At 33.2% G+C, this 139,972-nt stretch overlaps 17 protein-coding genes across 24 annotated transcripts in view; 4 read left to right on the plus strand and 13 right to left on the minus strand.

Moving 5' to 3' along the window:
* Positions 1–2,301: 2,301 nt before the first annotated feature.
* Positions 2,302–4,520, plus strand: LOC130645571 (uncharacterized). Its single transcript, XM_057451602.1, has 3 exons — positions 2,302–2,867; positions 3,173–3,487; positions 4,065–4,520. Exons 1-3 carry the CDS (start codon positions 2,538–2,540, stop codon positions 4,251–4,253), a joined length of 834 nt encoding a protein of 277 aa, XP_057307585.1. The 5' UTR covers positions 2,302–2,537; the 3' UTR covers positions 4,254–4,520.
* A 4,328-nt stretch (positions 4,521–8,848) lies between these two features.
* LOC130645572 (homeobox protein Hmx-like) lies at positions 8,849–10,152 on the minus strand. The gene is made up of 2 exons (XM_057451603.1): positions 9,606–10,152; positions 8,849–9,515 (listed from the first exon to the last, which is right to left on the minus strand). The coding sequence occupies exons 1-2, from the start codon at positions 9,681–9,683 to the stop codon at positions 9,237–9,239; spliced, it is 357 nt and encodes a 118-aa protein (XP_057307586.1). The 5' UTR covers positions 9,684–10,152; the 3' UTR covers positions 8,849–9,236.
* Positions 10,153–14,390: 4,238 nt separating this feature from the next.
* LOC130645575 (myotubularin-related protein 3-like) lies at positions 14,391–25,243 on the minus strand. Of its 4 annotated transcripts, none has more exons than XM_057451606.1 (23): positions 25,083–25,243; positions 23,903–23,961; positions 23,707–23,768; positions 23,536–23,605; positions 23,366–23,453; positions 23,031–23,111; positions 22,888–22,944; positions 22,742–22,812; positions 22,083–22,133; positions 21,948–21,979; positions 21,820–21,868; positions 21,444–21,552; positions 21,313–21,360; positions 21,132–21,236; positions 20,871–20,926; positions 20,540–20,576; positions 20,333–20,457; positions 19,178–19,285; positions 18,267–18,344; positions 16,595–16,660; positions 15,866–16,003; positions 15,542–15,612; positions 14,391–15,236 (listed from the first exon to the last, which is right to left on the minus strand). In XM_057451606.1, the coding sequence occupies exons 1-23, from the start codon at positions 25,174–25,176 to the stop codon at positions 15,149–15,151; spliced, it is 1,743 nt and encodes a 580-aa protein (XP_057307589.1). In that variant the 5' UTR covers positions 25,177–25,243; the 3' UTR covers positions 14,391–15,148. The 4 variants fall into 4 exon arrangements, with proteins under 4 accessions (XP_057307589.1, XP_057307590.1, XP_057307592.1 ...); XM_057451607.1 differs by having other exon boundaries at positions 22,101–22,133; positions 25,083–25,242; XM_057451609.1 differs by lacking the exon at positions 16,595–16,660.
* Positions 25,244–27,399: 2,156 nt separating this feature from the next.
* On the plus strand, positions 27,400–38,558 carry LOC130645574 (zinc finger CCCH domain-containing protein 11A-like). 2 transcript variants are annotated; one of them, XM_057451605.1, is made up of 12 exons: positions 27,400–27,514; positions 30,149–30,362; positions 30,521–30,964; positions 31,454–31,577; positions 31,702–31,728; positions 31,822–31,878; positions 32,183–32,215; positions 32,378–32,503; positions 35,650–36,855; positions 36,950–37,032; positions 37,142–37,839; positions 38,110–38,558. In XM_057451605.1, exons 2-12 carry the CDS (start codon positions 30,309–30,311, stop codon positions 38,261–38,263), a joined length of 3,006 nt encoding a protein of 1,001 aa, XP_057307588.1. In that variant the 5' UTR covers positions 27,400–27,514; positions 30,149–30,308; the 3' UTR covers positions 38,264–38,558. The 2 variants fall into 2 exon arrangements, with proteins under 2 accessions (XP_057307588.1, XP_057307587.1); XM_057451604.1 differs by lacking the exon at positions 27,400–27,514 and having other exon boundaries at positions 28,105–30,362.
* Positions 38,559–39,718: 1,160 nt separating this feature from the next.
* LOC130645576 (pre-mRNA-splicing regulator WTAP-like) lies at positions 39,719–44,772 on the plus strand. Its single transcript, XM_057451611.1, has 6 exons — positions 39,719–39,864; positions 39,940–39,983; positions 40,120–40,235; positions 40,310–40,488; positions 43,244–43,398; positions 43,740–44,772. The coding sequence occupies exons 1-6, from the start codon at positions 39,761–39,763 to the stop codon at positions 44,390–44,392; spliced, it is 1,251 nt and encodes a 416-aa protein (XP_057307594.1). The 5' UTR covers positions 39,719–39,760; the 3' UTR covers positions 44,393–44,772.
* Positions 44,773–46,409: 1,637 nt separating this feature from the next.
* On the plus strand, positions 46,410–48,487 carry LOC130645582 (FERM domain-containing protein 3-like). The gene is made up of 3 exons (XM_057451617.1): positions 46,410–47,057; positions 47,272–47,363; positions 47,636–48,487. Exons 1-3 carry the CDS (start codon positions 46,646–46,648, stop codon positions 48,374–48,376), a joined length of 1,245 nt encoding a protein of 414 aa, XP_057307600.1. The 5' UTR covers positions 46,410–46,645; the 3' UTR covers positions 48,377–48,487.
* Positions 48,488–48,722: 235 nt separating this feature from the next.
* Positions 48,723–53,433, minus strand: LOC130645578 (GATOR complex protein NPRL3-like). Its single transcript, XM_057451613.1, has 2 exons — positions 52,404–53,433; positions 48,723–51,968 (listed from the first exon to the last, which is right to left on the minus strand). Exons 1-2 carry the CDS (start codon positions 52,946–52,948, stop codon positions 50,870–50,872), a joined length of 1,644 nt encoding a protein of 547 aa, XP_057307596.1. The 5' UTR covers positions 52,949–53,433; the 3' UTR covers positions 48,723–50,869.
* Positions 53,434–53,470: 37 nt separating this feature from the next.
* LOC130645583 (V-type proton ATPase subunit G-like) lies at positions 53,471–54,126 on the minus strand. The gene has a single exon (XM_057451618.1). It carries the CDS (start codon positions 54,076–54,078, stop codon positions 53,731–53,733), a length of 348 nt encoding a protein of 115 aa, XP_057307601.1. The 5' UTR covers positions 54,079–54,126; the 3' UTR covers positions 53,471–53,730.
* A 290-nt stretch (positions 54,127–54,416) lies between these two features.
* Positions 54,417–62,536, minus strand: LOC130645579 (transmembrane protein 181-like). 2 transcript variants are annotated; one of them, XM_057451614.1, is made up of 16 exons: positions 62,081–62,533; positions 61,832–62,003; positions 61,197–61,296; positions 60,432–60,556; positions 59,992–60,114; positions 59,802–59,882; positions 59,533–59,632; positions 58,818–58,945; positions 58,363–58,454; positions 58,032–58,089; positions 57,123–57,225; positions 56,746–56,797; positions 56,542–56,624; positions 56,278–56,367; positions 55,508–55,580; positions 54,417–55,005 (listed from the first exon to the last, which is right to left on the minus strand). In XM_057451614.1, the coding sequence occupies exons 1-16, from the start codon at positions 62,104–62,106 to the stop codon at positions 54,936–54,938; spliced, it is 1,476 nt and encodes a 491-aa protein (XP_057307597.1). In that variant the 5' UTR covers positions 62,107–62,533; the 3' UTR covers positions 54,417–54,935. The 2 variants fall into 2 exon arrangements, with proteins under 2 accessions (XP_057307597.1, XP_057307598.1); XM_057451615.1 differs by lacking the exons at positions 54,417–55,005; positions 56,278–56,367 and having other exon boundaries at positions 56,447–56,624; positions 62,081–62,536.
* A 2,021-nt stretch (positions 62,537–64,557) lies between these two features.
* Positions 64,558–66,504, minus strand: LOC130645580 (uncharacterized). Its single transcript, XM_057451616.1, has 3 exons — positions 65,976–66,504; positions 65,706–65,884; positions 64,558–65,621 (listed from the first exon to the last, which is right to left on the minus strand). Exons 1-3 carry the CDS (start codon positions 66,280–66,282, stop codon positions 64,656–64,658), a joined length of 1,452 nt encoding a protein of 483 aa, XP_057307599.1. The 5' UTR covers positions 66,283–66,504; the 3' UTR covers positions 64,558–64,655.
* A 9,012-nt stretch (positions 66,505–75,516) lies between these two features.
* Positions 75,517–83,078, minus strand: LOC130645577 (protein F37C4.5-like). Its single transcript, XM_057451612.1, has 9 exons — positions 82,724–83,078; positions 81,194–81,422; positions 79,799–80,010; positions 79,009–79,138; positions 78,448–78,620; positions 77,748–77,844; positions 76,851–77,090; positions 76,036–76,269; positions 75,517–75,788 (listed from the first exon to the last, which is right to left on the minus strand). The coding sequence occupies exons 1-9, from the start codon at positions 82,993–82,995 to the stop codon at positions 75,588–75,590; spliced, it is 1,788 nt and encodes a 595-aa protein (XP_057307595.1). The 5' UTR covers positions 82,996–83,078; the 3' UTR covers positions 75,517–75,587.
* A 632-nt stretch (positions 83,079–83,710) lies between these two features.
* Positions 83,711–99,832, minus strand: LOC130645584 (protein F37C4.5-like). Of its 2 annotated transcripts, XM_057451621.1 has the most exons (10): positions 99,585–99,832; positions 97,869–98,181; positions 95,693–95,921; positions 88,737–88,951; positions 88,419–88,548; positions 87,337–87,545; positions 85,990–86,083; positions 85,655–85,894; positions 84,328–84,561; positions 83,711–84,077 (listed from the first exon to the last, which is right to left on the minus strand). In XM_057451621.1, exons 2-10 carry the CDS (start codon positions 98,039–98,041, stop codon positions 83,880–83,882), a joined length of 1,722 nt encoding a protein of 573 aa, XP_057307604.1. In that variant the 5' UTR covers positions 98,042–98,181; positions 99,585–99,832; the 3' UTR covers positions 83,711–83,879. The 2 variants fall into 2 exon arrangements, with proteins under 2 accessions (XP_057307604.1, XP_057307602.1); XM_057451619.1 differs by lacking the exon at positions 99,585–99,832 and having other exon boundaries at positions 97,869–99,147.
* Positions 99,833–99,977: 145 nt separating this feature from the next.
* Positions 99,978–102,129, minus strand: LOC130645586 (protein F37C4.5-like). The gene is made up of 3 exons (XM_057451624.1): positions 101,993–102,129; positions 101,182–101,415; positions 99,978–100,404 (listed from the first exon to the last, which is right to left on the minus strand). The coding sequence occupies exons 1-3, from the start codon at positions 102,041–102,043 to the stop codon at positions 100,204–100,206; spliced, it is 486 nt and encodes a 161-aa protein (XP_057307607.1). The 5' UTR covers positions 102,044–102,129; the 3' UTR covers positions 99,978–100,203.
* On the minus strand, positions 102,093–106,957 carry LOC130646076 (protein F37C4.5-like). The gene is made up of 9 exons (XM_057452213.1): positions 106,948–106,957; positions 106,835–106,845; positions 106,733–106,764; positions 106,041–106,269; positions 105,113–105,324; positions 104,908–105,037; positions 103,655–103,830; positions 103,263–103,420; positions 102,093–102,232 (listed from the first exon to the last, which is right to left on the minus strand). The coding sequence occupies exons 1-9, from the start codon at positions 106,955–106,957 to the stop codon at positions 102,225–102,227; spliced, it is 966 nt and encodes a 321-aa protein (XP_057308196.1). The 3' UTR covers positions 102,093–102,224.
* Positions 106,040–117,801, minus strand: LOC130645585 (D(5)-like dopamine receptor). 2 transcript variants are annotated; one of them, XM_057451623.1, is made up of 4 exons: positions 116,855–117,801; positions 113,256–116,615; positions 107,955–108,153; positions 106,040–106,269 (listed from the first exon to the last, which is right to left on the minus strand). In XM_057451623.1, the coding sequence occupies exon 2, from the start codon at positions 116,557–116,559 to the stop codon at positions 115,594–115,596; it is 966 nt and encodes a 321-aa protein (XP_057307606.1). In that variant the 5' UTR covers positions 116,560–116,615; positions 116,855–117,801; the 3' UTR covers positions 106,040–106,269; positions 107,955–108,153; positions 113,256–115,593. The 2 variants fall into 2 exon arrangements, with proteins under 2 accessions (XP_057307606.1, XP_057307605.1); XM_057451622.1 differs by having other exon boundaries at positions 112,150–116,615.
* A 3,391-nt stretch (positions 117,802–121,192) lies between these two features.
* On the minus strand, positions 121,193–123,966 carry LOC130645587 (beta-2 adrenergic receptor-like). Its single transcript, XM_057451625.1, has one exon. It carries the CDS (start codon positions 122,296–122,298, stop codon positions 121,309–121,311), a length of 990 nt encoding a protein of 329 aa, XP_057307608.1. The 5' UTR covers positions 122,299–123,966; the 3' UTR covers positions 121,193–121,308.
* Positions 123,967–129,966: 6,000 nt separating this feature from the next.
* The window catches only part of LOC130645588 (zinc finger CCCH domain-containing protein 13-like), a 12,255-nt gene continuing 2,249 nt past the window's right edge, over positions 129,967–139,972 (minus strand). The window contains exons 2-11 of the mRNA XM_057451626.1: positions 136,940–137,029; positions 136,693–136,821; positions 136,025–136,195; positions 135,641–135,763; positions 133,913–134,982; positions 133,297–133,414; positions 131,801–133,164; positions 131,450–131,573; positions 131,062–131,181; positions 129,967–130,719 (exon numbers count right to left, since the gene is read on the minus strand). Of these exons, the coding sequence (XP_057307609.1) occupies positions 130,585–130,719; positions 131,062–131,181; positions 131,450–131,573; positions 131,801–133,164; positions 133,297–133,414; positions 133,913–134,982; positions 135,641–135,763; positions 136,025–136,195; positions 136,693–136,821; positions 136,940–137,029 (3,444 nt within the window). The 3' untranslated portion in view covers positions 129,967–130,584. The remainder of the gene's footprint in view (positions 130,720–131,061; positions 131,182–131,449; positions 131,574–131,800; positions 133,165–133,296; positions 133,415–133,912; positions 134,983–135,640; positions 135,764–136,024; positions 136,196–136,692; positions 136,822–136,939; positions 137,030–139,972) is intronic.

Below are 139,972 nucleotides of genomic sequence, written 5' to 3' on the forward strand. Positions count from 1 at the left end.
GTCATCATATAAAAGCAGTAATGCAGACACAGATATGAACTCGCGGTGAATGAGAATTCTAAAGTTCAGCCAGAATGAATAAAAAATGTAAATGTTAATATGAGGTTAAATTTCTGCCTAGCTACTTTCAGTCAGGCACCGAGAATGATACAAACATTTGAAAATTATGTAGCCATATTTGAACCTTAGAGAACCAACGAAGTGCTATGTTCAGCAGATGGGCAAATCATTTACTAATTTCCAAGTTTCCCCTAGCTACAAGTTTTGCAACCCAGTGCTTGCTAGTCAACCAATTCAGTGAAATACACATAACTAAATTGCTTGAATTTCTTCAAGTAAACAGCAACCTAAATAACATTATTGTATATTTATACATTTACACAAAACAATCAAGGGCAATATGCGAGAAGTTTGTGTGTTGCGATGAGAGGAATCAAAACAAACTCGCCGCACGTATCTGTGACGTAAAACGCCGATCTCGCTTAGCTCTGCAAGGTTATATATAAAACGTTGGTACATTGAGACAAATCTCATTAAATATTACACACAGAAATACTGTGTATTGGAGGGTCACGTGACGAGGCCTCCTCCAGGGCCATGTTCGTATCGCCGTCCCGGGGTCAGAAAAGATACAAGATGCCCTGGGGACGAGGTTGCAAAAAACCTTTATCCTGTCTTGCGTAATTCTTCCATGACTGAAAACTCAACTCCTGTTTTTATGGGAAAAAGGGGGTCTAAAAATAACTTCCAAATGACACTTTGTGGGACTACTTCTATCAGATAAAAAGGTGTATATATTCGCACAGGATTTTTTTAATATTTTTTGCAGAAAAGTTGTCAAAACGTGACAAAAGTTTATTGTTGCTTGCACTGAGCAGTCAGTGAAATGGTAATTAACCTGTAACAATATATAGTTAGCCGATGCAGGATAATTAGATGCTACGCCTAGTATAATTATCTGTTAAAAGATCTCTTTGTGTTCTTTACAGCTAACTGCGTCTTTTCCATGTTTTTTCTTAAATCAGAATAGTTTTGTTGTTTAATAATATAGACGACATATGTATGGTTTTAATGCAGTTTATGGTTAAATTGTATTCTTGTTTCTTATTTTTAAAACGTACTTTCTTTTTCAGATCAGTTGTTATCAAACCATGCACCATCACCATTTTCAAAAAATTTTCAGCAAGAGAGTAAATTTTTTATTTATTGAATTGTATTTTAACATTGCAGGTTAGTTACAAAAATAGTTAAGAATCGTGACTCGTGATTTTTTTTACCCCATAATTCTCCGTTTTCAAGGTCTACTTTAAATTTCAAAATCTTTCAGGCTAACGACGGAAATCTTAAAGCCGCAGGTCTTCTTGTTTCTCGTGTGATCCCAGTTATAATTCAACGCTTTTTCCCTCAATTTTTTTTCTCCCCCATGATATATAATTGACACCACTAGAGTTACTTCTTTTCTTAATTTTTAGTCCCAGGATATCGAATTTTCTAATTGTCTTTATAAAACATATACGAATGGGAAAAATAATACTATTTCTATACACTTTATGGGAAGAAAGAAGTGCGAAAAAATAGTGTGAAAATAGTGCGTGTTAAGAATTAAAATTTTAAATAGGAGGAAGATAATGCGTGCGAATCTTCAAAATCGCTAAAAAGTGCAGAATTTGTTGGTGCGATTTTCCTGAGTGGCCACACTTCCTTAAATAACCTTAAAAAATGGGGATCCTCTTAACTTCCTAAAATCGTTATGGTGATATCTTATTTTTTTCAAATAGTATCTTTCCGTTATTACGTTTTATACAACAAAATTGAGAATATGTTTATCTTGCAACAGGACTGGTGAATTATTTACTTCCTTTCCAAATGAGCAGGCTTCCTGACATTGAAAAAGAAAGGTTTAATAATCAGTAACTAAAAAGGAAGATTTTTTAAAAATGAGAAAAACAAGTTATCCGGTTGTTTGGGTATTCTACCGTACCCACACAATAGTAGACAAAAAATTCTTTTTTCCACAAGGTGCTACAAGTTCTATATTTATTTCTATCAAATATCACACATGCAGTTGGATGGCCGTTTTGTGTTAACTTTACTATCTATCCTCTTCTCGTTGAAAAGTTAAGAAACAGTTCGTGAAGTTTTAATGGTGGGAAAAAAATAATCTCTAGTTGTAATCATTAACAAAGAGTGTATCGGAAAAAAAGGTTACAGAAAATGTTGGTCGATTGGAAATACTTAAACCAAAATTTGCTTTGTGGTTTGTGGTTTTAATTGGATAATATTTAAAAATAATTATTCATGAAAGTTGTACATTTTTTTCTCTTTTCGAATTTTTTACTAATAGCGAATTTGAAACTAGGCGAGTGTATATTCTCTTTTAAAAGGCGCGAATTTCAGCGTGACAAGGTAATACATTGCAGTGTCGCTAGAGATAACACTACATTGGAACGTATTTCGAAGAACACATTGACGTGCTGTTTTCTGCAAAACCGTACCTATATATTCTGGTTTTGGGGAAGATAAAGTTGCACAGAAACATGGATATAAGGACTTTTTTATTACCTGATCTCATCTCAACACAAAGACAGTCCTCGCCACAAGCACAAGAAGTTCCACATTTTTTATCGTTTAACGTCGTTGGAATGCCTCCAGAACCGATATCCATGCCACCTTCGTATAATGAATCTCAACGGCAGTTTTCTACCTCCAAAGTGGTACAGTCACAACCCTTTCCATTTCCCATGCCCCCTGGTTTTCCCCTACCATTACCCTGTCATTATGCTGACTTGCAAAATAACATAGCTAATTTAAATGCTGAGCGACAGCGTTTGAAACAAAATTTAAACGATTTAACGCTCAGTTTGGATGTAAGTATAAATTTCATTTGTTAGCATCGTTCTTATATGGCTTTTTTTCAAATGACAGAGCAAAGATCTAAAGTTTCACTTTCCTCATCCAGATCTTGTTTACTTTGCTCCCTGATAACGGCTGACATCCAAAATAAAAATTTTTTCTACAAGATCCAAAAAATTAAGCAGTCGTAACAATGTTGTTAAAGCAAACTGCGAAACTCATTTCATGCTTAAGTAAGCATGAAATCAGTTGTTTACTTATTATATGACTACGCCTGGACAGAAGGGCTACATGACGGCATGTTTAATTTGTTTTCTAGCTCCACAAACAATTGTTAATCCAAAAAGAAGAACAAATTAATAATATGAAAGAAAAATTACGAAGCAAAAACAAAATTCTATCCTCAATCCTTTCCAACCAACACAAAAAGGATTTCGCTATTCAACGACAAAAAAATCAACTCTACACTCTCATGGATGAGTTATCAATGAAGGATCAAATTATTGCCGTGAAGAAAAACAACATTGATTACGTCATCGACAAAGAACCTTTCACACTTCACTCTGGTCTCGCCCACCCATCACATACAATGAAAGTATCTGTAGCTACAATGACAACGGGATTATCAAACGAGGTAAACAAAGCACGCATTCTTCTTTCATCAAGTTCTATGATTCTGCTTTTTCTCCAACAATTAGAAATTGTGACAGATATTTTTTCATAGCGTTGATTAACTAATAGTATGTGGAAAAGCGTTCACCTACTGTGCGGAAGGTCTTAGGGTTAACCCCGGCCGAGATATGCCAGATACTATAAAAGTGTGAATCGATCCTTTCTACTTAACGTTCAGCAAGAGAAGGATGAATATCTTAGGTCGTTTTCTAGTTGAGCGGCTGTTGTGCTTGCACGGCTTGTGTAGCTCAAATGGGAGCTTTAAATGCACTAGGACCCCCTTGACAGAACCTTCACTGGTAACAGTACATTAGGAATTGAAAATCCAGTAAATAATAGTAATAATAATAATCACCATATCTTTTGCAATTCATTCTCAGCTTTTTAAACTGATCACTAACGCGTTGTTAGGAGGATACACGACCTAGCTGTATATTTGTTGACGTGTTAAAGCACACAGAAATAAGGTTGAATTTTTTGTAGAGACCTCTGTGTCAGGAAAGGTAGTCTTTATTTGTGTTTATATTATTATTTTAAAGTTATTCGATGAAAAGAGAGACAAAAATATGCATGAAATTGTGGATGATCTGTTTAAAGAAGACAACAGTAATGCATCTGAAGGTGGAAGTATTGAAGATGAAAATGAACTAGCATCGCTTGAGGATTTTGAAGATGAATTTGAAGAATCAGACGACGATTTTGATGACACAACAATTTTACCCAAATAGAACCTTAAATATTCTCGAAATAGTGCAGCTATAATTTTGTAATTTTTACTTCTTTTTTAATGCTTATTTATTCTATTTTTATAATTTTAACGGTCAATGCACTTGTAGACTCAGTCTCTCTGGCGTGGACCATCGCGACCGTACCCCGCCAGACCCGCCCCAGGCTTGACTGCGAAACGACGGGCAGCTACATGGTGACAGGCGGCACCTGTTACTTTGGGTGACCTTGTTACAGCTTTCGACGCAAGACAGATGTAAGCGTCAGCTGTCAGTGAAGGTAAGCATGTCACTGATGCGACGTGACACCATACGGTATTGTGGCACGGCTGCTGACACACGTTGCGTGGGCTGTTACTGTCTGATACATTGTAACTGCAAAACGATGGGCAGCTACATGATGACAGGCGGCACCTGTTACTATGGGTGACCTTGTAACAGCTTTCGACGCTTGACAGATGTAAGCGTCAGCTGTTAGTGAAGGTAAGCATGTCACTGATGCGACGTGACACCATACGGTATTGTGGCACGGCTGCTGACACACGTTGCGTCGGCTGTTACTGTCTGATACATTGTAACTGTGTGTGAGCCACGGGAAACCCTACGGTTATGTGTGGCAACTGGTGACACACGGTGCGTCAGGTGTTACTGTAGGAAACCTTACAACTGCGATGGTGTGTGACTTCTTGTTTTTTGTCACAGCACGGTATTAGGAAACCTTACAACTGCGATGGTATGTAGCTTCATGGTTTTTGTATTGTGTGATCGGTGATGGGCGGTAGGTGGTCAGTAGCACTTCTGATAATCCTTGCACATAATTTGTAATGTGTAATATAACCTAAAAAATGCTCTAGCTTTTGTGCCTATAGAGAATTTAAGTTGCTGTAACTTTTTAAAAAAAGCTTACCAAGTATAAGTTTTTTAGTAAAAAATGTTTGGTAGCATATAAAGAATCTAAAAATATTAGTAAAGCAACCTGCCATTGCTAAAAAAAAAATGTTTTCTTCATATTTTTTATAAGGCTTCCTGCCAGGTGACGTGCTGTACTAAAATAACAACTTTCCCTATTAACACGAAAACGAGGCTAAATAAAGATGTACTTTCTTATATCAAATTTCCCAATTTTTTATATACTTCAAAATGGCATACTAAGTTTTTTAAATTTCGACAAAAAAAAAATATTCCTGCGTGGTGACGTAGCGTATTATATATAAAATTTCTGCTTTAACACGAAAACGAGGCCAAACTAAGGTGTGGTTTCTTATATAAAATTATTCTATTTTTCAAATTCTACAAAATGGCTTACTAATTTTTCGAAATTTCCAAAAAAAATTTTTTGTCATAAGGCAATAAACAATGTGGGCTAAATTTTGTACTCTATGAAGGTTTCACTGTGAGCTAAAACTTCAAAGTCAAATATCATGGGAACGAGGCCGACTCAATACCAACATTTTTACTAGAAAATGATCCGTATCAGACCATAAAGGTATCCCTACATGAGGTTTAAAGCAACGCGTCAAAAAAAAATTTCGGTGTGGGCGAAATTTTGTGCTCTATGAAGGTTTGACTGTGAGGTAAAACTTCAAAGTCAAATATCATGAGAACGAGGCTCACTCAATACCAACATTTTTATTAGCAAATGATCCATAGGCGACCATAAAGGTATCGCTATATCAGGTTTAAAGCAACGCGTCAAAAAATTTTTTTCGGTGTGAGCGAAATTTTGTGCTCTATGAAGGTTTGACTGTGAGGTAAAATTTCAAAGTCAAATATCATGGGAACGAGGCCGACTCAATACCAAAATTTTTACTAGAAAATGATCCGTATCAGACCATAAAGGTATCCCTACATGAGGTTTAAAGCAACGCGTCAAAAAAAAATTTCGGTGTGGGCGAAATTTTGTGCTCTATGAAGGTTTGACTGTGAGGTAAAACTTCAAAGTCAAATATCATGAGAACGAGGCTCACTCAATACCAACATTTTTATTAGCAAATGATCCATAGGCGACCATAAAGGTATCGCTATATCAGGTTTAAAGCAACGCGTCAAAAAATTTTTTTCGGTGTGAGCGAAATTTTGTGCTCTATGAAGGTTTGACTGTGAGGTAAATCTTCAAAGTCAAATATCATGAGAACGAGGCCGACTCAATACCAACATTTTTATTAGCAAATGATCCGTATGCAACCATAAAGGTTTCCTTATATCAGGTTTAAAGCAACGCGTCAAAAAATATTTTCGGTGTGGGCTGAATTTTGTACTCTATGAAGGTTTCACTGTGAGCTAAACTTCAAAGTCAAATATCATGGGAACGAGGCCGACTCAATACCAACATTTTTATTAGAAAATGATCCGTATGCAACCATAAAGGTATCCCTACATAAGGTTTAAAGCAACGCGTCAAAAAAGAATTTCGGTGTGGGCGAAATTTTGTGCTCTATGAAGGTTTGACTGTGAGGTAAAACTTCAAAGTCAAATATCATGAGAACGAGGCTGACTCAATATCAACATTTTTATTAGCAAATGATCCGTATGCGACCATAAAGGTATCGCTATATCAGGTTTAAAGCAACGCGTCAAAAAAATTTTTTCGGTGTGGGCAAAATTTTGTGCTCTATGAAGGTTTGACTGTGAGCTAAAACTTCAAAGTCAAATATCATGGCAACGAGGCCGACTCAATACCAACATTTTTATTAGCAAATGATCCGTATGCGACCATAAAGGTTTCCTTTTATCAGGTTTAAAGCAACGCGTCAAAAAAATTTTTTCAGTGTGGGCTGAATTTTGTACTCTATGAAGGTTTCACTGTGAGCTAAAACTTCAAAGTCAAATATCATGGGAACGAGGCCGACTTAATACCAACATTTTTATTAGCAAATGATCCGTATGCGACCATAAAGGTTTCCTTATATCAGGTTTAAAGCAACGCGTCAAAAAAATTTTTTCAGTGTGGGCTGAATTTTGTACTCTATGAAGGTTTCACTGTGAGCTAAAACTTCAAAGTCAAATATCATGAGAACGAGGCTGACTCAATACCAACATATTTATTAGCAAATGATCCATAGGCGACCATAAAGGTATCGCTATATCAGGTTTAAAGCAACGCGTCAAAAAAATTTTTGCGGTGTGGGCGAAATTTTGTGCTCTATGAAGGTTTGACTGTGAGGTAAATCTTCAAAGTCAAATATCATGAGAACGAGGCCGACTCAATACCAACATTTTTATTAGCAAATGATCCGTATGCGACCATAAAGGTTTCCCTGTATAAGGTTTAAAGCAACGCGTCAAAAAAAATTTTTCGGTGTGGGCGAAATTTTGTGCTCTATGAAGGTTTGACTGTGACGTAAAACTTCAAAGTCAAATATCATGAGAACGAGGCTGACTCAATACCAACATTTTTATTAGCAAATGATCCATAGGTGACCATAAAGGTATGGCTATATCAGCTTTAAAGCAACGCGTCAAAAAAATTTTTGCGGTGTGGGCGAAATTTTGTGCTCTATGAAGGTTTGACTGTGAGGTAAATCTTCAAAGTCAAATATCATGAGAACGAGGCCGACTCAATACCAACATTTTTATTAGCAAATGATCCGTATGCGACCATAAAGGTTTCCCTGTATAAGGTTTAAAGCAACGCGTCAAAAAATTTTTTTCGGTGTGGGCTAAATTTTGTACTCTATGAAGGGTTGACTGTGTGAGCTAAAACTTTAAAGTGAAATATCATGAGAACGAAGCCGACTCAGTACCAACATTTTTATTAAAAATTCATCCCTATAAAAGCATAAAAGCATCTCAGTAATTATTTGCATGAATAAGAATTTTTTTTTTTTTCACACAGTCAGGCGTTTGCAAAATATGAGAGTTTGACTGTAAATTTAAAAAGTCAATAAAACGGAAACGAGGCTAATCCAATACCAACTTTCTTATTATAAAAGGACGTAATCTATAAGACCAATACAACGCCGTACTTATTATGCAATATAAACTATAAAAAAAATTTACACTGTGGGTGCGGTAGAGTACGAAATACAATATTTTCGAATTTCCACGAAAGAGAGGCCAAACGAAGATGTGTTTTTTTATATAAAATAAATCCTTTTTTTATAGAAAACAACTTGGCATACAAATATTTCAAAATTTCGACAAAAAATATTTTGTCCTGCCGGCGTTGGAAATTTTATAAGGCTTTAACACGAAAACGAGGCCAAACTAAGGTGTGGTTTCGTATATAAAATTATTCTATTTTTCAAATACTACAAAATGGCTTACTAATTTTTTAAAATTTCCAAAAAAAATTTTTTGTCATAAGGCAAAAAAATTTTTTATAAGGGTTTGACTGGAAAACGAAAGTGAAATATCTTGAAAACGAGGCCACCCACCACCAAACGTCTTATACCATTCTTGTGAGTTCACTTACGCCTATCATTTTTACCATATCCATACCATGTTTTAAAAAGTTTCAGAAAAGTTGTTATATATATATAGTAACAGCTTAGTTACAAATTTGACAGAATGTGACATAGTAACGGCTGTTACGTGTAACCGATCGTTACAGGTAACTGAATGTGACGAGTAACCATACGTTACTGGTCACATGTCTATTTTGTTATCAGCGATACGTTTTTCGAACATCCAGCGGAAAATCCGTCACTGTGTAAAATCAGTGTGTATCGAGCATCCACGTGTGTTCGCTGTGACTGTCAGTTTTACCGTACTTTTATTTTGTTGTTCTAAATGTGTAATCCCTTGCTTCTGGTTCCATCGCGAAGAAACCCCCATTGGTGGCTTCTATTTCATATGATTGACAAAACAACAAAGATCTGTTTTAAACTAAAATTCTTTTCTATGTAAAACATACAAAGTTATTTTATTTCGCCTGGCTGTCATTTTAACTGATACTAAATTAATTGCATCGCGTGACCAACTTTTTAACCAATGCACACATCAGCATTCTTTGATCCTCCTCCGCATGTTTTGATCGCTCTAAACCTACAATTTGATATTCACAGTCCACTGGTTCTCAAAAACTCTAGGAGGATTTAACAGTTTTGTATTACCATAGCAACAGTCATGCATATTCGAATTTATCTCCTTGTTGTTGACAAAAATTGTTTTAGGGAGATTTGCTGATTTAGCTTTTTCTTTGGTTATATCTTTGGTATTTGATAATGTGTACAAAATGGAGGATTTTCCGAGTTGTGCTTGTTCGAATTTTATCAACATCTCTCGTTTCCATTTGTTTCTGCGATTTTGAAACCAAACTTTCACCTAAAATAGAAACCAGGTTGTTACTTAAAATCGACAACTTGTTAATTGACAAGTACTTTTATTTGATTGGTAGGTAGACGATGGCTATACCTGGTTTTCACTTAAAGATAGGTTGCTTGATAGCATAAGACGATCCGTGTTATTTAGATATCGTTTCGAGTAAAACATCGCTTCGAGTTGAAGAATTTGGTGTTTTGTAAACACGGTTCTGGATTTCTTTTGATGTTCTCTTTTCACATCAGGGCGTTCAACTTTGCCTAAAAAAAACCACGTCAAACACTACGACAGTTGTTGACTTTCTATACCAACAAAGCTAAGTACTTTCTAAAAAAATCTGCAAATAAGCTGATCACGAGTTTCAGTGATGCGGACATTTATTGGTCCAGTATGTCACCATTTTTGTCCCCGTTATTACAAAGCTGGCATGTCCCAAGTAGCACAAAAGTTCAACACCTTCACATAGGGAGCGAAAGGGTCTAGAAACAAAGGACAATAGTTCTGTATAAGTTATTTAGCCGGTGTTTTTTGCGTTAATGTTGTGTTTGTTGTTAAATTTTGTGTCGTGATAAAAGAAGAATTAGAAATGAAGTTTATTCTTCTTCGTGCGATTCAAATGTAAACACGTTGCTCTTTCGAGATGAATTCCGCTGCAATCAAAGAAAACAATTAACACGAATTCAAAGTTAGAGGAAGAAGTATCGATTTAATTAAACCTTAGAAATTGGACACAGGAAGTTGCATCGTCGTCTACAAACCCAAATTTAGTTTTCTTACGTGCTTTCGCAATTATAATTTGTCAGCCGTACGATTATTGAAGGAAGGAAGCCAAAAAAGTCATGCGTGTGATGAGTCAGTTATAACCTCGTTTCTAAACTTTTACATTTATAGGTAAACAATATAGACTTTTGTTATTACAACAAACTGCATTTAGCTAATTGTTGCGTTAGAAGGATGACCTGATTTTTATTAAATTTTTTGTCAAATTTAGTTACAAATCAACACCGAGGAAGAGCAACCTCTATTCATAGCATTCTACACTCACGTGACAACTGAACACGAACACAAAACTCGTATCAATTTTTAAAAAAAGTCCCTTGTGTTTTAGCATTTTGAATTAATCTACTACTTTTGTGTAAGCTCAAAGAAGGGGTATTAAGAAAAAGAGTATTAAGGCTCTTTTATAGAAGCGCGGTTTTAGTGATGTTTTTATCTGTCAAAGTTGTAATCCTTTACTTTTTGTGACGTCGTTAAGGCGGGAAAAGTAATTTAGAATCATTAAAAATGACAGCTTAATAAACCTTACAATACCACAGAGTACTTTTGCGCGGAAAATTAAATTCTAGTTGCAGAACATTAGCCCTTCAAAAAAAAAATCTTTCTTTTTATATTTTTGTGTAGGTTTTACAGTATTGATAACAAAAAGCAGTTTAAAAGAAGAAGGGTGATCTAGGGACAGGTTATTTACAAATAAAATAGTAGATTCAAACTATCCCTGAATCCAACCTCACCCCGAGTTTTTTTACAACAGAGCTGTTCTGGCGAAAGGTCAAAGGCGTAAAATAGCCTTAGGGCGGAGGTTGTATTCTAATTATAACAGCGTAACTCCCTTTTTCGTTTTCCCAACGTAAGAATAGGTTGTGGAGCATACATCGCTGTAGTGCCTAGGATCTCTAAAATTCCTTTCTTCTGGAGTTTGCGTTAAGCTGCAAAAATTATAAAAACGTTGTCAAAAATATGATTGTCTTGGATTGCAGCTTGTTTGTTTAGTTGCCTTTAAGTCAATCTTGAAATGAAAAAATAAAAGCGTAATGAGTTTGATAAGAAATTTTGCTATTGTTTATACGTAATTACGTTGGTATGTAAACACCACCGCAAATTTGTCGTTATTACCGCGTCAAGATTGGATCAAGTTGCAGTGAGAGCTAAGTAAGTGGAAAAGTGTGGCGAGTATTCTCAACAGAATTAAAATTTTTCTTGTACGTGACTATCTTCGTTTTGTGTATCTCTAATTTTCTTTCTATAATCCTCTACGAAGCAATAAATGAAAATGTCCTGTTTTACCTGCTCATAGTTAACTTAAAAGGGAAAATAAAATAATTTCTGTAAAAAAGAAGAACGCTCTTGAACAACACGAATCCATCAGTATACCCCTCTTAACCCGCTCAAAGCAAATGCTATGTTACATCAAGGAGGTTTCTTGGTTACATACACTGAAAGTGTGTTGGCTATTCTACAATTTACGCAAGGACAGAAATGGTAATGTTACCTTTAATGCCTGACAGTGCATCTTTCTTTGCCATGTGAGAAGCTTTTACTTTTCTGTGTTGATCAAGCCCCATCTTGTTGTTAGCCACTCAGACTTATACTGTGCAATTAAATGATGTGATGAAATTTATACTAGTTCTTGGCATGTTTGAATATGTATTATATTAGGCCAAGGCTATACACACTACTGGACATTCATTACGTATTTGAATAGGTTAATTTTCTTCATATTTAGCGTGGAAAAGAAAATATGATAACATTTGAGATATATCATACCCTTGGCGACTTTCCACAAATTCGATTAACTATACCCGCACGATAATCTTTATGTAACTACACAAAAGTGGACGACGTTCTTCGAGCCATCATTTCAGACGGTTTCGTGCATGTGACTTATGTCACGGAGACAGCCTCGCCGGCAGTGCCAACACTTTACTCGCATCAACGAAAAGGGGAATAACTGAATATCTAACGCGATTAAATAGCGTGCGCTGCAGAGTAACGTCTGAAAATTCAGCTGTAAAACATATTTTAAACGATTCTTATATTATCTGAATTAATTAAAATATAGTTGTCAGGATGACCGCCAAACTCGTGCGCCGTGAAAATAATTGTTCTGATAAAAGCTAATTTCGAAAACAAACAATTTTGTTTTTTCGAACTCTTTACCAGGACTTCTCCTCCGTTTTCTTGTTTACATTTGGCGCGAAAAAAAGTTTCTATAGACAGAAGTCTCCGGGATCGAAATTTGGAATCTGCGCACATGTGACATCATAACAAGGGAATTTCCATGCAAAAATAATTATACGGTGAATTAGATATATATTCTGATATTGTCTCCATTGTGTCACAAAATAACATATTAAACAGTTCTTGGAAATAGTATTAAAAATGGTCAAAATTTTAAAGATCACCCAAACGCTTTTCAAGTTTTACTATCAGTTTTTTCCAAACAGACTCAGGAATCAGTTCATGGTTAGATTTGAAACAAAATAACAAAACAAAAAATCAGTAGGATCCTGATCATCTCTGACAATGTCTGAAGCAAAAACTTACTGTTCCTTTCCCATTGTTTTCGGTTCGCCCTTACTGTTTTTTACTTGTCAGAAATCCTAGTTTATTCTCCACGACACGTGGCTTTTGCTTACTTATCACATCCTACCTTTTAGAAGAAATTGGGCTATCAAGAGAAAATTAATAATTGTTAAAATCCAGATTCTGGGTTGTACTAGGGTCATGCTCGTCTCGCCGTCCCGGATAATAATGCTGACATCGTAAAAACTGCGAGAAACACATTTTTAACATTGTTCACCGGTCCTACGCATCTGATAACGTAGAAATTTCGCAGTCTACCGTTTGGCAATTTTGAGAAATGGCAAAAAATAGTCATTTTCTCAAAGATTTTGAACAGGATTGTTAAAGCCTGACAACATATATAAAAAGAAATCTAGCTAGGGGTTGCTGCTTAAAATATCTTAAAGTACGAAACAAAACCATCCCGATATACGTTGATACGGCAGTTGTATAAAATGAACCTGGAAACGAAGTTGACAAATAAAGATTTATTTCGCGAAATTTTCCAACATTACCAGTATTAGTGTTGGATGTTGGTAGCTCTCTACTTGATTGGCTCTATAACTTCATGACTGTAACTCCACCAGGATTATCAGTTATCTCCTAAGCAAATAGGATATAACTGATAGCACACACGTGTCACCATATGTCACCTCCTCAATTTAATCTGAAGTAATCGAGCAAATATAACTGTCTAATGTGCGACTCCTCCTCGCTGTCAATATGCAGAAGAAATGAGGGAGGTATTAGATATTATCTACAAAAGCTGCTTGTAAATTTGAAGATAAATTTTAGTAAACTTAATACACTCACAAGTAGACAGTTTCCATGCAACATGTTGACGTCATTGCTTCTGATAAGTTACCATGGAGCTATCCTATTGCTTTTTTTTAATGTGGTATTATTCGTGGTTTATTTTCTTGGAGTGTACACATGTAAACCTTTCAAATTGAATGAAACATTGTAATGATCGTATCATTTTCGCCGTCATATTATTGTACGGCATAATTAGAAACGAAGTTGGTGCTGATAATCTTGAACCCAACACAATCCAACCCACTATTCTGTCCAAAACAAACAAACAAATAAAAACAAACTTTGCGAAATCTATATTATAATACCCGTATGCGTCCGTCCGTCCGTCCGTCCGTCCGTCTGTCTGTCACGCAAAATAGTAGCTCAGCTGCGCAGGTAGCAAGACGCACGCAATGTGGTATAAAAAGGACGGGCAAACCCGCGGATTTTTCCACGGGCTAACGACTAGTTATCTAAAAACGACGCAAATATTTATTATATTAAATAGTTGGTAAAATTTCCGGGGAGAAAATTTCGCAGTTTTGAGAATTAAATCCACCAAAATATCAGAGTTTCTGCTAAAAGTTTAAGTTTGGAATTGTAAAATTGGGAAAATTTTGACAATAAAGTAAAATTTTATCGTTTGTGGTAACTAGAGAAAAGGATTATGTGGGAGGGACAGGCTAAAAGTTGAAATTGTCTTTGCAGTCAATTTTGACTAAAAATAAACAAAAACAAAAATTCAAAGGAAGAGAAAAGTATTTTACTAAAAAAAGATATCTACAAACTATAAAAGAATAATACAATTTATGGGGCGCCAATATTGCTATTACACAAGTTTTTATTTTATTTTTATATAGCTACATGAGTTTTTATGGTAACTCTTTGATCGTTTGTTGACAGGTTAGCAAAAAAAAGAAAAAAACCCTTCGATTTAGCATATTGAGTTTTAGTATTGGAGCAATTGGAATCTCTTTTTTAATCCAGGATCGCAACACGAATACATTTTGCATTTTCTAGGTACTCTTGCAAATTTGATGTTATACCCCATCCATTCTTTCTTGAAGAATGTTTGTCAGGAATCGAAAAACCAAAATTCAGTACTATCTCCAGATGATAGCATATGATACGGGGGATATGATCAGTAGGAAATTATGCATATTTTTAGGGTTTTTGTTAACATGCATAATTCCGCAATTTATCACATTTCCCCCTAACACATGTAAATTTCCTTTTGTTGTAACACCCGCCAACTTTTCAAGTGCTCTTAATCTCGTTGCGCATGCGTCAACTCATTAAGTGTGCAGAATGTAATTAAAACCTCTGCTCAACTAAATTCGATTGTAAAATTAAATCGAAAATTAGCATAAACAAATGACAAGATCGCAAGAACTTAAAATCTTAAATAATAGTAGTATCGGCGCCCAATAAAAAAATTTAAATAGAATAAACTTTGAAATATTTTGTGAAAAGAGATCCTAAATTATAAAAATTTTATGCTAGCTGCCAGTGGAAACCATGTCATCGACCAATGCAAAACACGTGATACAAACGCGAACTGGTTTCGTGTAATCAAGCACCGAAAGACTGAAACGAAAGCGGGATCAAGAATTGATTATGAAGTATACATAAGTGACTCAAATCTCCAATCCCAATCTTTGCAATAAACTTTTCCAAATTCCGGCAATTTGGTCCAACATTTATATCCTTGTGAGGAATTCTTAGCGCCAGTTTAAAAAATAGTTGCTTAGTTTACGCAACCCACGAGAATGTTTCAACCAACTTATATCACGCAATATAAACAGTTTTGTGGAGGGATTGAAGTGTGTTTGTAGTAGAGTCCAAAGAACTGATGTAGATAAAATATTTACAAATAAAATGAAAAAACCTACTTCACTTTGTGTTGCGAACATTTCGAACAGAACACTCGACCACAACAACGACAATGATGTTTTCGATTAGTCTACAAATACAAAGTAGTTGAAACGATTTAGCGTACTAAGTCACAAGTCCGCCATTTTAAGGGTGGCGTCATGTTTAAAATCATCATCGAAGAGAGGTTTGACCTAACTCGTCAATAATATCAATTCTGAAAGGTTGGATGAATTGCATTAATTAAAGTTCAAGTTTTTGGCCTTCACAAAACCTTGTAAAGAGAAATCTTAACTAACGCCCTGGTCGTCAGTACACGTGGGCGTTGTACACATGGGCGTTACCTTGGAAAAAGGAGCTCGACATTTCGTCTGTTGGCATTCATTAATCAACTGATCTGGAATCCAACTTAGTTTGAAATTCTTCTGAAGATGAAGAAGATCTTGGCGTTCTTTTTCCGAATCTTGTAATCGTTCGTCCATCTAGAGAGATTAGTATACAGATTCTGCTATTGAATGTCAAAAAAAGAAAAAAAAAAAAGAAAAAATAAGTTGCGTTATCATTAACGCGAGTCAAGTGGACTAGCAGCTAAACGTTATATTATATTTCCGAACTGTCGACCTTCCCCCCGACGATTCCCCCAAGATTGTGTATATTTCTTAGAAATTATAAAATTACATAGTATCATCCGTTTATTCGGCTTGATACCTTGAAAATTCAAACATACGTTATTTCCCCCAAGATTAGCGTTTCCACACCAACGGTCAAACGATCGAATTTTTATTCCTCCCGACTTTCACATGATTAAAATGACAATTTCCCTAACCTCCTATGTAGAATTGCTTATTACAAAATCAATATTCTCGAGGCACTATAACAGATAGTTGACGACTGTATTTTCTAACTTCCTTAACTTTTTGCCCCACTTGTGAGACTCTCTGACATTTCCTGGTTCCTTAGATTTTCGCCATTATAAAAAGTTAGAGGGGTGGGGAACAGGCAAATATTAAACCCTGAGTTTCCGCAATTATGAAAGATCTAATAATATGACATTAATATTGGAATATTCCTACCTCTGTTAAAGACAATTCTGTTTCTTGTTTTATTTTACTTAACTTGTTCGCATAAGTTGCTTCACACTAATATGAGACGATATAATAAATTAATTTCCACATAAACAGTTTTATAATCACGTCGCAGTACTTAACTTACCTCAAAATGGTTTTTATTTATACGATTTTATATTTATATATAATTTGTTTTTCATGCACTATAGAAGTGTTTTATGGCATGAAGATGGCAAAAAATAGCGCGCCCTTGTCATAAAATTAGTATCGTCGCAGGTCTGTTGCTTTACACCTTTTTTATAAGAATTTTTTTGCTAAATAACGAAACTTGTTTTTAGTGTCTGTATAGCAAATATTTCTGACTGTGACTTTGTTCTTTATAAGAACAATGAGGTTTGGAATAGCCGAAATATAAGAACAAATTCACGCTAACCTTGTGAAAAAAAATTAGAACATATCGCGTGAAAGCTAATTTTTTTATTAGTATTCACTAAAAAGACTATCATGTCTACTTTGCCCAAGAATTAATTGATAAAGCTACTGTTGTGCTTAGTGTGGAGAGTTTGACCATGTATCAAACCGTGGAAGTTTTAAAGCACAAAGGACGATATGCCGTCTATTTTAAACATATGCGAACTCCTGTATGCAAATGAATATCCAAGATCCGCATTTTTCTGTGCGTTTAAAATTGTTGCGCCGTAGCTTTAATTGCATCCCCGCAGAGCAATTTCATTACTTCATGCTAACAAGGATGTAACAAAGAGCAATGCGGGAAATATGTATGACAAACAAATTCCCAAGATTTTTCCACGCAAACGAGTAGTTAACCAAAGGGTCCTTTTCCTCCAAGATCTAATGCACATTTATTAAATAAAATATATGTATACCCCGGTGCAATATATTTTAAAATCGACGGGAATTCATCTAAATACGTATAAAGTGGCGCAAGGTTGCATGTTTGATGAAAAAAAGAACATGGTTCAAAAAACAAGTCATTTCTTGCTTTTCTCATGTTTCGACATAATTGTAGTTATTATTGCAGGAGCAGCGTAAACAATCTTTGTGCAAGTAATCCTACGCAGAATCTTTATCTTGTCTGTGCGTTAACACATGTATCTGATATAAAAAGAATTATCTTACAGTAACCTGTCTAGACGAAGATCTGATAACTGTAAATGCTGTCGACGCTTGTATCGTCGCAGAAAAGTAATGTATTTCTATCTTTATGATTGATTTGTTGTTGGTTTTGTTCAGGGTTCGCTTGTAGAATATAATAAGTGTCTAACGACACAATGTAGCAAGAATACAAACGATGAAGAACACTGGATGGGCTAATAACAACATCAACAACAACAACGGCGATAAAGGAGACGATGACAGCAACAACAAAAACAACAACATGTTTAAATACATCTTATCGATAATGGGAGAAGGATCTCCCGAAACGTCGCCTACTAAACTATCATGTCGGTTTGTCTGTTCAGTAATATGAATACTGAGCAGACAAACCGAAATAATGTCTTCAATATCATCTTATCATGTTCACATTTAAAATTTTAAATTTCTTGCAAAATATTTCAATTCGAACCATTGCGAAAAAAATTCTAGCAAATATTTATAAAATATGGCGGACATAATGATTCGCGAAAATTTATAAGTATACAAAAGGGAGTGTCACCTTCGTTAGATCTGCAACACGTTCCTGTTGTAACTGTATCAATTTTTCTTGAAGATCTTCCACTTGTTTTTGATAATCCTAAAACGAAGGATGACGTCATAAAAAATAATTTGCTCGACGAGATAACAATGAACTACAACCTTATTCAAAATACTATTGGAAGAATATTCAAGTTTTAAAGATCGCAGCCACAAGTAATCATTTCCGTTCTGTTCACATTAGACACACGCACCTTAAACTTTTCAATGTCTACAAACATATTTAGGACTTAAGATTTAAGGTTATTTGGCTAGATCCACAATTTTTATATTAACTTTTGCTGACGTCAGCACGATCGGTTTTTCTGGAGGTTCGCTGGCCGCCTTATTGATTGTTTCATCCTGCGATCGCGATTAGCGCATTATCAACGGCGTTCATCAGACCTTCACATTTGCCAAAGTAAAACTTTAGCAGTCTACTGTTTAGGAAATGTCGAGAAATGAGCAAAAACAGTCCTTTACGAAAAAAAAGAACTTGCAACTTTGCTTATCATTTGCAGATCTTGTAAACAAGTTGATATAGCTAATATGGATTAATAGAAATATTGCACAGCCACGTATCAGAGACTAAAGGCGAGAAATCAAAATCAAGAATAACTCGAGAGACAAAACTCTCAGCTGGCCGAAATTTTAAGGATAAAATATTTGAGAAGGGAAAATATGGGCTATTTAAGTTGTAAATTTACCTCTATGGTAATTCAATATTATAGTATTATTAAATATGTAAACTTTTCATCATTTGCCATTATTTTTTAATGTTTAAAAAATAGGCCGCTGTTGTGAAAAAACCAAATAATTTTACAGGTAAAAATTGCTGATTTTGTTAAATTTCACCACATTTTAACTCCTCAAAAATCATGTTCATAAAATTACCTTATTTGTTATTGCTATTGACGTCATCAACTTTCGACAGCGCTCCTCCCAGTCTTGTTTTTCTTTGGACAATTTGTTTAACTTCTCTTCCAATTCTGTACGACGAATCTGTTACATAAATACCAAAACATTATTATAGAACGGAAAACTTCTTATTTTAGATTCCGAAACACACAACTATGGCACGTCTTACCAAAACATCGTTGTCACTGAAGCCAACTAAATTCTATTTTTATGAACAATTTAATGCGGTCCCAATTAAATAACTAGTGCAGAATATCCCTGAGCCGTATAAATAGTAAATAATAGTATATAATATCGATGAGATAAATATTTTGACGATAAAGGATTCACTTTCTACCAAATTACCCAGATAAACAATGACTAAACGAATTTTCCTTTATTTAGTCCCTAAACAATGTTTAGGGTAAAGTGAAAAACAAAAACAAAAACGTCATAGGAAAAGTATACGCGAGTTGTTCCATGCCGACAATACGAAGCACAAAAACCTTTAATCAAAAGCCCAAATTTAGCTAACTAAAGACTACTGGTAAAAAAAACTAGCCTCAACACAGTTATCTCAGGAATGTCGTGTTCATTTAAAAAAAAAATGCCCACTTATATAAAGAAAGTTTAGAATGCATCTAATAACATGTAGTGAGCACAAGTTTGTAGTAGCGGTAGAACAGGGAAATACATGCAGATGTAGAAAGAACACCCCTAGCTGAAACTGCATGTAATGGGCACAAGTTTGTAGTAGCGGTAGAACAGGGAAATACATGCAGATGTAGAAAGAACACCCCTAGCTGAAACTGCATGTAGTGGGCACAAGTTTGTAGTAGCGGTAGAACAGGGAAATACATGCAGATGTAGAAAGAACACCCCTAGCTGAAACTGTACGTGCAATTCGCACACCAATGACAACTAATCCGTATGTATTGCAGACAGGATTTCAGTTTTTAAGTAGTAGATAAAAATTCTTAGTTCTTATATCTATCTTACATCTGTAATAATTCAGACACATATTTAGTATATTTACTATTTCTCAAAAGTTCTGTTTGTTTAATTACAAAATGATTTATTGGATATAAAAGCAACTTGAATTATGCCTGAAACATTACAGTATCCTGAAATGAATACTAGTTTTATCCTCACCGTGTCTTTAAAATTTTCGTCTTTAGTAGGGGTGGGTGTTCTTATGATGGGTTCCACGTCTGCTGTGGGTTTGTTATTCTTTTGTTTAAACAGAGGTGATTCTTTTGGAGAAATGTTTGCTGGCCCTAAAACAAAAACAAAAAATTAGTTAGAATCGTATACAGTTAGAATTTGTGTTTAGAAAAAATAAAAAATAAAATCACTCACCTCCGCATTTTTGACAAATATGTTTGTTTAACGTACTCTAGAGGAAAACTATATCTTTTTATATCAATCTTAGTGTACGCAACAACAATGCTATTAAACTTTAAGTTAAATTAAGATTCTACTCATATAATATTTCATAGTTATAAGAGTTGTACATGGTGGCTAGCAGTTAGCAAATTCTCAATACATGGTTAAAAACTACACAATTCAAAAGTAATACCATCAATATACCCTAGAAGGATATATTTCGATATTTTAGATATATCCTAAAAGCTAAAATAATAAATTACAGTTCCCCAAATGTTATAAACAAAGTAAATAATTAACATACCCTATCCAAAGAATTCGTATGTGGTAGTGAGTCCATAGGTAGTACTAAATTAAACGCTATAAAAAAATGTATGTGAAAGATGTATGTGAAAGCACTGTGAAAACATTTGTGTAGTGTAATCTTATAAAAAATGAAAACATGAAAACGTTTTACATTTTTCATTTTGTTTTTACAAAGTTTTCTCATTAATGCATTTGAGTGATCAGTTTATATTCAACACTGAACAGAATTAATTCAACACTTGCAGGATAACGAGTTTACCTCTCTTTTTATTGGTTGTTTTTGATTCGTTTCTACTGCTAACGAATTTTAACAGTGATAAGATCAACTTTCCAAATCGTTTTTCTTTGGGACTGGAACCATTTGCTAAGAAGATAAAAAATAAATGCCAGTATTTTTGTAACTGGCTCTAAAAAATAAATTCTAGTAAAAATAGTCTAACCTATAAAAGCTGATGCTTTCTGCTGAAGCTCTTCTAAACCAATTTCAACTAATAACATAAACGCAGATTATTGTACGATGGTCAATAACATACCTAAAGTCATTTTTTTTATACATGTAACCAAGCTATACCTTCAGCTGAGCGAAGTATTTCCAGGTTTTGATGTTCACCATTACATCGTTCTGCAACATCAGCTGCAGTCTCGCCAATGTTACTGGTTGCCAGCAAATCTACACCCATCTAAATTATACAAACAAGAAGATAAAAAAATATAGAAGTTGTCAACAAAATTTTTAAAATGGATTTCTACGGTTTTTTTCCATCTAATTTCATGAAAATATGTTCTTGTTCAATGTACAATTTCATTTTGCGGTTTTAATCAATTTACATAAGACTTAAACCAAACTTGAAATTTTGATGTGGGCATAAACATTATTCACTCAGATAGCTATTAAAATCTTCAAAACTTTGATTTAAATCTTTTTGGAAGTTTACTAATTCTCCAACCTCAAGAAGAAGCTCAGTACATTCGACATGACTTTCAGTGGTACCTTTCCTAAATTAAAAATGCAACTTGAATTAAGCTTGTGAATATAACAAACTCAAAACATAAACATATTAATAGAGGAACCTACCATGCAACAGCATGCAATGGAGTCCAACCAACCTATAATGTTGATAGTAAAATACATATCATGAACTATTTCAATGTACAATATAATAATGTTGTCGAGTTTTGATTTGTAAAAAATAACAATTTAATGAATTACTGTAATAAAATCACATACATTGTTGGTGATATGAACATTTGCTCCTTTTTCCTGAAGTAAACATTAGTATATGGAAAATATCATGCCATACAAAAGCTTTGTAAATTTAAAACAAATACAGCAAAAAAAAGTCATATAACCTACAATCTCATGCTCACACGCAATAACAGCCTTTCTATTTTAATTAATTTACGTAGGCAAAAAATTGCAAACATAAAATAGAATTCTTCTGGTTCATGTCAGAAAATTGTGTTTCACATTGTCAATTTATATTTTTTTTGTACAATCTCATAAACAAACAAAAGTTAAATCTAGAGAGATAATGAGATCAAAACTTTTTATAACTTAAAACCATGTAGCAAAAGCTTGACAATGTAAATCTAGAGTCTTTTTTAACATGATAAAATTCAATTGCTGAGAGCCGACATGAATTAGAAAGGCTAGAAGATAATGTGTACAAAAATCATGTAGATTTTCAAATTTAAACCATGTTCAAACCAACTTTCTTAACAATTTGTGTGCGTTAAGGTTTAATTTCTTCGATAAACAAACATATCGGAGGATGTACTCAGCCAGAGTTATGCATTTAAATCTCACCAAATTATTAAATGTTAGAAACTTGTCTAAATTCATTAGTAAAACATCTTCTATAAACTTACAAGAAGCAAAGCCACACATTGCAGGTGACCACCTTCAGCAGCATAAAACAGGGGTGTATTTTTATTAGAATCTAAAAACAGCATAATACTTGGTTCAGTATTACATACCTGTAGTAAAAAAAACAACCTAATTCTTTAAAAAATACCTGTGCTATTAACATCACATCCAAGGTTTGTTAACGTTACAACAATGTGATCATGACCTGAAAATTAAATGGCTGTGCTAAAAAATACATTCTATAGAAGTTATAGCTTACTATGATAAGATAGTAAAATAATATAGTATCACCTTTTTTTGCAGCCTCAAATAGAGCCAAAACTTTTTGTTCCATTGTTTTTAGTTTTGAAAGGCTTGCATTTGTTGACGAAACTAGAAAAGAAAGTTATTGTAAAGGATTTGAAACTTGCTCAAATTTAACGTTAACAGTTTCTCTATTGGGTCCTCACTTTCTCTTTCAATTTGGTGAATGATCAAGTAAATTGTTAAAAAGGCACAGTCTAGAATTGTTCTACCTGTTTTTACCTGCAAACAACCCTTATCAAGACAAAAGCTGTTAATAATTATGTATTTTTATGAAGTAAATACAGTTTGCAGCATCATTCTATATTACGTAAAAACAAAACCTCCAAATTTAGCTGTATCAATAGCAGATAAGGCTTTTTCAGTGCTTATTTCTTCTTCTTTTTGCTTTAAATGGCATCTAGTACAGACCTAAATGACAAAGTAATGAATCAAAACACAAAACAAACATTTAGGAAATATATAATATAATGGTAATGGAAAAATATCTTACTTTCTCCAAGCCTTTGATTAGCACAATGCAGGTGATGCAAACTGGTGATCTGCAAACCCTGCAGTGTGACCTGAAGTAATAAAAATAGTATCAGATATAATGGCGGTAATGTCGATCTTGCATGTTATGAAAGAAAGCAGTGTTGGTAACCAAAAATAACTTGTACTTTACCTTCCCTTCATCGCATTAGTGCCAAAATATTTCATGAATAAGGTTCCACATTTTAAGCAGGACTAAGATTAAGAGCATAAAAGAATATAAAAATATTAACACTTAATAGAACCAAAATATATACCAGATAGGCTGAGCAAGTTGAACAAAAAAATTAACACAAAAAATAACAATAAATAACTTTACATGAACATACTTTACATTCACAAGATCTAAATGAGCGACTGCACTCGTAACATATTTTTCCTTCGCAAACTATAATAAGGAAAAAAAAAGAAAGAAAAAAATTTTTTTTTTATAATCAGTTGCTGGATGTGACATTAAAAACCCACTTTGAATTTCCAAGATATATAAGTGGCAGCTAAATTGCCATAAGACATGTTCTAGCTGATTGTCATAATTATTGCTGCTACTTTTATCTTATTAATGTTAATTTGGTTTTTGTAGTGCGTGATGTTTAGAGGTATAAATATTTCCCTTGCACCTTTAATTCAAGGTCTTGCCTTGAATTAAAGGTGCAAAATATATAATACTTAATTATTTATTCAAAATTTCTGTTCACCAGTGCCTAAATAGTGCTTATTTGAATGATGTTAACATTTGTTATTTCCCTTAATTTTTTTTGGATTAATAAAACATTGGTTTATAAAAGCCTACTAAAGTTTACTGAAGAGAGGTTCTGGTGAAGCAGAAGTTGTGGCATGGAGTCTGATGAAAGAATACAGGAAGACAGTATTTAGATCTTGGGAGAAGTTGATGAAGGAGCCTCTGATAGTAAAGGCTGCAAAAAATATTGAAATATTAAATACGTTACAGATGTCAAAACGAAATATTTATTGATTATAGAAGATTAATATTATTAATATTATTCCCCTATATATATATTAAATAATATATGGAATTTAGAGATAGAATTTTAATTTTGTAAGATGTTAAGGAAATTCATTAGAGGAAAATGCTTTCATTTTCCTTCCTCTAATCTTTCAGGATTTATTTTTTGTTCCTGTTTCTGTTAAAGTTTGAGAAAAGTGAATTAGGCGTGTTATTAATTGCACATGCAAAATTCTCAATTTTAAAGGACATTTTTACATATATAAGGTTATATAAGGTTAACGTGACACAAATAGGACTCTGGTAAATAAACCAGAATCTTTTTGAAAAGTGACAAAAAATATCTCCATTTTTCAGGACTGTCACTTTTCTACTGTCAATGTCATTGTCAATGTTGCCAATAAATTTTATTTTACGCTATCTTAAGAGTATACATCCTTTCTTCAAATGCACAAATTTGTAATGTATAGATGCCTATTTAGAAGTCCCTTTCTTGATATTCAAGATATAAAAATGAGTTGCTTGTAAATTATTATAAAATTTACCTTGCTTTGCCTTTGTTGTTTCCACTGGACATGACGTTGGTATATCAGATGTAGGAAGCAACCATTCTCCTGACGCTGATAATACAGTTGTCATAGCTGCTTAGTATTAATTCACTGCACACAAAAAGTAAATTTAAAAGGAATTAATAACAATTTCATAAACTATACATTCTTGACATAAAACAAACAAACCACACTCAAGTCAGGTATTTCATAGCATCATATTTTGGAAACATTTCAAAACTATGTTATAAATAGATTATAGTCATAAATTATTTAAGAAAATTTTAAGGGGACAAAATTTATCCAAAAACATTTATTATATTAAATATATATACAGGAGGTTATAAGGACAGACTTGATTCAGAGGAAGTTGAGTTTAGATCTAACACAGTCTAGATCAGATTGGAAGAGGGTCATTAATATACCCTGTCCAACCCATGCTAGCATGGAAAACGGACGTTAAGCCGAGAATGATGATGATGATGATGACAGTATACAATTAAATGCAGTATATACTAAAATTTGAATACTATGTTTAAAATGTAAGAAAATCAACCAATTCCCATCATTCTGAATTGATGAGGTTATCATTTTTTAATGTAATGGTATTGGCTGATCTTGGGGAGTTTTTTCTTCAGTATCAAACCTTCAGTAATTGTAAAATGGCTCTTTCCTAACTTATTAGACAAAAAAGGTGACTGGTATTCTTATTAGCAGTAAATACAGGCCATTTTTTAGAATTTGTCCAGAGAGGTTTTTCTTTTACAACTCGTAATTTGGATGATGTTCAATGTGCACAGGTGTTGTGTCATCATAACTAAAGCATAAAGCTCTTAGGTAGTACTAAAGGTGGTAGTAGTAGGACTCTATATAGCAATGTACGCAACCATAAAAAAAGAAAACATAGAGAATTGAACCTCCCACAAAGTTGTTTTTGTTTTACTTATAATTGCAAACAATAATAGGTTTCAATCAATGTTACATAAAATTTACAATGAGAAGAGATTTTACAATACATCTGAACTTAACTCCACTTTAGATTTTATTTTTTTTGTTTTTAAGCAAAATTACACATTTTTTGCAATCATTTGAAAAATAATAACTTCCAAGATGTAACTTCTACAGTCAAAAAAGCTAATACATGGTAACAATTTGGTCATTGGGTTGCAAGGTCTATTCCTTAGACTGAGACTGTTCACTGTAAATTATTAGAAAAATATTATATACTCATTTGGGCACAGCTGTAAACAGTATTTTGGCAGCTCTGCATAAGTCCACAAGTTCTCATCTTGGGCACGTTTAAAAGTTGTTGGCCATGTTTTGTGATAAATAGCTTATTTGATATATATACCTGCTGCATCTATATAATAATACGGAGCTTGTCTGTGACTTTTGCAAAGTGGATAAAATTTCTTTGATGAAGTCTATAAAACATTGCCTATGAATTTGTTCTGTAAATTAGCAAACTTTGACGTTAGAGCAGTATTGACGTCAAAGGAAAGTATATTAAGATTAGTGAAGCCATTGCATTGCACTTTTAAATTTAAGGCTAAATAACTTGGAAACGGGTGGAAATAACTGACGTCATCTCCTGCATGGTTAACTAGGGACTACCTGGGAACAAATTGGGCAAGTTTCCCAAACCTGGGTCCCCAAATCCGTTTCAGAATGAACTGTTTGTCAAAAGTACTTGAACCTATACATTTTCTTGATCAGCGTTTTAAGATCTATGCGATGAAGGCAACACATTTTCAAAAAAATTTTTTTGAGTTTTGAGCCAGATTATTAAACCCTATATCTCCTTAGAGGCGTTTGTCAAAAACATTTGATCCTATACATTACTTTGATCAGGATAGCATGTTCTGTGCATGCTTTAATTGCCTATCTTGTGATAGGTGAAGGTATCTAAAGAATATTGTGATATATGTTCAAAACTTTAGCGTCCTTTTATCACATCAATATAGCTATCTTTGGATAACTTAAGCTATCTAAGATAAATCTAATAATGAGGTAAAATTATTTCATAGAAGTGGATTTCTGAATTCTTTAAAGTTTTCCAGGATTATGTTGCTGGTCTTTGAATTAAATAATCAGAATTATTCTTGTCTTTCCTATAAAAACTTGCTTTAACAAGTTTGCTACCTGTCAAAAGTAGATGGAACGGTGTTTGGACTAAGAAACTGAACTATTTACATTACACAATCCAAGAAATTCAAAACAAAACAAAATAGGCTAACTAATAAAAAATCGGTAACCGTAAAATCAGAAATCAGCGGACCTATTTTATGAACAGGCTTAAAGTCGCACAACTCACGCCGGTATTGGTCAAATTTTTGCATTCACTATCATCTTATGTCATTCCCCTTAAACATTGCAACGAAGAAAAAAATGGATGACACACACCACCAGTGGCAAACGGCTAAGTAAATGTAAATTAGTTTGTAATCTTTTATATGGACCTTAACATGGCTTTTGTATCTAAGAAATACTTAGTTATGTGTTTTTGTAATTTTAAGACACTTTAACATCCGAATAAAGTTTTTTTTATATTATATATAAATATTTAGCTAGGTACTGTACATTTTCAGAGTTTTTTAAAAATATGATTCAGTACACACTGCTGGACTAAACAACTTCAACTATTCTAGAGTCTAATGACAACTACTCATGACTAAAATCAATTTATGTCTTTCTCTGTTAGCTATGTATAATTAGGTAGCCATATATATAAAGAGGGTGCCGATAAGCTGCAAACGGCCGCATATATAAGGGCGAGTTCGGGCAACTTTTCGAATTAAATTGGCGGTTGTCTCCCGGAAACCGACCGCACTTTCCCCGAACTCGCTCAGAACATTCCCGAAATGCAATTCCTTGTAAATATACCATGCGGACGATAGTTGGAAGAAGGTGCCTGAAGATAAAGGAGTTATAAAGTTTTTTTTAATAAGTTATTCATCAAGTAAATCTTATTTTAAACTATCAAAAACAGTTCTTTTAGGAACTTCGCTACCACATAGTAAGTTTATTTTAATTTTTATAGTTTTTTGAATCATTAGTGTCTGTTTTGCTTTTCTTCTTCGGGCTTGTTCGGGTCTATTCGGGGGTTTTCGGGCAAATACTTGATTTTTTTTTAAAACGTCGAACTCGCCCGAAAATGCCCGCACTTTTTACGGAGTATGCGGCTTATCGGCACCCTCGTTATATATATACATTAGAGAAAGCCTACTGCAACACCAGGCTTTGTGATGATTGTGTCATTATTGACCACTTTGTCACTTGCTGAGTCTTAAAATTTAATTACCGCTAAATTATAAAATAAACCCTTCCCACCAAAAAATGGCTTTATGGCTGAATGTGATCTTCAATTAATCATTTTTTATTCCTAAAATGTTTAACCAGCCACATCAAACTGTGGAGCCTTAAAGACAGGGTTGCCTTCCATACTAATTTTTCCATGCACAATGTTGTTTAAACGTTTGAAGAGGCATGTTATTGTGTTGATATTATGACTGGCAAGATGTGTTATAAGGAAAAGAGTACATTTTTCATTTTTGTGCTCCATTTTGCTGCCGTTTTTATAATAATGAATACATTAAATATGTAAACAGAAAACATGGCGGTCCTTCTGCAAGTGTGGCAAAGAAAAAATGTGGCAAAAGGAGTATGGAAGGCACCCCTACGTAAACTAACCAATATTAATAAGCTAAAAGTTGTTATAAAAATATTTTTAATGATGTATGTAATGTCATTTTCTTTCATTTTTTGTTGTGTTCATATGTAACATTTTACCATTTCCACAGACCTTTTTCAAAATGGTATATGCAGTTTAAACCTGTTATGTTTGGCATATAGTATAGATTGTGTTTTTGGGTTACAATTCCAAAATCACAGCTTTTTACAGCCAACTTTATTTGAGGAACTTAACATTTTTTTCTTTGATATGTTTTAAATTCAAAAACTCATCATTATTCTTTTAAATTGGTGAAATCTAGCTACTTGTAAATTTGGTTTATATAAATAAGTTACTGAGATTTCAACCTTGACCTTCAGCTTTACCTCCTGTTGTAGATATGAGTGTGGAACTCCAGGTCACAAAACAAATAAGATAAATGTGTAATACATTCAAATTAAAACTGTTAGATAATTTAGCACAAAGTCCACTTGCTTACAATCTTGATAATACTTAACGTACTAAAAACTGCAACATTTTGCTAAAAAAATAGTGGCAAAAGGAAAATACTTAAAAAAATTTTTTTAATCTCATTTTTATTGAGAAATGCTGTAAAATGTATTTTTTCACATATATTTATTTATATATGTATTTGGTAGCCGTACAGTTTCTGTGTGCATTGCTAATCTTATTTCTATCTCTTCTGAGACTTCTCAGAGCTACAGAATAAAAACGTGTTTTAGAATGTAGAATGCTTTTTTAGCAAACATGTTAGATCTTGAGCACGAGGAATTTTTTTTTTAATTATATAAAAAAATTCAGAAACTATGTTGACTTTCTGTCAGATCCCATTGTAATTATATTAGAAGCAACGTGATTATCTGGGTGGTGTATATATGTTGTCATATTTTTTTTAAAAATATATTATGGTATATACACTTCCTATTTGTCACAGTTTTCTTTAAAATATATAAGTTTAATTCTTATATATATTCTTTTATTAGAGATTGTTTTTTTGTTTAATGTTTTTCTTGTTCGTGTATCTCTCAGTATTGGGAGTGATAACATTTATTTGTACAATTTATGTTTATTGAATTTTTATTGTTTTTTTTTTTGTTTTTTGTCTGTGTTTGCGTGTGTGTGTGTTTTTTAAATATGTTAAATGTTATGTGTGATCATGACTGGTTGCCACTCAGCATTGGTTTTGGTTGGCTCTACTTTATTGCTCTGCTACTTCACTTATACTCGACCACCTGATGTCGTATGACAGCTTCATTTATCCCAACTCCCCTGGATGTTGTGGGGCAGAAAGATGCATAGCAAGAACATGATACTCAACTTCTTACAAGAAAGTTTTTATAGACTAATCATTGTCTAATTCTTTCCAAATTAGATAGCCAGAGAGAATTGATTGAAAGTTGAAGACTGAGGAAATTACAGACACAGAAACACACAATCATTTAACAAAATCTTTTCCTTTATTTCTCTCTGCCTGTGATAAAATAAAATTGCATCTTATTGAGTAATAGAGATAATAGCTTGTTTCATTAACAATGGCTTTACTTGGTGATGACTGCTACTTCTTCTTCAATGCTGGATGTTCCAAGGTAAATAATGAATACTATTTTTTTTACAAGTTACACAAAACATTTTAAATATTAAATTTTTAAGTACCCAAAACAGGGACCACATTAATCTGCAAATCAAAGAAGAGAAAATATTAAGCTTGCAAGTTTCATTTAGTTTATTGTTTTGGTTTTTATAGGGAAACCAGTGTGTATATCGTCATCAGCCAGCTGCAAAAAATACAGAAATGGCATGTCCTGATTGGTTAAAAGGAAACTGTGTTAACAAAACTTGTTCGTTACGTCATATGGTGTTCGACAATCACAGCAATGTCCAATGCCATTGGGACATGACACCTAATGGTTGTTTAAATACACATTGTTCTTTTGCCCACATAAACAAAACCAATCATGGAAAACTAACTGCAGCTATTGCTCCATCGTTAGATCCTGTTATCGTCCCTTCAAGTGAAAAAACAGTTTTAGCCAATGTAAATGCAGCACACAATGAAATTGTTGTGTCTGCTTCATCTGCTCTTCCACAGCCACTAAATAATATTAGTCATACATCACTAACGTCCAATAATATTATACAGCAACAGCAATTCCGTCCTGTTATTCTTGGTGCACCCCAGCATATTCGGGTAAGGTTAAAAGGTTTTTTTTTAAGCTTTATTCTTAGATTTCAGCATTTTCTACCCTGATTAATGATTGCAAATGCAGTATTAATGGACAAAATAAAATACTTTGTGTAATCTAAAAAGTATGGATTGACAGTATTATATTATAATATCTAAAGCTGATGGATGAATTTTTTTATTGTCAGATCTTTTCATGGAGTTGATATGTATTGCATTTTGTACAAAAAGTACTTAAAACTTTTTCCATCAAGCGAATAAAAAATTATATCAAAATCCGAGTTTTGATTTTTTTTTTATTCACAGTCGGCTAACGAAAATCTTTTTGAGGCCAACCAGATCATCATTGTAAACCTTATTTTCACTAAAAAATGTGCTTAATGTTGCTATCTTTAATAAGATGCTAGTGTAATATTGCAGATATACTTTATTTCTTTTGATAGTAAAAAATACAATAAGAGATTTTGTGTTTATCTTCCATTATTATCATTTTAGGTTCCACATATGGTTGTAGGACCAAGAGCTCAAATAAGACATGTTTTGGGTGTTTCCAATCCTCAGGTTGTCATGCCAGCTCAATTAACTGTTGCTCATCAGACCCACCATGCGTCAATACTTGGTATGTATGAAGTGTTCAAAATCATGTTCAAAGTCATAGGTTCAACCTGTTTGGTTTGGGTATACTAGTAACTATTTCCAGATTCCATACAAATCACAATATTAGTATTATATTTTTTATGCAGGTCCACCACCGAGTTTTCCAAAAAATGGTATGTAGACAATTTACCTTTTTTTGTTTTTTTTTAATCACAACTCTTACTCTAAATAATAATTTACTTGAAATTTTTGTTTGATGTATTTAGAGCATTTCTCAGAGCAAGTAAGACTGTTTAAGAAAATGTTGGCTAAGAAAAATATTAGTAAGTATGCAAAGTTATAAACTGCCCCTGTTGTTGTGTAAGTCATATTGCAATCATGCATTAACCCTGGTGAGGGAGTAGCGTTTTACCTAGAAAGTTGCTGTTCATTGTTAGTCAAGTGGGCATAAATATTACCATTTTCATATTGCATGTCAACAAAAATCTATGCTTTTCCAGAATGCAAGGCTGATTTTGAATCTAAAATCTCCTTTTATCATATCAGGTGTCCTCAGCATATGAGTGTGCCACTATATATACCTCTGCCTCCAGAGGGTTGTTATAGGTGTTTGTTTAATATTTTTAGATGGAAACGATGGTCAAAAAAATCAATATCATTGTAAGTAAAAAAAAAAGAATTTAAAATGTTATATATACATAGGCAAGAAAAGAAACTTATAAAACTTTTTTTTAATTACAGAATATTTTGAAATTTCCACTTTGTCATTCTCATTCATCATCTTCCTATTTCCATAAATAATGTTTATTATTTTGTTGTTAGCTGACGATGATGATGGCTACACGAGAAAACATAAGCACAAAGACAGGCAGAGAAATAAAAAGGAAAAGCGAAGCAAATCAAAAAGCCGTAAAAAATCGAAAGATGGATTCAGCAAAGGGGATGAAGGTATTTGAGCTTTTAAAGGTACTGTCCGATTAAAAATCAACTAAAATTTTGACAAAAAATTCTTATTTGGAACTAATTTCTATAAAATAATTAAATAATTATTTGTTTTCTTTCCTAACACCAACTGAACAATATCTCATTCATGTTTACAAAAAAGCATGCGGTCTCTCGCTTCGATTGTTTATATGGATGGCGGATGATAGGCACTAAAGCGAGGCTGAAATAATATGTCGCGTGTGACGTATTTACCTGGAGCGTGCCGAACTGACCAAAATAGATAAAACGTGGGCCAGGGCTGATATTTTATTATATGTTTAAAAATTATGGTAATTTTACCCCCTGAATTGTGAAAGACCGCTTTTTATGAATTATTCATATGGAATTAAAAAATCGAAGGCGAGAGATGTGTCTAGACCTTAAGGTAAACACACACTGTGCTAATTCTGTACGAACCTAAGTAAGAAGCTTTCGCTAATAAAACTTGAAGTTCAATATGACTTTAGCCTTAGGGTTGCATAGTTGTTTCAGCTACTCTAAAGACAACCAATCAATAATTAAAAATTAGTTTCCTCTTCACTAGATGTCCCGCCACAGAGAGATTAGACTCAGATCGCACATTCAGTAAGGTTGAGAGGCAGAATAATGTCGTGGTGCGCTGTTGTGAATTCCACTAACAACAGTCGAAAAAAACAGGATAAAATTTTTTTTTCGCTGCTCAAGGATCCAAAAAAAAATCTTCCGTATAAGGAAAAACCAAAAGTCAGAGAAATATCTGAACGGAGGAAAGAAAAGGATGTTAAGGAGGTGAGTGGGGGCTGGTAACTAGGTGGTCGTTCGAAACTCTCTGTCATGGAGTGCACCAAAGATGTTCACAGCGTACTCTTCAATAAAACCACCGCTCGGAATTCTTCGTGTTCCGTAATACATTTTTTATCTGAAAAATATTACAATATTACTCAATCACACTCGCATCTAAGAATTACTCATGAAGGAGTAGAAACTTTTATACCATGTAATTGAAAATATTTAATAGAGTCCAGTCTTTTTCAGGAGAGGCGTGCGATCGCACGCGCACGCCCTGGCACACGCCTAAATCGTTTCAGGCGTGTGATTAATCGCACGCCTGAAAAATAAATATTGAGTTTTCAAAATCAACCTATAAAATCCATTTTGTAGCGTGCGATGTAGCGTGCGATGGCAGCCCTCGAAATAATTTTTGGACAGTCGTCAGACAAAACGTCCGATAGATTTCCGTATTGGTCGGACACTTTTAGATCTCAGAAATTATTGAATAGTCCTGGTCCTTTTAATCCACGAGCAAGCCTATTCATAGCCAACCTGACCATCCTAGCTAATTCACCGACTCCTGACTTAGTTAAAAGAACTACGTAGACATAAATCTCTTTTGCCTGGCCCCTTCGTCGTTGGTAACCAGGTCTTACACAAGAAATCCAGCCATGCGGTTCTTAACTAATGCGGAGGTGAACGGCGACGGAGCACGGATGAAGCAAGTCTGCAAAACTGCACTTACAGGCGGAATAGACATTTTATCATAGATTTAATTGTAGATAATTTCTTCCTTTGACAAAATAATTGGAAACCATAGCAGGTCCGAATTTAATGGATTTTTATGCCTGTAAAACCGAAACCCACGGGCGGTATAAATTTTTTTCTGTAAAAATTTTGTTAAAGTGTAGCTGAACTTTTTGAATGAATTTTGAAGTTTTATTTAAGCCACGTGAATGAAGATTTTTTTTAATTTGAAAACAAAGCATATTTTTGCCTATTTGCTTGTGAAAAATAAACAATAAATATAAAAATGACAGTATAGTCATGCATACTATTTCGGACATGTAGAAAAGGAAGTTAAGATTGAGAGAGTCGCTATACCAGTAGACGCTCGATCATCGTGTTTGGGGTTCACGATTTAAAACGTCCCCCACTTTTCTACCGCAAAATGAATGCGCAACAAAAATAACCTCGGAGCCCGTATCGCAGGCGTAACATTCTTTGCACGTGCGTTTTACATCGCACGCGTTACTTGATTTACACGTGCGAATCATCGCACACCTACTCAAATATTCCTGAAAAAGACTGAGAGTCTGTCTCGTGACAGCAAAAACATTCTACACTTCAGAGGGCATCCTCTCACATTTAGGAGTAGGAGCAACAAGGTTTCCAATGTTATGTTCGTCTACGTCTTGAAAAGTCGGAACTAGCTCATCATTCGCTGTTCTTTCCGGCTCGAATTGAAATCCTAGAACCTGCGAATAATTTTCATTCATTGCTATCATCATGAAGAACTTTTTTAAACAAAGGAAAAAAAATATAAATAAACATTTAGTCGTTCGATGCGCAAGTCGAGGGTGTTCGCCTAATAAGAAGCCAGGTAACTACGTCACAAGCAAAAATGTGCTGAATAATGAATTGACCCAGTCCTTTTGCCGCGTTCGAAAGTTCGTGAAGATGGTAGGCTAGTGCAGCAAGATCAAAACAAACAAACGATGGTGCTAAGTATTGGATAAATCTTTGTTGTTTAAGAGTGCAATCTTCGTTATTTTTGATACTTAATAAAACAAAAGAAAAGATATTGTTTTTTAATCGGACAGTACCTTTAAACTTACTTTTTTTTTGTTTCGCACTAGCCGAATGATTCAATTTAATAAAGTTAAAATATCAAACGATTGATTTGGTGTTCGACACGTTCTTTGCTCGAATAGAAAGAGGGAAGTCGTGTAAGAGTTTAGCAGAGAGATCTATTCTTGCTTTTTTATGGTATGAATTGGCTGGATTTTTAACTTTTCCACACTGGAAAAGAATGTTGTACTACAAAACCACCAGTTTAAATCCACCACTTCTGTAATATCAAGTAACAACTCCAGTAAAAATTTGGTATTTTATGCACGGCTTATGAACGATTAAAATTTAAGTCAGCCCGTTGATTATTTTTGCAAAACAGTGTAATATTTAAAATTGTTTTCTTCGCTAAAGTAAAATTATTATACTATTCTATACAAGAACATACAAAAGTGTACAATAAAAACACACGCACCTTTTCGTAAGTAAAAACTCTTTCATCGTCAGGTTAAATGTATGGTGTCCTCAACGGAAACTAAACATTGATATATGATGATATGTTCTTTTAGAAATCCTCTATGGAGATTACAAGGATGTGCTTATTGACAAGAGGTCTAAGAAGTCTGACCGCTACCCTTCTAGCGATTCCGACGTCACTGTGAAGAGTTATGATGAAATCTTACGCGAGAAAGCTTTAAGAGAACTGATGATTAAAAGAAAGGAGAAATTTAACGAAGAATTCGAAGATATATTACATGAAAAAGTATCCAGTAAAACAAAAAGGACTAGAAAACAGAGTAAAAGTGATGACGAGAGTTCCAATAGTAGACAAAAAGAAGGTTCAAAAAAGAAAAAAATTGATAAAACCGACAAAGTAATTCCTGAAAATGAAGTTTTCAGTAAAGAAGATGCTTTGGAGCTTGGACTTGATGCATCTCCTATCAGAGAAAACCTTCCTTCGTTGTCAAACGAAAATGATCTTGAAAAAATTCCTAGAAAAAGCTCTACAAAGAAGAAAAACACGGATGAAAAAACAAAAGAAACTTTAAAAAACAGAATTGATGAAAAAGTCGTCGAAGAGAAAGTAGAGGATGCTAATGCTGTCCTCGTTTTTCCCGATGAAACCGTAGATATTAATTTTTCGGTTGATGATGACGACGATTTAGCATTAGAATTAAATCAAGCTGAAAAGGATACAAAGAAAATGCCTTCTAAATCGAAAAAAACAGTTTCAAGTATTGTGAACGTTTCCAAGAGTAGTCAAAGAGCTCCGTCACCTCCTAGCCGAAGCAGGAGTAACCAGAAAGCGCCTCCTTCTCTTGACCAGAGCAGGAATAGAAAGAAGTCACCGGAAAGAAAAAATCTTGATGAAATATCGACTGCGTCCAAGCGTAAAGTAATAAAATTAAAAGGCTTGGTGGAGACAAATGACGAAAAGCCTAGCAAAGATAAAGTTCCTTCTCAACCAATTGTGATCTCTTCACCACCCAAAAGCAAAGATGTTAAGATCAAAACGTTTGAGGAAATCATGGCTGAAAAGAGGAGGAGAAAGTTTGGAAATAAAAACGAGGTAGTGGTAGTTTCAGACGACAGTGAGAATACTAAACCTGCATTTCAGGCTGCAAATGTGAAGACGAATGTAAAGAACGATAAGGTGGAAAGCAAAAAACTTAGTCTTACAACCAAGCGCGTAAAACTGAGACGAGCAAGTACTGAGGAGGAGAAAGTAGCAAAACGAAAATCAGTAAAGTTGTACCAGCCTCCATCTAAATCAGGTTTGTTTAAGCAAAAAGTTATTAAAGTCCTCTAAATTCCTGTTTTTAGTCAAATTGTAAAATTTTTATAATTTTTTTAAATAATTTTATGTAGATGGCACTGACGAGAAATCGATAACTTCTGAACCAACTGTGGCAGAGCCGGCGGCACCGGGCGGACGAAGGAAAATAATACGAGTGAGTGCATACCATTTTGTCTTTTTTTTACCAGTAAAAATCTTCAGCTTTTATAAAGAATAAGAACTCGTGAAATCTAATGTTTATTCAATTGTTTTTTTTCCTGCAGCTTCGAAAGCCCTCGGTTGAATCTCTCGATAACAAAACAACCGCTCCAACTACGTCACAAGTTTTATCTTTCCAAGATATAATACGCGCCAAACGGTTGCGTGAAAAACAACAAAACGAAGAGAAGGGCAAGCAACCTGAGTCAGTTCCCGAGAAAAAGACATTTATCAAACGCAAACAAGAACTGAAACGTCTCCCTGCAACGAAAACTCTAAATCTCAAAACTTCAAAAGATACAACGAGGGAGTTACCATTAGTCGAAAAAAGCGTCGAAGGTGACTCCCTTACTTGCTCCCCGCATAAAATTGCAACTGAGAAACAAGTTTCAGCCCCGAGTGCTCATTCTGATGTTTCTCCGTTACACGAAGTTCCAGAGAAAAAACGACGTTCTATATCTTTTAACGAGGACCAGCTTTTGAGAGGTTCAGAACCTTCCACACCAGTAGACAGCAGCGAGGTTTTTACTAAGTTGTCGTCTCCAGTAAGCGTTGTGCCGAGACTAAGTATGTCACCTCAAGCAAAACCTCAAGATGAAACTACCACGACTAATGTGGTTTCAACGTCTGCTGTTTCTCATCAAACGGCTTCTAAGAGTCAACCTGTGCTAACTGAAACAGAGAATACAAATGAAAATTACAATCTAGAAACTGCGCAATCCACACCTTCTCCTTCATCTATAGAAGATATTAAAGAAGCCTTGTAAGTGACACAGAATTTTACACCATACTTTTTAATGTTAAATGTGATTCAGAAATTTTTAACTTTTACAACATGTACGAATATTCCAAGCCGAATGATTTTAAGCATTTTGATTATCTGAATATTTTTTTTAATCAACGGTGGAATTTCCACTTTCATTGGCACAGTATTTCCGCCGGCCAATTAGAATTTCCTCGGGGAATATTCTGAATAGCGGTTTAACAGTTTTTCGAAGTTTTTGAATGTTGCAAAAGTTTCTTTCGTATGTAGGGATGAGGAGAAGCGTAAACGGGAAAAAGACCTTCTTTCCGACGACGAATTCGAGAAAGAAATTAACGATCTTTGTTCCGATGACGACGAAGATTATGGAGATATCGACGAGGACGACCTCATGATGGAGTTAGAACAAATGATCGACAGTTGATTTATTCTATATTAGAACTTTTGTAATTATTCAAATTTAATTCTTTTACTTCTTGTATGGTAAAACAATATAGTTACTTTTTATTTCTATGTGTACAATATTATTATGAGCCTCAAGTGTGCTTCTTGTTTTCAGCAAGTCGTCGTTATTTATAAACTTGATTTTTTTTATATCCCGAGTAAAAAAGCGTGAATGTGACTACTCTATCTCATAGCTTGTTTCACAACCGCAATATTATAGTTCGGTTATTAATTTTGTACATTTGTGACTAAAATACGAAAAAGCAAACTTTAAATTTCGTTTTAATGTAAAAAATCTGACAAGGTTCTTGAGAACCCTCTCGTTTGCTTTTTGTTTGGAGATGTCAACAAATATCCATAAGAGTTCCATTACTTTGGGTCAACATCTTTGCACGTGTATTTTCTAGTTTTGTGGAGAATTACCAACAAATGACAGATAATGCCACAGATTATATTGGAATTTAAACTTTTTTGGAGACCAGTTATGAAACAGGATGGATGGGTGTAGTGTTTGTACCAGGGTTGAGACACGGTTTCGAAGGGAGGAGGGGTAATAAGCAAGCCTGGCCCACTATTGTTGCACGGGTAAAAAACCTCAAATACACTTGATACGCACCATTATATTATATTTTCATCAATCGATACCGGTATTTCTTGTTAACTGAATATGTTTGAAAATAGGAAAAAATAGCTTTTTTCCCTGTCAAGCTCTCGAGAAGAAACACGGTAAATTCTTAAGTAAGTGCGGATGGAACTCATAATATAACATAAATCAAGAATTATATACTCTGAGCACATGGTATGCACAAAATGTTATGAGACTTCCCTGGATGATTTTGGTTAGTGCCATATTTCATAAAAAAATAACTAAACGAGCTGGGAACGAAGATGATGGTTACTACCCGTCATGCACGCCTTTCAGTGTTCTTCGATTCGCAGAAGGCCATAATGGTGGATTGGCGGTACTTCCAACGCAGACTATGTTTTGCAGTGATTCTCGTGCGAAATGTTAATTTTACAAAGATGCAGGTTATATAATAGGGAAATTTACTGTATTTTTATTTTTCGTTAAATGTGTTCATCTCGAATGTTACTGTTTTTAGTATCTATTCGCTACATAGTCTAGAGAGCTAGCAGGCCAGGCAACTGGCCACATATGCAAGAATGACAAATATTTCATTGGTGCCACAAAAAGAAGTGGCCAGATTGCTAATGATTTTTTGGAAAAACTTCTTTTGTGTGCATGTATTACTGAATAATAGTTTGACGATCTTACAAGGAATACATGCTGTCTTCCATGGGGCAATTTTTTATTCGGTTCTGTATATATATTTCATGTTTGGGATGGAAAAGTCTTGGAAAAATTGCTCTTCTAGGAAATCCTTAGCTAGCTTCACATTACAGCTTTATGTGAAAAGGGACCTTATTTTTTTAGAATAAAAAATTGATTTAAAAATTGTGGTATTGAGTTAAACTCATGGAAAAGCCATCTTCACCAGTGCCATTGACTGCAATTCCAGTAAGAGTAGCAATATCTGATGACGAAAAGGAAACTCTAACTAAAGAAGATGTTCTAACAAAGTATGTTTTAATGCCATATTATTAACATTGGGTGTGTCTGCTGCTTAATGAATTAAATAACACTTTACATTTTAGATTCAAAGATCTTGAGAGTTATTTAAATCATGTGGAAGATCAAGGTAGACAATTTGCTATTTAATACAAATTGATTGCAAAATTGGCTCTTTTGATAGTGTGAATTATGCTCTATTATTTCTATTATTATTTCTATTATTTCTTTTAAACACATAATTTGTATTATGAGATATATTTTAGGAGACTCTAAAAGTTTAGATGAAAAATTAAAATTGCAACAGCAAGAAGCAACACGAAGAGAAAATGTTCTTGTAATGAGATTAGCAACGAAGGAGCAGGAAATGCAAGAGCTGGTGGTGAGTAATCTAAGTTGAAAATGAATCATTTTTATAGTCAGCAATAAAATAATTGTTACTTCATCTTATTTTAGACGCAAATACAAGAGTTAAAACAAGCGCAAACTCCATCAACAACGCAATTACAAACAATGTTATTAGATCCTGCGGTAAACTTACTATTCGAAAAGATGATAACAGAATTGACTGAAACTAAGGACAGACTTGACCAAGCACAAAGCGATTTAAATGCTTGGAAGTTCACACCTGACAGGTAAATTAAGCAATGGTTTGAAGTGACATTCCAATGAAAAGACTGTATTATTGCTTGTTGGCAAGAACAGTCGCTGATTGATCAACAAAATATATCAAAGACTCACTTAGACAATAAATAATAGACTAGAATTTTTTCTAGACAACGAGAACTGTGGACTGTTGTAGTTATAAACAATAAACTTAATGTTTTGTTGAGGCATATCTCTTAACTCATCGTTAATGAGAGCCTCCTATGAAACAATGTCTGCTTTGCTCGTCTATAGTGAAGTCTTGATTGGTCATAGTATTCGATTGCAGGTAAATTGCAATTACCCCTGTGCCTTGGAACCTTATCTGATGAAAAGATTTTTCCTTTTTTTTTTCTTCTACTGCAAGATATTTGTGCTGTTTTTGTTTGTTTTTTAAAGGAAATTAGCCTAAAGGGTATATCTTTATATTTTTTATTCTAGAAATTAAGACAGGGTTGCCACTCAATCCCAATAAAAAAATAAGAACCTTATAATTCATTTTCTTCTTGATCAATGTACCAATTATTTTTCAAATTTATCTTGGTACTTTGTTATAAAGCCATAAAAATTGTGTTACTCCAGTGGCATCCCTGTTGTTTAGATGTTTTTATGTGTTTTTAAACATACTTTATGCAGAGAAATTTTTCCTGCAGAAGTCGTTTTTCCTGCAGAAGTCGTTCCAGTCAAAGTACTTAGAAATGTTCTGAAATGCTGATTTTACACAAATGTTTATTTTTACACAAATTTGTGTCAAAAAGAAAGGGAAACATGATTTGGAGTTTTGATGGTGATGGTTTGAGTTGTGTTTCAACACATAAGTTCTGGCTTCATAGCAAGAAAAGTAAGGTTCATTCAAAAATATATAAAAGTTATGCTTCTGAAGACATCAGACGAAAAGAGTACACAATATGTCATAGGTTACGATGTACAAGGTTTGGCTTCATATGTTCTGCTACCAAGAAGCAAATAAATTTTCAACATTATAATCAAGCCTACGAAAGGTCTTACATGTTACAAAGTTTACTTGTAAAAACAATATTCAAGAAATCAGCATCGATAGCTTCAGGCTGATTTAGAAATGTTGTTACATGCATATGCAAAAAAAGATTAATCTCACAAATATTAGTAGTGGTTTCATGTTAAACCTTAAGTTTTAAAAGATTATTGAGCAGAAAAGGAAAATTTGGTTTCAAAGAGATTACATCTTAAAAGTAACAGTGAAGCTATATTATCTATACAGTTTTAAATTCACATTTATTTGCGTGAAGTACAATAAGATGGAAATACAAGAATCAGTTTGGCATTTATATATAATGACAATTAAATGTTGACGTGGATCGCCAAGGTTAAATCGTTAGATTTTGGAAGGATTATATTAAAAGTAGTCCATGAAGATAGAAGTTGCAAAGGCATTGCATGAGGATAAAAGATACAATCCAAAAGAACACATTTTCAAACATGTTGCACAAAAACAGAAGATGATTTCAAAAAGCATTTGTTCCAAGAGTACCAAGTAAAGATCTACAGAAAACAGATGACGTTTCAAAAAAATCAAGCAAACTAACCATATTGCACGATTTCAAAGTGATTGCTTTTTAAAAGTAAAAGATGTTTTTAAAAGTAAAAGATGTTTTTATCATAATTATGAAGTATAAAAAATGTTGCTGTGTTCAGAATTCACCTTTTTTAGCATACAAAATTTATTTTAATGTCCCGGTAAACAGATGTGTTTTAAGCACATACGGATGTATATCAACCGTGTTTAAGGTTGAGCAAGAAAAAGGAAAGTTTTAATACGTGACCTAAATCTACGATGTGAATTTAAAACGAGAATAATATGATTTACAATACAGTCTATTCACAATTAAAGTTACATGATTACGTGAATACCTAATAATTTTTGTTTAATATCAACCTTACTACATGTGCTAGCATCAAGTGAATGTTAACGATGTTTTATTGATGGGATGAAAGATTGTTCAAATGTTTATACCCATGGAAGACCCAATGGTCCTGCAGTTACTACATTCTAATACTGGAAATGGTGCAAGTTTGAAATTGTTACTTTACTTCTTAAGTAAGGCAACTTTTTGTGGGAAGAAGGTTTATAAATAAGAGGCCCAAAATTAAATTTATTTGTGGGACAAATTTTTGCAATTAAAAGGTTTTTTGTGGAAAACGTGGAACTTATTTTCAATATTAGAAGCTCTAATATTTGCTGTGGCTATTTTTTTAAAAAAAATTATAAAGTATTTTTAATATCTTCAAGGGAAATGACAAAGATGAAAGTATACACTGAAAGACTGTTTTTTGTCTTGTTTGTTTAGTTGATTACTTATAAGTCAGTTTAACTTAATTTATTTTTGAAATTCCATAGCTTTAGAAAAAATTTGATTTGATTTGTGAAGTGCTATTTTCGTGTACTTAATTACGTGAATAGGGCCTAAATTTGCAAAATAAGTTCTGTATAGATTTCTTCCCATGAAAATGTCTTTCCTTACAGCAATGTTGATATAAAGCACTAGCTGCATGCATTGGTTGCAAAAGTGTGAACGATGTACCAAGAATGTTGATGGTGAAAATCTTACCATTGTATCAATATATAATACTAAAAAACAATGTGAAAAAAAAAAATTGTTTGTTTTTTCATCTAAGTTGTTTAAGCGGCTTAACCCTTATTTTAATTTTTTCCCCTACGTCGCTAAATAAGTGGTAAATGATGTGAGTGTATGTTTTACCTTTTAGTGTCACCGGGAAAAAACTGATGGCAAAGTGTCGAAAATTGATTCTAGAAAATCAAGAGCTGGGTAAGCAGTTATCACAAGGTAGAATAGCACAGCTGGAAGCAGAACTTGCTTTACAGAAAAAGTATAGCGAAGAACTCAAAGGTAGTCAAGATGGTAAGGGATTTACTGACATGGTTAAACCTGCATGCAGCAGCCATCTACGGGAAACTGGAAGTTTGTACAAGTGTAAATCTTGGGGAATTGGGAAAATTTATGTTGAGGTTTTTTGCTCCAGAGTGTCTAGTGTGTGTAGGTTTTGACTGTGTTTTTTGCGTATAACTTGGCTGATATTTTGCTTGTTCTTTAATTTATTTGGAAATAATTGTGACCATATATGAGCTCATGCTAGGTTTGCATATCCTTTGGATAAATTTGTCTGATGTACAACCCTGACTCAGTGATGATTACCTGTGTGCATGGAAACTGATCTGGTTTGTTTACTCGCTTTATTTCAGAAATGAACGAATTCGTTATACAATTAGACGAAGAAGTCGAGGGTATGCAGGCGACAATATGTACGTTACAACAACAGTTGAAAGACACTAACCAAAATGTAACTAGGCTAGAAGAAGAAAACCAAAGACTTCTCGAACGTTTAAACGAGCGTTCATCAAAGACTACTAACTCCAACGGAGAAGAAACTTTAAAACAAGAAACTCTGTATAACCATTCATCTTCCGAACATCAGATAGGAGATTTACAATGTAATGACTTTCATGAAGCCAAGAACCATTCAGAAACTCATCAACACTTGTCGACAGTGAAGGTTAAAGAGGAGCTAATGGATGTTGACGAAAAAATATCGGACTTGCAAAATAAAGAACCTGTTGAAAGAACTATAGAACTTCAGGACGCCAACCAGACGAGAAATCAAGTCCTGGTAATCCGCGGAACCGAAGATAACAAAAGAGACGTTGATTCGAAAGTAAATCAGTATGTTAGTCCTACGAAGACTGCACCGAAGACTTCTTTTTCTATAACAGATCTCTTGTCGAATCCAAAAGACTCAGTAAAGACAGAAACAGGTATGTCCGCGGAGGTATCGAAACACGAGAAAAACGGGGAAAACGGAACGCTGAATGGGGAGATCGATGACGCAGCTATTTAGAGGCTTACATGTGTTCAACAGTTATGTATTCGTCGCTTTAGTTTGCCGTACCCTAAAAAGCTTTTCATCCAATTGCATTGAATGCACTACACTCTTCTTCTTTTTCGGAGATCTCATGCATTTGCTTTAGAAAGTCTTTCTGTTAACAGAGTTTGAAGTTTTCTTCAGGTGCACAATCCTCCGTGTTTGATTCCAAGCTTTTAAAGTTGTTTTATGTTATTAATGTTTTGTATGAAAACGGTTTATATCTTTCACTTGGTGAAACTATGTCCTCGAAAATGTAATTTCTTCTCTAGATTTCGTCTTCCTGTTCGTATTTTTTATCATTTACCATTACGTATGTACATATTATTGTCGCAAAGAAACGAAGCCTATCTATACGATTCTTGTCAAATCTTTTGTAACCATGACTGGCGAAACTTTTGAAAGAGAATTTTTCGCGAATTTAATGCATTTCCTTAAAGTTTTAAATGTAGCATCTGAAAAAAATTCTCATTCTGAAACATTTCTTTTTAAACTTTGAGAAATGCGAAAGTAACACAAGCCACAGTTTTCAGTACAACATTTTGACCAAGAAATGTGTTGATCGAAAAAACGGTTTTTTTTTCAATATTCCGCAAAATTTGAATTCCTCTTAATAAGAAAAATCATATTTTTTACACTGCGACGCAACGCTTATCGTCTAATGGTAACCCTCCAAGTTGAAATATAGTCACGCGCACCAACTTCGTCCTCAGGGCATCATGTATCTTTTTTGGCATTGGGACAGCGATACGAACATGAATAGATACACGATGTTCTTAGGACAGGGTTGAACGATCACGCGCTTATTGAAGGCTTCTTTTTGAGTTACATGATAGCGCTTGTATCAATGAAGCAAACACTAATTAAGAACTGGTAACCAATTGAAACTTTAAGGGTCCTTCTTTGGAGTTCTTGGTCTTTCTGTAGAGTCCTCTGTTTTCTGACATGCCCTTTAGAACTTCGGTTGAATCTGTCTATATTTTCTGCAAGAGCGGGATTATTTAAAGTTGAGTAAATCATTCTTCAGTAAAAAGCAAACAAAAATTTCGTCCCTTTTTATGCATATAATGTTTTGACGGGACGGCGTAGAAGAGCCCTGGGTACAAGGTTGGTCTATTAGCACTTTCAAGAAGGAAGATAAGCAGTAACAAAATGCAAATAAATTTGTCACATTTTGAAGAAGGAAGAGTATGGAAAAACAATGCTTACTACAGAAAAGAGAATATTCCATTTGGCCAGTCACAAAAATTAGATTTAAAACAAAATCTGTTGTTCAACGACGCATGCGCTAACAACTTGGATTTCAACCCCAGTTGAGTCATAGCACAAATTAACAACCTCTTCCCTAGGACATGATATAAAAATATAAAAAGTCTAACAAGTCCTGGGGACGAGGTTGAAATTAAAACAGTTTAAATCATTCTTGTGTTAGTAGAGTTATTTAAAGTGCTATGAATATAAATCACTCCTTTTTACTGAGAACTCAACATGAGATTGTCTTTAGATTAATAATTGAAGTTTAGCGAAAATCGAGCTTGCAAGGAGTTGCAAGAAACCTAAACTTTTAAATGCATTGAGGTTGCTTTCTTATGGTCAGAGATCAGAGCAGAGGACTGGGTAGTCGGCGGGGGTAAAAAAACAAAACAAAAACAAAAAATAAGAAATAGATTCGTGTTTGGGATTTACTGAATTTTTATGCTAACTTTATGTTTTTTTTAGTTCGATAAAAGTTTTGAAACAGAGCTGTGGTTAAATTTTCTCATATAATAACAGCGGGGTGTCTCTTTGTGTGAGGTATTTTCAATCTTATGATTCACGAAGGGTGACGTTATCATATTTTGAAATATTATTGTCATATTAGACCTTCAGATTTTAGCATCTATAGCTACTAATCCACCAAAAGTTGTAAATATGGTTTCCATGTCACTCCAAAATAAACGTACTCCCATCGGCCATAAATAATGCAAAAGTATTCATTTTTACTTGAATTACACATCATCTCAATTCGCGGTATGAAAATATTTTGTGAATATAACTATATTCATGAATTTTTACGAATTGAATAACTCGTTTTCTTTATTAAACATTAACAGGATTGTAGTTCTGTGAATTGTTATAAAGTTTTAAAATGATAAAGGAATAAAAAAGAGAGATATCATGCGATAAGTTAGTTTCAAAAATACTTTCAGCTTGCGTTAGTTACAGAGGAGAGAACAAAGAGAGGAAAGCATGACGTTAAATTACAAAGCTGTGCAAATCGAACTTCTCGATGGAAACGATATAACACGTTCGATATATAAACGAACAAAAACGAAAGAAATACTGGAAAACATTTTTCAACTTCTTAACATCATCGAGAAAGATTATTTCGGGCTATATTACACCCACTTGGAAACTGATGATAGGGTTTGGTTAAAACCAAATTCGACAATATGGTCGCAAATCGTTAAATTATTCGATCCGCCGTATCAGTTGTACTTCGGCGTAAAATATTATCCTTATGATCCTTTACTGCTGCAAGAAGATATTACTTTGTATATGATGTATTTACAACTGCGAAGAGAAGTGAAGGATGGCAAGGTTGTATGTTCAGAAGTTGAACGAGCTGAGATGTTATCATACATTTTGCAGGCGGAAGGAGGTAAATCATAATTCTAAAATCTGTAGATATCAAACCTCTTTCCCAGACCTTTTTTGCTTTTTCTCGATCGACACAAACACCTAGGAATAAGGTTGGCTTTTCGCCTTTTTAATATCGCTTTTCTATATGTTAATAAGCCAGAACGCTGGGAAAAATGGTGGTATATGATGGGGAGAAAGGACTGTTAACGAAACTGTATTTTTGCGTGTTTTAGGAGACCATGGTGAAAAATACATCCACAAACATCGAAACTTTTTCGTCAACTTACAACGCAGCTCGCCTGATTTAGAAAATGCTGTTTTACAGGTATGTTTAGAGGAAGTGATAGCAAATTCTCTTCACTGTTGACCTTCTTTTGTTATATCTCTATGCAGCTGATGACCTTACGAAAGCAATCTTGATCTGAAGCTATTCACTTTCTAACGATGTTGTATTTTTTAGTCAAAAATAACACCAGATAAAACACGATAACTAATAATGAAAATTCACATATTCCGAATAATATTAATAATGTTGGGCAAGGATGAAATGCCCTCCAAATATATGTCAGTTGTATGTATGCATCTTTTAATTCATAGAATTACAAGGAGCTAAAGGGTACTGATCCCGCCACCTGCGAAATGAAGGTCATGGAAAAAGCTCTCACAGTTACATATTACGATCAAGAGGTATACCATGTCCGTTCTGAAGCTCAACCCGGTTTAAGACGGCTTACACTAACGCTTGGTCCGATTGGTATCGGAATATATCAAAACACGACAAAGTTGGATATCTTTGGTTGGATGGAAATTTGGAATGTCGGGTATATCAACCACACGTTTTGGTTTCGTATCGTAAGGGATGGAGAGAAAAGTAAACATAAATTTCACTTTGAGAACAGTAAAGTTTGCGAGCATGTTTGGAAAGCTTTTCGAAACTTCTTTCAGTTTTACATTCAAGACAAAAAAGTAGACCCCAGGCTACTATGGGGCAGAGTGCCACCACGGTTTGAGCGAGTTACTCTGTTCACAGAACAAAAAGCAACCCCACTCAAACAGATCGTGGCGCCTAAGATATCCCAAGATAACATATCTGGGTTGACTCCTGATCCTATTGGAAACAGTAATAAAATTTTACAGGATCACTATCGAGTGAAACATGAGAAAACGCAACAACTCTCCACCCCAGATAAAAAGCTGACGGGTAGTGGGAAGCTTCGATCAGAGAAAGGGAGTCGGAGTTTAGAACATATCTTTGACAATTCTGAAAAGTCTAAAAATGTTTTTCTGGTGTCTGGACATACAGAGAATACTGTTGAAAGCATCACAACGCCCGTGTGAGATTAGAAAGTACCTACTGTTAGAGGGCGGAAAGGCGTAAATATTTCTACATGTAGTATAAATTTCCAATTAGATAAACAAATACACAAAAGTTTTTAGAGTTTTTAAGAATGCGCAGTGTTTATTTACTTCTTTGACAAAATTCTTATTAAGAAAGCATAGGAACAAGGAAACGCGTGAATGAATTTATGCGCCATTATTATCCACTCGGCCGAGGCCTTTTCGAATATCACAAGCTCGACTGAATAATCAGTGGTATCCATTTCCATCTCCTCCAATATATCTGTTAAATAGAAATTGGACCAGGCGAGAAAATTTTTTATTTTTGAAAGAAAAAAACAAAATATTAGACACCTAGCAACAGCCAGTTAAATTGAAAATTTAAGTTCTCACTTTCTCAAGTTTCCTGAAAGAATATAAAACACTATAAAAATATATAAACATCTCAAAGAATATATTTTTCTAAAAATGAATATATTTTTCTAAAAATACTAAAATAACAAGAGATCATTTATGCAATGTTAGCAACAATAAATTGTGGCTCAAGTTCCTCTCCTTTACAGGCACGTCCAAATTCACATGTTAGCTTGTTCAACTAGGCCAATTGTTTATTAAAATCAAATCAAAATCTGTTTTAATCATGTTTGTCGAACGAAACTTGAAATGGAGCAACGTTTTCTGTCTCTTTTAGAACAAAATTTCCAGGAAATCTATATTATTTTTTGCTCTTTTTTATTTACTTACTAAGGGCTTGGATGCTACATGGCAGTTGCTTCAAATTTTCTTATGTAGAAAAAAAATTGTATTATTATTCAGAGAATTTGGACCAAAATATATTCATCATTTACTATCTGTAAAAATTTATGAGCTTGAGCTTGCCAATCAGAAATGAAGCAATAACAAGAAGCCCTGGGGGCTCTAAGAATTTCCGCGCGCTACCAAAATATTTGATGAAAACCTGCTAATTGGTTGTGTTATTGTGCCAAACATTCGAAGGAGTTTGGTGCATGAACCTCGGAAGATAAAGCACACCAGTGACATTATATCTTACAACAAACGCAAACAAAACGAAACGTGTCATAATAAACTCACATTTTGAAAGAAATTGCTAACAAAAAATACAGCCTATCTCATGGTTGAAGGTTTTGCGATTGAAACGTTTATGGTCTTAAACGGCATTAGTTGACAAAAAATCAAAATTTTGATGTGACCATCATTTTCAGCATGCTTTTTTTATTAACTGTGGCAATTTTTGTCGAAAATAAAGCAGTTTTAATTTTTGGACCAATTTTGGCCTAAAATGGCATTTAGGTGACAAAATCAAAATTTTGATGTCAACATTATGTTCAGCATACTTTTTTTGTTAACTTTGCCAATTTTTGTTGAAAATGAAGTAGTTTTAATTTTTGGACAAATTTTGGCCTAAAATGACATTTAAGGTGGCAAAAAACCAAAATTTTGATGTCACCATCATGTTTACCATACTTTTTTGTTAATTGTGCCAAAATTTGTCAAAAATAAAGTAGTTTTAATTTTTGCACCAATTTTGGCCTAAAATGACATTTAGGTAACAAGAAATCAAAATTTTTATATCACCATCATGTTCAGCATTCTTTATTTGTTTACTGTGCCAAATTTTGTTAAAAATAAAGTAGTTTTAATTTTTGGACCAATTTTGGTCTGAAATGACATTTAGGTAAAAGAAATCAAAATTTTGATGTCACCATCATGTTCAGCATACTTTATTTGTTACCTGTGCCAAATTTTGTCGAAAACAAATACCAATTTTGGCCTGAAACGTCAATACGAGACTTCCCAGTAGTTAAGGAGCTTGGGTACGAAGTTTACATCTGTGACGGAGGAACGTGAAATCCCAGGGTCGATTTTTTCTCAAAAAATGCTCCGAAAGAAAAAAACGACGGTTTTAAAGAATTTCCTACGCCTTCGGGCGCGGAAATTCAAAGAAACACAGATTTTTCAACACAATGAAAAATTTGTGAAATTTGAAACTTTATATACTGTGCATTATTTATCAAACAGCAGGTAAATATAGTTTTTGAAATAGTATTTCGAAGAACTCTTAATTAAGAAAACGCCATCTGATGAAATATTAACTTTTATCGTTACATTATATATATTAAAATTTGATAAAAAATTATGCTGACGTTACTGTCACTTAAATACACACAAGTAACATTCTCGGAAACACACACCAACAATACAATTCAAGCTTACAAGCTAAGCTGGAATTCCACTTAAAACAAAAACGGATCGGAATAGAACAAAAAACAACTTCAATTGATTAGCTATTTTGCTAATTGCTGAGACGTTACACCATGTAGCCGAGGGTTATAAAGCTAAGTGAGATCTTTGTCAAATAAAGACTAAGTGACACCAAACTGAAACGACATGCGAATGTGTTTTAAAAAGGGTTAGCGCCGATTATATTCGCGGTATAAGTAATTTATGAAAACAAAATCATAATGAAATACTTCACACCATTCTGCTTGTAGCAGCGTCTTCGTGTTGAACAGTTATCAACATGGTTCGGAATTTGTCGATCAAAATTAAAAGTTTGGAGCGGGGTACGTTTTCATAATACATGATGTCTTCCAAATGGTGATCACCACGAAAATATTTCGACATGTTCAAAAAGAAACTTAAATCTTCTTTGTCTACCATGTTCTGCATTTTAATCAAACTCTTCTTCTCAGCGTACGAAAACTTATCAAAGATTCTCCGTTCGATTGGCTTTAAGCTCAATGTTTCATCGAACAAAAAGCTTTCATCCATGCCTTCTTCTGCGGTGGAGACCTCTGGCATGATCCAGACATATGTGTGAAGCTGTTTCAACAACCGACGTTTTAGCAACCAAGTAACAATCTGTGCTTGCTCTAACTGTTGCTGACTATTGTATAATGGATTTCTATATTCTCCCAACGTAGTGGGAAACGAAAACCGCGCCAAAATGTTATGCAACGATTGCTTTGGAAAAGAACGGACGAACTCTTCCGCATGTTTGCTATCGATTTCAGTGGATGCATTTTCGGAAATGACGTATACATTGCTTTCAGCCAGTGGATATATAACTGTACATCGGCCCCAGTACACCAAATGCGCCACTATTTGAAATATTTGAGGCAAGGAAATATCTGCGTCCTGGCATAATGTTTGAAAGTTTTTGATATGATTGGAAAGTTTGATCAAACGTAACAACATTGGTGATGCATCATGGGGGAGCAGTTTCATCAAGTTCTCTTGCTCTCGCTCACCTTCGTCCGTAAGGAGTAAAGTATGGTACGGTTTTATGCGGTTGATGTATTTACTGAACTTCTCCGCGTTGATCATTGTTTTGCTACCGCTTAATCTGTGAATTTTATGAGGAAGACAATAATTTAAATTCAACCAACCGTTTACAGCAATTTTTACTATCCCCGTTTGGCACATCGAGTCAAATATGGCAGCAATATCTTGGGCAAGTTTACATTTCTTTAGAATCATCTCGTGCGGGTTTTGATCGTCTTCCGGCAATTTTTCAGCGTTGTCTCGCTCAGAAACCATAATTTCTCTTTGAGCGCTTAAATATCGGCATCTAAGCGAGTCAAAATAAAACACAAATATATTATTATCAAAGGAATTCATGTGAGTGCGGATTTGCTAACCCCACCCTTAAAGTTGGTAAAACAGTATGAAAATGCAAATATTACATAAAATTTCATCAACAGACAGCAAACAAAGATTATAATCAACGGACATTACTATACCTCAAAAGTATCTAAAAAATTGCGCTAAATAAATTACTTAGCAAAAACTGAGTTTGATTGTTAAGAAAGGTTTGTGTATAATTTGCACATCAGGATAGCTAAAACCAAACCAAGTACAATTAAAATTTGAAAATCTCGATATCCAGTAAAACAATTTCTAGCTTTCTGCTATACGGGCTTTATAAAATGCTAGCACATACCTTCACGACAATTTTTTTCCTAACATACACTTTATAACATCGTTCATTTTTAACTAATTTTACCTTTTCTCTTCGTGACGTAACGCTTTCCCAAGCATTTTACTCACATTCTGGTAATGATTGATCATTCGCGCACTTGTGTTACCGTGGACAACCAGTACTACATGTACCATTTTGATCATCACGTGCTCTAACAAACTGCTCTCATCAGTTATCAAACAATCTTCGAATCCGCTATCGTCGTCATGTGTAACCAACACAGGGAAACCCACAAATTTGATATGATCTATTTTTAATTCGAATTTATCATCACAAAGGGTGAGTTTTGGCGCCAACATGTTTGCTAGTAAAGCATCTTCGAAACCGAACAGCTCTCCGTTTTGGAGGAAATTATTCTGAGTTGATTTCTCTGTGTCATCACTGTCAATTAATTTGTAAGGATTGTTAAAAGATGCCGACAAATCTTCCGTGATCACGTAATTCTTGACTGGTGATGGTTGATGGGCGTTACCTGACGGATTTTGAAATGGATAACGAAACAACAACCGCTGACCACGACTACCTGACGTGATGAGAATGATGTTGACTGGATCATTTTCATTGACCATTTTGAACTAAAAATACATAAAAACCTGACTAAATTAGGAAAATAAATAATCTTCACTTCTGTAGTCAGTTATAATAAATTGACACAACACGAATAACACAGAAATTATAAAAGAAAAAAGTCACGAAAGATTGTAAACAGTGGAGGACCGACAACAAACTGCCTTGTAGTATGTATTTTTCCAAACTATTTTCTTTCTTTTGACTAAAACATCAGCTCGGTATTAAAAAATAGCTTGAAAGGCCCATATTATAACACTTAAAATCAGAATAACTTCTATGATTTATAACAATACATGAAAAGGTTGTCTAAAAATAGGTATAAAACACCGTTATTTTGTCTTGTCGGTGAAAATGATGCCTCTGCCACAGTGATCTAGAAGAAAGACACTTGGTCGTGGATGTTAACAAAACATATTTATTTTTACAACAACCAAACAAAAATACATACCGTAATGCATCGATTACACGCCGGGGGCGTTTATAAAATATTTTAATATTTAGGGGGGGGGGGGGGGGGGGGGGCGTTTAATCAAGGGGGGAGTTTATAAGATGCATTACGGTACGTAAGTTTTTACTTTTTACAAAAAAATAAATTATTGGTAATAATCTTACAATATACGTAGTATAATAAAAAAAATTGATTAATGTGGTATAATATTTAATAATTCTGTATATTTTTATAATTTAATAATAATTATTAGCTGTAGTACTTAGCTATGGTAAGGACCTTGATAAAAAATTTAAAATCTGTTTGCATCCAAGCCTGTGTTTCAAGACAACATTAAAGTCGAAAGTTTTCATGTAACTCTGGCGAAATATCGTACACTAGATTTATCATGCGAGAAATCACCACATCTTTATTTTCCTCAATCTGTTCAGACATCTCCATCAATTTTTGAGACGTACTCTCCGTAATATTCTTTTGAAAATCATCTCTCCCTAATTCGCTAGCTTGTTTCTCCTTAAATTTTTCTTCACATTCGTCGCGAAACTTTTCAATTTCAGTGACTGCTTCTTCTTTCGCTTGCTTCAATCTTCTTGTTTTGTTTTTTCGCGCATGCGCGACCACGTCAGCGGCTTTTTTCTCGGCGTTTAGTAGCCGTTGAATACCCTGTGATTTCTGCGCCATGATAGAATTAATTGTTTACAATCTAAAAACAAAATGGCGGAATATAATAAATTGGCATTTAACTAGATAAAAACTTTACGAAAGACTAATTTAAGTAAAAATCAAAGAAATTCTACAAATATTTAAACGCAACATTGTATAGGGCGAATACTTTTAGTTAAAAAAATAATTTAATGTAGAAAAAGTTTCTTAAAAATATGGGACAAAAAGAATGATTTTTAGTAATTAGAACGTTAAAGGGCGCAAACAAATAATGTAGACTCTAAATTAAAAATCTCATTCCCAGCATGCACAATATTGGGAAGGTTATAGCAAAAAAATCTAAGATACGACCATTGCAGTTTGACTAACAAAAAATTCGAGTGAAGTCGAGTTCCCGTATAAGTTATAAACATTTTCTTGATATAAAGTTTCGGTCTACAATTAAGTCACTAAATTCTACAAAAAATATTCAACGTATAAGAATAATTATCCAAAACATTTACGTTTTTTAAAAATTTTGTTTTAAAATTATATGACTAGTCAAAACTTGGGACCATTCTACCCTTCTAACATCATTTAAAGAGGAAGTCTCTGACTATACAAAAATACCTCCAACGCGCATGCACGAACGTCCATTGCGCATGCACGGACTATCATAGCATTGATAAGCTTTTCGGAAATATTTCTTTACAAAAAGACGCAAGTTAACATTCAACAACGAGAAAAAATTCTATGAATTATAATTATATACATCAGGTAGCAGACATCGGATATGATAAATCTTCTGTCTTTAAAATTATCGAAAAGAATAAATAACAATGCCGTAAAATTCAATAAATAAATAAATAGATTTCAAAATTGAGAATGTTCGTATTTCACCCGTGTACACTCTCCTCGTCCGTTATGTACTCCTCCACAGCGCTAATTCGTTTCTTTAAATTTCTTCTAAATTAATAAAAAATCAGGAACAATTAAAAATATAAGATTGAAAATGCGTGAAGAATCTTAATTATGCTCTGTGAAAGGATTAATATCTTGACATTGCTGCGGTTAAAAGTAGAGTTTTGAAAATCCGCCCAAGTAGAATGCATTGCCAACAAAAAAACGTTTTAAGGACTTAAGTTCTCTCGTGAAAACTACTCGTCCAAAGGATGCGATCAACCTGTTTAGACTTTAATAACAAAGTTTACATTTTATTTTATTTTTCAAAGTAAATATACTCTTAAAGTTTGTTCCCAAAAACTATGAAGAAGCTGGCCTTTTGCGAAAGTTATTCCTAAAATTTATAAGTTATGATCAACGCGAAAGCTAAAGTGGGAACTGCTGTATGATTTGACATTTTTTGTCACGTGGCATAGAAATATCCTTTAACTGGTGAGGAGAGGAGGTATAGAGGTTTTGGCTTAATAGAAGATAATCGAAAAACTATAATCCTCAGTATGTTTACCTTTGAAACATCACATCTTCGTCTGAATCTCCAAGCATAGAAAATTTTGAGGGAACACTTTTAATAGTCGCATCTAAACACAAAAACTCCTTTTTTAGCCACAGTCGACACATCAAGGAGTGGGACCTCAAAATGACAGAATTAATTAAGTAATTAAGCCGGCAAAATTACTGTCAAACCCATATAGATGCTCTCCGAAAAGCGGACCTTAATGAAAAAAACAACTAATTTACGGACAGTTTTTTCCTTGTATGAAATGAACTTTGATGCATAAAATTCTCTTTCATTGCCGATCAGAGACGAAATACGAACGTACTCCAAACGTTTGGTTTTTACATGTCTTTATCACTATTTTACTAAACAACTTTCTCATTCACTCGCCCTAAACTAACGTAATTTGACCACGGCTTCTAGCAAGCCGTTTCCTGTCGAACTGTAGGAAGAAAACAAGATTCTCCAAATAGCAGACACGTCTAATTAGCAGACGAAAAATGATTTCAGCAAAGGTGTCTGCGAATTACAGTGTTAACTGTATTTAAATTACCACACGCCAAACACTGAGAAAATACACTGGCAAAATCACAGTCAAGTCAATATAAATGCTCTCGCAGACCTAAAAAAACCTTAATTCCCGACAGTTTGTCATTGCACGAAAGGAACAATTTGGATAGTCGCATTAAATACATGACGTTTTTTTTGTGGCTACAGTGGACAAAAACACTACAAAAACAAAAGTTCTCGTTAAACATCAAACAATGTCAAACGCAAACCTTGAATAGCTCTTGGAGATGGTGAGTAAACATACGCCATGGTGTACAAATACAAGTTAAACAAACCATAAAAAGCTAAAAATTCAGCAGGTGTGAAAAGTTAAGAAAATAAAAATTCGATTGAACAATCTGAGTCAATTTATGCAGTTTTCTCAACAAGGTCACAAACCTATGAATAAGTAACAACGTTTCTTATACACATGCGTTGATGGTTTGATAGAATGTTAGAGAAGCTTGCTTGGTTTGCATATGTTGAAAAGATATAATTTTGATAGCTGGATGTTACATCCATGACGAAATTTTCTTGCAAAACTGCGCCCCCAAAACGAGTAAATATAGCAACCAAACTAAAAATCAAAGATTAACATATGAAAACATGATGACAGACGATTTATATACAAATAAAGTGACTCAGTAACAACATTTATTGGACGTCAATTAAAAAGTCGATTATGAAAATTAATTTACCTGATCAAGACGACGATAAACATCAATATCGTCAAAAATTTGATTCGCACATCTACAAAAACGAATGGCATGAACACTTATGTAACAGAGAAGTAATAGAACTTTCAATCCAATATTTAAAAAAAGAATTGCAAGAAAGAGATTTTTCAAATCAACAAAACTATACTTTGTCAGTCAGAACATAAAAAATATCCATGGTCGGGTTTACTAAATCAAGGGGAACCCAAATAAAAATCTATGGCACGCTAGTCAGTAGTTCTTTTACTGTACGACCGAATGATTCTTAGAGAGAGTAATTTAGCATTCGAATCCTATCAATAATTGACCTGCAAGTTTGACCTGCACATTTCATCAATGACAAGAATAAACAAACTCACCAAAATATGGCATGTTTTTTAATTCTTGAAATGCTTGAACGAGTAGAATTAACAGGTAGAGGAGATATATTGCAGCAATGACGAAGAAAAATATCTTTAATCCCTACAACATAAAATATTTAGGTTGGTAATATAATAAACTAGACGGTGACCCGTGAATAAAACCACAGGTTCGCCCGTCCTTTATATACCGCATTTCGCGTGTCTTGTTACTCCGGTTACCATTTTGCGCAGAGAAAGACAAAACGACGGCTAAAATTATAGAGAGACAAGAACTATTTTCAACTATACCATACGAGTTCCGTAATTCCTCTTTTTAGCCCCCCGGGGGGCTTATTAAATTCTGGAAGTTTCAGATGGGGGGCTTAGAAGGGGGGGCTTAGAAGGGGGGCTTAGAAGGGAGGGGGGGGGCAAAATAAAGGTAGGGAGCTTAATAAATAATAGAATTTTAAACACACTATCTGTTTTTTCAAATTAATACATAATGTTAACTCTAACAGAAGAAGTTCTATGATGGACTTGTAGTGCCTGGAACAACACAGCCCGTTGTAAAAAAAAGAACCATAGAGATTTTGCAAACGAAACTTAGGAAGAAAAAATTAAAGCTGCAGCAGAGGGGGCTGGAGGGGGCTAAATATCTTTTTGAGTCTCTGGAAGGGGGGGCTAAATAAAGGGAGGGGGTTAAAAAGAGGAATTACGGCACTTTGGTTTGGTAACAATGGAGTTACGCTGCATAGATAAGTTACATTTGTTTGGAAATACCAGAAAGAGAAACATTGAGCTATCGCAGCTACTCAGTTGAATGAAAAATTTATATCAGGACATCATTTTTATTGAGAAAATGTTTTATTCCCTCCTTTATCAGAAAAAGTTTGCTAAAGACTAGATAAGATAATTGAATTGACCTACCAAAAAATGACCAGTGTCGATTTTGTATTGATATGATGGATCGTGAACTTCATTGATTCTGAAAAAAAAAAAAAAAATCAGCACATTAAAAGAATTAAAAGAAGGAATATGCCACTATAAAAGCTGTTGACATCAACTAAATAATAAATGGCCGGAAAACAACTTTTAATAAAGAAACCTTTCCGTCTGAAAGAAAATAGGTACTAGACCAAAAAACACTTCATAAAACTTCCAAACATATTTTCTCACATGTGCATGCTGTACAGTGAATTATTATTTTATTAATGGATGGATTTGGAGCATGTGTGTGTTTACAAAATTTCTTTCTTACTCTTGCCAGGATAATATGGTGCATCCTGTCGCCCAAATTAATCCAACAATAATAACTTTGGGGAGGTAAAATGGAAGAAAGCGTCTTTCAGCCTAAATTAATAAAAAAAAACAAAAAATTATATATCAAATTTATATATTAAAATAAAAAGGATTTTATTATAAAAGTTTGTTGGATCAAGGAGGTTTAGTTGGATGCACATATAAAATGTTATTATTTCTTTGGAATTTTTAATAGAAATTACTAAAACACAAATTAACAAAAGTTACAAACATTTACAGAAAAATAAATAAAAAACGGGTTGGGTAATGTCTTAAATGCCCGTCCTTTACGTCTTCCAGCATATACTGAAAATGACATTGTGGGATGCTGCTTTTTTAAAGTCTGTCTACATTATAAAGACAGAAAAAAACAAGTTCACAAGCAATTAGAATCAAATAAAAGGGGAACATTACCTGTCTAATGCCATGATACGCACATAACCAAAACATTAGCAAGGCAGCAAAAAATGAAACTTGAAAGATGGCGTCAAACAACCTTGGTATCCAACTTTGCACAAGAAATGTTAAGGGAAACACAGGATCTAAAAACAAACAACATGCAATTAATAACGAGTCTAAATGCACAGGCCAAAATACCAGTAGTTTATATAAAAAGATTTTCCCACTAAAGAAAGTGTATTAGTAAATAACACCTTCTCAGTTTTGTTATTGCAAAACTGTACCATTTTTACATCACATTTTAACTAATACTATAGTGCTTTTCACAAACATCCAAATATGGCAGGGAACTGGAAAATGCATGAAATTATGTGGCTGTCAACATGATACAGGACAGAATTTTTTTACAAGAGTTGCAAAACATAATTCAGGGTTAGTACTAATACATATAAAAACAGGCGCTAACGAGAGATACATAAAATCAAGTTATGTCAAGACATATATTTTTAGAAAATTTGTGTTCAATTACCATTTTGTGCACCATGCACATCTTTTTTCATAGTTCCATATTAAATCGTCATGGCACAACATAAATTTTGTGTGCAACTTACGGAATGTAATCCAAACGTTAATGGGGGGATACCTAAACTCAGGGGAATGAAAATAAAAGAAGGGGGATGGAAGTGGCTTTTACTATGTGCAAACCAACTAAAATTGCTATTTTACTTACTGTTGTACAAAAGAAGTAAAGGGAGGAGAGCTGACATCCATCTTTGTTCGATACACCAATCGCGAACAGGAAACTTTCGTAAACTGTGGGTGAACAGACACTAAACAAAAGATAAAAAAATAAAAACAGAAAGTTCTTTTTCTATTGTAAGTAATAAGCTCGTATAAAATGTTTTACTATAAACAAAAATGCTACATATACAGCATAAGAAAAGATTACAAAAAATTACAAAAAAAATTTAAACACCCCTATGTGAAGGAGAGCCTTACCGTTACCGTAAATGATAAGACCAAGAAGACAAAACGGAACCAAATTTGAATTTGTGTAAATTGATCTTCAAAATATTTAAACTAAAAAATATAAGAAATGTATTAATATGGCATTTGGAACAATAACAGAATGGTCTCTATATTTTACAAAAATCTTGTTTAAAATTGCTGCGATAGTTTTATCACTTACTGTAAAAACTACATTTCGTATTCCTACACCAGGTGGGAGTTTCAAGCCATATAAGTTTATATTAACTTCATATGATGGGTGATTCAATGATCCAAGATGAAATATTACCATGGACTCACAAGCCTAAAAATTATATTAGTCGTAATATACATCTTAGAACACAGAAATAACAATAACCAAGAAATTCATAGCATAATCTGGCAATTGGTTTTTCTTGAAGAAAATGGATATAGTGCAAACAGTACGAATTGGTCCAAAAAATTTTAACATAAATATTATTTAGACAAGAAAGAAAATCGATAACTTAAGATATTTCCTTTAAAATTTAACATTTTTATTGACACTAAATTTCAAACTTTTGTCTGAGAATGCAAAGAGAAAAACAACATCGTCAAGTCACAAATTAATACACTGCACAGTTTTCAATAACATCAACATACATCTAAAGTACATGTCAAATGACGACTTCTGTTGTGATACGAGTGACTTATCAACTTGTAACTTGTGTCTTTTGCACTTCCCATAATCTTTACACTCATATGAAAATCTCTTTGAAGTTTGTAATCTGAAAAATGTAAATGTAAATTATAATGCAAGTGTTCATACTTATCATACAGTTACTTAACTGGTTGTTGATTCTGGGGTGGCATTTATTTTGGCAAGAAAGTTTATTGTAGGATTTGGAATAATAATAACTTGGGATATGCAACTTGTTTTATATTTTCTGCGCAAGCTTGTATAGGCCCGATATGTTTACTGACAAAATTAAATTCAAAACTGACATGCAGGTTAAGAGGCCTGGGACGAGCTAACGAGTATCATTTTAGCAAAATAAACTATGTTAATCAATTCACACTTATAATATCTAAGCTTTGATAAAGTTTAAATACACATCCCTTAACAGGTCTAAAATTTCTGATGACAGAAAATGTTAAAATTTGCTATTGCTTAAATATGACATCATAATTTATGTAGCATAATTAAATCCGAAAATCTTTAAATGTGAATATTGTGAGAACGAAAAAAGCTTTTTAAAAAATATAAAAAGACTTGTTAACCAGCTTTTTAAGTCCAACATTATTTTATACCTTGGGTTCCCTTTAAGAATAAAATAGTTTCACATTTAAAAAGTAACATTTTATACATATATAATTTTGCAGCTTTTCAAGTTTCGTGCAAATAATTAATATCTTCTGATATATCACCTTTCTTTGCAGGTAATCCAGTCAATTGGAATTGACAAAACAACCACAATTCTTGATTAAATTGTGTCAAAATGCCAGAATTAAGAACAAATGGTCCAGTCTAAGAAAATAAGAGCATAAAATGGATTAGCAAGATTTAATTTCAATCTGTCACAGTGGGAAGGTAGGATTCAAATGAAATGCTGCAAAAGGAAATATCCCTAACGTTAAAAAAAACTGTTTTAATGTTTCAAAATATATATTTTTAGGTAATTACAACTACAAAGACATGCATACTTCATTTCCTTTTGTTTGAAAAAAAATTAGCATATCATGCTGTTATGATTTACCCAATGTGATTAAGGAAAACCATGGCAGCTGATAAAATAAAAAAGAAAAGAAAATAGTTTCCAATGAACCCATTCTCAAAATTCGCATTATTTAAATGCTTTTGTAAATCAGTTAAGCTGAATCACATTAACTTAAATCTTTTTATATGTTTCTATAAACATTCGGGTTATTTTCCTTTATATTAATTTTCTAATTGCTAATTCAGGATTGTCTTAACCTCCTGGAATAAGGTAAATAAAGTCTCAGAAGGTTGATCATGATTGGTCATTGTTAATACTGATAAAAATATTTTGCAAGCAACTTACATTGAAGTTCTTGGAAGATACACCTAATGCTTTTGCAGTTTTTGACTGGTGACCAATAGCTGCTGGTCCAAGAACTCCAATAATAAGAGTAGTGAGAAAAGCTGCACAAAACATAACAAACACAAATACAAATCGGTTTTTCGTTAGCGAGTATAAGCGCATTTGGACAGGTCTAAAAGAGATAAAATAGAAGTTATAGAAGTTTATTTTTAACATCCAACATCAAGTTTTCAATTCAAAAATACTTACGAATCAATTTCTTTGAAACCTGCCATATTTATGGAGTCTTATGTATTGCTTAACTAGAAGGAGGAATGAACACAAAAAAATGATTAAATTATCTATTGTTATCATACATTAACAAACCACCACACAAAACAAATAGTTTTAGATCAGATATATGTTTTCTTTGAGAAAGTCATTAGGAGACACTTTCTTCTATCTAGTAAATATCTCTCCATACATATTTCTTATGAGTGACAGAATACTGTTTTTAAATTTAGTGATATAATCTACAAACTTTCTTCCCTTCAAAGAAGGAATAACACTTAGTGACTCCTTGCGTTAATTAAATTGATTGACAGTTAGTCTGAATTGGCTAATCCCATTTTGTTTTTAAACAATCAAACTAACTTCCCACAGGCCAATTTAAATACAAGTTTATTTTCTTTAAACGCAGTACCTGTTTTTGCATCACACATGATTTCAATAGCTCTAAAGAAGATGTATATCTAGGTTTTGTTTCAAAACGGGCAATGGTCGTAATCATTTTTGACTATTTATTAGATGAGAAGATAATTAGAGGATCAAAATCAACCAATCAAAGTAAATAACTTTTTATAGACCTAGATGGGAGCGATAGATCGATTAAAATTCATTTTATGCACACAAGATATATTTTTGACATAAAAAAAGTTTTTTTGAGGCAGAAGGTCCCCTTATGTAGAAGCATTATTATTGGTTAAAGTATATGTCATGTCCATATCTTAAAAGGTTTATATATCACAATCAAAACTTCACATGTTTGCCATTACCTTGAGAATGGACTTGTGACTAAATCACATGACCATTTGCAGTGCTATTGCCATTCTTAAAAAGCAAACCCAGATTGTCAAAAAAGAATGCTAACTGAAATAAAAAACTAAGTTAGCCATGCCAATTATAAAAAACTGAGTGTGTAGAAAGTTAAATATGAAAAAAAAGTTAGGTTTAGCATTTTTTTTAACTGCATAAACGACTTCGGAGTAGTTAAATGTGAGTTACACTTAGGTTCAGATATTTTGAAAAGCATGCATGCCATGTGGCAAGATTTATTTGCCTTTGTTTGCCCCAAAATAACTAAATTCTACGTATACACCATATGCAACAGTTGTTTGACTTAATAGTTATGTTATCTCAAAAAAAATATGCTCAGATGGGCAAGTCAGATGATTAACCGTACTGTGTTGCAATAAGAACCACAGACTGCTCCTAGGACAAAAAATTAATGTCCTGAGTAAGGGTCTTTTTAATTTGAAATTTAAACCTAAAATTTTTGATACCATAGCTAGCGAACAGAGGTACTATTTCGCCATAGGTACAACTTCGCCAGGAAGAAATAAATTCTGTTCATGCCACAGTCAGGCGTTTACACTCACTTTTATTGATTACGGATGTGCTATGGATTTATCTTTCAAAAAATACAAGGTTTGGATAAACGAAGCAAACTTCTGTGGAAGGCTACACCGTATCTTTCCCAGACTCGTGATTTTCTGATCTTTTTTTTCCTCTTGCGACTGTGGTACAACTTCACCAGACATCATGGGAGGAGATTTACTTTGTAAACCCATTTTTTTACCTAGGCACGTCACAAGGGACTTAGAGAATAGTAATAAGCTGAGTTACATAGATTACATAGATTACCCAGAATATCTTGTTTCTGTTGATCTTCTATCTAGGCGATTACTAATAAGAATCATTTGGTGGTGGGGTTTTAATTGTGTTAAACCAGTATCATTGGTAATTCGTTGTGTTTAGTCAAAGTGGTGTTCCATAGTGTTGATGTGAATCAATCACACTAATTTAGCGTTGCGTTACAAACAGAAAGAACTATTGCGAAGATAACCTACAGGTTATATATTACAGTGCCGATCGCGAGTAAAGCTACACATCTTTGAGAGTACGAGTGCAAATAAATGCGAGTAAAATAGTTCAGAGTGAGAGTACAATGCGAGTGCGAGTAAAATAAACGAGAGTAATCTTTTTAATAACGCGAGTACGCAATAATTAAACTACCCGCGAGTAAATCTTTAAAAAAATATATCATGTTACTCGCGAGTTATATTAAAGAAAAACATAAGACATTAATTTTAATTCACCATTTAATTTTTTTTTAATTTAGTTTATAATTAAAAAATAAATTTTTAAGTTCAACTTTTGTGTCTCTTCTTTAAATGCTTTCGCTACTTTCGTTATGTGAAATCACTTCCAGCATGTTCTTTCGCAAACACAGAGTCAGAATGATATCTAATTATAGTTATGGTGATCAATTGCCACATGCAGACTTTGCTTTCTGAATATTTTTCAACAAACATTGCTTTATAACTCAGACAACAATCTGTATAATTTTAAAATATCGCCGTAGAAACAGGACGTCACTAAGCTTGTTATCTTTTTGTTTTTGTTGGGATGTTTAAAGATCGAAGCAACAAAATAACGTGAGGGATTTTTTTTATAAAAAAAAACAGTTTAATGTTTAATGATATATTTTTTTAAAAAAATCTAAAAATAAAAAATATTTACATCTAAAAAAATATTTACAAAAAAGTTATTAACTGAAAGAGTTTTATGACTGCAACATGCATGATTTATAATTTTTCTTTGTTCTGTTGCTACGTCGTATAAATTCATCAATTGCACGTTGACAGTCCCTCCATGCACCCGGTGCAGCCATGTTGGTTGGATAAAACTTCCAACAAAAAGCTTTAACAATATCTTGTTTGTAGCCATCAATCGCAGGTTTTTTAACTCCTCGACAATTTCTTCCTACAAGCTCCTTGTGGTCAAATAATTTAGCCAGCAACAGATAGCTAAAGTTTTTGAAAGATGTCGCCCCTTGTCTCACTTCATTGGCTATCGGCCAGAATTCGGTCGGAATTTCTATAGTAGGAGCTGTGTCCACCTTGTATTTTTTTCTATTTAATCTTTCATTTATTTGAAAATCGTCATCATCAATATTCGTCCTCTGCATCGCCTTTAGTGGAGACAACCCCTGGACTGAAGGTAATGCTTCGTCACTGTCGTCGATAAAGTTTGCGGATAAGGCAATTGCATTCCCTTCCAACGCAGCTAGTCGCTTTTCTAGTCTTTCAATGATTTGTCGCATAGCAGCACAATCGCACGTGCACTGCTTTGTTTGCTCGGGATAATTCGGAAAAAGTGTTGTTCTAACGGCAGGTGTTGATTGCAGAGGTCTGGCTGGTGAAGGCGGAGAAAAAGGTAGGTCGGGAAGAATAGAAGTGGATAGTGTCGAAGTAGGTGGCGAAAATGATGGCAGTGGTTTTCCAGGTGAAACCAATAACTTTAGAAAGGAGAATGTGTTTTCAACTTCATCGTTTTGCGTCTTCGGCGTTTCTTCGGCGGTGTTTTCCACTTTATCCTTTGGCGGTTCTTCGGCGGTGTTTTCTACTTTACCATTTTGTGCCTTCCGCGGTTCTCGTAAAACATCACTAAAATCAACTTGGTAATTTAGTTGTGGGACTTTGTAATTTATTTCTACTAATGAAGGTTGTCTTTTATCAACAGCTGCACTCTAAAAAGAAGTTTATAATACATAAATTAGATAAAGAATAAAATTTCTGTGCTGATTCTTACGACAAATTTTTTATAAACTAACATCCTTTTTGACGAACTTCTTCTGAGGTTTTACTAATGTTTCGCCTGTTGTCCGTTTTTTATTGTTTTTAATGTTTTTTATTTTTTCTTCTTTTTTTTTTTCTCCGACCTCTTCGATGATAAATGTTTTCTCGTTGTTCAACCAATCTCTTTCAAACTGTGTGCAATTTGACCATTCATCTAAAAAGAAAGAAAAAAATCATTATTACTAACAGTAAAAATTTAACTTAGCCTCTGTTTTTCTTTAGGTCGTTTACAAAACTATACTTACTGTTTAGAAATAAAATTGTAGCTTTGTGATTTTGTACATTCTTTCCGCTACCCCATCGCACAAATACATTGTCGTCAACGCTCAGTAACTTTTCTTCCCTATTTACAATATCTTTAGTTTTGACAGAACCAATACATTTATCTTCATCGAAGAAGACGCATGCATATTTGTATGTTTTAACTCTTGTTTGACTGAAAAATGATGATGCCATAGTGAACTCAGATAAATGAAGACACTTAAAATGAATTCCTAAAGAAGCAAACTCTTTTATAGCTAGTTTTCGGCTTTTTTCATTTCTTACTCTCATTGTACTCGGGAGTGCAAAAACAGAGTCATTAAATAAGGAATTTGATTTTCGGCTTTTTTATTTCTCACTCTAACTATACTCGGGAGTACAAAAACAAAGGTTATTAAATGATGAATGAAATGTTCGGCTTTTTTTTATTTCCTACTCTCATTGTACTCGGGAGTGCCAAAACAAGTCATTATAATAGAAATTTAATTACCTGCTTTGTTTTATACTGTATTTCCAGATGGGCATAGGTTTATGCAAGATAACGACCCCAAACACACCAGTTTGAAAGCGTCGCAAGTGATGCAGGAAAATCAAATAAACTGGTGGAAAACCCCGCCTGAATCACCAGACATGAACCCTATAGAAAACTTTTGGCATGAAATGAAGGAAAAAATTCGAAATGATTATAAACCGCACACGAAAGAAGAATTGGTAAATGCAATTTCGGAAATATGGTCGGCTGTGACGCCAGAAAAATGCCGAAAGTATATTTCACACTTACGCAAGGTAATTCCGAAAGTCATTGAAAGAAACGGAAAGGCATCTGGTTTTTAAAAAACTACTTTATGTAATAAAACTGAACATTCAAACTGAACGGTAAAAGTTATTTGTATATATACTTTCATTTTAACAACTAATACATTTTTTACTATACTTTTGTTGTTGTTTGTTTTTTCTCTTTTTATCCTCAATGTTTTTGATGATATTGAAACGTAGTTCTGGGCACAGACTTTTTATTAATAGGCAAAAAAAAAATTAAAAAAAAACATGTAATCTCTTACTCTCAGTTTTTTTATGCCACAATAAATTTGTTTTACTTTCTAAACAACACAGTCTTTTTCACTATTTAAAATTAATTTTTTTAACTTAATTTTTTTAAAGTTTACAATATAATATCTCTCGCAAGAAAAGTTTAATTTTTTTAACTTAATTTTTTTTAAAGTTTACAATTTAATATCTCTCGCAAAAAAAGTTTAATTTTTTTAACCTAATTTTTTTAAAGTTTACAATTTATTATCTCTCGCAAAAAAAGTTTAATTTTTTTAACTTGATTTTTTTAACGTTTACAATTTAATATCTCTCGCAAAAAAATTAAATGTGTTCACGCGCGTATTACTTTGACTTTAAAAACTGTACTTATGTGAGTACACTTGCGAGTAAAAATATAATTAATCATTGAGAGTATGATTAACAAAAATGCGAGTAATATCATTTTAGTTGTACTCGCGTTGTACTCGGGAGTGAATTACTCGCACTCTCACTGTTTTATTTTTGTACTCTTACTCTCGAAAATGTGTAGCTTTACTCGCGATCGGCACTGTATATATTAATATTCAATAATGGTAGCAGAGGAATAAAAGTGAAATGTCAAAAAGTTGGGTCCCCCCGCCATCATTAGACAAAGAGACTTGTTACAAAGATTAGAAAAAAGAAGTGCAAATATGGCAAGCACTGACAGAATTGAAGGCAGAAAAACAAGGGCCAGCTATATTCATGGGCTTAAAAAGGAAAGCTAAAGAATCAGTTCTAGAATTAGACATTGAATAGATAAGTGCAGTAACTGGAGTAAAAGCTATTACTGACAGATTGGACAAAATATATTTAAAAGATGAGAATCAAACTGCTTACCTAGCTTATGAAACCTTTGAAAGATTTAAGCGACTTCCAGAAATGAGTATGAATGACTATCTTATAGAATTTGAACGGTTACACCATAAGATCCAAGGACATAATATGGTACTTCCTGATGGAGTGTTGGCACATAGAGTTCTACAACCTTACACCAGAGCAGCAACAGTTAGCAAGAGCAACTTTAAATGAACTACGGTATGATGCAATGGTACGGCAGTTAAAGAAAATATTTGGGGATACTGTTGCCTCATTAGGAACGAATACTGAAGTAAAGATAGAACCAGTTCTTCAGGCAAGTGCAGATACAATTGAGCAAAATTATTTCACTCAAAGAGGGGAATATCAACGCTCCAGGTTTAGAAGAGGAAAACCTGCAGCTGCTTCAAATCAGAGATATGCAGGAAGAAAAACCAGACCAAACAATAGAAAAATGAATCCATCCGATCAATCTGGAAGTCCATCAAGATGCAATATTTGCCAATCTATATATCACTGGGCTTCAAACTGTCCACACTCTTATGAGAAGGAACCTGAGGATGTTAGAAAAGATGACAGTCTTTCTAAGGTTACTTTTCTTGCAAAAATTAGAGAAGATGAAATGCAATCTCTGGTTGGTGAAACTCTGTCGTGTGCAGTTTTAGACTGGTTGCACAAAGACCGTTTGTGGTAATACTTGGTATCAATGTTTTATTGATAATCTTGAAAATGATAGATTGCCCGAAGAGCATCCCAGCCAAATAAGATTTAAATTTGGAGATAGTGAAGCAGTTTGTTCTATGAAAAGAGTGCTCTTACCTGTAATTATTGGCTCAAAAGAAGTTTATCTGGAGACAGAAATTGTCTTAAATGAAATTCCTTTGTTACTGAGTCAAGCTTCAATGAAAAAAGCAGAGGCAGTTTTAGATTTTAGCAACGATGTTTGGAGAACACCATCCTTTAAAATTTACCACCACAGGTCATTATTGCATACCTTTGAACAAAAACATAATAGAGATGGATGGAAAGAGACATGAGCACTTGTTACCGCAGGTTGCCTTTGTTTGTGCAGGTACAAAATCAAGAAAAGGAAAGATTATGAAACTTCATCGTCAATTTTGCCATCCAAGTGCTGAAAAATTAAAATCTCTCATCAAAGCATCTAATTCCTTCTTAAATGACCGAAGTGAAGTTATGAAAGTCATCGATGAAGTATCAAACTCTTGTGAAGTGTGCATTAAATACAGAAAACCAAGACCGCGTCCTATTGTTGGTTTACCAATGTCATCAGAATTTAACCAGTGTGTGGCTCTAGATCTTGTGCAACTTTCATAATCATTATGGTTTATCCATATCATAGATGTTTTTACCAGATTTTCATCAGCACAATTGACAAAGACGAAAGACAAAGATGTAATAACAGATATTATTTTTGAAATTTGGTTAGCCTGATTTGGTCAACCAAGGAGGTTTCTAGCTGATAATGGTGGAGAATTTGTTAACAAATTGTATGAAGAAATGTGTGAGCAGTTTAACATAGAGTTTTCAACAACTGCAGCTGGAAGTCCTTGGTCAAATGGACTATGTGAACGACACAATGGTATGATTAAGAAAATGCTGAAAAAAATTATTGAAGATACAAAATGTACACATAATCATAATGCAAAGAATTCTTTATCAAATTCTCACCAAATCAACTTGTTTATGGTAAAAATCACGACTATCCCTGCATCCTCACTGATCATTTGCCAGCTATGAATGACACAGTTTCAAGCAAAACCGTGGCCCATAACCTTGCCGTAATGCATGCATCACGAAGAGCCTTTATAGCAGCAGAGTTTTCTGAGCGTATACGAAGAGCATTGAGGCATAATGTTCAGTGTTACAATGATGAGCGATATATCAATGGAGATAGAGTTTTCTATAAGAGAAAAGACAGTGAAAAATGGCATGGACCAGGCACTGTAATTGGACAGGAGAATAAGCAATTCCTTGTAAAACAGGACGTTATGCTAGAGTACACGTGTCGCTTGCAGAAGTTGGACCAAGTTTTGCATTCACAAAAACCTTTACAAGACACAGAAAGGAGTACTGAAGTGACAACTACACAAGTGAACAATTGCATTCCGCTTGAACACGATGATGTTTTTGGTGAATATATTGGTGTAGATGATTTTGACAGTAACAATACAGAAGAACCAGAAAATGAGAAAACAACAAATTTACCAACAACAAAAGAAACAACATCAGACAGTGCCTCAATGAATGAAACAACAACACACAAGATATCAACAAATGAAATCACAACCAATTAAAATGTTAGTAATTCGTCAACAGTCCAAGGAATACCAAAGTTGAAGACAAAAATCATTTACAAGCTAACTCCCGACAGTGAATGGACAAGGGGATTAGTCCACAGCAGAGCAGGAAAAGTGACCAGAAAAGGAAAAAAGGCAGACAGTATGGTAGCTGTTTAAATGTCCAAAATGAAGACACATGTGAAATAAATTGGCTAGATTTCAAAAGATGTGTGAGTGACTGGCAACCTGTTGTTGAGACAAACGAAACTGAAAAAGTACTATTATCGACTCAGGCAACTGTTACAGATGAGGTCTTAAATGCAAAGTATAAAGAATTATCCAATTGGGAAAACCACAAAGTTTTCTCCACCATAGAAGATAAGGGTCAATCTGCAATATCCACAAGATGGGTGGTCACAACAGAGAATATAGAGGGATACAAAACAGTTAAAGCTTGTTTGGTCATAAGGAGTTTTGAAGAAGAAGAGGTCAAAAATCTGACTAAGGACTCCCCAACTTTTTCAAAAGAAAGTCTTCGCATTGTACTTTGTTAGCAACCTATGAATGGGAATGTCACTCCTTAGATGTCAAGACGGCATTTCTTCAAGGCAACCAGATTGACAGAGAGGTTATCATAAAGCCCAAAAAGGAAGCAAATATAACAGGTGTGTTCTGGAAACTAAATAGAGTTGTATACAGCCTTGCTGATGCTTCAAGAGCTTGGTATCTACGTGTGAAGGAAGAGCTAATCCGCTTGGGGTTGAGAATGTCTTTATTTAATGAAGCATTATTTTATTGGATTCAAGATGACTGCTGCTAAGGACTGATTGTAATACATGTAGATGATTTTCTATGGGGAGGATCTCATAATTTTCAAGTGAAGGTCATTTCACCTATCAGAGAAACTTTTCTCAATGGATCTGAAGATTACTCCAATTTCAAATATGTTGGTGACAATATACAACAATCTTATGGTTGTATTAACTATGACCAAAAGAACTATGTGGTAGGTATGGAACTGGTCAAGATTCAAAACACAACAGACAGACATCGACAACTATCACATGAAGAACAATCAAACTTCTGATGTATTTGTGGGCAACTAAACTGGATGTCATCACAATCAAGGCCTGACATTGCATTTGATGTTTCCCAGCTAAGCACAAAACTAAACTGTGCAGTAGTTGATGATGTCATGAGAACCAACAAAGTGGTAAAGAAGTTGAAATTGGATCCCAGCATTTCCTTGAAATTTTGGAAACTTAAGCTTCCGTTACAACTGATCTTATATTCTGATGCTTCATTTGGGAACCTTCAAGATGGCAACTCTCAAAGTGGAATTTTTATTTTTCTGAAAGGTGTTGAGAATCTTATGGCAACTATCACATGGCAGTCTAAAAAGATTAAGAGAGTTGCGCGTAGCACTCTTGCTGCTGAGACACTAGCTCTTGTTAATGGTATTGATACATGCATATGGGTGAAGAATGTGATAAATGAAGTGTTGTATACTAATCTAGAAGGCATCTTATGTCATACAGATAACAAATCATTGTTTGAAGCTGCCCATTCAACAAAGTCAGGTCTTGCCATGAGTCGCGAGCAATTGCTCGCGCCCGCGTAGTGCTCGCGTAAATGCTAGTTACCCGAGCATTTTATTGCTCGCGTAAATATTAACATTTTGAGATAATTGTAAACGTTTTTTTTAAGAATTGATTGGTCTTTTAAGTGAAATTCATGCACGAACGCTCAACCTGAAACTGAAAAGATATTTGGTGTGATTATTTTCCACCCATCATGTAAAAGTTCATTCACCACTTTGTAAAAGGCTTGCGATACGGGCAAGGTTAATCTTTGTTGCGCATTCATTTTGCAGTAGAAAAGTGGGGGACGTTTTAAATCGTGAACCCCAAACACGATGATCGAGCGTCTACTGGTATAGCGACTCTCTCAATCTTAACTTCCTTTTCTACATGTCCGAAATAGTATGCATGACTATACTGTCGTTTTCATAAATTTATTGTTTATTTTTCAGCAAATAGGAAAAAATATGCTTCGTTTTCAAATTAAAAAAAATCTTTATCAGCATGGTTTAAATAAAACTTCCAAATTCATTCGGAAAGTTCAAGTACACGTCAGGTACATAAAAGTGATACAGAAAAAAAAGTTATACCGCACGTGGGTTTCGTTTTTAAAATTGTTTGAGAACAGTTGCGGCATAAAGAAAATAATCCATTAAATTTGGACCTGCTATGGTTTCCAATTGTTTCGTCAAATGAAGAAATTATCTACAATTAAATCCATGATAAATTGTCTGTTCTGCCTGTAAGTGCAGTTTAGCAGACTTGCGTCATCCGTGCTCGGTTGGCGTTCACCTCCGCATTAGTTAAGAACTGCATGGCTGGATTTCTTGTGTAAGACCTGGTTACCAACGACGAAGGGGCCAGGCAAAAGAGTTTTATGTCTACGTAGTTCTTTTAACTAAGTCAGAAGTTGGTGAATTAGCTACGATGGTCAGGTTGGCTATGAATAGGCTTGCTCGTGGATTTCAAGGACCAGGACTATTCAATAATTCTGAGATCTAAAAGTGTCCGACCAAGACGGAAATCTATCGGACATTTTAACCAACGAAAGTTCTAAACGAGACATGGACAGGTCCGACCAAACTGGAAATGTGGCAGGCATTTTAATCACACGCCTGAAACGATTTAGGTGTGTGCCAAGGTGCACGCCTCTCCTGAAAAAGATGCCCTGAGAGACTAAATATAAAGTTTTTTTAGCGAAAAATATGGCGAGCAAAATTGCTTGTGTGGACACTCTGACGCAAGCAATAAATTGCTCGGTAGGTTATTTGCTCGCGGCAAGGCCTGAAAGTCTTTGGAAGACAAACGGTTAAGGGTTGATATGGCTTCCCTAAGACAGAGTATCAATCAGAAAGAGATTGAATTGAAGTGGATTTCTATCAAACATCAGTTAGCAGACGTGTTAACAAAACAAGGAGCAAATAGCACACTCTTAATGAATGTCCTACAGGGGGTCATAATATTAGTGACCAATTAAATGTTGAGTTATGAAAATTTGAATATTGTGTTCGAAAATTAAAGTTTTTTTGAGTTTTTATCTTTTATAATTTTTTTTGTTTAAATTCCACACAAGTAATCACATGAAGAAAGAGAGATACATGTAGTGATGACTTAACCAAGACTAGTACAGTAGAGGGTTTTGGTGAAAAGCCAGTTTTGCCTCTAGACTATAAGATAAACGATAAGATAAATACTACTTTTTTCTTGGCGAAATTGTACCATCACGCCTAGACTTCATAGTATTTGTCTGGACTCTGTCTACCTTTGTGGCTGCAGGTTTTTTTATGTTTTTACGTAGTATGTATGTGGTTATTGAAAGTTTAAGAAGCAAGGTCTGGGCAACTGATAAAGTTTTTCATAGTCCTCCTCATCCACAGAACATTTTTTCAACATTTATTACTTTTTCGAACCCATAGGAGATTGGGGATAAAACTAGTCAAATTGAAATTTGTTTTTTTTGACAACGGGTGCATCAACACACACGCAGTTAACACACAAGATGGCATGGTGTTACAAATAATACATAAAAGCAATCCACTGTTTCAATACAAACAATTAAAGTATGTGTGATGAGAATATTCTCGGATCCGGGTTAATCACTGACGGTAATTTTCTGCGCATGCGCGATTTACTGCAGTGAAAACAAACTCTCCTGGAGCAGTCATTTTAACCTAGCGAAGCTGGAGTGAACACATAGAAGTTTTTAAAATGCCAAATAGTTGTGCTGCTTTTGGTTGTTCAAACCATAATTTAATGGAAAATAAACCTGGATTCTACAGATTTCCGAATAACAACCCAGAACGAAGAAAAATGTGGATAAGTGCATGTAAAAGGAAAAACAAAGAACAAGAACAAGAAGAGGCAAACAACAGCGATTTCTGCAATGCAAAAGAAAATTATCTAGCTAAAAAAGTTATCCAATAACGACCCCCTGAAGTAACTGTAAATAAACGATTAACTATATAACTTCCAAAATTAAAAACAAAATCAAAACAAAACAAAGACACGACACGCTGCAAGCACTACCATCTTTATTTTAACTGCGAACAACCTGTTCGCTGGCTGTGGTATGTTTCCACAACCTGCATTAACGCCATAACCGCCTGGGCGTTAAAGCAGCAAAATAAATTACTACTGCGTTTTTGGGCTTTTCAATATTTTACAATGTTTTTACTTGTTTAAGGCAGTTTTAGTTAAACAGCAAGAAATAATTTGACATCGCCCCAAGGCTTGTTAGTTTTTTTGGGAAGAACCCGAACACCCGGGACGAGTTTTTAAATAATTGTCAGAAAGTAAAAAAGCCCTTGAGGAACGGGGTTGCGTGGGCTGAAGAATTCATATAAATAACTAGAAAAATAAGCCATTTAAGTTTTTTTGTTTCTTTTTTTTACTTTACAAACTGTTTTGATAAAAAAAATGTTATAAGAAACCGAAGCTCGAAATTCTGCAAAAAACAAGAACAAAATGAGAACAGCTTCAGGCTCAAAAATAAGAACAATCCAGGTCTAAATTTTGTCATAAGTTAAAAACAATCTGTCATGTAAGTTCTTTGTTTGTTCGATTGTTCACGAGCAAAATACACATATAAATTTCAGAGAAATTTGACAAAACAAAAGATTTCAAAAAGAAGAACGGCCAGCCTGATTTACTGTCTCTTAGAAAATCAAGAAGTGTGTTCTTAAAAAACAGACTCTAGTCCAAGAATAACCTTTTGACTCGATGAAAATATTTTGGTCAGTCAAAACTTTGTCTAGCGGAATTTTCTTGGAATAAAGTACTCGTCTCGTCTTCCCGATAATTGACAAACAGCTCTGGGAACAAGGTTGTTTGTACTACGTATAACATTACCCTCAAACCATCAGAGCGGTGAGGAAGCGGGCCTTGTGGATAATCTTTATCGAAATAAGATATAAATTATGAAACGCAAGCTTGTGTCAAGGAGAATAGCGATAGAGGGCGACATATATATTTATATGTCACTGAATTTGCGACAATAATTAGTGCATGTTGGGTTCACTGATAAGCATGGTACGTGTGTACATGGTAAAAAAAACAGTGTATTGAACAGAAACAGATAATTATACTGAAGTGCTGAAAAATGTGTATTTCTCATGTTGTCGGACAATTTAAAGGAAGAAATGTTTTTACAATTTTTAATTAAATATGCGTTATGAAAAAAATATAATTAAGATAATTTATTAAAAATATTCTAGCAGATGTACTGGCTAACTCTTGGCTTTCATTCTAACAGGCTAGGATGGCAATGCAGCTTGTATTTCATGAAATAACAAGTTTATAATACAACGCGTTTCGCAAACGCTTCCCGTTTTTACAGTCCTGCAATATCTACACCCACAGGATGTTCAACTTGATATCTCAAATCAATTTTCTTTGTCTCTGAAGCAGCAATATCGCAAACCCATTCAATTTTATAATCATTTGTATGTAAGGTTGCATTTCCTTCTTGAACAACAGCAGGTTCATTTGGCGAGGATGCTTTCAAGTTCATGTTTGGTTCTTGAAGAGTTACCTAAATGAAGTTAAAAAGTAAAGGTGTGTAGAAAGGATGACTGAGAATTGAGGTCAAGATTTATTAGTATCCCGGTGAAACCGTGAATTACTAATCGGGACGCCTAAAGTGAATTTGGATTAGTCTGCTGCTAAGATCCGATTAGGCAAGAAAAGACGTTTCGTTTATTTGGGACTTAATTCACGGAACCAATTTGAAGTTTTGACGACACGCAGCATGTCATTTAACTAATGCAAAAAAAACTTACCCTTATTTTTTCATTTGTGCTTCTGGGGCATTGATCTTGAATAGTAATTTTAATAGGAGATGATTTTGTATTTTTAATTTCAATTTGTTGATGGAAATTGTACACATGTGCTTTGGATATCATTCCAGTCTTTTGTTCAAACTTTTTCAATGGATTGTAAGTGACTTTAACTGCAGGATCAGCACCCAAAGCAACTTCAAATTCTTCCATTGGACTTACTGATGGTAATGAAGACTAAAGGATAAAATAAGAATTATAGAATTGCTTTTTGTAAAGAACATCACAAATTCCTCTTTGTTTACTAAACTAAGAAGTCTCTCCAAAAACCAAAATTTCTTTCATCAGTATACTAATTTTGGGTATAAAAAGCAATCTACAAGCTAACAAAGAATTTAACACAATGGTTATTTTTAGCCACTTTTCAAAGTCTGCAGAAATCATTGACCCTCTAATACTTCGCACCCTAGAGACAACTTCTGTTAGACAAGCTATGTCAAGAGCAAAAATTAGCACAGCTTAAGAGTTTAAACCCAACCAAACAACCTAAGATCCTTAGTTGGCTGACGAATGAACTTTCACAAGTTCAAATTGTGTAAATCTGATATAGAAACAGCTGAAATTACTACTTGTGGCGACAAACTTCAAAATATTTAGTCACGTGCAAATATACTTATTTACTTCGACTGCATGAATCGGTGGTAAAATGATAAATTAGCATGTTTTTTAGAGGGATATATAGATGGCGTTACATATAACATGGTAAAACTGTAGTCTAGGAAATTAAAAATCTGCAAAGAACAGAAGAATTTCCAAACCTTAGTAATGAAATTATTATCCAGAAACACGTTAGCATCTCCAGCTAGCATAGCATATGCAGATTCATTTTTAGCTTTAATCTTCAAAAAAGCATGCGCGACTGCTTTTGGTGTAGATAAGTATTCAAATTGAGGTGAGAAATCAAGCTGAGCTATCGAGACTTTGTGTGCTACATCATCGGATTGAATTGTGGCTAATCGAGTAATTTCGAAATTCGTGCTTGTAATACCTTCAACAGTCTAAGAAACAAAACAGAGTGAAGCCCTCTTGTAAATAGCTGCTGACAAATCAATTTAATTCCAAACAACGAACAAGAAATAATTAAATAAATTCATCAATATTGATAAAATGCTAAAACCTCTTAGTTACTCTTAAAATTTTACCGCCCCCATAAGTTCATTCCTAATAACTTTTGTTCTAAAGAAGGTTAGACTGGAAATTTTACGACTTTTACTTTTTCTTTATTACGTGAAAATGTAAAAAAAATTTATAGTTTATAAAGCAAAAGCTGGATTTTTTTATATTCTTTTTTATTATAACACTTAAAGAAATATCTCTTTTGGTCTTATTACACGCTTCTTATTCTATAGGAATATTCAAGATGAAATTAGACAAAAAGTTAAAAATATGCTAACAATGCAAATTTTTGCCGAAAGGTAAAGGATATTATGTTGAAACAAAAAAAAAAACAAAAAAAAAATAAACACTACATTCTTGTGACAAAAACCGTGTATATATTTGGGTTTGATTTTACTCAGTAAATCAACGAATTAAAAATCCACCCCTTTAAAGACAGGGTTTACTAGGATTACATTTATGTTTACATATGAGGTCATAAGTACACCTTATCCATACTATATAACTCCTAACTAAGAAAAAATAATAAAGTCATATACCATTGCTTCTGGTAGTGAACTTTCTGCATACGCCGGGGCAGAGCTAAGACTTCCAAAATTATCCATTAGACCTGACACCCTCTTCCTCATAGAAAATCTAAATAAGTAAAATTGTCGTATTAGTTTGTTGGTAAAAGTTTATAACATCTTATCAGTAAAAATATACACTATTGTATAGTATAAACGTATAATGTAAAAAAAAAAAAAAAATTCCTTTCAATTTGTCAGAACTGTCGAATTCGTGTCTCCCATAGCGTTTACTACTTACTGAAGATTCATCTGAAAAGTTTTTCTGTCAAAAAAAAATTTAGTGTTTTAATTTCTAACGTGCTTATATACACAATTGAGTTTGATCAAACAATAAAAACATAATTTGAAGTTAGACCCATGCATATCTTCATAAATACGCAATATTCATGATTTTATTTTAAAAGCGTTGCAAGCTTCTTCTTGATATGTTAATTTCCATATAGTTGGTCTTATCCAGAGGATCAACAAAAACTAACAACTACAACAACAACGACAACAACGACAACAAACAACAACAACGCAAGCAATTAAAGCATCAACAACAACGACAACAACCAACACCACTCACAAACAAATTTTATTGCTCATTGCATCTATCATTAAGCTACAAGAGTATCTTTGCGCTAGTCTTAAACGATAAGAAACAAAGGGGTTCTCAGTAGAATTTTACCTTCTATATTGTTTTTTTTCGGGAACTAAATTATAACGTACTGCTAGATTCAGTACTTGTGGCTGTAATTCAGGAGGACTTCCACCAACACTTGGCATTGCAGTACTTAAAGATAATTTTGCATCTTCCCAATCTTCACCAGTGTTTTGTTTGATATTAGCAAAATACAAAACCTGATAGATAATAAAGAACAAGAATAGCTTTGGTTTAGGGAGTACAAAACAACGACAGCCAAGCAATTAATGAGATATTCTAAATTCCACACCGATCTCATTTTAGAACCAAATTATCATCTTCAATACAAGTTAATGCTACCAATGCTTATCAGTTTAATAAGCAGTTCTCAAAGGGTCTTATAAGAAAAACCTTAGACTGTCTACAACAACCGCCAGTTTCAATACTTTACATAACAGATTTTCTCAGTGACAATTTTTTGCTACACTAGATTATACTGGGAGTTGGTACAGTCACTATTTATAGTATAAAACACCATTTCTTCACATTTATAACTTAAAAATAAGACTTTTAACTAGTGGAAATTGTTAAATACATCATTATCACCTGTACACTGCTATCTTTATTGAATGCTCGCACATCATACAATGGTGTCCAACTTGCATTAGAAACAACGTAAGATACTACCAATGTGACTGAACCTTTCTCTTTAACATCCAGAAGGATTGAAATACGTCTAAGGATGTAAAATGAAACACATTCACTATATAATATTGCATTTTAATTCAGGAGACATGAAAATAAGACAACAGAAGCTATGCTGTTGTTGTAATTATTAGAAACCAAGTGCGTCCATTGATACAAGCAAAATACCAATTCCACTTTGTCAGAAAAAGATTTTTTATCGTTAATGATATATGGTAAGCATAAGATATCACTAAAGCCCATAGTAAAATACCAAACATATTCATTTGATCTGAATTACGCCCAAAAATGATTTAATCGTTGGTAGATTGCCCAAAAAACAAACAGTTTTACAACTTAAAAGTTCAGTGATATTTTGACCAGTTTTCAGGTGAAAAAATCAATTATGGTGATGCCATTAGAAATAAAAAAAGTCAAATGGAAAAAAAAGTATTTATAGCTGATGAGAAAGCAATATAACTCTATATTTATCTAACCAATCGTATAGTGTACGCCCTTTTTGCGCATGTCAATTGCACAAACTTATTTTCATATCTATTTCTGTTAAAAAAGCGATGAAGATTATTTTTATTCGGTATTTCTGTTAAGCAACTTTCGTCAAATATTGCAAAACATCAAGTTCTTATGAATGGAAGTTAATATAACACTATCTTTCAGTTATAATCTGGTTATTACTTTTTAAAAATCTTACCTTCCCATAGTAATTTCTTGACTTTGAGGTCCCATACCATCCAGATTCTTTTTTAGAACATCAATCTCTTTATTTATAGCTTCTAATTTCTCGTTTAAAGAAAATGACGCCTCCATCAGCTTTTCACTTCGCTCTTTATAAATGTTTAAGAAACTTAATAAATTTTCAACATTTTTCTTTTCCAATACATCCACAACTTTATCATCTTTGCTCTAGAAACAAAACAGGATGGAATATGCTGTGACAGATATTAATAAAAATGCAGAAAAAGAGTGCTAAGTTAACTCATCAGAACTAGACTTTTTAAAGAAGTGGATATTAAACAGTAGTCAATAAACAGACAAAGGAGATCAAATAAAAATGGCAGAGTCTGTCTTTTTTTAACTTCAAATGGAAATTAACAATTCACCCCGTTTAATCTTACCTATGTAAACAATGTCCAAACAATTTTTGGGGCGTTTTTCCCTAAGTAGCTAAACAATGTTTGGGGCGGAGCGCAAAAAATTGTTTATAAAAGAAATGTAATCTGAATGACATTTTAACATAGCGAAAAATTTAAAATTTACTATTTTGAACGTAACAGATCAAAAAAAAAAAAGGTTGCGTTTATGGTAACTTTCCTAAAAAATTGATAAGATTTTCAGCAAGAGAAATTGTAGATGCATCTCTATGAACTATTGCACTAATAAACAAAGTCAAAATCAAAATTATTGGTTTAGAGTTAAGACTCTAAAAAGATTAAAATATACAAGTAACTGGATTTGTTACATCTTTACATCAACATCACAGGGATAATTAAATGCATAACCATTGTTCCAGTTGCTGAAAAATTAGATCTGTTGGATTGTCTTGTTTTTTTGTAGCAAAAAACCTTCCTTAGATGTAACAGTAATATTTATTTTCATGTCCTATTTTTGTCAAATCCAGAATCTAGTAGTCCAGGTCAAGTATGGTGTGAACTTATGAATAGCACAGTCTTTGAAGCAAAACAATTTCAATTATTTTCGTGTTTTTTTTTTGCTTTACAAGCAAAGAGTTATTTTTGGTTATTTACTCTAACTGGCTTCTCTATTATTATTATTACAGATTTTTATTGATTTGATGACTCAGTGTTGTAATGTAACTAGAAAAACCACTTTAAAGAAATTAAGAACCCGGCTCTGTTAAACACTTGCCTGCTATGTAGAATAACCAAACGACCTGGGTTCATCAACAATCCAAAAAACATTTTCTAGGACAATTAAATTGAAACTGAAAAATTAAATTGATAGACTCACAGGGGTCTTGTTAAAAAGAATTGCAAGGGGTCTGAAAATCTCGTGCGTGATATTTGATGTCAATAAAGGGGCTTCTCAAGGCAATGTTTTTTCAGCAAAGCTATAGTACACAACTTACTGCTGAAATGCAAACTCGATATTCTTCCAAAGCATCCTTCTCATTTTTAACACTTTCTACTTTCTCCAGAAGACGCGATTTTTCTCCCTCTAGCTTTTTAATCGAACTGCGTACTTTGTCAGCCTCTGATTTTATTGATTCTAACTCATCTTCTGTTTCAACTTTTTCTGAGATGGCTTTTTCTTGATATGCTACTTCAACAATAGTTGCTTCTCCATAACAGGTCACTCTAAAAATAAGACAGGTAGAAATGAACCAAAGTGTAAAATTTTTGGTTGGGAAATTCCTTTAATGATTCTGCACAGAAAAATAGTTCATAATCACAAAACTTCAACCTAGATAGCAAGGTGATATTTTGCAGACTGGAATATATGAAAAACAACTGAACTACTTGTTAAAAGAACAATTGTGCCAACGAACAAAAATAGACAGAATTTAAGGAGAAAGTAAAAATGGTATTAAATGTCAAGTTTACGTTTTTTTCGTACATGACATATATAATACCACTTTTATCCTCTCTTCAAACTTTGTCCAGTGATACAAGTAGTTTTGAATTGCGTAGTTTAAAAAAAAACAAGGTACAAAAATTATATTCTGGTCTGCAAAATATTGCATGCCTAAAAACCATCTTGATTTTAAAAAGAGAACTAGAAATGGAATTTCTTTTTAAATACAGATTCCTTGATCTATTCTCCCCAGGTTAAGGGTAATATCCCTCGCCAAACCCAAGCAAATATTAAAATAGAGGTAATAAGCGAAATTACCTGAATGACTCAAATGGTAGTCACAGTGAGGTAAAAAACCCAATAAATTAGTTGATTTACTTGGATTACTAGAAAATGTTTTCATAACAGACTCCGTAAAGAAGTAAATAAATGGTATGTAATTTTTAGATAAATATTTATGTTTTTATTCTGAGATCAGTGTATACTTTGTTGGGTAAAATTCTGAGATTAGTGTCTTCTTAGTTGGGTAATGGCGTAAAAACATAAAAAAAGGTAGTTAAAGAAGAGCAGTTCTATTACATAGTATTATAGTGTTTAGCAAACAAGGTTGCTAAATTAAGTTACGAAGTTAAGTTAGGTTTCTCTACACTATTTTCTCTGTACTAATTACATGTCTTGCACTTTATAGATGTTTTAACACTAAGCATTTAAAAGAAGGGTGTGTGTGCTATTCCAATTTGCTTCGGTGTAAGTGCAGCATTATTGAAATCTAGTACACTTAATTATATCCATTGTCATGTTGTAATTACCACAGCTAATAAAAGCAATTAATGTGTATAATTACCATTGCATTCTAATCTAGTGATATTTAAATCACATTTATTGTTCTGCACGTTTAAGTAAAATAATGTATTCTTCATGCTGTTTTTTTTTGCACCAGACTATTACGTAAAGATAGAATGTCCAAAGGAAAAAGAAGAATGCGAGATTTAGTAAAAACTAAAAAGCGTTATGTGAAACAATAAGAGTCTTTCAGTTAGAAATAAATCTGCAAAAATATCCACACCAACACGTATAGTTTTACCTTATTGAATCTTTATCAATGACTGATGGTAGATTTTGTACCAATACTTCACAGTCGCCAGGAACAGCAGATATTTCCACTTCTCTATTCACTTCAGCTCGATCAATAAATACTGTCACATTTCGAACAGGACAAGCTTTAACATCGACTTCATGTTTAGATGCTACACGTGGCAATTCTATATTTTCTTCAGGTATCTGGATAGAGTCTTCGAAATCTGATTCAACATCAGCTTCAGATGATTTCTCGGCTTTCTTTTTTCCTAATGCCATCTTTACAATAAAAGAAACTTATTAAAATATGCTAAAATCCAACTAGTATCAATACTTTTATGCAAGTTTTTAACCTCCTAATATCCCGATTTAATTTAAAATGGCTGTTAAATTGCTCGAGGTAGTGATGCCCAAATAGGCACGACAGATGAATTCCTGTTGACGTATGCACTACACATTATTTTATACAATAAAAGGTTTTAAATAAAAAAAAGACACAAGAAACAAGTAGAAATGAATAAAAGAAATATAAAAACAACAAAAACAACCAAGCAAGAAATCTGCACACATTCAATTTCACATTGCTATTGGATATGTTCCTATCTTTAACATCTCTACAGTAACCATGCCACATTGTAAAAAACATTCAAAACTAATTAAAATCTCTCAGTTATCAACAAAAAAATAACAATGACTGACTAATTTTTTAATTAACACAACTTAGATCAAGCATACAAAAGCTTTTTGCAAAACCACAAACATCAATGATTTTCCATACCATAGAAAAATAACTATAAAAAGTTACTACAAGCTTTTTTTCCTATGCATGTTGAATCCAAAATTGAGATTAAACATAATTGAACAATCAAAAACTCTTTTATCTTGTTTTAATATTCATTTATATATAATAACAAAGATACACAAAATTGCATCTAGTTATGTTTAAAAGAACAATTAATTACAAAAACCTTTCTAAACTTTTATAATCTTTTAAGCTTAACATAAGAAAAAAATGGTATATAAAATTAAAAATTATTTTTGAGCATAAAATGTTCATTTCCAAACACTACACATGCAATAACTCCAAGTTGTAAATATTTAAAACCTTAAAAAGGAAGGAATTCAGTTACTAAGAAAATGTATGAATACACCTTTAAATAACATTATGCTAAGACTGTTCCTGCAGGATGCTCCACTTGATATCTCAAATCAATTTTCTTCGTCTCAGAAGCAGCAATATCGCAAACCCATTCAATTTTATAATCACTTGTATACAAGGTTGCATTTCCATTTTTTATTACTTCTGGCTCATTGGTTGGTTTTTTATTAATTAATTTAATATCTGGCTCCTGTAGCGTAACCTGAAAATATAAGTTATGTTGTATTATTGGTAGGTTTTAATAAATACATTTAAAACTGTCTATGTTGTGCTATTTATTTAAACTTTAAGGTTCAAAATTCAAAAATAATGTGAGTATATTCAATTAAAATAAATTATACTTTAAAAAAATTAAAAATAATATGTGTAATATATATGTAAATAATAATTATATAATATCTGGCAGAGCTGTAAGTTTTGAGTAAACTAAATAATTTTGGTTAAAATCTTACCTTTATCATTTCATTGTTGCTTTTGGGGCATTGATCTTGAATAGTAATTTTAATAGGAGACGATTTTGTATTTTTAATTTCAATTTGTTGATGAAAATTGTACACGTGTGCTTTGGATATCATTCCAGTCTTTTGTTCAAACTTTTTCAAGGGATTGTAAGTGACTTTAACTGCAGGATCAGCACCCAAAGCAACTTCGAATTCTTCCATTGGACTTACTGATGGTAATGAAGACTAAAAAACATTTTTAAACTTTAACAAACAAGATAAAATTCTTATATAAATGTGCGTAACACTGTAACAGATTTATGATTTTTTCTTCATTTGCTAAAACTAAGTGCACAATTTGTCAAAATACCACAAAATTTTTTCTTTATTTATAATAAAGAAGATATTATGTAAGAAGAATTATTGCTGTAGTCATATATTCATTCAGTGTGTTTTCATTTCAGAAGTTCTTAATTTTGTTATTTCTTATTTAATAATGGCCAGAAAACCAAGCATTAATTACTATCTCGCCTGCAAGGATAGTATTGATTTCCAACTCCTAACTATGTCCCAAATGGTCAACTGCAACGTCATTAACAAGCTTTTTTTACGCAAATTTTTTTTTAGAAAAACTGCCTTCAGGTGGATTCGAACCAATAACCTCTGAGTTCATGTTACGATGCGTTAGCCAAATGAGCCATTACGTCTTAAGTAAAAATATTTAATTTGACGATTTAATGGCTTGCAAATTAACGCAAAATGGTTTATTGATGCGAAATACAAATGCCTTTTAGAATTTTTTTGAAATGATCCCTTTTAATAAAATAAAGTTGTGTCGGACTTTTAAGTTCTAAGAATAATCCTAATAAATTTCCCCACTATAAGGATTCCATAAGAACTTTTAAGCGGTATTTCAGAGAAATGGCTAAAAAGGGTCTCAGAGGTATGGGACCTAAAAATTCACATGCAGGTGTCTAATGGATAAATATAAGTAAGTATCATAGCCATGCATAATATCGCTCATGCCAGCAACAGCTGTAAATCAATTTTTAGGTTTTGTGGAAAGACTCTGTTAATAAATTAAAAATATATTGTTGCAGTGCTGTGTAATTGACATTGACATGCAAGATATTTTATCCAGCCCCTGCATCTTGTTTTTATTGCACCAGTCATTAAAAAAGAACTGGAAAATGAAATTGTGAGTTTCACTTAGGCCACATAAAAGCATAATAGAAGCATGATACAAGATGATCACCTTAACATGGAATCAACATGAGTTTCACTTAGGCCACATACAAGCATGATAAAAGCGCGAGACAAGCAAGTAAAATAGAAGTACCTTTGTGATGAAATTATTATCCAGAAAAACATTTGCATTTCCAGCAAGCATAGAGTGTCTAGATTCGTTTTTTGCTTTGATCTTCAAAAAAGCATGAGTGACTGCTTTTGGTCTGGTTAAGTATTCAAGTTCAGATGAGAAATCCAGTTGGGCTATCGAGACTTTGTGTGCTACATCATCTGATTGAATTGTGGCTAATCGAGTAATTTCAAAATTCGTGCTTGTGATGCTTTCAGATAGCTAAAAATGATATATTTTGATATAATTTTAATTTGTTAGATGTAAATATTTGCAACAATGTAATTAGGATAGTCAGATGCTGTTAAAAAATCTACCGTTGCCTCTGGATAAAGACTTTCTATCACTTCTTCTTCATCATCACTTGAAACAATCCTTCGACAACGACGTCTTACTCCTTTTTCTTCATCACTTAAAACAATCATTGCACAATGTGCTACATTCATGTCTGGATAATACTCAGAAACTTCCCCACAAAAAGCATTACAAATCAAAAATATGCACTACAAAAAGGGTGGTCAAGTAATTTTTTTTCACCGCCATTTGATTATTAAAATTGATATAAAGATTTGTTTATTATACCCTGTATGACATGTTCCTTCTTTCACATTAAGCTATTTTACCATTAGTTATTATGTATATCAGTATTGTTATTAAAAACATTAATGATAGATATATCTAGGAGAGAAAGATAGAATGTACGCCATCATAATATTGTAGTCATAAAAAACAGTAATATAATTGCAAGGCTTCCAGCAGAGTAAAGGGTAAAACCACTGTAAAAGTGTGCTTAAAAGCGTAGTTAATTCTTAAAAATATTTTAGCGAAATAACAGCTCGCCAAAAATTGAGGGCTGAGGAAGAGCAAACATAAAGCAATTGTATTGTATAAGCAATCCTGTTCACGGTTTTTGACCCTTCAAAAAATAGCATGAACACAATCAAGAAATTAACCAAAAAGGTGTGTTTTAACTCGGTTGTTGCGGTTAAGTGTTTTAATTTCATTTTTCAGTTCATAAAAATGTAAACACGACAAAAATGAAGTTAAATTCTGTATTAATTAGAAAATTTTGTTATAAAATATGTTAGAACCTGTTTCACGAACTTATGCTGGTCGTATCCCATCTTAAATAACTAAACAATAACAAATCTTTGATATTAAGAAGAAATCTACATAAATTTTATTTTTATATTTGCATGCAATTCATTTGACAAATAGCTAAACGTTGTTGGATTATGAAAAAGTAAGGAAAACCGATTGTGGTGTCAAATAGAGCCGAGGAATATTTTTTTATTTTCTAATTTTTTATTCCCGTACAGAAGTTAAGCTCAATACAATGTTCTTTGCATATTTTTACTTATCAATTTTGCTAGCTTTAGCTATGTAACTTTTCTAGCTACCTTGATATTTAATTTATCTTGCCTTGAAGAGTAAAGTAATGCCTAATGCATAATGCCTTTTGCATGTACTGATTTACATGAATTGTGTCTTCAGTAGGACAACCATCCTGTACATAGCCATATTCTCAAAACGAAGATTTAGATGTTCAAATCCATTGTTTAATTTGCACATGTACTATATTTACTATAGCCTTGTTATTTTGGGTTGTTACTAATTGTTATATACAATCTTATATGTCAATAAAAAAAGTATTGAAAGCTTACCTGGTATATTGAGGCGTTGGAGGCGTTTTAGGTTTTTTAGGTTTACGTTTTACACGTTTTACAAGTATCACAGGTTGTTTTATTTTCAAAAGTTGCGGTTGCAATTCAGGAGGACTTCCACCAACACTTGGCATTGCAGTACTTAAAGATAACTTTGCATCTTCCCAATCTTCACCAGTGTTTTGTTTGATATTAGCAAAATACAAAATCTAATAGAAAAATTAAATTCTTGTCTATTTATTTAGTTTTGTTATATATAAATATATGGAAAGATTTATCATTATGTTATGGATGGTATTGTAATAATGTATTTAGTATATTATGAAAGATATAAAAAACATTCAAAATCCACTGGAGATACATGTTAACACTGAAAACATTATTTTTGTCAAATTTGTGAGTTTTATCTTTGGAAAACTTATAATTTTTTGTTTTATAAATATTTGTTTTAAAAAAAAGGTGTAAATTTTTGACAGAATAAAAAAAAGATATAAAAAGGAAAAAAATTTTTTTTCTCAGTTCTTTCCAGTAAAATTTAACTTGCGTACAAAGTTTAAATCTCAATATCTTGAAAACAAATCAGGCTAAGAGGATTACAAGCATTTACGACTACGAAACTAAAATATTAATATTCCGGACATGCTGAACTCTTCAAGAGTTCTATTTTTTTAATTAAAAAAATGAATTGGTAATATATCGGCCCAGTGTGACGTTAATTAAAGTACAACGGAGAAGCATGGAAAGAACTTTTTAATATAAATTTAAAACTTACAGTCGATTTAAAAAATTGATTTTTAGGTGGTCGAGTCGAAAGCTTGTTCTATATTTTTTTTGTATCTTCCTACTTTATTATTTTATGACAACAATTTGCACTATTTAACAGGGAATTTATCTGTCTTTCAGAAAATGAATACTACTATATAATTCCATTTCGCAGTTCAGGAAATATGTGTCTACCACCATTACCAACATGAATAGATGGTGTTTGATTTATCCTCATTTTAATTTTCTTTATAATAATTTGTACCAGTTCATTGTAAAAAAAAGGCACAATATAAGTCTAGTATGCATATTGTATCTACCTGGACAGTGTTATCTTTATTATATGCTCGCACATCATACAATGGCTTCCAACTTGCATTAGAAACAACGTAAGATACTACCAATGTGACTGAACCTTTCTCTTTGACATCAAGAAGAATTGAGACACATCTACGAATAGAAAACAAAGAGTATTTTTGGGTTCTTTTAAATAAAAATTTGTTACAACCAGTAGAACTAAATTCTGAAAGAATTGTGTTAGAGCAAACTGGTCAGTTACAAGCTGAAATCTATCAATATAATTAAATTTTAACCTGTAAAGCAAAATAAAAGCATGGCACAAAAACGTGAATGTGTACCTTGTTGTTTTCCACTCCGAAGCTTGCGGGGCTTTTAACTTATATAAGTCAAGCTTTAAAACATCTATATCTCCACAAATGGCATCTAATTCCTCTTTGAAAGGAAGTATTGTATCAATTATCTTTTCCCTTCGATCCTTGTAGATGGCGAGAAAGTCCATTAAGTTTTTTACATTCTTTTCTTCCAATACATTAGCAATAGTGTCGTTTTTATTCTACAGAAGAAAAAAAAATTAAATTTCTTATCAGTTTCTAAAGTCAAAGTCAAAGACTGAAAAGAACATTTGTTTTGAGTACATGTTGAGAAACTTTACCCTTTCAATTCAAAACACAGCTGTATAATAAAATACCTACAAAGTTTTATACATATACCGCAAACAAAAACGTGTATACCAAGTTATAGAGTTATCACCAAATATTTACGAGACCCGGGAAAAAACAATAAGTGCTGTCTTAGCACAGCTCTATGTTAATAATAATATATGTTGTCTGTCTGTCTGTTTGTAACATGAGTAGCATGACCACCCCAGAAATTTATTAAGGTACATAATAAAAAATGCGTTATATATTTTTGATTACTTGCATGTAGTAAATTAATCCCGCCCCCTTTATAAAAATAATAAGCAAGATGGCGGCAAGAGCAGACGTGTTTCGTGTTGCTCATATACTGTTAGCTATAATTATTTGTTTTATAATAAAAATAAAATCTTTTTTCAATACAAATATTATTAGTTTATTGTGGAGAGAAACACCTGATGCCAGGGGCTGGGATCACGACGTATAAATTCATGTCTTATTTTACTACTCGCTGGTGACATTGAGACTCAGCCTGGACGTGAATATATGAAAGAACTGTATAATTTGTTATCAAAAAGAGGTATGAAAATATTTCATCAGAATGTACGAGGACTGTTGTCGAATATAGACCATGTTAAAGTAATGTTAAACAAACACAAAACATTGACATATTAACTTTATCCGAGACGCATATAAACACAAAAGCATACACAGAGAATCCTGACCTTTATCATATTCCGAGGTATACTTTCATCTCACGGAACAGGAAAACGGGACTTTGCGGAGTAGTAGGCATGTATATTTCAAACCGAATCAATTGGAAACGTGGATCTGACTTGAACATCGTGACTTGGAGTGTATTTGGATTGAAATCTTTCAAAAAAACTCTAAATCTCTTCTAGTTGGATCATTGTACCGACCCCCGGCTGGTTCAAAATACCTACCACATAATTTTGAAACATTTCTTAAGTTATCTATTTTTATGTCTCAATCAAAAGAAGTGAATCTTCTGGGAAACATAAACGTTGATTTTTTGAAAGCAAACGATAATAAGGATATTAAGGGAGTATTCAATTCATATGGACTAAAACAAATTATTACTAAAGCGACAAGAGTAACCGAAACATCAAAAACTTTAATTGACTGTTTTTTAACATCTCGCACGGATAGCACTTATGTCAATGACGTAATACCAACTTCTATTAGTGACCACAACATCGTTAGCTTTGTGTGTAAAATCAAGAGATAAGTTACCGCCGAAAAATGTAAAAAGTAAGAACTACCCAAAGTACAACAGCGAAAATATGAAAGAGGAGCTTAGACATCACGACTGAAGTCCAATGTACGAAATGAAAAATGTTAACGAAGCATGGCTTTATTTGAAGCTTCCTAATGTATTTAACAAACACGCGCCGATAATCGAGAAAAGGGTCAAGGGTCAATTCTGCCCTTGGATTGACAAGAACATCAGATATCTTATGATCAAGAGAGATAAAGCCCTTAGAAAAGCTCGTAAGACTAATGCAGCAGCAGATTGGAAACAATACAGAAAAACTCAAAACAAATGTACCACTGACTTACGAACAGCTAAAGGTAACTACAGTAAGGACCTGTTAAGTCAAAACTAAAGAAATCCAAAAACGTTTTGGGACACTATAAATGTATATTAAGTTTTGGGACAATATAAATCCATTTACCTAAAATATTTTATCTGGAACAAACCAAAACAGTCACTTTTAAGAACATGTATGAAATTTAAATTTAACTATGTATCAAGCATATTTGTTGAGAAAGAACTAAAAAAGCTTAAGCGTTAAAAGTCAACTGGTTCGGATAATCTTCCACCAGCTTTATTGAAGGACTGTGCATCTGCGATTGCTGAACCACTGTGTTATTTAATCAACTTATCATTAGACAACTCAGAAGTACCATCAGATTGGAAACACGCACTGATCACTCCCATCTTTAAATCAGGATCATCATCTGAACCAAATAACTACCGACCAATACCTATATTGTCAAGCCTATCAAAAATACTTGAGAAAGAAGTTCATAGCCAACTTATCAGCTATCTAGAAGACAATAATTTATTATATCGTTCTCAATTTGGTTACTGCAGACGTAACTCCACGGACATAGCTGCAACGTTATTTACTGATAACATCAGAAAAGAGCTTGATAAAGGAAATTTAGTTGGTGCAATCTTCATTTATTTTTTTGAAAGTTTTTGATGCTGTTTCACATAGCATCTTGTTTGAAGCGCTTTGCGCATATGGTATTTGTGGCAAAGAGTTAGAATGGTTTCGCCCACTACCTATTCAACCCTACACAACAGGTGGTTATTGATAACACTAGATCTAACACTGAGAATGTAAAATGTGGAGTCTCTCAGGGATCTAGTTTAGGACTGCTTTTATTTTTAATTTTCTTTAATGATTTTGAAACCTCGCTTATTAGAGCACGTACTGTCCAATTCGCTGACAACACAGTGGTTTATATAGCTGGAAGCAATGTGAATTATATCAAAGATATTTTGAACTCAGAATTAACAAATATCGATAATGATCTTAGAATTAACTTAAAAAGAGGGAAAACGGAAGCAATGTTATTCGAAACTGGTAAAAAGTTGAATTCAGTATCCCACAAGCTCAAGCTTTTTACAATTTTGTAGAAGTTAACACGACAAGCCAGTATAAATATTTGGGTTCGACTCTGGATTCAAAACTATCCATGCATGTAAAATATGACACAGTCTACAAGAAAGCTTCAACAAGGCTTTGTCTCCTATCAGTATTGAGATCGCAAATTGATGACAACACTGCTACTATCATTTACAACATGATGATACTACCTCTTATAACGTTTAACACTACCATCAACCTTAAATTTACAAATACACAACAGAGAAGGCTTTGTGTCTCTGGAGAACAGAGCAAGAAATATCACGAAAAATGCAAACGTTACATCAATCAAAAGTATGATAATAAGAAATGTGTGTTGCGTAGTTCGTAAATGTATTGACGGAGAGCGTTGTACAGCTGCAACAATTACCCTGAGTTGATAAATCACGAAAGGGTTACACGGAATAAGCAGTTATCATTACGCTTGCCAAAAGTTAAATTAGAAGTTGCAAAAAGTGGTTTTTATTACATGGGTGCTTATACATATACAACAAGTTGCCATTAGATATTAGAAAAGAAAAATGTTATGTAACATTTAAAAAGAAATTGAAGCAATATTATATTTAGGTGTATGTTATGAAATTTTATTTCTTTGTTTTCTAGATGTGTCCCATTTGAGGAGCGTCTCAGTTTGTGTCCACACTCAATCACTTTCTCTGCCTTTTGTTTCACATTTATATTAACTAATTTTTAGCTATTTTTTTTTAACAGAACACATTTGTAAAGCAGATATTTTATCTGAAATGTTTTATCCTGTATAAATATTGATAAATAAATAATTAAATAAATCATTAATTTTTGTGTGGCATGAACAAGCTCTTGAAGGAATACGAAATATCAGAGCTAGGGTTACAACAGCCATTTTAAATGTTGTGGCGTTGAGTTTTGCAGATTCTTTAAACTTATCAGCAAAAGACTTTCACAAGCCAAACACAGTTGGTTGATTTTCTTACGCTGACGCAGTTTAGTAGCTACTATAAATAATTTTGTCCAACACAGTAGCCAAGTTTTTTTGAAACTCTCAACAAACCTTATTCTGTAAAATTTCTGTGCCTATTTTCGTTACACGACTAAATTTCCCGAAGCAATTTTAACAAAATAAATTTCTGTGTAGCTTGTGCTTTCATTGTAATCAAGGTGATGTTTATACACATCAATGACAAGACTATAGTTATTGAAGATATTATTTCGGTTTGTCTGTTTAGTATCCATATTACTGTGGAAAGTTTATCATTTCTTTAACATGATAGTTTAGTTGGCGACGTTTCCGGAGATCCTTTTCCCATCATAATCATGATGTTTATACACATCAATGAAAAGACTATAGTCATTGAAGATATTATTTCGGTTTGTCTGTTTAGTATCCATATTACTGTGGAAAGTTTATCATTTCTTGAACAGGATAGTTTAGAGTAAGCGACGTTTCGGGAGATCCTTCTCCCATCATCAGGCAAAGTAAAATGATGTTCGTCGACTTACCTGCAGAGTAAAGACTAAAAGAAGTAAGAAAATCTTACAGCGCGCAAGCTGACATGTTGCAAGAAAGAATCCACCTAAATCATGTAACACGTAACACCCTACATCGCCAAATACTTGATACTGACAACACCATCAAATCAAGACTTTCCATCAACAAACAGGTTAAGAATATTCACGATAACGTGTATGAAAAAGAAATGAGATCGGTTAAAGACAGACACCTTAGAAAGTTCAACAAAATCAATGACAGATTCAATGATGATACACAAACGGGTGTAGACAAGAGCAAATAGATTGTCAATCTCTCCAACAGACAACTCACAGCAGAAGAAACAAACCTTCTATCAAAAGGAATGATATTCTGTAGGGCACCTGCTTCAATTCCAAAGAAAGAAATAGTTGCGAAAGTGGAAGAGGCAATTAAAGAAAAGAAGAGGCACACAAAGTAAGAGCTTAAGTAAGCCTCACGCTACAGAAAAGCAGAACACCAAAGGACAATTTGCAAGAATATGAATTGAAGAATCTTAAGAAGGATAAAAATATCATAAATCCTACCGGCAGACAAGGGAAGAACAATGGTTATCATGAATACACGTGACTACATTGACAAGTGCAATGAACACATCAACAACGAGCCTTACAAACCTCGAGAAGCGAGGAACATATTAATGGAGTTGAAGAAAAGAATACATCGACAATACACAGTATTACCAACTGAAACCTTGTGACGGACCACCACTGCGATTTTACGGACTACCAAAAATTCATAAACAGGGAAATCTAATTCGACCGATAGTCTCCTGCACTGGAACACCGTTATCAAAATTTGTTGCTTCTATCCTCAGCAAATTTACAGCAAGTGACCACAGCAAAAACTCAAAAGAAATTTCGGAATACATCAGAGAAATAAAGATACCAGACAACGAATGCATGGTATCATTTGATGTCACCTCACTCTACACAAATGTTCCTATAAAAGACACCTTAAACATCATTAAAGACCTTATCGAAAACGATGCTGCATTCAGTGAAAAGACGAAGATTCCAGTCCCGGATTTTTTGCGTTTGGTCGAACTTGTTTTCACCAAAACATGGTATCTGTTTAATAAGAAAACTTCTACACTTAAACAGACAGAGTTGCCATGGGAGGCCCTGCATCATCAGTAGTCGCAGAAATAGTATAAATGCAGGCACTCGAGACAACAGCATGAGTCACATCAGACAGACGTCCAAATTTTTGGAAAAGATTTGTTGACAACGTATTCGCCGTAATCAAAAGATCTCAACTAGAAAAGTTCCATGAACACATGAACGGCCTACATTGACAAATCAAATTCACTGTTAAGCTTGAACACGATGGAAGCTTTCCTGGACACTTTGGTCAAACGCAAGAATGGTTGCATTTCAGTTTCAGTGTATCGTAAACCAACACACACTGACCAGTACCTTTACTTCGAATCAAACCATCAGAAATCTTGCAAAGAAAGTGTCATATCTTCATTACCGAATCGTGCCAACTGTGTATTTAGTGACAAACAGGAGAGGAAAGAAGAAATTCAATGTGTAAGAAATGCATTAATTGCAAATGGATACAGTCATAAAAGTCATCACGAAAAGAAAAGATAATGAAGAGAAAATGCAACAGAGACAACAAGGAAACATCAGAGGAATTTATCCCGTCAGCATTCCTACCCTTCGTACCAGGTACCAGCAAGATCCTTCGTCGGGTTTTAAGGCAACACAAGATCAAATGCATTCTTAACTCTAAAGACACCCTAAGAAGCACTTTGTCTAAACCAAAAGACAAAATAAACCTGGAAGAACAAAGCAATTTTGTTTGCAAAATCCTGTGTAAAGATTGTTATGCAGTGTATATAGGCGAAACAAAAAGAAAGTTCAAGCAACGAGTACAAGAACATATGCGCGCAGTAAAAAACGGAGATGTGAAGAAAAACGAAATTGCGGACCACAGCTGGAGCAGAAGTCATCAGTTTAATTGGGATGAGAAGAAAATCGTTGACAGAAAATCAACAACGGCCAGGAAGATTAAAGAAACCATCAACAGTGTAGATCGTACCAAACACATAAACAGCATCTCGTATCAACTTCTTGAGATTTGGTTACCAGCCCTACAGAAGAAGTAGTTACCTACATCTAGGTCCGAAAATGTTAATTACCGTAATTAACTGTAATTATCGGCTTGTTTCTGATTGGTTAATTTTTATGAATTTCGATCCTCTGCAATTATATAAATACATGCTCAACATCATTTTCCTTTGCCCGATGATGGGAGAAGGATCTCCCGAAATGTCACCTACTAAACTATCATGTTCAAGAAATGATAAACTTTTCACAGCAACAAGACTATAGCTTTGACATTTGTTAACTGTTCATGTAACTACAAAAAAAATACTTACTGCAGCAGGAAATAGAAAACAATGTGAAACCATAATAATAAAGCACAGATTGTAGGAGATCGTTAAAATACATTATGCTTACCGTTGAAATACATTCTCTATATCTTTCCAGCAAACATTTTTCCTTTTCTGCTACGTGTATTCTGCCAAGTAGATGTGTCTTCTTAGAATTTAAAAATTTAATAGAATTTTCTATTTTCACATATTCATGCTCTTTAATTTTTAATTCTTCTTCTGTTTCTACTTTTACTGGAATATATTTTTCTTTATATGCTACTTCAACAATTGTTGCTTTGCCAAAACAAGTCACTCTAAAAAGATTAATTTATCACATATTGCTTAAATACAATGTTTTTTACTTCTGGGGTAATAACCAAGTAAGGTTGTGAAGTTGTGCACTCACTACGGCCTTTCTTATTCACACTGGCACTCGGCAATTGAATATCGCGAATATCAATGTCCTAACAAAAATTTTTAATTCACATCTCATATTTTTTGCAGACATGGTTTTTATTTAAACCAGCTAACTACAATCATTAGATTAAAAGCTTAATTGCGAAGATCATACTCACAAGCATTGGTTTACAGTGTTTCAATATTATTATACTCACACTTGTCAATGTTTACAATGGACTTATGATCTTAGGTTATTTGGTTATATCTTATACCTCAAATGCAATAATTCTTGCTGATGTCAGCATGACCTATGTTCTAGGTTTCCTGGAATTTCATTAGCCAACAGGTTAATTGTTCCACAGAATCTGCAATTAGCACATTTTCAACGCTTCTCACTGGCCTTACACATCTGCCAAAGCAGAACTCGAAATCTTTTAAAGATAGATCTTTTTCTTCCTATTGCATTGCGTGTAGTTCCAATTGGTTTAATTAGCAATACAAAATTATTTCGGAATGCACAGAGTATGTTTTTAAAGGCTCATTTGATACTTTAGTTTATCGGGAAGAACTATTTTATACGATTTTGCATAAATGTGTGCAGAGTAACTAGTCTAAATGTAATTTATTGTTTTGAGAAATAAAATAAACTCAAAAAATATTTTTCTTTAATATTAAGAAAATCTTTTTTGTCCATAGTAAAAAAAACAGCCTATTGTGGAAAAATTCATTGACAAGAGAAAAAATGCTGGATATATGAAAAGTTCTACCTCCTTGATTGCACATTACATGGATTCTAAAACAGATTTTCTTAAAGTTTCTTGTTTTTTTCAACATATTTTAAATTTCAAGAGACTTAGCAGTGTGTTTTCTAACACTGAAAAACTCAGTCTATGAGGCTTAAAGTATTAAAAAATGGACAGCTAGTTAGACAAACCAGCAGGTAGTAGAAAAACAAACAAACATGGTAAGTCTCAACTAACACAGTCTTAAGAAATTAATTTTTTTAGGATATAATTTTTGTCAATTTTGCAAAAATTGTTGCTGAAAACTTGCTATGCAAAAAATTGACAAAAATAAATTCCCACAAAAGTAATTTAATATAATATAAATATTTAATATAATATAATTGTTTTTTGTTTGTAGTTTTATTTAGCCTTTGTTTTATCACTGCTTAATCTCTCTTGGGGTATATTCTCAGTGCTTTTACCTCGTGTAATTAGGTGAAATTATACTAGCATATAACAATTTTAATTTTAAGAATTGTACTTACCTGAGGATGTAACTATTTGTTACAAAATACTTTAAGAAATTTTTATTTAATGTGTTTTTAAATAAAAATTTACTTTTGGCTTTTTAACATGGAAATTAAATTTTCTATTTTAAAACATTTCAGTCACAGTTTTGGAGAATAAATATTTGCCATAAAAAAGTTTCCCTTAAGCAGTTAAGTTTTTTTCAGGAGATGGAAATATGTGATTGTTAACATAACCACTTGAGCAAGAAAGTTCTAAAGGAATTATTTATAATTCTTTCCTTTTAACAGTTTTTTTTTCTGTTTCAAAACTCTGTAATCAGGCAGTTCTACCAAAAACTTCCTGCCCTTAAATGCCGCCTCCGAAACAAAAACAAAGCCTGGTTTTTAATTACAACACAGTAGATATGGGTTGATAAAAATAGGCCTAATCATTCATATTGCTTTGAAATCACTAGTCATCACAGAGGTCTGGGATTAATCCTTTAAAATGTTGTGTAGTAATTCTCCCTTAATGGGAAACAGTAAAAAAACTAAATGCTTATTTTATAATTCTGTATTTAAAATATGCTGTGAAAAGACTGGACGAATTAGTGATATAAATTCCTACCTTATTGAATCTTTGTCAATGACAGATGGAAGATTCTGTACCAAAACTTCATTAGTGCCAGAAACAGCTATAACTGTAAGTTTGCGATTAATTTCGGCCCTGTCCATAAATACTGTCACATTTTGTATACAACACGTGGTCACATCAACCTCATATTTTGAAGCTGAATCCATTTTTTTTCCACAACCTTTTTCAAACGTTTTCTTGTTTCTTATATTATTAAAGATATGATGAAGCCACTTTATTACTCCACATTTAACACAAATAAAAATACAGGAAAATAATGAGTGGCAAATTCATCTAATCATCTGACCTGTAATTATAAGTAGAAATACCACATGGTGAGAGTTTAAAAGCATTTTGCAGGTTAAAAGGGCACTTTCTTATTTTTCTGAAAAATAACAATAGGTTATTGATAAAGTTTATTCTTATAACTGCAAAAAATCAGTATTTTTGGAGAACAGACCAAACATAAAATTGAACACTAAAAAAGCAAACTGGCATCAACAACTTCAGTTAATTTAGAAAAAAAGTAATCTAACAGACCTAAAGAACAAAATGGTTTGATTTTAAATTTATGTGTCCTTAAATACACATTAAAGAAGAATTCAGATCAAAATAAATATCTTTTTGAAACATCCACTTAGGCAGAGGGAAATTGACAAAGAGCCTTCATTTAAATTTTATGACGTCAGCACTGTCAGGTTCATATATATAATTTTTTTTTTTTAGAATTTCGTTGAAAACATGGTTGACAATAAGCTAATGTCTATTTCTCTTGAAGTTATAAGCAAATAAATTTTTGCATATTTTGCATATTTTTTTAAAAACTACGGGGTCAAGTATTTTCACCATTTAACCTTTCTATTTCATCATCTTTGTTGACCTGGTTTGTATTTACTCCATTAAATTTTTTATGTCATTCTAACATTCATTAGATATTGTATGAATTATTTATTAGATGACAGAAAAATAGAAATAAACCATGTCACAGTTTTAAATACGTCAAAGGAAATATAAACAAGATTGACATCATAATTTATAATTTACAAATTCCACAAAATAACTTATATTTTTTATTTCACAAAATTCTGTTGTCTTTTTTCTTTGGAAACTAAAATAAGTCTATCTTAGGGGAAGAAATTTATAAAAATTTGGCAAAATCAGCAGGTTTGTCAAAAAGTTTGGAAATTAAATTCCTGCTAAAATTATTTTTGCTTTCTGACAACTTACAAATATCTGATTAGAACGGAAATAAAATTTTTAATAAAATAGTTTTTTACAAAAACAAACAATTCTTTTTACCAAAATTGATAATTGTAAAAATCTAATGCTTTTCCCTGATTCAAAAAATATATATAACTACTTCCATGTTTTTTTTTCCAATCTTTAATCATTTAAAAAATTATTTTATAGGCAAATATGTTTTTCTCCTATGCCATTCTATATCAGATTGTTTAATGAATATGGACAAAGTTGTATTTCAATGTTACCTATGTAATCAACTTTGTTTTTCATTCTTACTTTTTATTTACATTTATAAGTATATTGTATAGAATTTCTGTTTCTTTAGGTTAACTTTAAAATTTCCAGAAATCTGAAGGATCGGTTATCTTCTACTGGTTTTATTGGTTTTGCTTTGCAACACTTGCAACACCTTCTACACAATTGTTTGAAAATAAAAATGGGTAGTTAGGTAAATTCAATTATGTTTACCTCATTATATCTTTTGGTGTATTACTTCAACTTGATCGATGAATACTGCCACATAACTATAAAAGGGATCAACCTTGTTCTTCTTTTTTCTCGATGGAATCTTCAAAATTAGATCCACCAGCAGGCTCACATTGCTCTTTAATTTTTTTATTCTTCTTAGCACCATCTTGATACTTAAAAAAACATTGTTTTCCTTTTACAGTTATCACTAAAACAATTTATAACCACTGGAAGCAGTAGAAACTACAATCTTTTAATGCACTTCAGCTTTGTATCAACTTCATGTTTACATGTTACATGCACAAATTAAATACGTAAACATCATCTCTCACAAGCACATTGTATAGCATAGATATCAGAAGCAAAGCGATGGAAGAACAAGGTTAATAAATATAATAACAAGAGATGATTCTTTTAAATATTAAACACAATTACAAAGATTAAATTTTATACAATTCATTGAAGATAAAGAAAAAAAGGTACAAAAATATATAAAAACAAATATTTTTTAATAAAAAATTGAAAATTACGATACACCGCTTTGTTTTTTAAAAGTGATAATATTAATGTCTAAATAGAAATCCCAAAGTTTAAATGCACAGATGATGAATGGATATGCCTACAACCCAGTTATGTTTGTTCCTACAGGATGTTCAACTTGATATCTCAAATCAATTTTCTTCGTCTCTGAAGCAGCAATATCGCAAACCCATTCAATTTTATAATCATTTGTATATAAGGTTGCATTTCCACTTTTAATAACTGTTGGCTTGCGGGTTGACTTGTTATGAAATTTAATATCTGGCTCCTGTAGCATAACCTAAAAATAAACATAGTTCTTCAACTTCGAAAGGCAAGCTATGATTTTTTTTATCTATAACCGTTTTATCCATAACAGAAAGTATTGGAAGGCTTTAAATACTTCAAGAGTACAAGATTTTATGAACACAAACTTTTGCAAGAAAATAATTAAGTGTTGGCATGGCTTTTCTCAGACAGTGTGAACTTTTGCAAAAAAAAAACATTTAAAAATTCTTAAAAACTTTTTTCACTATGACGCTTAAGTTCTCTTAAATCTTAGCAGGATAGGGACAAAGAGGATAATTAAAAAAGCTAAAAGAAAACATAAAAAGTTAGACACTAACTTAGAATGTGAGGGAGTAGCATTGAATTACCAAAACAGGCACTGTATATAGTAAAAAAGTAATTAGTTGAATTTTGCATCAAAATAGCACGACTTTTTCTATATGTAAGTTTTTAAACAAAGTCGATTTTTTTTCATGTTGTAAAACTAAAAATGTTTTTTAGAAGTACGTAAAACTAGGCTTAGTTTATTTTAGAAAGCTCTACGAGCAGTTATGATTTACCGAAAGGCATAAAAAATAATTTCCTCTGTTTTAGTAAATGTCTTAAAATGTTTTATGTCTAAAACATGTTTTAGTAAAACTGAAACCTGAAGAACAATAACTCATGTTATAAGTGCTGAAATAAGAAGCCGGCATGGAAATTGTCTGCTCAAAATAAATTTTGAATTAAATTGAATCATGTATTCATTCCTAAGAATACTTAATGCCATTTTGAACAACAATAAACTTACCCTTATCTTTTCATTGGTGCTTCTAGGGCATTGATCTTGAATAGTAATTTTAATAGGAGACGATTTTGTATTTTTAATTTCAATTTGTTGATGAAAATTGTACATGTGTGCTTTGGATATCATGCCAGTCTTCTGTTCAAACTTTTTCAATGGATTGTAAGTGACTTTAACTGCAGGATCAGCACCCAAAGCAACTTCAAATTCTTCCATTGAACTTACTGATGGTAACGAAGACTAAAGAAATAGATCAAATAAAAGGTAAATGTTTAAAATCAGATGCATCAAAGTAGCACCATTCACTGTCTTCACATTTTGACTGCTTTTAGTTCTGCTTAACTTTATCTTTATGTTCAAGGAGGTGGTGGTTTCCTCAAGTCAACAAATTTAGAAATACATAATATGAAATTGCATTTCAAAGGTTATCTATGCGGTTTCTAGCATAAAATCTGGCTTCAAACTGCTAAACAAATTAGGTTTATGAAAACAGAATAAATTCCTAGTTGGCTCATTCCCCTAACAAAAAATGATGTAATTGTTTTTTTTTTTTACTCTTCCATTTTAAAACAAATAATATAGAGTGTCCATGTTGTTTGAAAGATGCTGGGAATGATAAAAGTGACAATAAATCGATCAGTTATATACTAACTAAATAAATCAAAACAATGAGGAAATAGAAGAAAAATTTGCTTGTCTTTTAATTTAATTAAACGTTGACGTTAGATTGGGTTAATTAGTTTAGGCACTCATATCATTCTGATGGTTTGGAAACATGTCTGTCTGTTCTTATTAACTGAATATATAAGTAATTAACCTTAGTGATGAAATTATTATCTAGAAACACATTGACATCTCCAGCTAGCATAGCATATGCAGATTCATTTTTTGCTTTAATCTTCAAAAAAGCATGCGCAACTGCTTTTGGTGTGGATAAGTATTCAAATTGAGGTGAGAAATCAAGCTGGGCTATCGAGACTTTGTGCGCTACATCATCGGATTGAATTGTGGCTAATCGAGTAATTTCGAAATTTGTGCTTGTGATACCCTCAACAGCCTAAGAAACAAAACAGAAAAGTAAGTAAAGTTGGAGGGCATTTAAAGGGATATAAAGAAACTGAAATATCACATAGAAAACATATTTACTACACTACTGTACTTTGCATTAGGACTAAAGTGTGGAAGATATAGTCAATTTAAATTTAAATATTTTTCAACTTAGAATCCCTTAAATACTAAGAGGTACAAATTAGTTTTAATTTTTTAAAAGTTGATATATCAACATTCGTAGTGGGTTAATGTTCACAAGGGACTTAGGATTTCACATTATCTATTTTTGAACTAAAATAGTACAAACTTTTGCTTTGCTAGAATGAATTTTTACCGAGGTTTGAAGTTACCTCTGTTAAACTCAATTCTTGGGTTATATACTGTGTATAAAAACGATATCATGTTTGGCTATAACCTCAAACTTTGCGTTTCAGACACTAAATGCTCAGCTGTTTGTGGTAACAACTATATACACATCTATTAAACAAGTAAACTACAGGTTTGAATGAAAACATTCTTATTAATGCTGTTGAGTGCAAGATAGCCTTGGTAGTACAAGTAAAGCCAGTTAGATTTGTCTATAGTACTATCATAATTTGGCTATAACCTCAAACTTTGCGTTTCAGACACTAAATGCTCAGCTGTTTGTGGTAACAACTATATACACATCTATTAAACAAGTAAACTACAGGTTTGAATGAAAACATTCTTATTAATGCTGTTGAGTGCAAGATAGCCTTGGTAGTACAAGTAAAGCCAGTTAGATTTGTCTATAGTACTATCATAATTTTCGGAGAAAGGTCAGCTTGCAACATATACCTGATGGTCATTGATACCTAGTTATAAACAGTTTAACTTTATTGCGGTTAAATATTTGGTACAAGGTTAATATTTATTTATAGCATCACCAATAACTTTGTGTTTTACAAGAAGATCTTTTTTATTTTAAAAACATTGTTTTCATTATAGTCATTGAATGAGCATATTTTATAATACCTAACACTTCTTTTTAGAATGTAAATTTTTTATAACTTTACCATTGCTTCTGGAAGAGATTGTGCCATACATCGTATGGCACAATCGGCCAGGTATTATTCCAAGTATTAAACTGTCACTATCTTCAATTGTGGGGTCATAGTCATCATATTGAACTTGGTCACGCTCTCGTAGCGCCCAAGATGGAGCAGCACTTCTACTACAAAAAAAATAGCTTAGAAATGAGGATTAAGTTTTTACTCAGCATTTACAAGCTCAAAGAAGACACAAACTAAAAACTATAAATCATCAATAAGTTTTTTTATTAGTTACACCAATTAACTATACATATATAACAGACTGAGAAAATACTTGCATGGACACAAGTTAACCATACGCTATTTAGCAGGCAGTTTAATTTCTAATATTTTAGCTCCAGGTTAGATGAACTTACTGTCTTTTTTTTTTTTGTCTTTTTATTTTTACAGGATCAGGTTGTTTTATTTGCAAAACTTGCGGCTGCAATTCAGGAGGACTTCCACCAACACTTGGCACAGCAGTACTTAAAGATAACTTTGCATCTTCCCAATCTTCACCAGTGTTTTGTTTGATATTAGCAAAATACAAAACCTAACAGATAAATAAAAAACAAAATCTTGTTCACCAAGTTATTGAAAGTTAGATGTTGTAATTTTTTTTTTTATCTTTTTTTTATCTATTAATTTATCTATGATTACATATTTTAATACTACCTTGCCTTTAACTTTTTAAGAACTAACAATTACTTTACTAAAATCAACCTCTCTTGTAACAAAATGCCTTCCGGAATCATAACCCTATCCTTAATCCATTAAGTTTATCTTACTTTTGATAATATTACTCTTAATACCTACTTGAAAAGTTAAGTAATGCACCAGGCTGAATAAATTCAAGATTTTAATAGTTGGAACTCCTCCCCACCTCAAAGTAGACCAGTAGATAAGACCAGTAGACCAGTCATAAATTTTTTAGCAACAACAACAAAGTGTTCAAATAAATAGGGTGTTTGCATTACATATAGCCGTTACACAAAGAAAATATAATAGCTTGAATTCGAAATAATGGGGGGGCTAAAAATAATAAGGTGGGGTTTCTAATAATAGAAAGGTTGTTTAATAATATGGGGGTTGTGACCTAACTATGTTTATGGTATTAATAGATCTTTTGAGAGGAAGATTTTTGATGTCATACAGAGTGTTTATATTTAGTGTGTCTAAAAGAGTGTTTGATGTCACTTAATGAGTTATGCACATGGCTTTGTTTGCGCAAAAAAACACTCTGTGTATGTAGCTGCAATTGCGCTATCAAGGCGACCTAGATGTACAAATCAAATGTTTAATTTGTGCATGCTGTTTTCTCTCAACCTGTATGTCTTGATTCATTATCTTTCACATTTTTTAATATTTTCAATAACACCAAAAGAAGATCCCTGTTATACTGCTCTATTACCAGAAGCAATCCTTTCTATAAGCTCTTTTTTATCATAAAGATATAAACAGATTATAGCATTAAACACAGTAAAATTTTCATAATAATTTACATAATAATTCATAGTGTTCAGATTTTCCAAAGTAAGATTTTAGTTATAAATACAAAAAGTCATGTTGTGTCTCATAATACTTGAGTTATCATAAGGCATGGTCTAAATACTGTGGTTACCGTACTTACCTGTACGCTGCTATCTTTATGGAATGCCCGCACATCATACAATGGTGTCCAGCTTGCATTAGAAACAACGTAAGAGACAACCAATAAGACTGAACCTTTCTCTTTAACATCCAGAAGAATTGAAGCATGTCTAAATATGAGAAATATAAAATCTCAATAAAGCAGCTTAGGGGTGTAAGATTATATCACACGATGTGATTGCTACCTGCCAGTTTTTCTTTTCAAAGCTTGTGGTTTTAACTTTTCCAAGTTAAATTTTAAAACGTCGATCTCTTTATTTGTAGCTTCTAGCTTCTCATTTAAAGAAAATACTGATTCAGTCAACTTTTCTCTACGATCATTGTAGATGGAAAGAAATCCCAACAAGTTTTCTACATTCTTTTTTTCCAAAACGTCAACAACTTTGTCTTTTTTATCCTGTAAAAGTTTTAATTTCTATCAATTTAGAAACAGATTAAATGCTTTAGAGGTCTTTTTAAAGTTTTTTGAGTCTTTCAAAGACACAATGTACATCACAAAGTCTTTCTAACTTTTGGATGAAAAGAGAACTATGGAATTTTACAGGAAGGTACTCTAGACTTTTTAATTTTTAGAAACATAGAGTTAAAAGTAAGAAGATAAGCTTTAACAGTCATACTGTTTAAAAAACTACCCGAATCTGCATGAGTCACTATAAACACCCTAAATGCCAGTAGCATGGAAACAGAAATCTCTTCACTATCCCCTTTATTTAAGACTGTTATTCGCCACCATAAATAATTATGCCATAACCTTAGGTCGAAATCTTTGAAACTTGGTGTAAAATTACATTATTTTTAGACGGCTAATATTATTTATTTTTCGAAACATGTTTAGTAATTTAGAAATTTGAAAAGTATATATATTTACCTAAATATTTACTATTACTATGACCTCACCCTTGTAACGTATGTGCATATTTGAGACTTCCGTTTATCAGCAAAAAATAAACATAAGCATACAATGCTAAAACTCCCTCCCCCTACTTGTTTTTGTACGTTACATGTCCTTCTTTTTTTCCCTCAAGACGAATGTTCTTTTAAAAGCCCCAATTTTGTTACTTAAAATGGTCAATAAAAAGTGATAAAAGCAATGATGAAACAAATATTACTTACAGAAGAAATGCACACTCTATATTTTTCCAGCAGGTCCTTTTCATTTTCAGCCAATTTTATCCTTTCAACAAGTTTCAACTTCTGAGTAGTCAAATCTTTGATTGAACTTTCTGTCTTTTCAGCTTCTGTTGCTTTGAGTTTTAATTCATCTTCTGTTTCACCTTTTTGTGAAATGGCTTTTTCCTGATACGCTACTTCAACAATTGTAGCTTTACCATAACAGGTCACTCTAAAAATTATGAATTTACTTTTAGTTGACCTGAATAAATCTATAGGTCAAAAGTTTGTTACACATACTAAAACGTTTTTAAACATTGCCAGCAATATCTTTACTTAAAAAAAAAAGCAGTTTTAAAAATTTGAATTTCTGAGTATTATTTCTTTGTTTATAAAGACAAATATTTGGTCTCCATTATGCATTTTACTATTTTTAAAGTTCCCTTTGCTTTTGTTATTGTTTTCAAACTTTTAATGGCATAAAGGCAAGATCAAGCATATATATTTTAGGTGGGGTAAAAGTTGGTTTTCAGTGTGTTTTAAATTGTTAATTACCATAGTTTATAATTTTAGTTGTTAGCAACTAGTGATTAGCCAGTGAAGCTACAGAAATTGGCCTAATGACTCACAGTTGTCATTTTTGACTCAAAGATGGAAGGTTGGGTAAGATTGTTCAAGTAAACATAAACTACTACCTAATATCATTACTTCCGTTCAATTTGTTTCTCTAATCATAATTTTAAAGACACTGCAAGTTTTCAAGGACAATCACTATTAAAATCGCACACAAATAATACCTCAGGCTTATCTATAAGAAAATAACCCAAGCAATAAATTTGCTCAACCCAATTGATGCATTCCTTAACACAACACCCCTAAACCTATACAAGATAAACATTCCCCACCTCACCTCCAGTCATTCATTGTCGAAAGCATGACATATAATATGACTACCATGAGCTTTTTCAAAATATTTTTGTTTGGATAGCATATTGCAACCAATAAAAAAAGGTATTTAGAATAAAAATTCTTATTTATTATTATTTTTCCTCTCAGTTCTCATTTGCATGTTTTGCCAAAATACATGAAAAGGTGGCATTTCTTTGATTTTTTTCTGATCTCACAAAATAACTAAATTTGGAATCAAAAATTGTCAAAGTGTTAAATTTTAACTGGAAGTGCTCAGAATCAATGAAAAATTTGTTCTGCATAATAACATAAAATTGACAAATAACAAAAGAAAATAGACATCAAAATAGTAGTAGATGCTAGTTTTATCTACAGGTATACATTCAGGTATAGCTATATTTTATCTAGTATATAAAAATTTATAAAAGAATATTTTATTGCGAAATCTTTATATATATATATAAATACTGTTTATTAAAAATAATAGAAAATATTAAGGGGTGAGCTGGCCTGGAATGCCTCTCTTAGGCAACTTTATAAAAATGCATGTGTTCATATGAGAAGCCAGCCAGCCTGCCTTTCCAAGATCTTGCTGTTTTTATTGAGATCTCAGCAAGCCAGGATGGAATTTTTACATATGAGCACACCAACCCGGTTAACCAGGCTGACTCTTTCATTTTTGTTCATGATCAAAATTATTTTATTTTTAAACAGCATGAAAGCAGTCTCATGGAATACATTTTTTTATATAATTTAAGTTTCCTTTGGAATGGGAAAATATATAAACAAACTTTTGTGACTTTTTTCAGCCAACCTATAACCAAGCCAGCTAGCCTCATATGAACAGCCCCTAGAACAAAATTGCACGTGCAATGGGTTGGTATAGCTCCGTTGGAAGAAATTTTTGTGAAATTGTTTTCACTATTACTCATAGCTAGTCGCATCTTTGCTGTTCTAGTTGAACTTGCATAAACCATCCAAGACAAGCTGTTTTAATTAAACTCATACCTTATTGAATCTTTGTCAATGACAGATGGAAGATTCTGTACCAAAACTTCCCGGAACAGTTTCAACCGTAACTTTGCGATTAACTTCAGCTCTGTCCATAAATACTGTCACATTTTGTATACAACATGTGGTCACGTCAACCTCATATTTTGAACCTGAATCCATTTCTTTGCCACTGCTGCTTTCTCCAGTCATTTTGCTAAGAATATTGACAAGTATACAGTAATCAACAACTTCTCTATTTATTATATATAATAACTTGTAATTATAACTTGCAATTAGCTTGTATTTATGTTCTGATCAAAACATGTGAGGAATTTTATTTTAATTATTGTCTCCCTAATTTAAATAAGTTTAACCTACACCCCTTGGGCTAGAGAAGAAAGTCTTGAATTGTGACTATTACAGGTTTTACAAAACCTTCAAGGCCTAATTTTATTTTGCCACAGAATGGAACTGATTGAAAAGAAAATTTCTCTATACAAACTGGAATACATGTTTTAAACACTTGACTGAAACTGATCCTTTTTGTTCCGAGTAAAACTTAAGCTAAATTTAACTTTTTATAATGCTTTAGAATCTGAAATAATAACCAATCAAGTTTTGTTTAAAATTAGATTTGAGTTCTTTCAAATCTGTCAAAAGACAAAGTGGAAATTTAGTATTAAAAATTAAGTACAAAAAATGCTTTGTTTGGAGGGGAAGCAGGTTCTCAAATAAAACATAATGCAATATGGGTATTTACTGCGCTTTGAGGCAATTAAAGTATGTTGCATAATAATTAGATGCATTATGATGCTTGAAAGAACATACCTACTAAGAAGTAGGTAAACTGACGTCTATGTGGTTATAAAGTGTATATAATTCATTTTAAGTGGTCTATTTATTACACACCATTAGTTCAACCTCGTCCCCAGGGCATCTTGTATCTTTTCTGACCCCGGAACGGCGATACGAACATGGCCCTGGAGGAGGCCTGGTCACGTGACCCTCCAATACACAGTATTTCTGTGTGTAATATTTAATGAGATTTGTCTCAATGTACCAAAGTTTTATATATAACCTTGCAGAGCTAAGCGAGATCGGCGTTTTACGTCACAGATATGTGCGGCGAGTTTGTTTTGATTCCTCTCATCGCAACACATAAACTTCTCGCATATTGCCCTTGATTGTTTTGTGTAGATGTATAAATATACAATAATGTTATTTAGGCTGCTGTTTACTTGAAGAAATTAAAGCAATTTAGTTATGTGTATTTCACTGAATTGGTTGACTAGCAAGCACTGGGTTGCAAAACTTGTAGCTAGGGGAAACTTGGAAATTAGTAAATGATTTGCCCATCTGAACATAGCACTTCATTGGTTTTCTAAGGTGCAAATATGGCTACATAATTTTCAAATGTTCGTATCATTCTAGGTGCCTGACTGAAAGTAGCTAGGCAGAAATTTAACCTCATATTAACATTTACATTTTTTATTCATTTTGGCTGAACTTTAGAATTCTCATTTACCATGAGTTCATATCTGTGTCTGCATTACTGCTTTTGTTTTATATAGATTTTGCTGTATTTAAACAATACTTAACTGAAACTGAATTCATATATGGTGGACTCACTGCTTGCAGTTATATTGGGTGAAAAAGGCTTCAGAAAAGTATTTACTTCAGAAGTATTTTTTTCTTTTACATTTGTGGTCTTTACATTTCCAAAAAGCCACCCATTATTGATAAATTCTGCTTTTTCTTTTCTTAATGACATGTTTTTAAAACGCCTTGCAGCTTTTTTATTTTTTACTCAACAAGCTCACATTTAATTTGCACACACAGATATACAAAAACAAGGTTTTTTCTGTTTAAAACATAAATAATCCAAATATTTTATCAAAAGCATTATGCTGGTTTGAAAATTGAAATCGACAAGTCTACGTGTGATCTGTTTTCTCAATTTAATGTATCACTGCCTTAATAGTTTAGAAAGAATTGGTATACGACTTTACCAAAAGCAAAGTATTGCTACCTTGAGAAAATAATGTTTCAGGAATAATTTTTTGAGGAAATTATTTTGGGGATTTTGAACCAAAATTAGTTTCATAAATTCACACTCTTTAGAGCTCATCAAAATTCTGCTGCTGTTCAAAAATCGATTTTTTATTGATATATACATCTATTTATTGTTATCATTCTGCTTGGGAAATATTTAAAATGCCAAACTAGCTAACTGTGAAGATTAATTCAGTATTCTCATAAGAGCATCCTATCACAAAAAGATATCAGCAAAGAGATATTCCTTGCAACTAAATTTTTTGTTTACTGGCATAATTTTAGGTTGAATCTTATCTGACCTATTTCTGAGGTTAGAATAGCTTTTAAAATATTCTGAATCTGTATCTTGGTCAAAATTGATATGCTGTCAAAACGGCTTATCGGCGTCTCTGAAAAGGGCTAAATTCTGAAACTCAGAAAGTATGATGATAATAGAACTATTTTTTGGCTCAATTTCATCAAACCAATCTAAAACCATATCATACTAAATCTCAAGTCAATATTATAATTTTACTGGAGTTATGGGACGCTATACTCGTTTTACATTTTTTTTTTGCTATTTTTGCATGTTTACTGCTTTGTAATTAGTATTAAAACTCTTGAGATAATATATCGCAGTGTTGAGCTATTTAATATCTACAACTATCTTCAGTACATCCTGGATTTAACCATATGCCAGATTGAGCGCTTGATGAAAGTGTGACTTAAAATTTGATTGAGTTCAATTTTCTGAAATTTCTTCATAGCGTGTTAAAAAGGCCAAGAATTTTAGAAATCTTCCTACCTTTTCTCTTTCTCAAAATGGCTGTGTAATTTTTTATGCCTTATGTAAAATTATCTTTTATCGGATTGGTCTAAAAGTACTCCATAACAAGTTACAAGTCAATAACTGTACTTTTTTATTAAAGTTTTCTTGAATTAAGCCGGGTAAATGTGCAGAATGATAAAATGGCTCGGACGGTTAACCTACTGGATTTTTTAAATTTTTCATTGTAACTAAAGCATATTAAGTAATAAAACATGTCCACTAATAACAACCTGATATAATTTGAAACATAATGATATATATATTTTGTAAAAAAAACATTCTTGATATTTTGTGCAAAATTATTTTGTCTATAAAGGACATGGGCGGCACTAGATCTCCTTCAGCTAGTAATTTTATGTAACATCATTCTTTGCATAAAGCTGCAAATTAAACCTGGCCACTTGGAAACATGTTAAGTTTCTTTCTTTTGCTCTTATCTTGATAGTTTGCTAGTTATAGTGTGCTAGCTAGCTATTTTTCTAGTTTTATTAAACTTTCCCAGCTCCTGAAATATTTCCATGTAAGCAGTATTACTTTATGATGTTTTATACTCTCATTGCTTAGCAATGGTTTTTATAAAAATTTTCACTTTGAAAACATGATACTCCTCCGCCATTTTAACACGAACAGCTTCCTCCTGTTCGTCACAGACTCACCGCCTGGCCAAAATGTTTTGTATGACGCAATAATTATGTGACATATCCGTGCCAATCAGGTTTCATATCGGACCAGCCTCCTCCAGGGCCCTGGTTGTATCGCCGTCCCAGGGTCAGAAAAGATACAAGATGCCCTGGGGACGAGGTTGGGCAGAGTTTCCTAAATTAACAAGAGGGCTTGAAAACCAATTTCAAATAAGAATTTAAAACATTCTTACAACTGGATCATGTCTTACTGATTTAAATTATGAAACTGTTAAAAATTACAACAAATTTACAAGAGGAATTGGCTCTAAAATTTCACAAGCAGCTTCATGCTTGCAGTTTTAAAATACATACTCAGAAGCAAAGAACATAAAGAAGCCTTAAATACAATCAATACAAAAAACCCTGGAAATCTAAGTAAAAAGATCTTTAGCTGCCATATAGTTAATTAATAATTGGTTATTCCTGACCGTGTTGTGCCACAACAGCCTGTGGCTTTAGCTAGGTTTTATTGCACAAAAAGCTGTGTAGCTAGGTAAAATATGCAATATCTAGCTCTGGAAATAGGGTGCAAAATAGTGGTAGGAATTCACAGGGTAAGAGTCAACTCCGAGTTAGATTCCTAATTTGAGGAAATTGCGTACAAAATAAATGGTTAGCTAATCCTGTGAGTGATTCAATCAAAAGAAACAGCTGTAATGCTTACATTATGGAGATCACTAGTTGTACCCCATCTAGAATATTGCTTGCAGTTATAATCATTTTTTCGAAGTACCTTGTAAAATCAAACTCCCAGAAGTGGGAGCAGGGAAAAGGGAGAAGTGAATTCTGCCAGCAGAAGTAAGTGACTTCTTCTTCTTCCCTTCTGCACTAACCCTTCGTTATCAAGCACCCAAACTCTTTAATTCTCTTCCCAGAAAGCTTAAGAGACCTAACTGGATGGACAGTAGGAAAGTTCAAAACCTATCTTAACAATTTTCTCCAGACTGTAAAGCCTCACAGGTCTTTATACACAACAAAATCAAGACTTGAACAAGTCTCCTGACAGTACTTAAAAATGTTGCATCTATTCCACTACCTTTTGCAGGTATTGGAGCAGCACAAGAAGACACCGTTGAGGTTAACGCCGGTCGAGCACGACAGGCGTGAGTGGCCCTACAAAAGATTATCAGAGGTATGGGAAAAAGTATAGCTAAAGTAAAACTAGCTAGATTTTCCAAGTTCTAGGATCATCAAAATTTTTGATTTTTTACAACATTTGGTGGTTCCAGTGCCGAACCTGCCGGAAAGAAGATATAAGCTAGCAGAAAGTTCTGCACACGTTGTTGGCCAGTTAGCTAGAGACATCTTTAACCCTTGTTGTGTTGAAACTCCCACAAATTAAATCAAAGCTATCTTCCCGCTTGTATGTTTGTTCTCCACCTGCTTGCTTTAAACGCACCATCATTTCAACAGCGACTTTCCTATTTCTAGAAAGCAATCTTCTAAAGTTGTGAAAAAAATTTCTTTCTTTTTTTTTCTAAAATTCTTCTTCTTTATACCAAGAATAACTCAGTTACCAACAATAGACACTCAATCTCGCCCCCTGGGTTTGCCTTTTATAAGAACCAGCAAAATTTGACTTAGGGCCAACCTCGTACCTACTACTATGTGGGTCTATCCAGTTTTAAGGTCGGGTTGCTCGGAATACAATTTTAAAACTGAGATGATATGGTAAGTTAAGTTATTCAAACTAAAAAATATATATATACAAATTTAGTTTTAATAAACGTTTGACAAAATAAATTGAAATATATTTTTAAATAATCGTACCAGATTGCCCAAGTGTAAAACCAGATAGACTTGAAATTGAATTACGCTAAAATGTTTCTTGAAAGTTTGACGTGTGTAACAAATTGTTTGATGCTTTTTGTATAAAGTTATTTTGTGACTGCTCAGTTTTTGTGATTTGACGGAATGAATGAAAATGTAAAAAAAACGTATTATAAAGTAATTGACATGAAATCCCTAATGACACGATCAAGTAACAATTAACAATTAAACAATACATATAGCTAAGATAAAACATAATGATACAATACAAGTGGGACGTACGAGACAATGAGACACGGGACTGGACAAGTGAGTAAAGAAATGAATAAACAAGGCATAACGATAAATGGTAACACTACACATGACAAGTTACATTTTACGGACTAACATAAACAATGAATTTTGATTCAAGAATATATATATATAAACACAACATACTACATGGCGGCAAACAACCTTTTCGCTGCAATCAAAATTAGCAAAAAAGCAAAATACCCTGGGAAGGAAGTTGACCTGGGGCTGGTATCTGATTTGTTCATATTTTATTTCTAAAAGTAAGAACACTCAGTATTTAGCCTTATTTGTTCCTATTTTCATGGATTTTTTTATTATTAAAAGTTTCTAGTATTTGTGTGTATATCAGAAATTTGTTGCTGGCGACGCAGCTTTATAATGGTGTTCATACAGTAGTCGTGCCAATATGAATAGTAGTTCGCATTTGTTGTAGGTGAAAAGAAAAGTTTAAGCATGAGAAAAAATGTAAGAAAATCCATATCCTGAAATGTTCTTGTTTTGCGTGAAAGTCCGAAAGGCTCCGAGCATATAATAAAGAAAACAAAGAGATTTGAACTAATAAAAATATTATAGTCAATGTATTTATAAAAGAAAACCAGATATGATTTCTTATTTCGGATATTTACTGGCGATCGTACTCGCTAATGTTTCTAGAGACGCTCACATTTCTTTAACCATGTTTCTGCAGGCCAGTAGCAACAATGAGCAGAGGGGGTCAATTGCTTTATTGATTAATACATAATTTACATTGTTCCTACATCATCTAACCCTAAAATTTTCTAGCCCTTGGGTTTAATCATAGAAGCCACAAGGGGAGACAATAAGACTTACCCCCAGGCTGCGTTATCGTGATTAAAAACTCTGTACTTAGCGCGTTTGCAACTTTTCACTTTGTTTAATTCCTCAGGTCAGGCTCCCAAGGTCAGCCAGGATGAATAAATAGCAGTGAGACATGTTAAGAAATACATATATTGTCTATGTTTTTATAACAACAGAGTTTTATTGAGGCGGCAAATGTTGAAACAAAAGAGAATACTTAATGATCGTTTTGCTACCAAATTCCATTTATTTTATCTTTTTGTTTTCTTTAACGATTTTGTTTCACCTAACAGTTGGTACTTTTAAGACCTTGTCTCCAAATCATTGATGGATGATTTTTTACTTTTCCTGAATAACCAATAAATTTGTCTTATCTACGTGCGTATATTTGCAGTTAGGCATAAAAGAACCTTATTCTACCTATTTTAATTGGCAGTTTCTAGGCTCCTTTTTCAATTTGACATTTTAATTCTTGTTTGATCGTGTTTGTGACGGAAATAAAAATATGATAATACGTAGCAAGATAGATTAGAGTTGTAGTACAAAGTGCTCGCCTGCGCGGTATGAAACTGATGTAGAGTTCTTTTCTTATTCTCGAACATTTTTCGAGTTGAAATAAAAAAATGCGAATATGAGGTGTGCTCTTGTTTTACCAGCCATTCTACAACCCAAGCTCGACCCCAGCACCCATTTCGCTAGAACTATAGGAAAGCGCAGCGCCGTTGAGAAGTAAATAGTCCTGGGGATGAGGTTGTTCTACAACCGAATTTGATATAAAAAAATATGTGTTCACATTATCTGGAATTAACAGCAAAAAAACTTGAGTTCTTTGAAGTTCCCTAAAGAAGAAGAATTTGAACTTAAACGATAAAATCAAATTTTATTTGTATTTGAATTCTAATTCTTTAAGAAATAATAAAAAGCGCCACATCGTGCTAAACTTCAACGGAGTGTAAAAGAGGTTTGCAATTTCTCAAATATTCCCAACTGTTCCTTAATTAATTAATTAAATAATTACCAGTGAGCAATAGACACAACAAGTCAACAACAAGTTTTATGATCATAATGGGGATACTAACGTTTTCCTTCTTCCTTGGCTTTTTATACTTCCCCAAAAATCTTGTCTTGAATAGAGTTAATATTTATAATATGGTTTCTTCGTGATTAAGAAGTCCTATAGTTGATATGTACACATATACAAGCGATACTGATAAGGTAAAGTACCTTAAACACAGTTGATATCATATCCAACTGTTTCTTGTTTTTGTCGGATCTTCAACATACTCTTAACTGCTTCTCGCAACGCTGTCAAACGAACGATAAAATTAATTGCGCGAAATAACCCACTCGATAAAATCGATAAAAATACCAGGTCTCTAGATACGTGTATGAATTCACAGCTGCAATGTTCACATAAGTTCATGTACAACACAACTAGAAGAACTGGAAGATAATTTACTAGAAATAAAACAAGCATCCAGAGGAATGTTGTTGTCACTCGCTTATCCATCTGTGTAAAGTTATGCAAAGTGCGCTGGCGCGATTTATTTGCCGTGTTTAAGTCAGCTGATCCCGTATTGTTTTCCACAGCAGCTTTCTCACTTTCAGTTAGTCGTCGTTTAAATAAAGCCATTGTCGTCACCATAACAACCATTGTTAAAACAATAGTGGTGAAACTGAAAATGGCAAGGTAGCGAATATACCCCAATCTGAAATATGCACCTGCTAATCCACTAGATAAACCCCATGTAAAGAGTAGAAGAAGAATTGTTCTTCGTTTGGTCATTTTGTTGTAATAATAGAATGGATTTAACAGCACACCTAATCTATCCAAACTCAGTACAGTCATTGAGAGTACGGAAACTCCGTTAAATGCAAAAAACGTATAATGCATTGCCTTTATTTCATCTGTAGAAATATACTGTTCCATTCCTTCTTTGATGTGGAAACTTAAAGAGAAGATGTTTGCCACCACACCTGCACAAAGATCTGCAGCTGCAATATTTGCAATTACCAAGTAAAAACTTCGATGCAGCATATGACGGTATTTCATGATTGCAAAGAATACTATTCCATTGATCGGTACTGTCAGGATAAATAATAGAATTGAGATAGTCGCAGCAAAAAATGACATTTCTTTGATAATAGTTGCAGTTCCGCATACTGCATCCAGATTTGATAACATTGTCATTTTTTTCGTTTGTTATCGTTTGCCAAGAATGTTAAATTTTCCTTCATATGTGAAAACTAAAAAGAATATATAAATATAACGCTCTCTGTTAATTGAGGCTTGCCAAATAGCTAGTTTTTAATAAGTTTTTTTAAACGTTAGAACTTGTGGGATTTGAAACTCACTTTTACTCACACTAAAACTTTTAGTGTGAGTAAAAATAGCATTGAATCAGTCGCATGTGAGAAGCAATTCAACAAAATATAACCTTAAAAACTAAATATAATATATTAATGTATGACAAAAATCACCTGACCTATCGATTATTATATCAGACTAAAATCCCGTTTACCAAACACGATCATCTGTCGTCTCCCTGTTTTTAAGTAGATTCTTATCTTACAAGTAGCTCGTCTGAAACTTGTTTTGCACAGTTTAAACATAACATCTGGATGCAACGAAACTGCATATTAAATTTCCCTTGTTCACACTAAAAAATCATTTATTTTATTTAAACAAATTTTTTTCTGCTAACAGTTCAGGCAAACAAGAACACGTAACACAGAAAATTTTTTGCACTTTTCATAAACTTGATACTTCTTCTAATTTTGATTTTTATCTGAATGTTTTTTTTCAACTTGAATGGTACTCTGGAAGAGAGTAAAATTAATATAATATAAATGTCTCGTCTAGACTTTCTCTTAGCAGTGAAATAAAAATAAAGACGGCCTTTGTATGCTAACAAAATTAAATTTTCAATGTAATAAAGAAAAGATGGGAAACCAATCATTTTTTTTGTTTGTTTTTTTGTTATAAGAAAAAAGGAAAGTAAAGCAACAAAAAGAATTTAAAGAAAACAAGAAAAAGAGGAAAAAAGAGATAACAACAACAACGAAAAAAAACAACATAAAAAAACAACAACAACAACAACAACAACAACAACAACAACAAAAAACAACAACAAAAAACAACAACAAAAAACAAAAACAACAACAATTCTGATTCACAAAATATTAACGGCGCGTTCTTTCTCATTGCAATATCAATGTTTTACTTCTCTTCTTACAGCGCTTAATCCTATGGTTAGGTGGACGTTATTTTCTGCGATTTTAGGATAACTAGGCCGTGGTAAACGCCCACTAAGGCTACTCCCTTCCTGGTAAATGCCCCCTTAGACAAGCCCCACTTAATACAGTACCACTTCGCAACTTTCTCTTTGGTTTTTCGTAGATAATAACATTTCCCACCTTACACGTTGTATTGAGGATCGTTTCTTACTGTTTGCAGTGTAAGAAAACTTCCCTTGGGTTAAATTATCATACGTAGGAGTTATCCAAAGGTGATTATCTACGGGGGACAATCTGGTGCCCAGACCTTCTTTTTCACTGTCGACCATGTAATTGATCCAGGATAATATTTGTTATTATTTGTTGATTTTGTTATCGTGTTGACGTGTAGTTCAAAGAAAAGTCTACGCAACCTTTTTCTAAGAGCGGTGTACAAACGGAGAGAAATTATTTAGGACCTGTGTTGCCGCAGCCAATAAGATTATTTCAATTTTTTTGCGTCGACTGTACAAAGCTTAGAAAATTAAAGATCACTCAGGTACCATTGTTTACTCACCCAGGAACGATTAATAAAAAACCATGACAGAATTTCTAAGAGAGAGGGGCTTTTTTCTGTGACCACTCTTGTTTTAAACACCGATGATAAAACGAGATTTTTGGAATCTGCAGTGCTGACAATATGCTATATAGAACAAATTTTAATTACCTTGGAAACACTCACATTCCTTTAACCATGTTTTCTTGGTTTGCTGGTTTTAAAGCTTAAAAAGGATAAATTTTTCGTCCGAAATCAATTTATGTATGTTTTCCTGATGCAAAATGAACTTTATCTAATATTCCTCTCATGTAATCTTCCAAAGAAAACATTCCCGCCATTATTTAATCCACTCTCCAGCTCTCTTACGGCATTTTGCACAGTGTTAGCAATACAAAAAGCTCAACGGAGAAGAGTTCAAATAAGTGGAAGCTGTTCTATATTTATCTTGACATGTATGCGAGAAAACGTTCGCATAACTTGATCAAGAGGGGTTATAATTGGTCTACGAAGTCGAAAATACTTACTTTTTTGCTCGATCTCTGGAATAGTCTTCTCCTTAATAAAAGCTGTCGCGGTAATCAAATAATGTATATGGTATCTTCCTTTATATGTACAGCTGTTTCATGAACAAACACAAGAAATATCGAAATAAAGTTTGGATTATCGAGGCAAACTCGCTCATCTAATACGTGTTTAACGGTAACCAAAATCTTTTCTTATATTATTCACTAACCCTTTTACATCCATTACTGCCATAGTGAATCCGCATCAAAACTTTGTCGGGTCTAATTGAAAAGATTTTGAAGCTACTAAAATATGGAGCGACAAAAAAAGGCCGATGTTAAAAAATTTAGGTCAACTCAAGTAAATTGAAAGCCAATTTTACAAAATTTGACTCACTTTACAAAAAACATTTGCTTTAAGAGAGCTAACTTTCACAAAGTTTAAAACTTTTGGAGGGAGTTTTAATTTTTTTAGCCAGTCAAAAAAAAGAGATACTGAATGTTATGGCCATTTACATGCTCTTTTTCTACTGATCCAATCGGTGTTGAAAATGGGACGTACATTAAAAACGAAAATTGTTGGACGAAACAACTTTCGGATTTTTTTTATCCGAAAATTTTTCAGTCCGCAATTTTTGTCTGCCGAAAGTCTTTTTATCCGAAAATTTTGTTTTTTCTATTTCTTTAAAAAAAAAGCCAGTGCATAAAAATTATATATAGGGAAATCAGAAAATCAATAAAAAATGCAGTTTTTGAACTTATTATTTCCGTTATTTTCACATTTCACCGAGGCTCTATCTGTGATTGAATATATGTACACTATAAATGCTTCTAGCCTTCTTTTTGTGTCATTTTCCATAATAATTACTTTTCAAATTTGGTTGAAATTCGTTCAAAAGACTTACCCATACATTTTTGACTTTATAAATCTTGTCCGAAAATTTAGTTCTTAATGTATATATATTTAATCTGCTGATGCCACCGAGATTTTTGTTAAAAACATGTTTTCTAACAATAATTTTAATTTTCGATTTGGTTCTTTAAAAAAAAAGGAGAAGAGTCTATTCGATGGCCTGTTTTAGAAACAAGTACAAGTTTCGCCTTATACTAAAAAACAGTACGCAGGCCTTGGGCTCGAGGTCTGTTGTCTTATGTAGGATCTTTTTTTATCTCTCACACTTTTGCGCAGAAGACCAGGGTTCGATTTCCCTTGGCGGCGATTCAATATCGGCGAGTGAATGTTACCATAGCCCCGGATTAGCCCAAGCCAAGCCAAGTTAGATGTTACCAGGAGTTGTCTGGTTAATTACTCTAAGGACTCTTCATTTAAGCCATGACCCTCCTGGAAATAATACAGGGTATATCCTTCGATATTTGGGAGTCTAGTCTGTAAAATATGCACATCTAAACATCTAATTTAAACTGCACTGGAAAGTGGAGAGATATTTAGGTATTAGGGCTTAGGATTAGGTCTCCTGGACATTTTTGTTACGGGGCATGCAACAATTAAGTTTACTCTGAGGGGTGAAAGGGTATCACATAGCAAGGAACATAAAAGAACAGAGAAAAGAAAATATTTGTTTTGCGTACGTTAGCTTTTTAAAAAACATATTTTTATCTATTTTTCTTCTTTGTCTATTTGATCAATTTTTCAAGTGCTTCGCAAAGTTGACGATTATAATGATGACTAATTTTGTAAAAATAACAACCACACGATCTTTGCATTACGTTTAGCGTTTAGGTATTGTTAAGAAGCTAAACAGATTTTTTTTAGAAAAGACGGGCAAATGGGGCACAGCCTATTACATGGTAAGACAAACAGCAGGAGTGGGGGTGGAGGGGAGATGCAAAAAGCAAACTTAAGCGAGCAAGGGGGGTCAAAATGGTGTGAGTAACGTTCTTTTCATATGCTCTTTGCTCTCGAGGGCCTGCATTCGCTAACTAGTGATTTCACTTACGCATAAGAGTTATGGTTTTTAGGTAAAATTGAATGTTCATTCCCTTCATTGCGAGGGATCTTGAGAATCTTCTTAAACATGCTTTATTAACGGTCTGATAAAATGTTTAGAATAAGAAGATCAGCGTTAGTGTAAGGTTGCATCTTTATCGAAAGAAACCCAAGATAAACAAGAGGTTTAAGCTTGCTGGTGCTGTCTTCCCGTTTGGTTTCATCTTCCGCTAAAACGCAAAATGCCGACGAGATGATTTGTTAGCGCATGCGCACTTAGACTAAGTTAGAAATTTTGTGTAAGTGGGCATGCGCTAACAAATAAAGTCATAAACTTTTTGCGCTATAGCGCAAAATGCAGTCAAATGGAAACGAATCTTTTGGTCTATGTTGACTAATAACGACCATGGGTTTGAAAAACATACAGTGAGCTCTCTTTTATCTCAAACAAGTGTTTTGGCCTTTTTTATGTTATTATCTCTTCTCTATATTCTTTCTTCAACTCAAACGTTTATGTCTCGACCAAACGTTTGTCCCTTGCGAGTTCGAGAAAGGAAAGTTTGGGTAAGCGCGGGGTGAGGTTACAGTTCTCTCTCTGTCTCCAAGGCTTTTTAGTATTTAATTATGTAGTAACTTATGTTTTTAAAGAAATAATATGTTGGTTACAACTTATATACAATAATGTAACAAAGAAATCCAAATCTATAAAATTTTCTACTGCTTTGATGTATTTAGTGGCACTTCCACGCTATTTTTCGGATCTGATCGACGGAAAACGCTTTTAATCGATTCTTGTAACGCTGCTAATCGAATCACAAAATTGAACGGTCGACATAAAGCGCTCGATAAAATAGCCAACCATATGACATCACGTAACACATGCACGAAATCACAATCACAATTTTTACATAGGTTCATGTAAACGATAAGTATAACACAAGGAAGGTAGTTGAAAATGAACAGCACAAGCATGCAGAGGAACGTTTTCGTAATTCTTTTATCCATTTGCGTGAACTCAATTGTGTTTTCAGTGCGACGTCGCACGTGTACAAGCGAATCTGTGTGGCATCGCAGGCGGCTATCGCGTCGTTGTATTTCGTTCGCTTTTGCCATTCTCAATCGTCGTCTCAGCAGAAACCAAGTAACAACCATAACAATAAGCGTAAATATCACGGTTGAAAATGCGAAAACCACTAAGAACCGTATATAACCAATATATAAATAAAATATAGTACTCATTCCACCTAACAACCAAGCCACAACCAGCAGCATGATCATTCGTGATTTAGTCAACTTACTGTAGTAATAAAACGGACTCAGGATAACACCAAGTCGATCGATGGTTAACACAGCCATTGATAAAACTGAGACAGTATTTGTGAAGAAAAATATAAAATGCATGGTTTTCTGCTCAATGTCTGGAAGAGCTACTACACTCGGTCCCAGGGCTTCTTTTACGTGAAAACTAATTGACATAGGATCACATATTAAACCCATAATCAAGTCAGAAATTGCAATGTTTGTTATAACCAAGTAATAATTCCGGTTTAACAAATGACTGAATTTATATAGACCTAGCAATATCAGCAAATTTACTGGAACGGTTGTCAAAAATAAAAAGACAGAAAAACCAGCATCAAAATATGAAACTCCAGAGAGATTCATTGAAGTTCCCCCGCATTCCTTTTCCATGTTGTTCAACATTTTGGAAGAGTCAAATTCTCTTGAAGCTTTTTTCAAAATAGAATTCGCCAATTTGTTTTTGTTTATATCTTTGTAATATTATCACACACAAAGTGGAGTATTTTATTTAAAGTATAAATATATTCTTTTATCTAAAATATGGAAACAAAATATTTTTAAAAGTGATCACGTTTGAGTGCTATAAGTAGACTTAAAACAGTTAAAAAAAGGTTTGCCAACATTTCTAATTAAGTCTGCTTTACACCATGAAAATATGTAATTAAGTTATAAATTCTCCAGTACAGTCTGCTTTACACCGTTTAAATACAGTTAAGTGGCAGTTAATGGCATTAAAATACCAGTAAAGCCTGATTTATACCATGTTAAGTTGCGACTGATACTATGATAACATCAGTTAAACCGTGATATACACTGTAATAATAAAGTTAGTTTAGTTAATGCTATAAAACACCAGAAAAACCTGCCAACAAAAAAAGGTACGGTGAAGTTGCAGGTGATACTATAAATTCCTGGAAAGATTTTCTGTCATAAGAAACGATTTGACTTCAGGGCATGCTTAAAATCATGTAGAGGTCCCACAATATAAAGGAACGTAAACGTAGAGCCCTCTCACAAAATATAAAGCTTCTGACGTACCAAAAATCTGCTGCTACAATTTTTTCCATACCATGTATGTGTAATAAATGTGAAAATCTCGAACAGGAGAAAATGTTGTTTTTATAAAGATGCATACAAGATTTAGTTTATCAGATGCATGAGAAGAAATATATACTTTACTTTTCTTTCCAACACTTCAACTTTTATCTTTTATTGTCGTTCATATCAATAGTATTCATAATGATTGTGGTGAATTTAATGTGCATGAAATATTCAATTTATAATTCCACAAATATGAATGATTAAATAAAACCATGGGCATATATTTTTATAGATCTGAAAATAGAATTATTGTGATGACTTTAGTAGTGTTTTTGTTTTTGTTTTAAAGTAGAAAATGAAAATGAAAAGCAAAAAAAATAAGATGAAAAAAAACGAAATTAAAATTAAATAATAATCAAATAAAAAGTAAGAAATAAATAAATAAAATAAAACAAGAATAGAGTATTCATTAGACGTTGACGAAACAAAACTAAATTTGTATTCTCAAGTACACACCCCTTTACATATAATATTTTTCTTATAGGATGATCTAAAGGCTAAATTCCAAAGTTTAAAAAATATTTTATAAATAATGCCAAACATCATCGAACACTAAAATTCCTTTTTGACGAAATTTGAATAATCAAAAAATTTTGCTTTTCGCTTTCAATTATTAAATGTTTAACTCCCCGGATCGGATCGAATTGACCAAGCCATGTAAGGGGCAATGAAGTGTGATTCGATCCTTTCTACTTTGTTCTCAGAGTATAGAATTGTTATTTGGTTGTTACCTAGTTGTGAAATTGAATGCTTTCAAATTTTCGTTGCCCAAATGGTAGCTTTAACCTTTTTAGCAGGAACCTTATTGGTAACAGGATTTTCTTTTAGACGCTAACATGAATTTTGCACATTCAACAAGCTTTACCAAACAACAAAGCTTTCTTTTCTAGATTTGACATGTCGCGCCATAAAATTTTTTGTAAGCAAAAGAGTTATACCATTTTTTTACCACGTTACATATTATATTTCATTTATGTGCATTCGTACATCCCACGTTTAAAGTAAACAACCAAATGTTGACCCAGCTTTACTAGCAATTGATGAAAATCAAATTATACCTTCTGATTTTAAACTTTACCCTTCTACAGCCTTCTTCTTTCATTTTGAGAAAATTTTCAACTTTTACATACTTTCATTTCCAACCAGTAATTAATCACTTCGTAATATCACGAGAAATCGATTAAAAATATAATCGCATTCATTTACAATAAATTGCTTTCTTTTTTCTTTTAAAAAATGTTTAAAAAAAACTTAAAAATTCCCTTCAGTTAGCTACTTCCCGCGTTTTTTTAATTTGGGGAAAACTGGAAACTAGTTTGTTTCTGGGCAACATAACGCAATCTCTGTTAGCCAAATTCTTAGCTATTATTTTAGGTTTATATTTTTAAAAACTTAAGTCCTAACTTGTTTTAGAAGCTCTGAAAAAAGGCACATCTTGCTGCTCTGAGATTCTTTGTATAAAATTTAAGAAAAAAGATGCAAGATGTATGTTCCGTGGCGTAAGGCTTGTGGCGATATTATTATGAGTGATTCGTATTTATAAGAGTTCGTTGTGTAAAGTCCTTCATTCGTAAACAATGTTAAAATTAAGTACAATTGGTTCAAAAGTATACGTTAAGGACTTACGCCTGCCATGTTTACAGAAAGATGTATGTCTTAAATTTGATCTTCACTAAACTTGAAGCTTGGAGAAAACTTGCAAAACCTACCATCTTAAACGTCATTTTCTGCAAACTGTCAACGCAATTTACTTTTGTGTTTACTTTTAAATCAATTTATGGCTGCAAGTACGCTATTAAAGTGAATAATTAATTCATTAAAATCATCTGTATTCACTAATTAAAATACAATAAACATATCATTGAAATAATAAAAATATAAGGAAGCTCCTAATCCTTATTATACGAGAAAATTGATAAAAAAGTCTGTTGTTGTGACACGCGATAGACACTTCACAAGTACAAAGCCTGCACACGAATGTAAAGTATATTCTTCATTGCAACATTGAAACTGCCACAAAATTTTCACTCTATGTTAACCTTTTTCACCTAAAAGTCCGAAAATGTGTATAAAGAAATAGCAAATCAAGTCATCCTTTAAATGTATTTTATTTAATGTTGTAAGCTCATAGATAAAAGAAGATTTAATATATTTGTCAACGTTTAAATCTCCAGAGTTGATGTTCTTAGATACGAGAGAAGCTTTAAAGCTGGATTTACACTATAAGATTTTCCTGGTTCACTTTGAGTCGGAAAACTGCTATATCCAGAATTACTAACAGTACTTCAGTTCAATTGTACTGTTATCAACCTTATCCTGAGATCTCCTTCTAATTCTTCCACCATCTGTTTCTACGTATTATGTTACTTATTAATTTTTGCTTCGTATAAAATCGAAATTCGGTTAAAGTTAAAATTATCTTACAAAAAAAACCAGTATAGTAATTTGATTGGTTAATAATTATTTTTGTTTTATAAAATTTCGTTTCTGTATTAAAAAAAGTTGAGATCTTAACTTTCCTTGTTTCCTGAAGACTGGCCAATCAGTTTTAAGAGTTTCTTTTTTCGGGTTTAAATATATTTAAACCTTTTTTGTCAAAGCTTTTTAATAGCTTATCATTTGATTGTGTATTCGCATAAAAACAGAAAAAAAATGTCTTACCAAAACCTTATTGGTAAAAAGTTGGAAAAAAATTTTTAGTCGGTAAAAATATTAATCACTTGCACAAAACTTTTGTTACGTTTATATAAATACAAATTCTCCTTTCTATATCACCGTTTAAAATTTTAGCATTGTCATGTTATATCTTAAAATACGTGATTTTGGATTTTGATGTAATAAAAAAAGGGGAAGCAAAAATGAAGAAACGTGATGGGTCAAGAACTAAAGTCAGTAAAAACGATAGGTTGGTATTTTTTTTTTACGTACAAAATTAGTCACTGAGCCAAAATTTAGTCATTATAGTCAGATAGGACCAAAATTTGACCTCAGGCACATTTTCATTCCCAGAGCTTCTCCTCGAGGTAAACCCCGAAAGTAGGTTTTATCGCGAAGACCTCTGGCGACGAGAATGCCTGAGGCTGGATTTTTCATTCTTTAAACTCCCATCCAAATTTTTTTCTTATTTTTTCCTGAAGTTAAAAATACACTTTTAGAAAAAAAAATATCGCAAACAAAAACAATATCAGTAGGCTGAAAGAGAATTCACATCCTGTATTGTTCTTGTTGTGTTTTTATTATTTGACAAAAGCTGGGACTCGTGTTCTCATAAAAATGTTCTAGCAAAACAAAAAGCGTGTAGTTGAAGAAAATTTGAAGAAGCGAGAGTTACTTATTTTAACCTCAACAGGATGTCAAACTGAAAAGCTTTGCAGACACCTGAACTACTTATATATGAATAAAAAGAAATCTTATATCGAAACGGACACAAAAACAACAAAACAAAACAAATTCTTACCACCGACGGCAAGGGACATTGACTAACTTAAATTCACACAAGGTTCGATGCTTTCTTTAAAAAAATTTCCTGTCTTCATTATCCAAAAAGCCAAAAAGTTGAAGTGCGCAGGTGCAAACCGTTTTCACGACATTTCGCAAATGTGTTCTACAAATGTTTATGTAAATCATGTTTGAAAAAAAAATCGTTTAAATCCCTGAAATATAACGAATAATAACATTGGAGGGATTTCATTGTATGAGAATAAAAGTTAAATGCTGAGTATGTATACATTTGCACTCCCACTTAAATGTTTGTTAGTTTGCCTAAAGATTTACGCAATGGGTCAAATATATTGTGAGAGTATAATAACCACTACGAAGGAGAAAAATTAATAATATTTTTTATGAAATTGATTCCATTGGTTACAGTAGAAATTCTTTGTTTAGTCTAAGTAAAAAAATAAATTTAAATCAGCCACGCCAAAATACGTTTCGCAATGTGTTGTAACATATGACGTCAACATACTTTTCATAGTTAAAATTTCCTGCGTTCAATATTCCTCCAAATATTTTAACACGTAGAAGAGATCCTGAATAAAGATCACATCAACTGCGCGACTAATTCTTTTGACGTAATCAAATCCATATTGGTAGATATATACGCAGTTAGTCTGACTGACTAATGATCCCTTCCCTCCTTAACTCATAAAAAATGCGTAAATTATTAGTGCATCCAGTTTATAAGGCAGGAAAGAGACCCGTTTATAGGAGAATTTGCAAGCATTCTTTAGCACGAAATGACGCTTTTCATAAACGCTCGTTCCTATCTGCACTTTTCCCTATGGTGCAAAAAGCAAACGACTTAATTTGTTAGCGCGTGCGCATTTAGCCTCGCATTAAATCTCTAAAGAGGGGTGGAATTTGTAAAACTTCTTTCATGTATTTTATATTTTATAAACTCAACAAAAATGAACTGGAAGAAAGTGGAAGTTTTGTGCAAGGACTAATGTTTTTATCGATCTCGTTTAGGAATCTTGAGACATATAAAGATAAGATGTAACTTCGTCCCCAGGGTTTTCTGACCTCTAAGCATCTATCATCTATTATCATTAAAGGATAAATGCCCTAGAAATGAGGTAAAGGCGTACCCTAAGAGCAATTTTCAAGGTTTCCTTTTCTAGTTGTTAATTCTGAAGGGCAAGGAAAAAAAAATTAAGAAAATTTAGAGGAAAGAATAAATGTCAGTTACTAAGAGTAGTATTTTTTATTTTTATAACAGCATTTTGAATAAAACACATTATAACAGAGCTCTCATACCAGATTTTAACCTTCCCTTTGACCTTTCCTTGTTCTCTCAGAACGAAGAAGGTAGGAGGCATAAAACAATAGCTTGCACAGAGAATTAAATCTCCCGTCGTAAAAACGTCATTTCAAGATTACATTCTTATCCTTGTAAGAATTTTTAATTAATCCAATCTTGGATAAATAAAAACAAGTTAATTCTATAAAAATATTGGTCGTCAAAAGATTTTGTTTTGAAAACTATTTGTTTGACCTCGCTTCACACAACCTCGGTGACAGCGCTTTAGTGTTTTTTTGAACGAGTAAAGAAGAAAGACCCTAAGAGGGTTGGGATCGAGGTTGCGTTTCAATGCCAGGCATGAACGTTTTAAAAAACTGTAAGATGTAAAATGAAGATGTCGAGAAGAAACAATTACCCAGGGTCTCTTTTGTAAAATACCGAAGAAGAGTTTCGTTACACATTTACTACGCTCTATAGATGCTTTGTACCTGCTAAAATTAATTTGGGTATTTTTGGGTGTTTGTAAAGCCAAGTCTTGCAATAAAAGAAAACACAAATTTACTGACTTAATATCATAGAAACACTTAAAAAAGAACACATTATAATTCTTAGTCTCAGTTATTTGTTAAAAATGTTGGCACAACTTTTAAAGTGGAGGTGCGGAGAAGTTTAGAAAAATTCTGAAGCTGAAACACCTGGTTGCAGCTATTGTTAATGAAAGAGAAAAAGAATAAAGATTTTTTGTTGAAACGCAAAAATATATACTTACTAAGAGTTTATTGTTCATAAAAAACAACTTATCAAAATCATCCATGGAAATTTAACTCCAGAAAAAAAATTATAAAGATATAAGAACAAACAATAAAAATGGTCGTCATCTGCTTTTCTCCCTCTCTATAACCTTTGCCAGAATGAAACAAAACATCAGTTTCCTTTCTGCGACATTGAAATCATTTTGCAAATATTGCTTTTATTTTTTAATTTTAAAACAACAACACGCGAACACTCTACCTCTTCTTCATGATGATTGATAAATACACCTGCTGGTAAAACAAGCTACAACATGACACACCTTCTGGAAAGGTGCTCAGAGTGAGGTGTAGGAGGAACATAAGTGGAAGAGAGAATTTGCAGTTGTTTCAATAGCAGTGGATTTAACTTATTTAATCTTATCCTTAAATCAATCGTTTTTAAATAACACAAGCCTTGGGATCAAGTTTAGGCCGTTCATAGATGACATTTTCTAGGGGATTAAGCTTGCCTGGTTTTTGGCAGACTATTTTATTTGGTGTATGTGGAAGGGGCGGCGGCGGCATGGGTATTGAGTGACAATTTCTAATTCTAATTACTTTCGAAATACTTGCTCAATTATTCTTCAAAATGCTTAGCTCTACCTATTCATGACGTCACGAGTTTTTATACATTGCTTAAAATCATCATAGCAAATTTTCGTAAACAAATTTTTTTTTGATTTCTTAAGTGAAAAAATCTCGCATGCGGTTTGTTTTTATTCAAACATTTTGACAAGTATTTTCACCTTGTTAATCTGTTTTGCAAAATTTAAGTGCTTAAGCCGGAAAATATGTCATACGGCAACAACTAATAGAAACCAATATAGATCAAAATGTAATTAAACGCAATTTAAATACGTAATGAAATTTTTTTGGGTGTGGACGTTTTTCAGTGACATAGGAGGAGCCACCATGGTTTATCCAGAGCACCGGAAAAAATTTCAAAAACATCACCATCGAGAATGCTAAAAAATAAACTCGTCCACATCGTTTTATGTACCTTAGATGTGTTCATTTTTAAACGTCTTGTTATTTAGCAGTTTTGACATAAAATTAAGACACCCAAAAATACAGTGAAATACAGTGGTCTTTTTTGTCTTTTATCAACGATGAAGCGATTCTAGGATCGAGATTAGAAAACTTAGCGTAGATTAATTTGCCAATCGGCCGAAATGAGATTTTTTTGGCGTAGATTATTTTGATGAATTGAAAATTTTATAGGGGTAAGGAAAAAGCCGCAAAATGCAACATCGTTTTTATTCATCATCGAATATTTTGACAAAAGTTTGAATTTGGCATGGATTTAAACTTACGTACTTTAACGAAACCCTTTAACCTCGTCAAACCTTCTTTTTCTTAAGGTATAGTATATTTCCCAAAGATCATGCATGGAAATAATAAAAAAGCCTTACGGGTCCAGAAGAATTAAAAAAAACCTTTATTTGATTTTTATTGTACATCTAATAGCGAATTCATTTCCTACATTTTGCATGTTAACTATATACGGTTATGTTATCCATCAAATTTACCCCTAGACTCTTTACTCATCCTACGGTATTATAAAAGACAAACCGAGGTCCGGAGCAGAAGTGGGGACAACATTTTAAACTTGTAACAAACCGTCAATAAAACTGCATCTACAAATACAAGGGTAATCTTGTTATCTGTAGTACGCGAAACCATTTAACCTTTTTGGAACACAAACAGAGCGGGGAAACATATATAAATACGAAAATAAATTAAAACTTTAAAACGTGCTTAACAATCAAACACCGAAGTTATTTTCTATATTCTCTTTTAAAAAAAGGAAAATTATGTCGAAATGCCCTGGTCTCACTTGAAAGGTTATCGAAGCTTTTTAACAGTATGCAAAAATATGAACAAAACCATGGTAACACTACAATCATCATATCTATACGGCATACAACATCACATATGCCGTACAACATATCACATCTATCAATAGTCCTAGCAAACAGATCATGTTTGTTTGACAGATTGCCATCGGTTTGCGGCTGATACCGGTTTTACGAACATTCTGAAAATTGAAATAATTTAATCAGAACTTTCCGAGGAATCCTTCGCTTTGGCTTTCATGGATTTCAAAGCTCTTTCACGAAGTTGTTGTTCAGCGTCGGTTGCTTCTTCATTCTCATATTCATCTTCACTATTTTCGGAATCATCATCGTCCTGAAAAATGGTTAACAAGTTTATGCACTGCCTGCCTGTATATCTTTTTTCGCTTTTACTTAAAAAACAAAAAAACAAAAATGGCTAAGACCAACAAGGCTGCACTTGACTCCATTGGTCAATTTCTCAAACTTTCCTAGTTTTTTAAAAGTTCGCACATCCGCACAAGACCTAACATATCTTTAACTCTTTCGAAATGGCCAATGCTTTATTTTTGCAGGTCCTTCTTAAAACCGTGTATATTAGGTACATACTAGGTAGCTTGGTACACTAATGCTAAGCACGAAACAATGAAGAGGTGTGGCAGGCATTTAATTGTTAGAGAAAGACACGCGGACTTACCTCATCTGAATAATTTCTTCGTTTCTTAGATTTCCTCTTTTTGGATTTGCTCGATTTATGTTTTTTATGCTTCTTTTTGGAACTCTTTCGTCTTTTCCTTTCACGCTCTGGAGAACTTTCCTAAAGTAAAGTAATTACAGTAACAAGGTTGACTGGAGTTGAGTATTAAATCATTAGTGTTAAGAGGGGTTTGCCAGCGTGACCTTACAATGCCATGCGAAACACCTTTAACATTCCAAGTAATGAAGCTTTTAACAAAATCCACACGGACACATTACATCTTTATGTAAACAAAAAAAAATTGGAGGAACATTTAAAGCGAGTAGGTACTGAAACTGAAAATTTTCACTCGTCACAGAAATTTTTCAATAATAAAGCTTATTCTTACTCGATCTTCACTCGCTAAATCATCCTCTTCCTTTTCTTCCCCACTACTCAACTGAGAGTCTTTTACTTCCTCTTCGTCACTTTCTTCGTTTCTAGCAGGCTTACGTGGTTCAGGCGATGGAGATCTAAATAAAAACTTTCCTCCATAGCATAAGTATAGCAGACGAAAAACAACAATACATTTTGTGTGACAATATTCAGTTGGCGAGAATCTCGTCTGTTGGAGATTCAAATACCTTTTGCTTAAATCTATTAAATTTTTCAATTGATTCAAATATAGTAAGGACTGTTATAGTGATCGTTATGGATACATCGGTTTTTCTTTTGTCTGCACACACACACAAGAGTTTACCTTGAAACACGTTTGGATAGCTTCTTGGTTGGAGAACGTGATTTTTTCTCACTTCGTTTCAACACCACTCTTCTTTTGTCGGGTAATTCTTCTTCTTCTTCGGAAGAACTTTCTTCTTTTCGAACAGGTTTTCTTTCCCGCTTTGGTTCTGATTCCTCCGTGTCTCTTCTGCGTCTTTTCACCGATTTGCTGGTTTCAAGTTCGTCATCTTCTGACGAAGTCTCTTGTTTTCTGCTTTCTCCTGTCTTCACTTTTTTTCTTGCCTGCCTTGTTTTGCCATCTGAATCGTCACTTTGTGTTTTATTCTTCTTTATTTCCACGCGTTTTCTTTGCGGACTGTCGTCTTCAGATTCATCCGAAGTTGCGTCATGTTTACTACGATGCGATCGAACCTCTTCCGAATCACGCCTTTTTCTTTCACTTCTCTTCATCGCCGGTTTATCGTCGCTATCGTCTTCGTCGGATCCGTGACGTGACTGTCGAACTTTCGTTTGTTTTTTCTCTTTTCTTTCGTTGTCTCCATCGCGTCTTTGAGCGTTTGACTTATTTTTTCTCTCCTCTTCGGATTCCGAATCAGATGTTTCCTCCATTCGACGAGCAGCTTCTTCAAGCATTCTACGTCTCCTTTCTTTCGAGCGCTTTTTATCACGACCGGAGTCCGAGTCTGACTCCGGGCTTCGCTGTTGACGTTGTCTTCGCCGATGCTTCTCTCTTAAACTTTGCGATAGCTTTCTCTCTCTGTCGCGAGTTTCTTTTTCACGAATTTCTCTCTCACGGGCTTCACGTGCAATTTGCTCCTTTTTCCTCTCCCTCTCCCTTTCTTCACGTTCACGTTCTTTTCTAATCTTAGCTTCCTCTTCGCGTTTTCTCCTCATCAAACGTCTTTTGCGCACTTCCGGTGACGTCGATTGTTCTTCAGAGCTGCTCCCCTTCCTCATTCGCTTTCTTCGTTGCGGAGAACGACTACCGCTTCTACGATCTGTTGCGCGTTTTCTCTTCGGAGAGGGAGAAAAAGAAAACGACCTCCTTTTATGTCTGTTATCTCTCCTCGGTGGGGACCCAGACGGCGATCTCTTTTTTCTATCCAACCCACCTCGCTTCTTCCTTCGAACATGCTCTTCCGGATCCGAGGACAGCGGTTCATTTTTCTTGACAACAGGGGACTCCGATACACCTTTTTTATCAATTGGTTTGTCGCCTTCAGAATCTTCTGATTCCGACTGCTTACGTCTGTAAGTTCTGGTCTGCGTTTTATTCGACTTGGCATACTGTGGCGAACTTTCGTCGTCTTCTCGCATGAGACCTTCATCAGCAGGCTTGATTTTAACTGGCTCATCTGAATCCTCATTATCGTTGGGTTGCAACTAAAATATTACAGAAATGTCAACCACAATAAGCGTCTTTCTTTCCATTCGATCTGGATTAAAAATAGAGACCTATCTTTAATCCACATAGCGTCTAACATTTAACAAAAAAAACTTGCATAAACGACATACCTTGTTCGTATCGTTGCTATGACTTGGCGGAGGTGAAAGTGATGCAACTTTGGTCAGTTCACGAAGGTTTTTATTGACTACTTTTGGAGAAGGCGACCTTGAATAGGACCTTCGACGTCTAAAAGAAAACAGGAGCACTTAATTCTATAAAGCAAATAAATTCTATTTTCTTTATGTCTAAACTGCATGCGGAAATGCAATTTTGTTTTTTCTTTGTTCACTTGTGCCTGACTTCTAAGTCGAGTTTTTAGGACACTGAGGATGGGGGAGGGGGTATACCACCCCTATAGAATTTTAGGGACAAATGGTATGATTTTGAAACTTGACAAGGTAAGTTAGTAGGTTTTTACTGAAGTCATAGTAATCTATATTGCTTATTCACTTTTTAATATGTGAAGGACAAGTATTATTACATAAGAAGAGATTTTCTTAATAAAAATTAATTTTTATTCTAATTTCGAGAAATTTCCCAAACAGCTGCGACAAAATGTACAAAATTCACACTCTTGTCTTATAACCGGGAATAAAAATTTACTTCTCCTTCTCGTAATAAACCGATGCATAATCGGTTGTACAAGAACTTATACGCTACACAAAAAAGAAACTTTAATAGTACCTTCGTTTCGGTGATCTGGAAAAGGACCTTGAATAAGATCGGCGTCTTCGTCCATAAGAGTGTCGGCGTGAATGTCGACGAGGTGAGCGAGAGTATCGACGCAATGATCTTGAGCGCGATCGTCGTCGTGAATGCGACTTGCGAGGCGACCGGGATCGGGATCGTCTCGGCGAAATGGATCTTGATCTTCTCATTGATCGCGATCTTGAACGTTTGGACTCTCTGACAGGGCTTGAAGAAGCACTTCTCGCTCGACTTTTAATGGGTTGAATTCTAAAGCTCTTGTCAGCTTCATCGTCACTAATTTCTGAATCGGAAGACATGTCAACTTTGTTGCCACTGTACACACGAGATATAATATCATGGATGGCCTTTCCGAACTTTTCGTCTCCCTCTTCAACTAAATGGAGATGGTCTTGAAAATAGTATGTAGTATTTAAGGTACCGTCTGGTTGTAGCCAATCCGCGTCTGGTTTCAAGTAGAAGAAGTTTCTTATATGTCCGCTCTTACATAATCGTTTCAAATATTTGTTAACTTTCAGGTTCTGTGTGCGACGATGACTTGGCTCTAAATCTCGCGGTAGAAGTCCAGTGAGAATAATCTTCGCGTTAGGTTTCGCTTCCTGAAACATCATTGCGATAGACCCGATTCCATTGGCAATGTCTTTCGGACTATCCCGGTCAGTATTGTTGGTACCAACATGAATAACAACAGTTTGGGCATTTAACGGAATCTCTCCGTTTTCAACTCGCCAGAGCACATTTTGAGTTCGATCACCTCCTAGTCCAAAATTTAATGCTTTCAGAGGAGCGAAGTATTTATTCCAGATTGTAGGATATCGAGCAAGGCCTTGAATAATCGAGTCACCAATCAAAAGAAGGCTCGCGCTTGACGTTTTTGCTATTTCAACATGTTTTTCGTGTTCAGCAAACCAGCCTGGCTTCTCTCTTCCGACTGGTGTGGCGGCTGGTGAGGTACAATAACCCACTAGAGATTGGCGGATCTGCTTTTGGTCGCGCATAGCTGGGCTTGTCAGCAATTCACTTTCTTTAATAGGACTTGGCGGTGACTAAATGCAAAAAACACTAGTAAACATTAGCACATGTAAACATACATATTTATTGTTCTTTCCTGAATTTTTCCCTAAAATCAGTATGATTATCACAGATCAGAAAAACAAAAGACAGTAGAAATTTACATGTTTCTTAAGGACTGAATAACGTTTATTTTGAACAAACTCAAACTTTTTAATTTCCTCATTTCCACTCCCAGAGAAAATAATCTAGTTTTTAAATAAAAAGACTCAAGAGAGTGCTAAAAGATAATACCAAAAAAATGAATAAAAAACTACAGGGGAAAACCAGTTTATCTAATGTTCATTAATCATGAAGCCATCCATTCATCTTTTATTGCATGGCGCCTGATATTTAAACCTAACCAGCCGTGCTAACATCAACAAAAGAAGATTCAAAACAGAGAAAACGTCAGTCGTGAAAAAACCGCCGTTATCGTTCTTTGAGCTATTCCACAAGTTTTTTTACGGTTTTCCAGGTTATCCTCTTGCTTAAATTAAAAATCTTAGATAATGAAGGGAGATACGATATGAACTTTTCTATTTATACTATAATATAAGCAAACAAACAAACAAACACAACAAAACAAACGAATCCCATGCATTCGTTTTACAGAAAGATAATTTCTGCACTGTATACAGTAAAAACACTTACATCACGTCTAGGTCTACTAGAATTTCTTGCAAGAATTCTGGCTTTGTCAATGTCTTTGGATGTGCTGTCCGCCTCTACAGATTGTGTCTTCTTCAAGCTGGCCTGTATGCGTTCAGTCTCTTGCTGGAAAAAAAAAAAGAATTTATAAGGATAGTCTGTAAGGTTCATTTATTTCAAGATTTCTTCATACTTGCTAAAAATTTTACATAAAATTTGACAGAACTGTCGTTTTAATGCAGTTGAATATGTTGTTCCATGGGATATGAAGATCACAATGTTATATAAAAAACGCAAAGAAAAAATTATAATACTAACTATTTTTACTTGATTGAGATAAAATTCAGAATCATCAATTTTAACATTTTGTTAACCAATAAAATGTACCTTTCTCTGTCGAATTTCTTCTTTTTTCTTCTCTAAAAAGTCACTGGGGATGCCACCAATATTTTCCTGTGCACTTAGCAGGTGTTTCCATAATTCTCCAATAAAAATTCTTGCATTCTTACCATTCAAGAAACCAGTAATGGCAATTTGTAATTGTTTTGGGTCAGGATTCTAAATAATACACCCAACTTTAAAATTATGTAGCCACACAACCAAGAGGTTTTCATAAATTAAGAAAAAGAAATTAAAAGGAATGAATTGGTAAATATAGTATCTACCAAACTTTTAAATCCAAAATTCAGCATGTTATAAAGTTTAGAACAAAAATAACTCCTAGCCTTTCCAGAAATCTTACTTAATGCTAAGATATCCAAAAAATATTTATGCCTATTTTAAATGTTCTTTTGGGCTCAGGTAAACATAAAAATATAATTAGGCCTTATTTCAGGTTCAATTCATAAAGGCATATAAAATCCAATTTCTTTTCAGTTGGCTGGACTAGTTTAATTGTACAAAATGACGTCCAAGTTAAATTTTTAGCTTGATTTAGCGCGGAACACATGAATATATGATTTTATTTCCTTTGCAGTAGCAGGTTAATAAAAAAGCATTTGGAAACAAAGATATTCTTCAAAAAGTCCAGTACTTTTAAGAAGTTTAACACTGACCTTTGATTCTTCAAGCAGTTGGAAAACATATTCAATAAGCACTTCATCTTCAATTCCACCAAGCAGTTGTGTTATTCTTTTTTGTATCCATGGCTTCACGACGTCAATATTTACTTTATCCATGTTAACCTGTTGGAAAAGGGGTAAACAATTGTACAGATATATTTCGAACTACTTACATAAGACTGCTGGCTGATGAGAAGTTAAAAAAACATAAGGTAGGGCATGTCAATGAATGAATGTGTACCTTTTCTTCCAATGCAGGCTCAAATTTCATAGACTTCATCAGCTTTTTTTGTTTATTTGCAAACCTGGAATCTTGTTCAGAGGTGGTACCCTAAAGTTACAAGGGCATTTTTTACGAACACTTAAGTATACTCATGTTACAGTGCCATGCTATATATTTAAGTCAGCGCCAGCACTTCGATTGACCCAAATGTGAATGTTCTTCTCTTTATGTCAAACAAATATAAATTAAGTTTATATTAATGTTTATGATAATGTAAAATAACTAAATAAGTTTTGCCCGTTTCACAATAAACAGAAATCAACTTAAGATGGCCTCAATTTTCTGTGAAAAAATGTTTATTACAAGTCTTTGTAGTGCAAAATAGCACAGTAAACTTTAGTGGCAAAAAAAGAATAAAATTATATTGCAGTTTGATTACGAAATCAGCATGTGATGCAATCGTATGCTGATTTTTTATTAAAGTTTTGTTGTGCTGAATGTGAAGAAATTTAGGATATTGTGGAATGAAAGAACACTTGATGGTCAAAACTAGCACTAACAAGTAACCTGACTAGGGTATGTAAGTATTATTAGACATATTGATTATTCATCATTCATTGATTATTCATCATCATTCTCGGCTTAACGTCCAATAAATTTAAATTTGCAAAAACATTTTCTTTACCCCTGTACACTGCACAGAGGCTTTGTTTTAGCGTAAGGAACACACAAAGTGCAAGTTCCAACAATGTACGGCAGGGAATTTCAACCCAAATACGAAGAAGTCGTAAGCAGACTCGTTAATTAAACTTTATTACTTGTGGGGCAAACAGATATTTAAATTAAATTAAATTACGGAAAGTCGAACGGCCGCTAATAATAATATTTAATAAACCTTATGTTCAATGAATCATAAAAATTATTATCTAAAAGAATATTTCGTTATTAAAGAAGTTTTTTTTCTTATTAATTATATTATCTTTTAGGTATTTCAACTTAAATAATGCTGAATTTCTTTTAAATTCTACAAAAGGCGACCTTACAAAGATCAAAATATTGTTGCATTTTTTTATAAAATCATTAAAATGAAACTCACAAAGCCTTAATATAGCCTGGTAACTGGTAAATGGTAGCAATTAAATTCACATTATCAACATTTGATAAAGACTGCTCACGTGCGATTTGTTGTGAGTTCAGTAAAAGAATGATCGTTTATATTTAAGGTTTATTTAATAAATTTTCTTTGTTATAAATACAATAATTTTTAATTGCAGCAACGTTTTGCGCGTGCGATGAATCGCACAGCTAAACAAACCTGCACATGTGTGGGGGCGTGCGGTGCGACTGCACGCCTCTCACGGAATGGCCTGACAGTTTCCAACAGGTAGAAACTTTTCAATTAGTTTTTACTTTTTAACTAAACACAAAAATTCATTTTATAACAGCAAATGCACAGGCAAGTTGTTCTTTAAAAAAATTTATAACAAGACCAAAAGTAACAAAAAAATGTGCCCATCAAAAAATGTTTTAGAAGATTTTATTAAAAAATGGTATAGGGAAGAAAGTTTGTGCAATGTTGAAGCCTAAGTTTACAAAAATTCGTAAAATTCTTTCACAAGGTCAGGAAGATAATAAAAATTTTAAGGAATCTGTCTAAACTTTTGCCCAAAAGGAATCATAACCGCAAAATGTTTATTCCCCCCCTTCTTTTCAAAAGACTCATTTTAACTTTCTACATGTGCACAGGTCTATACCAAATTTTGTTGTTTGTGGGTTCATCCTAATTTTAACTAGTCATTAATGTGCCAAAAATTCAGTAAATTTGTAAAGGGTAGAGTTTTTTACTTTTACTTGTGCTGAAATCAATCTTTTAGGGGTCAGAATTACCAAATGATTTTTGGTTCTATTAATGATAGAGGTTATATTAAATCTGGTTGCTGGTTGACTGACATGCTTCCTTTAAGCAAATATTGTAAAAAAATATTGTGAAAAGGTCGGACTGCTTATTTTCACAACTTATGATGCTAAGTTGCTAGTTATAAACAAAAATTTCTGAACTAACACACTAGGTATATAGAGTCAATTTTTAAATATTTTTTTCACAGAAGCTAGCTTTAAATATAGAAAATGGATTGTTGCAGTTTATTTAAAAGCTTTCTAGGTCAAATTGTACAGTGGCTCACAAGTGTTTATAGCACAAATCTACTCCATAAAACAAAAAAATCAATGGCACAAAAAATGCACAAAAATTCATGGTACAAAAATGGTGCAGTACAAGAAAATTCCCATGGAAGGTTTAGACACGATGGTATTAATAGTATCAATTTATATATTGGAAATTTTATTGATAGCACAAAAAAGTTTAAAAGTGCATTTTCAGAACTTGAGCAGAAATCAATGTGCATATTTTACATAGCTAACGACACAAATATTGGGGAAGATACCATCTATTATTTCCAGGAGGGGTCATGTCTGGGGATGTTTAGAGTATTTGATGCTCAGTTTGAGCTAGGCAGACCTAATTAGGGTCAGCACTTTATCAGACAACTACCTATAACATTTAACAGCCCACACAGTGTGCCATTTCCCCAATCCCCCTCACATGATTAGGGTTAACCTGGGCCATTGTAATATTCAGTTAAAAACAATTAAATTAAATGTGTTCTAAACATTTATAATGCGGTCAAAATATTCAAATATGGCCAATGCCTATTTGTTGCTATCCAGTGAGAAAAAAATGTCCGCAAAAGTAAAATGATTTCAACTTTGTAATTAAGATTAACGGGGGATTTTACGAAGCTAATCAAACAATGAATTCGCAGCGAAATGTATCTGAGCATGTGCAGTTTTGTGTGATTTGATATTGCTTCCAAAAAATTAGCTTCAAAGTGAAGTCGAAGCAGCTTCTACTTCTTAGCAGCAAAATATTTGCTGTAAACTTTTTAGCAATCTTCAGTGTTTGTTGTTAAAAAACACTCATTACTGCAAAATAATTTAAAATGACTGCCTTGTTTTTAATACCCACAACTGTTTAAATTTAGTAATTTAAAT

This window comes from Hydractinia symbiolongicarpus, chromosome 5 (assembly GCF_029227915.1).
Source record: "Hydractinia symbiolongicarpus strain clone_291-10 chromosome 5, HSymV2.1, whole genome shotgun sequence".
In the NCBI taxonomy this organism is placed as follows: domain Eukaryota; kingdom Metazoa; phylum Cnidaria; class Hydrozoa; order Anthoathecata; family Hydractiniidae; genus Hydractinia; species Hydractinia symbiolongicarpus.

Excerpts from the sequence above, each read along its gene's own strand:
- LOC130645580 (XM_057451616.1), bottom strand. The coding sequence starts at position 66,282 with ATGAGAGTAAGAAATGAAAAAAGCCGAAAACTAGCTATAAAAGAGTTT. Across the intron at positions 65,885-65,975 it reads TACAATTTTATTTCTAAACA|ATGAATGGTCAAATTGCACA; the intron begins GTAAGTATAGTT and ends CTTTCTTTTTAG. Across the intron at positions 65,622-65,705 it reads AGAAGTTCGTCAAAAAGGAT|AGTGCAGCTGTTGATAAAAG; the intron begins GTTAGTTTATAA and ends ACTTCTTTTTAG.
- LOC130645579 (XM_057451614.1), bottom strand. The coding sequence starts at position 62,106 with ATGGCAGGTTTCAAAGAAATTGATTC. Across the intron at positions 61,297-61,831 it reads TATCTTCCAAGAACTTCAAT|ACTGGACCATTTGTTCTTAA; the intron begins GTAAGTTGCTTG and ends TTATTTTCTTAG. Across the intron at positions 60,115-60,431 it reads ATTTGACATGTACTTTAGAT|GCTTGTGAGTCCATGGTAAT; the intron begins GTATGTTGATGT and ends TATAATTTTTAG.
- LOC130646076 (XM_057452213.1), bottom strand. Across the intron at positions 106,270-106,732 it reads AACGGAAGTAATGATATTAG|AGTGACCTGTTATGGTAAAG; the intron begins GTAGTAGTTTAT and ends CATAATTTTTAG. Across the intron at positions 105,038-105,112 it reads TTGAAAAGAAAAACTGGCAG|ACATGCTTCAATTCTTCTGG; the intron begins GTAGCAATCACA and ends TCTCATATTTAG.
- LOC130645586 (XM_057451624.1), bottom strand. The coding sequence starts at position 102,043 with ATGCTAGCTGGAGATGTCAATGTGTTTCTAGATAATAATTTCATCACT. Across the intron at positions 101,416-101,992 it reads ATAATAATTTCATCACTAAG|TCTTCGTTACCATCAGTAAG; the intron begins GTTAATTACTTA and ends CTATTTCTTTAG. Across the intron at positions 100,405-101,181 it reads GCACCAATGAAAAGATAAGG|GTTATGCTACAGGAGCCAGA; the intron begins GTAAGTTTATTG and ends GTTTATTTTTAG.
- LOC130645578 (XM_057451613.1), bottom strand. The coding sequence starts at position 52,948 with ATGGTCAATGAAAATGATCCAGTCAACATCATTCTCATCACGTCAGGT. Across the intron at positions 51,969-52,403 it reads TTACGTCACGAAGAGAAAAG|ATGCCGATATTTAAGCGCTC; the intron begins GTAAAATTAGTT and ends TGACTCGCTTAG.
- LOC130645576 (XM_057451611.1), top strand. The coding sequence starts at position 39,761 with ATGGAAAAGCCATCTTCACCAGTGCCATTGACTGCAATTCCAGTAAGA. Across the intron at positions 39,984-40,119 it reads AAATCATGTGGAAGATCAAG|GAGACTCTAAAAGTTTAGAT; the intron begins GTAGACAATTTG and ends GATATATTTTAG. Across the intron at positions 40,489-43,243 it reads TGGAAGTTCACACCTGACAG|TGTCACCGGGAAAAAACTGA; the intron begins GTAAATTAAGCA and ends TTTACCTTTTAG.
- LOC130645572 (XM_057451603.1), bottom strand. The coding sequence starts at position 9,683 with ATGTTTTACTCGAAACGATATCTAAATAACACGGATCGTCTTATGCTA. Across the intron at positions 9,516-9,605 it reads TATCTTTAAGTGAAAACCAG|GTGAAAGTTTGGTTTCAAAA; the intron begins GTATAGCCATCG and ends TTTCTATTTTAG.
- LOC130645584 (XM_057451621.1), bottom strand. The coding sequence starts at position 98,041 with ATGGATTCAGCTTCAAAATATGAGGTTGATGTGACCACGTGTTGTATA. Across the intron at positions 88,952-95,692 it reads ATAGAGAATGTATTTCAACG|AATAAAAACGACACTATTGC; the intron begins GTAAGCATAATG and ends TTTCTTCTGTAG. Across the intron at positions 88,549-88,736 it reads TCGGAGTGGAAAACAACAAG|ATGTGTCTCAATTCTTCTTG; the intron begins GTACACATTCAC and ends TTCTATTCGTAG.
- LOC130645574 (XM_057451605.1), top strand. The coding sequence starts at position 30,309 with ATGGCTTTACTTGGTGATGACTGCTACTTCTTCTTCAATGCTGGATGT. Across the intron at positions 31,578-31,701 it reads CCACCATGCGTCAATACTTG|GTCCACCACCGAGTTTTCCA; the intron begins GTATGTATGAAG and ends TTTTTTATGCAG. Across the intron at positions 31,729-31,821 it reads ACCGAGTTTTCCAAAAAATG|AGCATTTCTCAGAGCAAGTA; the intron begins GTATGTAGACAA and ends TGATGTATTTAG.
- LOC130645571 (XM_057451602.1), top strand. The coding sequence starts at position 2,538 with ATGGATATAAGGACTTTTTTATTACCTGATCTCATCTCAACACAAAGA. Across the intron at positions 2,868-3,172 it reads ATTTAACGCTCAGTTTGGAT|CTCCACAAACAATTGTTAAT; the intron begins GTAAGTATAAAT and ends TTTGTTTTCTAG. Across the intron at positions 3,488-4,064 it reads CAACGGGATTATCAAACGAG|TTATTCGATGAAAAGAGAGA; the intron begins GTAAACAAAGCA and ends ATTATTTTAAAG.
- LOC130645575 (XM_057451606.1), bottom strand. The coding sequence starts at position 25,176 with ATGACAACTGTATTATCAGCGTCAGGAGAATGGTTGCTTCCTACATCT. Across the intron at positions 21,869-21,947 it reads CCATTGCATGCTGTTGCATG|GAAAGGTACCACTGAAAGTC; the intron begins GTAGGTTCCTCT and ends TTTTTAATTTAG. Across the intron at positions 19,286-20,332 it reads ACGAAAATTTTAAAGACACG|ATTCGTCGTACAGAATTGGA; the intron begins GTGAGGATAAAA and ends TTTATGTAACAG.
- LOC130645577 (XM_057451612.1), bottom strand. The coding sequence starts at position 82,995 with ATGGCATTAGGAAAAAAGAAAGCCGAGAAATCATCTGAAGCTGATGTT. Across the intron at positions 78,621-79,008 it reads ATAAAGATAGCAGTGTACAG|GTTTTGTATTTTGCTAATAT; the intron begins GTGATAATGATG and ends ATTATCTATCAG. Across the intron at positions 76,270-76,850 it reads ATAATAATTTCATTACTAAG|TCTTCATTACCATCAGTAAG; the intron begins GTTTGGAAATTC and ends TTTATCCTTTAG.
- LOC130645583 (XM_057451618.1), bottom strand. The coding sequence starts at position 54,078 with ATGGCGCAGAAATCACAGGGTATTCAACGGCTACTAAACGCCGAGAAA.
- LOC130645585 (XM_057451623.1), bottom strand. The coding sequence starts at position 116,559 with ATGACAATGTTATCAAATCTGGATGCAGTATGCGGAACTGCAACTATT.
- LOC130645587 (XM_057451625.1), bottom strand. The coding sequence starts at position 122,298 with ATGTTGAACAACATGGAAAAGGAATGCGGGGGAACTTCAATGAATCTC.
- LOC130645582 (XM_057451617.1), top strand. The coding sequence starts at position 46,646 with ATGACGTTAAATTACAAAGCTGTGCAAATCGAACTTCTCGATGGAAAC. Across the intron at positions 47,058-47,271 it reads CATTTTGCAGGCGGAAGGAG|GAGACCATGGTGAAAAATAC; the intron begins GTAAATCATAAT and ends TGCGTGTTTTAG. Across the intron at positions 47,364-47,635 it reads TAGAAAATGCTGTTTTACAG|AATTACAAGGAGCTAAAGGG; the intron begins GTATGTTTAGAG and ends TTTAATTCATAG.